This window comes from Myiozetetes cayanensis, unplaced genomic scaffold (assembly GCF_022539395.1).
Source record: "Myiozetetes cayanensis isolate MyiCay16 unplaced genomic scaffold, myiCay2020 scf16, whole genome shotgun sequence".
Classification (NCBI taxonomy): domain Eukaryota; kingdom Metazoa; phylum Chordata; class Aves; order Passeriformes; family Tyrannidae; genus Myiozetetes; species Myiozetetes cayanensis.
Genome location: NW_026087270.1, coordinates 5,201,365 through 5,331,748, shown reverse-complemented (window position 1 = coordinate 5,331,748; position 130,384 = coordinate 5,201,365). Strand labels below are relative to the sequence as shown.

The 130,384-nt window shown below is 40.1% G+C and overlaps 3 protein-coding genes across 3 annotated transcripts; all 3 read left to right on the top strand.

Annotated features, from left to right (window-relative positions):
* The first annotated feature begins 20,878 nt into the window (after positions 1 to 20,878).
* LPCAT2 (lysophosphatidylcholine acyltransferase 2) lies at positions 20,879 to 49,912 on the top strand. The gene is made up of 14 exons (XM_050311352.1): positions 20,879 to 21,038; positions 26,160 to 26,299; positions 27,263 to 27,480; positions 28,746 to 28,858; positions 31,578 to 31,638; positions 32,595 to 32,653; positions 33,834 to 33,868; positions 34,140 to 34,194; positions 37,451 to 37,533; positions 38,044 to 38,169; positions 39,117 to 39,270; positions 46,030 to 46,128; positions 47,882 to 48,023; positions 48,288 to 49,912. The coding sequence occupies exons 1-14, from the start codon at positions 20,919 to 20,921 to the stop codon at positions 48,530 to 48,532; spliced, it is 1,650 nt and encodes a 549-aa protein (XP_050167309.1). The 5' UTR covers positions 20,879 to 20,918; the 3' UTR covers positions 48,533 to 49,912.
* On the top strand, positions 40,491 to 44,085 carry CAPNS2 (calpain small subunit 2). Its single transcript, XM_050311359.1, has one exon. The coding sequence runs from the start codon at positions 40,842 to 40,844 to the stop codon at positions 41,589 to 41,591; it is 750 nt and encodes a 249-aa protein (XP_050167316.1). The 5' UTR covers positions 40,491 to 40,841; the 3' UTR covers positions 41,592 to 44,085.
* Positions 49,913 to 72,174: 22,262 nt separating the features above from the next.
* SLC6A2 (solute carrier family 6 member 2) lies at positions 72,175 to 128,980 on the top strand. The gene is made up of 14 exons (XM_050311348.1): positions 72,175 to 72,613; positions 93,337 to 93,468; positions 97,228 to 97,465; positions 106,391 to 106,529; positions 107,325 to 107,459; positions 111,071 to 111,174; positions 111,905 to 112,029; positions 112,668 to 112,780; positions 115,805 to 115,933; positions 118,295 to 118,394; positions 122,724 to 122,824; positions 124,624 to 124,791; positions 126,019 to 126,090; positions 127,604 to 128,980. The coding sequence occupies exons 1-14, from the start codon at positions 72,175 to 72,177 to the stop codon at positions 127,625 to 127,627; spliced, it is 2,019 nt and encodes a 672-aa protein (XP_050167305.1). The 3' UTR covers positions 127,628 to 128,980.
* Positions 128,981 to 130,384: the final 1,404 nt, after the last annotated feature.

The following is a 130,384-nucleotide window of genomic DNA, read 5'->3' as shown; positions in this document are numbered from 1 at the left end:
TGTTAATACAACATATTTGGAAAAAAACTTCCTGGCCTGGACCAAGTAGGGAATGGATTAAGTGGACCAATGGTCTCTTCTAGTCTTGGCCTGCATTCAGCTATGAAATTAGTTTATATCATTTTAAGTACACATAATAGCTTTTTTAAATTAGGTATTAAACCTGTACCTGCAAGTGTACATGCAAATATGCACACAAAGAAATAGCTCATGGCTATATTACAATATCTTCTCTTATATTAAGAATTTAATAAAGACATTACAATAGAATATTTGGGTTTGAAGGGACCTACAACAATCATGTAGTTCAGCTGTCTGAATGCTAATCGACCTCAACACATCACAACAGTTTTTCCCCTTCTCCATAAAATAGGTCACAGTCTGAGCAAAGGACAACACAGTGAGATAAAAGTACAAGTATTCAACCTGCAAGGGTGTTCTTCCTTTGCAGCACTACTGGAGATAACAATCAGGAATTTCAAAATAATCACTAGTTAATTTGGTTTATTGCTTAAACAATCTCTCCAGAGCTGCAATAGCTGAATAAGAGGCCATTCAACAGGTCACAGCAGCTGCTGCCACCACTACCACGTTGTCAGGTCAGCCTAACCAAGGCTGGGAGAGCTGTATCCACACTGCCTGCCTCTACCATCACTGGATCATTCTTTCACCTCGTTTTGCTAACCCCCAAACTCCTGGTACACCTCTAAAGTTCAGCTTCAGCCCAATTCACCATGCAGATGTTCAGACTCTACCAGACAACCAACAAGCTGGTCTGAAAAAGGGACACAAGAATAAAAGGTCTCATGTCACTACAGGTCTGCATTCCCCTTGCTAACCCTGATGCAGATGCTCCATGCAATGAGCCAGAGGGTGACAAAACAGAATCTGCGGAGCTTTCAGCTGTCTGTTACTGCCCAGTCCTTTCCTCTGGGGCTTCTTAGAATAACTTGCTTTGCTGTTAAGAATTTGCTAGCATTGCCAAAATAAACTAAAATTGTAAGAGGATAATTGTTTTAATTTAGATTACCCTGGAGCTTGGCAGTATGTCCCTGGAATTATTTTGAGGTGGTCTCCCCTTTCTAAAAGACAGGAATTCACAATATTAAGTTATAAGCCTTCCAAGTGGGCCCTTACCACTGAATCAACCTTGGGATGTTTCATAGCTTTACTCTGCCTTCTCTATGCCTATAACAGCATAATACATCTGCCAAAAGGGCTCAAACTAGAAAGCAGCTTCACACTCTGCAGTTGGGTGCCAGGCAATGACGCAGACCCAGCAACTCCACTGCACAAAGTTACTAATCACCACAACCCCAGGAATTAGGAAATCCAACCATAGGTCTTCCCATCCAGTGCAACATCATTCAGCTAATTAAGCCCTTGAGACATTATTTCTTCTCTGCTTGCACTTATAACAGGCAATTCTGGCCACGGCCTCTCCCCCATTGCTCTCCCTTTCAGCTCCCTTGCTCTGGCTCAGGGGATCCCCACGGCAGCAGAGTTCACTGCCCCAGGGCAGCAGCAATCTGGTGAATAAGGCAAACCAAGTCAAAGCAATTTACCAAGAGGCAAGTCTTGCCTGCAAAAGGAAGAACAAGTGCTCTGCTTTCTCTCTGGTCAATGTATTAACTGTTGAACCCAGCCCTCTAAGGAGGGGGAGTGATTTCTCACTAGTTGAAGACTTGGCAAGGCTCATTAAATTCCTGCATTTTCATGGTTTTCCATTAAGAAAAAGTACTTTTCAAAGCCACTGAAAATTCTGTCATTCAACAGCTCAAAAGTATGAAGTAGGAGGGCCTACAATGGAAATCCTTTTTCTGTTCTCTCTGATCTTGTCAAAGGGGCTTCAAAAACCCTCATCTGTAGGACTTGGTGAATAATGCCTTTCATCCATTCTCACATTTAGATGCCTTCCTATGTAGCATTGCACAGCACTGTCTCAGTCCTCAATTTCTTGTCTTTTATGACTGGCTATGTGCACAATCACAGCTTGATTTTACGCTCAAATAGGTACATTCCAGTTCCTCTCACTTTCCAGCAGTAATTTTGAATCTATGAACATCCTGAAGCTAAAAGGGAGTAAGTATCCAACCCAAAAGGTAGGGCACCTGCCTAACAGATCTTCAGTTTTCAGATTTTGCTTTGGCTTTTTCTTCAGGCAAGTGGCCTGAGGGAATGCAGAACTTATCAAAGCACTGGTAGACTTTACAGATTTTTGTCTTGGTTTCACTCCACTTTTATTACCTCTTTACTCTCATTCTTTCAGCTTTGTTTCTTATATAAAGAACTAGTCACTTCGACCACAACAAAAGAAATCAGCAGAGAGGAGTTAGTCATCCCGTAAAGGATCAGATCAAAACTACTCCAGGGTACAAGAACATTTCAAGTATTTTTGCAATATACACTCATCATTTTTGGATGCAAATTCTGTACTATGGACAGAGCTACAGCGCTGAGAGGGAACCACACAATGGGCAACCCAAAGGGAAAAAAAAAAAGTGTAATCAATTCTGTGCTTGATTAACGTCAAGAAAGCACCTGAAACACCAAGTGAGACCACTGACTGATACTGCCCAATCATCTTTCCCAATAAAGAGCTTTTCTCCTGTGATCTTCTTGGAAAGCTTAAAAATACAAGTGTTCCCAACACACTTTACCCAGGTGTGACAAAATACACTGGAGATACAATGCTACAGACAGTACACAATAAAATTGTTTGCACCCACTGAGTTCAGAGAACTTATTTACACTAATGGACAGAACACATGACTCCAAAACTTGAGCCTGGATTCAATCAGGGGAAAATCCCATAACTTGATTCACAAATGTGAAAAGTACCTGAAAACACAGGAAAGAGTACTACTAAAATTGAAAGCTGTGTGGATTCTTCAGGGCTTCTGGGTGCAAACACTGAAAATTTTTTTTAAATAATTCTAGTCTTCAAGAAGTCCTGCTCCAGAAATTCTGGCTGTGCAAAACTGAATGTGTTCTCTAAAAATAAAACTAACATCATAATACATATTGCTAACATACATTCTGCTTCTGTAGCACACTGGCAGCTTTAAGTATTCATGAGAAAATTGTCTATTCAGAGGTTATTGTACACAGATAGTTCTGAATTTATGGGTAATTTTTCTTTAATGAAGTTGAAGTAGCCTAGAGTCAAGGGAACACATCCTTTCTCACATTTTTAAACTTTATAGGTAAACATACAAGCCTAATTCACCTTCCACATCTCTCTTCAGAATATTTCATTCCTCCTCATTAGTATTTTAATCACTGCTGGCAAAGGCTCTGCTCTATGGAACCTGAAGAGCTTAAAGACATGCGTTACAGTATCCATTTAGTTGCTCATTTTTGCAATTAACTTCAGCCTTTTTTCATATGTTGAACTGGCCCTGGTTTCTCTATTTAAAAAAAATTAAAGATAGTGACTTTGTCTGCAAGTCTACCATGAACCCTAACTATATTTTACTATGTAAGTGCAAAGATCTCTCAAAACCATGAAAGAATCCAGACTCACAGCTCCATATGCCTTCACTGGCATAATACAGCCCCATAGGAGAACCCACCTTCCCACATTTCCTAATGAAAATTTTATGAAAAAATAGGCTCTCTTGGATTTCACACTCTTTGTGGAAATTCATTCAAGTTTTCAAAAGTGAAAAATCACCCAAAATGGACCAAGGGGAAACGTACTGTTGTTTTCAGGTGTATCTGGAATGTCATGATTAGCAAACTATTCAGAATTTCTATTCCATTTCCTTGTTGAGGAGACACACGAGTAAAATTAAGTGCTGCATAGAAAGCTCCTAGAAACTGTATTATTTTAATACCTCTATCTCCATATAAGATGTGGTTCCTTGCTTGACAATGCTAAAATTCTTAAGAATTATACTTAAATAATGGAGTGTGACCTGAATAACTATGTCATGAACTGAGCACACTGTGAACAGGCCAAGGGAGTCTCTGCAAAAATTATGGTGGAAATAATATGACTGAAATTCAGCCTTACAGAGTCTTACTTTCTCCTCGAGTTTGGAACTAGGCTGCATCCTCCCTGGACCCCTATATAAAACCCCAAGGTAGGCAGCTTATTCAGAAGGGCATTTATGAGGTGTGGGTGTAAACTAGAAGTGTTCCTGAGGTTCAAGGAGAGAAAAGCCTCTGCAGAGCCAAGCGGCCTTACAATAATTGATGGGGCTTAAAGCAAACCGAGGGAGAGTTATTGCAGTTGACACAGCATTGCCTGCAGTTTGATTTCAGCTCCAGAGGCAGCAGACAGGCTGTCACAGGCAAACATCTGAGGAGTTTTTTTGGAGTGCCTCCCCTCGCTGCGCTTCCCCCGGAGCGGAGCCGTGCCCGGGCCGGCAGCGCCCCCTGCGGGCGGTGAGGACTCACTGCTCGGAGCTCCGCACCGACCCCGCTGCCCAAACCAGCGGGTTCTCTCAGTGCCGGGTATTTTGGGGTAATACCAAGCTATTCAAGAAGATAAAGGGTGTTTAAATATCAGAGGTAAAGCATGTTTTGTTGGCAGTGTGAAAATTCACTTGCAAAAGCATTTCTTTAAGGAGAGGGAGGACTATTGTACCATGTTCCACAACTCTCGTATGAACTGTGCTATATATACACACTTGGTACTCATTTAGGAAAAGATTTTCCCTGAGTTTGTCTGTCCCTCCCTCCTCTCCATGTCCCTCAGACTCTGCATTTTAGTGACCATCCCCTCAAGCCAAAGGAGGAAAGTCATCCAAAGCCGCACAGCCTCCAGCCAGGACAGGGCGGGAGGGATTGAGCAGAGCTCAAGGCATTTCCTCATTGTAGGAGGTAAGTCCCCCACAGCAATTCCTGCCAGCCTGAAGAGCAAATACCATCTTTATAGCAGCACAATGTGCTGCCAGTAAGTCTCTGCTCTGGCCAAGTCCCAGCACTATCTCAGCCACGCACTGTGGATATTTCAACCCATTATCTATGGGGTTTTTCAGACATTTTTAAAGCCTTTTCCTTTAAACTGATACCACCTGAATGTAATTTGAACAGGTCACCTCACTGCAATTCTCTGGTAAAATTACACACATGAAACTGTTTATTTAATTCTAAAATTCCATTTGCAAAGTAATTTTTTTTAGAGGTTTTGGTATGTCAGCTTTTCAGCCCAGAAAAGGGAAATTAGGCAGGCCTTGACTCTATAAATTAAAGGTATGGCACAACACCAGCATCACAGTGGAAATACAGCCTGGAATATCTTTATGTGCTTGAGAACACAGAAGATACAGTGAGAACTCTTGCTAATTGGGAGTGATGATGGTGCACACTCACACCCCTAATGCACAACTTTGGAGAGCAACCGAAGAGGAAGGGCAATCCAGTCTCACATAAACAGTGAAACTACAGAGCTACCAGCCAGTAACTTCACGGGATAAACCAGAACACAAGTGAGAATAGCCATAGAAAAAGAACAAGGGAAGTGGTAGAGTAAATGGATATCTGAGATAAGTAGCCATGTGCTTCATCCTCAGAGACCATGGCTCTGTTTCACCCTTGGGAAGCCAGCCCTGGCCCTGTGTCCCCCTGCCATCCCATCGGATCATCACTCACCACTCACCGTCAAAACCTGAGGGGCAGCAACACAAAGTTACACTCTGAGTCCAACAATTATTATTCTTCTTGACCAAACAGCAGTTACAGCTGCTACTGTAGTTAGGTAGATATAAAAACTTCAGGCATCACAGAAACATTAACAAAGTATTGACAGTATAAAATAAACACTCAGCAGCTCAAGACTCTGCAATGAACTACCTTATCATTAGAGGGGCAGAGCATAGGTCTTCCTTTTGCTATTATTTTCAAAGGGGAAGGGAAGGAATCACCAGAAAAAGAATAATCAGAAGCAAGGTAACAGATAAATTATTACTAGAGACAGAACTACCGAATTCCATTCCAGCACTTGGGCATGTTTCACACAACTGTGAAGAGTTACCAGGATATAAAATCAATTCAAAACATAGACCATGCTCCTGGCAGGCTCTTTACTGCAGCCAATGTCTGTCAATAGACAGAAATCTAACTGTGCTTCAATGGCATTTCATTATCTGGAGCTGAAGAATACTACTAAATACTTCACATTTATATAGATTAATCTATTCTCACCTACTGTCTAATATCCATCACAATCTAATCTATATTGGCAAGACCCACCTGACAGGATGGGTGCATACTATTAACATGAACAGGTTTTGTCTGTATCACAGTCCTGGTGGCTATTCATAAACACACTTTCAGTTTATCAAAATGCAAGATTTTATTACTATTATTATTGGTTAAAAAACATTGACCTGGAAATAAACACAACATTGCATTACGGATAAAGGAAGAATGTTCTTTTCTTCCTTCCTATTTGCATGGCACTTAAAAATAACTCAGTAATCATGCTGAGTTTGGGGAAGGGAGGGTTAAAGTGAAAGCCTCCTGCTCCCCCCTGCCCCCAGTGCTTTAGACCTGTAGATACTCATTTCAACAGAAATGTGGTGCAAGAAATTCTGATTGTGCATATGCTCAGTTTTGCTTTTGCAGCTTTTACTCTTGAAGGAACATTGTGATAATTTAGCCTGATCTCCTTAAATGTCCCCTCAAATTTCAACCACTGATTGCCACACTGATCACAGTCACTTTTAGATAGGCAACAACCCTCGATTTAACAACAGAAAATTTACCACATCCAATGACTGTCTTTTTAAGTAGTTCAGCTTCCACAATGCCATGAATGACAGCTTATTTTTTATCCAACATGAAGGATATGAGGAAACCACAGGACATGACTGGGTTCCAAATCACGCTCTTTACAAACTATGCGCAAACATACAAACCCTGGTAGCTGAGTGTCTGTCCAAAGCCCCGTATCAGACCTCCAGAGCCCAGGAATTATGCTGTTTATACAAACACACATGAATCTCATCTCCAATATAGAACATGCTTTCAACAAATTTGTCCATAACACTCTTTACTCGTCAAGATTGTTGACTGCAGATGTGTTTCTTAAAACATGCTTCACGTTAATTCGTTGATGGCAACTTTGGTTTATAATATTTGCTAACTCAGGCTAACCCTGGTGCCCTAAGCAGAAGCTAGAACTACTTGGTCTTCCTAGAACCAAACCATTTGAGAAGGTTAAATTCACATTTTCAGAAGTTAAATTAGACAAATTAAATAACACAACTATTAATATTTAATTTTGTGTTTAAAAAATGTTTCTACAACATTACTGTGTCCCATCCTTCCATGCAAAGACACGTGTGTGGTCTGGACTCATCAAGCTCAGTGAGACTCAGAGCTAAGGAAATGGCTGCTCATTAGAGGAAGAAGGAAAAAGAAGCTCCTATTTTCATCAACTTACAGCATTGCATGTGATCGGCAGACAGGGGGAAGCATAACTTTCAGCCAGACAGACTATCAATCACTCCATAGCAACCCATGTTCACTTTATCAGTTACATCATTTGCCCATAGCAAAACCTACTTCTAACCAATCCAAGGCTTCTGACACAAAGCAACACAATGAATGAGAAATAATACACTTTACATACAAATTGATTTCCACTTTCTTTTTCTTATGATTATTTGTGAAGTCAGCACCATTTTCTTTCCAGATTTACTCTAAAAAGCCAACGAAAAGCTGTTTTCATTAAATGCGTTATAGCCAAGCAGAGACAGACAAGGAATTTCCTGAAGAGCTGAGCACAAATACAAATACAGCCTACTGGCATGGGTTTCCTCAGTCTAAATATTTTCAATCAAAGCAGCACTGTAAGCAATTAAAAATAAAATCAGAATAAATCTGAATATTTTAATGTCAGGCAACTTCCATTCTAAATTTCTTAAGAGTATTTAAAAATCCTATGTTCTTAAAAGTCAACTGGATGGCAACAGGAAACCACAAAGAAAAAGTCACTGAAACTCAGACAATGGGAATGTTATTCTCATGAAACAGACTTTTTGTAATTAAAACCTATTAGTCCCATATCTCTATACCAAGAGGTAGTTCAAGATCTTTAAGCAATAACAACAACACTTTCTCTAGATCAAGGCACATTATAAACATGAACTACTTAACTCATAGGGCACTTGTGGAAGCTGGGGTGTTTGTTGTGGAGCTGAGGAGTCAGAACTGGCATGGGAAGAAGCACCAGATCCAGAATGTCACCTTCTCTGAAGGATGGCAGAGCAACCACAGGCATCTGCTAATCCTCCCCTCTTGGAAGGGAAGCAACAGGCAGGGCAGAGTAGAAGAAAGCATGACTGTACTCCTCATAATTATGGAGTTTCTTAATTTTGGTGCAATTATGGACAGCTAGTGGTAGATCAGTAGTGATAGCCCAAAATACAGCAGCTCTAAAGAATCTAAACGGGATCATGGCTGCCTTTGCAGAATCTGTAGGAACAACAGAATACAACCTCCCTTTCAGAAAGACCAGGTCAGAGTACCCAGGATTCACCATTATTGATAGAAATTACACAATTATTTACTGCACTTCTCTCCAGAAAACACGACAGAAACTTCTGCACATGTAGCAGTATGTTTTCAATGTTACAATAAGAATCCCAAATACGTAAGTCAATCAATCCAGCATGCAACAGTGTGGCCCACAACAGTAATTAGCTTTTTATTTAGTTCAGTAAGACTTCAGCCCATGCTGGACCAAGGACCTGCTCAGTGGCATTTGATCAGACCACTGGGTCACAGGACACTGGTAATTCTGAACATTGCTTTTTTTCTGTAATGAACCACAAGCTGCAACACTGTTACACAACTGTGCATGCTAAAATCCCTGGCCTTTTATCTCAAAGTTCCTTAAACATGTTTATTCTCCCTCAGAAGCTTTTAAATTCAGCCACAAACTTTGTGCTCGACCACACTATGACATAGCCTGTTGGTTCTAAGCTGTCCAAGCATATTCAGAGGTCTTGACATCCAGTTCAGCTTACTCATGCAAAGAGAGATGTTTACCTTTGAGACAGAGAACAGGAAGACAAAACTTGAAAAGAAACCCCAAAGAATTCTCCACTGTTTCCATTCTTCCTTTATGAAACTACTTTCTTCTGTGACATTAACTCCAAGGGAAATGTTCTTAGATCTGTTCAAGCAGCTTTGTTTCCATGGATAAGCACTGCAATTGGCAGCTTTAACTACAGAGAAACAGATCCCCTAAAACAGCTTGAGACCCAATTCAACCTCACCAAATAAGCCATGAGTAGATTCAAGAACACTGCAAATCCACCCTTTTTCTAGTCCATGTAAAGCTAAGCAATCACCACATCACTCAATGTAATATAGGCAGCACTACTGTTATTGTAGAACTCCCCTACAATGTTCCTCTTTGGAAAGAAGGAGGAAAGTGAAAGCTCTGCGTGACATAACAGTTGTCTTGCCTAAAAAACTACACAAAAGCTCTCAGATGACATGTGGAAGAAAGCAGTACAAAAGCATAAGCAGAACACAAAACTGAAGTGGAGGCTCTGTCTTTTCATTCTGAAAATATTATTCAAGAGATTTTTGCAAAGGATGGAGTCACAAACGGGGCCTGTACAATCTACCCTTTTTATTTGCTTCCCACTTGGTTCTAAGTTGGCCCTCAAGAAATGCAAAGGAGACACTGAAATAACCACCAAGGAAAATCAGTTAGATTCACAAACATTTACAAAAACAATTACAGTTACATCTTCAAACTTTCAAGGCTCTAAGCCTGATTTTTTGGGAAACCAGAAGTGTTGACTAGGAGAGTCAGTAGAGTTACTGAGGAATATTTCAGACAAGGACAGCACTGGTCCTGCACTTAGGAAAGGAAGTTTTTTGACACGAGAGGCAGCAGCTCTGAAACACAAGTGCCAGCAAAGCATTCACACCTCCAGCAGCCAACTTCAGTGCATTAATGGTTACACTAACCCTTGCCAACCTCTGAGCACTGCTCTAAGTGGTGCCTCAGAGTAAAGTAAGTGGATAAAAATGCTGTCGAGGAAGATGTGAATAGAAAGCATTCTTATGGAAAAACATAAATGCTTTCTACTAAGGAGCCATAAGCACTCAGAAATAAATCCTGTGCCATACCATCTCTGTTAAAAGTGAAGCTACAAAATCTGGGGCAAGACATAAAACAAGGAAGAGGAAAAATGAACTTATTAGCACCCTTTCGTGGGTTTTGGCTACCTCCCTTCTCTCTTATTTTTGAAACTTGAGCATATGGAAAAACATTGTGAAAAGTGGTTCTCGAAGGCATTCTTGCTCTAAGACCATAACTGGCAATCCAACAAGCACAGAGAGAGCTTTCAGGGATTTTATCCCATATCTCATGGCCTAAGCTGTGTTTTAGCTTGCTTGTAGGATTTACCACTGAGGTGGAATATAGTTTTTAAAGAAAAGGCAAACACTGCTATTTACACAGAAAACACATCTCCCTGCCTACTGAAACACAAGCTCTTAAGAAAAGTGTTTATTGAAAATTAAGTAGAATAAAACAGTGGTTCAGTAGATTTCAGATATTCATGGCAGCACATTTTCCTTCAGAGATTCTTTGTTTTGCTTTATCATTCCTGACATTTCATATAGTACATTATAAGCTTTTGCAGGGAAACTGCACTTTTCCCAGAGTGGTAAATTGCACAGGTGGGAGAGGTTGAGGCTAAACATTATTAAAAGATCTTCCTTTCCAAAATAAGAAATGAATGTAAAGGCAAAAAATCATCTGGAAGCACAAATTCTTTAGAAAAACAACAGAAATAAATGAGGGAGAGTCTGGTTTTTTAATAAGAGAGTCACCTGTGCACATGTCCGTTAGCTCTGCTTACTGTACAGGTCTTCAATGGTGAGGTGAAACACTGCACTGTGATTTAACAATACAGTACATGTAGTTTAGAAAATTTTCCAGATTTTTATCATTTATATGTCAAGAGACTCCAGCTAACATGGCTACAGCAGAGTTTTCCAAGACTTAGAGTTCTAAGCCCCCATACCAAAATCAAAATCACATTTTATTAAAAATATAATATTAATATTTGCTTTTGTAGTAACACTGAGATTAACATTACTTTTAAATTCTGATAATGGCAGTTTCTGGAAATGATTTGTTGCTTTGCCTCTCCAGCCCATTTAGTGACTGCTTTGATATATAAATTGTTAGCAGATCTATACATTCTGAAGTTCTTCAGAGCAAAAGCCATGCTTCTTGTTCATAACTGTCAGAGGTATCTCCCAAATATCAATACATTCTCAAGTAGATTTATGTTGAGATAAACCTCCACAAGGTCTTTTATTGTTTGTTTTGTGGAGTTTTTCTATTTCTCTCTTTTCTGTTGGTTTCTCCCCACCTATTGTCACTTTTCAGTTTACATAAGAGGGGTGCTCTGTATTTATTTGTAAGTTTGCTCATGGATTAAGTGATCCATTTTAATGGCACAAATCCTTTTGAATTACTGTCCTCTGTTCAATTAACATATTTTATCTTACATTCACTTTCTGCTAAAATGCCTAGGGTATTCAGACATTCTTTACTCTGCGTGTTTTGTTTGCAGACAGCAATGAATATAGCCGTTTCCTTAAAATTTCAAGTTAACAATTCCTTGAGTAATTAGTTGACATAAATTTTCTATACTATATAATTGGACTATCAGGGTGAGGACTGGCATGGCATAATTTAGCCTTCCAAAAATCACAGGTCCTTAGTCTCGGAAACTCTTGTGTTTACCTAATGGTAGCCTGATCTTCTTCCTGCTGAAATCAGTATGGGAATTGCCACTGGCCTCCATAAGAACAAGGTTCCAACACCACTAACCCAAGGCTTTATCGTTTCAGTACACATCACAGGCATTAAGAAATGTGTCTCCACCTCAAAAGTAAATCCTTTGGGTGTGCAGCAGGAGATAAAACCACTTTGCACTGAGATAGCACTTTCTGTTTCAATACATTTTACATGTGATTATGCCTTCCAATCCCTCCAGTAAGATAACCACTTCATACCACAGACTGGAAAACCAGCACAGAGTTGCTGTCATTTGCCCAGGGGAACATGAGTGACATCCCAACACTCGGCCCCTGTGGGTCCATGCCCCTCTGCTGCTGGGAAGTAAGCTCACAACTGTGCAACAGCTCTGTAACTAATCACCATCTCTCTTCATGAGAGCTGAGCTACAGCTCCGTAATCCTTTGTTAACATCCACATCTGTGATCTGATTCCAGAAAAGAAAAAGAGGCTATTTTACTGTTCAAGGCCCAATCCCAGCCTGTTGAACCTGCCTCACGTATCAGTTTCCAAACCTTCTCCAAGCCAGCTGAGTAGAGCTTAAGCAGCATTCCTGATCCTACAGCACATTTCTAGACTCAAACCTTCCTTGAAATAAGGAGTGAAACACTTGGACAAAGCACCTGTCATGAGCATCCCTGTTACACACACACACTTCCTCAGAGCTTCCCCTGCCTTTTGGCTGGCCAAAAATTTTGGCTGCAGTCAGCAGAAAAAGCAGAATGTTTATTCTTCATGCACAGCTAGCAGCACATCCCTGAAAACTGCCAAGTTTTATCAAGCCTGTTTCCTAGCACCCACTCCTTTTCTGCAAGACTGTCATTGTTTCCACCCTTCCTGCCCTTTTCCTCCAGAAAAACATTTCTTTTAACCTGTACTCCCATGCTCACAATAGATCTCTGCTATGTACTCCATAGCAATATTCTAGGCTGGTCCCTATATCATATCAACCTTACCTGTGAGTATCTGTGCAGAAGAGACACTGCCATGACCTTCATGGGTCCTGAATGCCAGACAGTACAAACACTTGATCTCCATGTCCGCACTATCGGCAACAAACCTGTAGCATTTGAAAAGGCTGAGTGGCTCAGGGCAGATTATATCAGCTACAACTGAATTCACACACCTGAATGTTGTTGCTCTCCTTATAGTCTTACAAGCCACACCTGTTGCATTAACGGCATTAGGATCTTAGCAATGGAAAAGGCATCCAGAAACTGATTTGAGCAAATCAGACAGCTGTTAACACTACAGAATGGACAGTCTCTGATTGTGTCCAGACTTACATCACTGCATAGGCTAAAATGGACTTCATGGTTTGGTGCAACACACGCTGTGTCCTGGGCTTCCCACTGGTTTTGTTCAGTCAGTGATACCAGTGAATCTTCACCTTTCTACTGCTAAAGCAAGTTCTTGATCGTTTTCTTTCCTACCCATTGCAAGAAGCCCATAAACTTAAAAAAAAAATTATCTGAAGTTGGAGAACATCTTCCTACAGTTGCTAGATAAAAAAGTCTTATTGCATGCCTTCCACTCTGAAGTGAGTCACAGTTACTGAGTCGGTTGGAAATGTTTCACTTGCTCTTGCTTGTTCATTCTCAACTCCTCTTTATTTCTTGAAAATATATAAAAAGAATTGGCCCATCTGCATACTTACTCTCCCTTTTAAGTGGTGTACTTAAAACTTAAAATAATATGACAAAAATATGACTCACGTATCTTTCTGACATGTGGATGGAGTTCCACATAGTTGTGGTAAGAGGAGTTTGTTTTCCTTAGCTGGAAACACATGAGTTATGCATTACTGAGAAGCATATCATATTTACAATTGAATGTGCCCTGCTAAGACTTTCATACCCTCAGATGCACAGCAGAGCTGGGGTTGCATCTGCCAAGTCAGTTAGGAGACATTAATGAAGCGCACAGAACTCTGCTGCTGTCCGGGGGAAAGCTGATAGGAAACCAACAGACACAGTCCCACGGCTTAGTTATATAATTTTGGTCTTTACTAAAACAGCCAAAATGACTGACTGCACTGAGAGAACCTCTGTGAAGGAGCCTGTGTTTAAAGTTAGCTCCCAGCTTGGGAAATAATGACTGTGGCAAGACACCCATTAAAACACTGGCTTTGGAGTTGAGAAAAAACAGTGACGAGGCCATTTACCTCGCCTGGTGATTAGGAAAAGAATTGGGCAGACTCTTAATTTCATTTAAACAAAATAAAGTGGTTTTTTCCCAAAACTCCAATCTGCATCTCTTCCAAGCTCCGCCTGTTGCCCAGTGACGCTCCTGTTTGCATTACAGCTGCCAGCAGCACAGAGGGACTGGTGCTACCCACGGTCAAGGACAATGCTGCCCTCGCACCGGTGCAGCCCCTGCAGACACCAGCGGTGAGGAGGAGGTGGAGGTGAATTGTGAAGGCTGTTGCAGGCAAGATAATATCAAAATAAATAAGCTATTGGTAGCCCTGCTTTCCAACAGCTCCCCCGTGCCGCAGGCTTGAGGTAATCAGTGACTGGGCAAAGGGCCAGGCAAGACTGAGTCGCTGCAACCAAAGACAGCTGAAGCTGCTGAAAGACAATATAAAGGTGTTTTTGTCTCAGCTAGCTGAGACAGCCCCAGAACTCCACTCAGATTGCAGAAGGAACCTCAAGAGTCATGGACTTGTCTTATTATTTAAAGGATATGTTGAAAGTTACATCATTTGAGGCTCTCAAACTCAGCTGGACACTGTATTACACCTCGACCAAATGCCTTAGTGCGTTGCTAGACGTTTTCAGCTTTTATTTATTTTTCATATTACAACACAGAGTGAAAACATTCTTCAGAGCTCACACTATACTGTAAATTATTAAGAATTTGTTCTAATACTGACAGCTTAAAAATTGCATGGGCTGGGTCATGGAACTTTAGAGCTGGAAGAACTCCAGCTCCTTCAAACACAGGAGCTGGAATTAATTCAGATAACATCAACAGAGACAAAAATAATTTAGTACAGTGAACCAGTTTTTTTAATTTTTCCCCCTTATTTCTTATTCCATGCAAAACTCTAGAGACTATTCTCATACACAATGTAAAACAGAAACTATTTAAGTGAGACAATGGATGTGAAAGTGAATAAATCTAAATATTGAAAATATAATAGCATACTAATAAACTACAAAATTGTCTACACGTATAGAGAAATTACAGTGCTAGTGGCAGCTTTCCATATTGATATTATCACCATAAAAGGCTTGTACTGAGGTGAAATAACATTGTACTTCAAGGGGAGGTTCAAGAGAAAAGAGACTTTAATTCAAGCAAAGGATTAAAGTTAAGAAATAGAAGATTCTGATTTTCAAAGAAAGTTTCACTATGAGGAAGAAATGAACATACTCAACAACCTTTAGGCTATGGAAAATTCTCCTGAATGGTATGTTGAAAATCATTTTTTTTTCAATTCACTTGACATTCATCTGAATTTAATAACTGTTTGTGTCCCATGAAAAAAACACTTGCACTTTTAGTGTGTGTGTGGGAGAGGTGGATATTACAAATAACTTTTCCATAAGTAGTTTCTACTGACAGGAGGATTTACAGTGGGATGAAATGAACAGAGCATAGCCTAAACTTCCCATAAACCAAAACAAAAGGTATCACGATATTCTCTCTAATAAGAGATCAGTATACACATATATACACATCAGTTTTCTGACAGAGAGCTGCTCTTTATGACATTTTGCAGTGAGGTACTGATCACTTAATAGAAGCTGGATAAAGAATGACTGGGGATTTATCGCCCTCTTGTGAATAGAGAAAAAGTTGCAACCTTTACAAAAATTAAAGTGGCAATTGTTGCTGCTACTAAGGAATCCCGTAGTAAAATCACATCTGTACAATTAATAAACAGAAATTCAGACAACAAAAGGTAAGACCACTGATTACTGCAACAATCTATAATAATTTAATCAGAAATGGATAAATTGCAAAACAAAAAATAATTCAAATTAAAATCAGACTAAGCAAGATATTTTTGCCATTTAAGCAGGAAAATAGCAATCGAAATTCCACAAAACAACTGCCTAAAGCACTGATGTCAGACGGCACAGATTAGCTCAAAAGTCTGCTAACCCTCCCTGAGTGCAACCCCAAAATATCCTTCAATTTCAAAGTGAGCAGGAGGATGAAAACATCTTCTTTTGCCATGTAGAATGTACAGCCTTTCAGCTGCAATAAATAATTGTGAGTCTTGTCCAAATTTTTTGGTGAAGGTCGCAATCAGGAGCAGGTGTGTCTTGGTCCAGCAGCTCCAGAAGAAAACAGGCTAACTTTTCACTGGGAAGCCATTAGACCTCTACTGAGATATTTTTAAGATCTTCCTCTTTGTGGCACTTCTTTCTTCCCTTCTGCTCTGCACCCACTCAGGGTGTTGTTGCTCCTTCCCTTCTCCTTCTCTGTCTACTGTTTCCTTTTCCAAGAGACCACTGAAATCATGGCAAAAGCCATAAAATGCTCAGACAAAGCCCTGCCCCTCCTGCCATCTGACAAAACTCCAAAGTTGAGGGAAAGCGAGGGTAAGTACCAGCTGCTGGAAAACAGGGTTTCCATTTCACACCTTGCCCTAAGTCTGGGCAGCTACATCATCCTTTCCCTCTGCTTTGCCCTTCTTCATGCACCCTTTAACCAACTAAATGATCTAAAGGGAACCAACCCTTCCAACCTCAATAACTCAACTATTGGACACTCCCACACACTTCTCTATGTTCCCTCATCAGACAGAGTGCCCGGAATCCCCCACCAGCTTCCTCTCAGGCTCAGCCTGTGACAGAACCATAGGCTTTCCCAGGCAGGCACAGGTCCTTCCTGGGTGCATCCACAGAATATTCACTGTGTTAACACAAATTCATTCTGTTCTTCTGTCACCACATCTAATAAAAAGGTGGCTCTCTCCTGTACATCCACAACACAGAAACCTTACCAAAACTCTCTCCTGAGACTGTTATCAAGACATAGTATCAAGAAGCCAAGTGCCATTTAATCATGAGTAACAGAGGACTCCCACACTGAGAAGCAAGAATAGCACTCTTGGAGGAATCCAAGAGCTTCTGTCTTGGATGTGCTGCCTTCCCTAATTTATAATGAATAAAGCATAAATCCTGCCCAAATGAAGGCATCACTGAGTCCTTCTAGCACAACATAATAACCATTTCCCTGAAAAGCTATGTATTAATACCACTTAGCATAATAAATATTTAAAATTATACTGCAGTAAAGAACACAAATTTACCTATGTCTTTCCTGTTCTTAGTAGTGACTCTTAATAAACACAGCTTTATAGCTTCTATATTTAAATGCAATTAGTTCCATACATTTCCAGCTTAACAAGAAATAATACATATTCATTTCTGCTCATTAACAGTCAGTATATAACTCTTAGCTAATGAACATTCAGTTATGTTCTCTGAATACATTGTGGGATAAATTCTCTTTTTGTTGCTCATATCAGTTCAATTCAGTTGCTGCTAATTAAAATCCTTTTGCCTCATGTAGACAAACCTGGATTTTTTTGAGTCCCTGGAGACTTTTTTAAGAGTTCTGTTTTATCTTTATGTACAGTCAGCTCCCTAATTAATGCTTTAAATAGGGTAAACTTTACTGAGGCTCCTGGGTTCAGTTCAAAGGAAAAAAGAAAACAACGGTTAATTTTATATCTCATTCTCACACAAATCACTGGAGTCCCTCTTTTTCTTGTAAATCTACTTTTTTCTTTTGTTTTCAAGTGAATTCAATAATCAGGGAAAGTGCCAGTTTGAGAGCACTGGGAGTTGGAGATCCCCCATCATCAGTCAGGAGCTTTCAGAGGAGCAGAAGAGAAATTCTTGTCAAGTCGTCTAGTTCTGCAGCCAGCTCAGGTGAGGAAGGAGGATTCTCCAAGGGGACATACCCAGCGGACTCCCTGAGATAATCTACCTTTATTTTCACTCAGCATCAGCAAGAGCCAATGCTATTTTTTCAAGAGTTGTTAACAGAGCTGGCTCAGCAATCTATCTGCCTGTCTAGGACCAAAAATTTAACCAAGTCCCACTTACTCCACTGAGACAAACAAACACCATGCAAGCCAAGCACTTACTGAAGTGCCTCCCTTTGCAGAGGTCATTATCAGGTATGATTTGCTAAATGAAGTGATTAGGATCTTGCCTCTGATTTTACTTGCCTTATGTCCATTAAGCAGTGCCCAGGGAAATGAATAAAGCAGAAGAAGCTTCGGGGAACTCTCAGCATGAGGTTTCCTTCTTTGGTGCAGCATTCTAGGACTACTTGACATGCACCTATGGGCTGGGATGCTTAACAGCCTGGGGACAGCAACTTCTCTCTGTTAAAACCAGCTAGAAACAACTCTCAAATTGAAAACTTACCAGGCAAATAATGTGAACCTTATGTGTAACAACATAAGGGACATAACACTAACACAGGAAGTCTAATATTTAGGGAACAAGGGAAAGAGACAGAGAAAGGAATGCCTGTAAGAGAAAACATTTAGGAATACCCAAGAGAAATGTCAGATTTAGAGGTGTTTCAGTTCTATTCAACATTAAATGAAAACTCCAAGTTACACGTATCTCTGCAGCTGCCTCAGTAGAAAAGCAGCGCTGCCCTACCTGCTGCGTGCAGCAGCACTACACGGCTGTGCCAGGAGATGGCGGATTTTTGTCAGACGCCAGCAGGGAGCAAGTCAAACACAAGCAGGTTTGCAATTTCTGCATCAAAAATGCCTTTGTGTGCATGTTTTATAAAGGTAAAAAAAAAAAACCACAAAAAAAACCCAGCCCTAATCAGAAAAAACTAAAGAGGTAAGTGTTAAAACGGGCAACTTCTTTTAGCTTCTCATTCAGATGCAGAATTACTGATGGAAGAGTTAAAAAAAGTTTGCAAAGATTTCGTATTCTGCAGTATATGATTTTGCCTACCCAGCATTTTACAGAATTGATATCTACTGGAATTACTTGGAAATTACTGTAAACATTAAAATCATTATGATAAGAAGATAATTTAGAGTATATTTTTACAAAACACAGGAAGACAGTAAAGTGTCCCAAAGGCAGTTATGATGAGGCAAAGGTCTTAGTCTGTTTTAAATTGTATACATATCATTTATGTTAAAAACTATAAGGCTGTGCCTGTCTGTAAGAGAGAATAATCCCTGTCTTATACCATGGAAATGTGTACTGGATTTTCATGTATTACTAATATGATTCACTTGGACTGGATGCAGAAGCTACACCTCCTCCAGGGCCACTTTTCTACAGTTTCTAGGCAGAATCAAGGGTAGAGGGTAAGCTTTTCAAGGAAAGCATACATTGTCCCTGTGACCTGCAGAAGTAAATCTGTAGCTTCAAGCTAGAAAAATGATGAGTAGCAAGCTAATGCTACTATTCCCTCAATGCCCATCCTTAGCACCACATGCACCTTCTTGTGAAAAAAAGATTACAGATATCAGCTTTGCAAAAGCTTGATGGTGTTTTGTGTTAGTGGTTCATTGATCAAGGTTCATTTTACCATAGATTCACAGACTGAAAAGGAATTACTATTCAAAAGAGGTGCTGACATCAATTTAGCCAAAGCATCCTATACAATCGCACCTTGTCACCTCTTCTGAGCATTAAAGCTTAATTTTTGCACTGTGCTTGTATTTTGGCAGCTGTGATGTTAAGCCTTTTTAATGGTGCTGTGGCTAATCAGCCTTAGAAGAGTAAAAAGTTTATAATCAATATTATTGTTTTTACAAATGTACAAGTCACCAGAAGCATAAATCTGCCTAGGAAAAGCATCATGTCTGCAAAGCCAGTTCTAGAGCTCAGATTACTATTGCTGTTCAGTGAGGACAAGTGCAGTGGTTTTTAGAACTCTGCATTGTAAATGACAAGTAATTGTTCAGTGTTATCATGTATCACAGTGTGAGTCAGAGGATCAGGCTAGTGACCAAAAAGCAGACACTATTATATAGTGATATAAAACCATAATTTGTTAGAAAGAAATTAATCCTTCCTGCCCACTCAGTTGCATTGGTCAGCCCTCCTAGCAGTAGTATTTCCAGTTTGGGTACTTCAAGAAAGATGTGGACTCATTGGAAAAAAAAAAGCCAGAGGAAAGCTTTGAGAATGCTCAGATATCTAGAAACTGGGAGAGAAAACGTGAAAACATTAGTCTACTGAAAGCTTAAGAGAATCAAAACACTACACAAGTGAGCAAAAACTAGAATCAAAGAGGAAAGGGAACAGATCTCGTGTCCATTGAGGATAGGTATCATCTGCGATGAGATTCTCAGACACAAAGTCATTTCAAGGCACTGCCAGTGAAGTGCTGGAATGGATCAGCTAAGGAAGTCACGGGGTTTTAAAAAGAGCTTGTACAACCATCCATCAAGAGTGATGGAAGTAGAATTGATCTTTCTCCTTTGGAGCTCCCCCTAGCCTTACTCCCTGTGACGATTGTGCTGATCTGGTTCGCACACAGCTCTCGGGTTTTAGAGAGGACAGCGCTGGTTGGAAGGACAGGGAAGCCAGCCAAGGGAAATCCTACACTCACCAAGCTTCCATTACAGGCGAGGCTTCAGTTACCCCAAATACACCATCACATACAACCCGCAGTCGCAAAAACACAAACAACAATTTTATCGCGATTAAGTTTTATTAACGCGCTGACGACGCGCCTCGGCGGGAGCAGGCGCGTCAAGGCGGGACACCGAACCGCGGGGCGTTTACGATTATTTTTTTTTTCCTACAGCGGTATGAGTAGTCCGAGCCTGTTCCGTAAACATAGCCAGGCTGGGAAATGACTTTTGGGTGTTTACGAACATCCCCCGGGGGATATCGCACCACACACCGGGCTCGGCCGGGGCAGCGGGGCAGGCGGGCAGAGACGACCGGGCAGCCCCGCCCGGCTCCGCGGGTGTCCCGCAGCCCCGCGGAGCGGTCGGGCCCGGCCGCTCCGCGGGGCTGCGGGACACCCGCGGGGCCGGGCGGGGCTGCTGTCCCTTCCCCTCCGCCCTCCCTCACCTGCCCGAGGCGGAGCCCTCACGGCCGGTGGGCAGGGCCGGCCCCCGGGGCGCCGCCGCTGCCGGCGGCTCCTGCGCAGCCGCCCGGGGATGGCGGCGGAGATGGCGCCGCGGGTGCTGCCGCTGCCCAGGCAGCAGAGCTTCGGCCCGCCCACCGTCCCCAACCCTTTCGTGCACCCGGGGCGCCTCGGCGCCGGAGACAAGCTGCGGGTAAGGAAGGCTGGCAGCGCGGGTGGGCAGGAAGGGATGCCCGGGGGCGGGTGGGATGCGCATCCGAGCGAACGGAGCGGGCACGGTACCCTGGCCGTGCTGTCACCCCTTGGCAGTGCTGTCACCCCCGGCAGTGCTGTCCGGGCGCGGCTCTAAAACCAGCGGTTCCGACCCAACGCGGGGCTGTCCCCGGTGCAGGGTGGAGGTCGCGACCCCCGATCCCGGAGGGGAGGGCGGTGATCCCGGCGCTGTTGCACATCCCCAGCTCCTGGCTTGGCCGCGGGCAGGCGTCGGCTTCAAGAATGCTTCCTTCTCCCCTGTCGTTTGCTTCCTGGTCTAGCCTAGAGAGCACACACGCACGGCGGAGTTTTGTAAGCGGTCAAAGATGCGAAAGGCGATCGGTGTTAAAAAAAAAAAAAAAAAAATCACTGTTTTTTTGAAATTAAGTCCTTCAAGCCGTCGCTCTCCAGAGTCCGCAAACTGCATGCTTGCTTGACACACACACACACACGCACACAGAGGCTAGTTGACTTAAAACTTTTGACGCAAGATTTACGACAGTCATTGCCAATAAGACATAATTCCTAGAGAAAACAGGAGTCCTCTTTCAGGAACGAAATACTATCAGTCCATCATATCAGGTGCTTCAGCTCTAGAATGAAGATGGTAACTTGTCTCTGATATGAGAAGCTAAAATAGGAAGTCACTTTTTCCACCCGTTCTGTTTCAGATGCTTAACTTGCTGATTTGAGGTTGGGAAGGTTGGTTCCATGTAGCAAGGTGTACAACGAAAAAAGGTCTCCAAATTCCACTGGGTTACTGACTGGCGTCAGTGGGTGAATTGAATTAGGCTTCTGAGCTGAGTGCTGTCCCAGTATGGCTTGTGTACAAGCACACACAAGACTTATAGGGTACTTGTACGATTAAGAAAGCATAAAGTATTTCTGGGCTTTAATTTTTAAAAACGGCTTCTAAAAATTAGCTGATGAACCAAACATGAACTGACATATCAGTGAGGACAATGAGGACATCACTGTGTAAGTGAAATTACAGCATTTTCTGCTGATGCTTATAAATATCTGAGGCTGATGTACAACTAAATATTTTATGTTTCATATAGCTCTTCAAGTTATAAACAATGTTTGCCCTGAAGGTAACTGGGTGGAGGAAATGTGAGAAACCTGGAAAGCAATTTCAAGTCCTTTTATCCCCTATGTTTTACTAGCAGCCTGGAACACACTTCAAGTGCATCTGAATCAGTAGCTTTAGGCATGAACCCTGAGGTAAGGAAACCAGTTTCTTAATGAGGTTCCAGACATGGACAGCTTTCCATGCTGCCTGTTCTTTCTAGAGGATGCACAGACTACTTTCAAAAGCTTGCATTTTTAAGCTACAGTTACCGTTTTAGCTATAATAAGTATATTCTACTTTTCTCCTTCAGGAGGTAGGGTTGAAAAATTTGATTATGTCTTAAAGCAAGATACATTCCATATGGAACTCTATAAGGAAGAGCACCCAGCTGGGTCAGGGCCTGGTGCTCGTGAGCTTCGGAGCAAAACTGTAGTAGTCACAGAATTGCAAAGCAGAAAATCACAAGACAAAGAACCTTCTCGTGTTGTGGGTCCCTCCCTTCTCTTCTTTCCCCCCTTGTAGTCATAAAGATTGGGATGCTTCCTACTGGCTGCTTTGTCCTGTCTGCTGCTCTCTTGCCCAGCAGTGTCAGTGGGACCAGCTGGGAATCAGGGCATCAGAGTATTACTGTAAACTCCAAAAAAGGGAAGTGTCCCTTCTCTTTCCATTTATGTCAAGTGTACTGTTTCTCCATTCTTGCATGTTAAAGGATAGTTTTGTTATATCCTCCCTATTCTATTCCTTTAACATATACCGATGAAAATAAACCATTTCAAAACCTTCTATGGGAGCCCAAAACAGGATTTCCCTATGTTGGTGAACTCCTTCAGTGTAAAGGGTGTTGTGTGGCTGAGGAACAGTGCTTGAAAGTGAGACAGGCCTGCTGTTTGCCTTTCATTCAGCTTCAAATACAAGAACAGACTGTAGCCAGACTGAAAAGTGGAGTGAGAAGATTTTACAATTTCTTGCCAGTCCTTGTATTGCTGATAGTTTACCAACCAATGAGACTTCTGTCATTCTTTAGAATGTGCAAAGCAAGGATCAGTTTTGCTGTGCTAAACATCTACATGTGCCAAACAAGGTCTTAAAACAGTTGTTCGAAGGCTTCTGGTTTCCATCCTCTGACTGAAGTTGGCTGCAATTCATCATTGAGATTTTTTACCGGTTTTTAATTTTAGTTCTGTTCCTCCTGATTGTTCACATGCTGTCCTGACTTCTGAACTGCAACTGCAAAGCCCAGATTCTAGTTTAGTCATTACTGGACTCTGCTTTATTCTGAAGAGATGCTCAGTGGATTTCTGCAACTATGTAATGTCACAGCCAGCATGCTAAAAGCAGTATTTTTAACCCCATGCTTGGAAGCAAGCAGCTGGACTGCCTGAGAGCTGTGACATCCTCTGGGCACTCATAGAAGACCCTGTCTAGCTCTCCATGTGCTGCTGTGGGGGACTGTCCATATGACCACAGATGTCAGAGGAGTTCAGTTGGAGCTGGGCTTTGTTCTGGTCCCCAGCCTGCTCTGCTGCTGCTTCCTAGACACTTGACAGCAGCTGAATTTCAAACTGAATTCCGTGGCTTTCTGGTAGACCTGCTTTTCCCCTTCCCGGCTTCCTGCCATCAGTATAATCCCGTGTATTGATCAAGGGTCAGTCAGCTGTGGGACTGGGACCTGGACTGCCAGGACTGTCTGCAAGAATTGCAGTGACAGGATAGGCAGTTACTGCAGACACAGTAAGCAGAAAGTACACAGGTGATTCAATATGCAGGAAAAGGTTCTTTGAATGACTCAGAATTATTCTGTCTTTGTGATTACTGTACACAGAAACTGGGGTGGCTCTGATCCTACTTAGTAGTTAATAAACTTTGTATTTTCTTTTGTATATTTTTCTCCTATACTTTCTCTTTTCTAGTTTACCTTGACCTTTCTCTTTTCTATCCTTTTCTTACCCTAGTCTGTAGCTGATGAAGCAGAAACCAACTCTGCCTCATTACACAGTGACCTAGAAAGCCAATAGCTTGCATCAGCAAATCAGTACCACCTGTGCATCTGCCTAAAATAGATTAATGAATTTATCAAAGTTTTGAGGAAGCAATTGTTTTCCTTTTGCTATTGCATGCTTTATTTTTCACTGTAGTTCAATGCATATATATTCTTTTTACCCTAAAGAAAAAAATTACTTTAATTCAAAACACACAGAATTATGCTTATGCTGCCCATTTTGATAACTGAATGCAGCTGAAATGTATGAACTGGGATATATCACAGTACGGGAAGATGCATATAGAGAAAAAAAGACACATCTAATTTTGGGAGGCAAGCAAGAAGTCTTGGTTGGTTTAACTCCCTACCTGACTTTTTTAGATTCACCACAACTGGCACCAGAGCAAGTGGGAGCAATAGATCTCCAGGGCCAATCTGTTATGCCCAGCTGTCAAATGCATTTTGTGATCCAGAGCAATCCTTTTGCTGTTGTCCATGAAGTTATGGTTAAAATTTCATAGCTAGTTATATACAACTGTTATAGATAAGAAAGAAATAATCGTACCTGAGTGTTCAGATTTCTCTTGGAAACAAGAGGCTTATTTTCCAAATATACTACAAACACTTGTTCCTTTTTAAAGAAAAGATGTAAATTAAAACCCAGTGTGCTGCTTATTAATCACAGCTCTAGGAAGTGGCAAACTATTTTGTAAAACCGACTTGTTAAAAGCCTTGCTTTTTCTCTATAGTGAGAGGCCATTGTTGAAGAGCTGATTAGAAAGTCTGATTTTGAGAAAGGAACGCTGTTGTTCAGTTGTAGATTTTCTTAAAAAAATAGTAAAGCATAAAAAATAGTAAGCTCACAAGCAGAAGTTAAACTCTCATAATAACTCTCCTTCAGTAACTTCTCCCATACATCTGAACTGTCAGAGCTGTCAGTCTGTGACCAACAATGCACTCTCATGCAAGCTTTGAGGGGCTTTTAGAAGCATAGCCCAAATAAATTTAAAAAAACCCCATCACTATTACAGTTCTGCTTGGGTGTATTGTTTTGTGCATATGTTTGCACACGAGCTGGTCCTCGTCAGAGAGTGGGAGCTGAGCTGGATTAGGTGCCAAAGGGAGCTGAACCCTCTAGTAGTTTACCAGGAGTGCTCAGCTATGACTTGCATCCGATAACGCAGCTCTCCTGCCTCCCAGAGACCTGGGCTTGCTCAATCTGCACAGTGGTGTGTTGCACCATAAAGGCCAACCTTCGGGGTATAGTTTCTAACCTAATGTGCTGGGGTAAAACAATTGAGAATTTCTTCCTGCCCTGCCCTGTACCACAGCTGCCTGTGGTACTGCATGGTGCCAATACCCCTGTTTCCTGGAGCTGTGCACGAAAAAATGCAAGCTGAAAATTCCTCGGGGGTGGGGGGTGAGGATGATATTTGAGGATTATTTGCAACCAGGGCAGCTGAAAACTCCATTTTGCTTAAATGGAAATGATGTTGTGTTGTGTGTGCACAGCTCCCAGAAGCAGTAATGAGGATCACTTTTAGCAATACTGTGACTCAACACAAGATTTGTCATTTGAAAGGGCAAGAGTACAATTTAGTCATCTTAACAATCCCACTTGGCTTCTAGACAGGCAGCTAGTGACAGAAGGCTGTGGAGTGGAGATATGTGTCAGCTGGGCAGGCTCGTCTGAGCTGGTTGCATGCTGCAGACTGAGACCAAATATAAACCAGAGCCAGCAAACTTTGTTTACCCTTTGTGTCTAACAACATCCGAGCCAAAAACCTAAATATTCAGATATTCTAGTTCTACCTGAAATGGGAGCTCAAAAGTGAAAATGAAATACCAAGAATAACGTCCCATAAGAACCTTTAATCTTTAATACTTTCCTTACTAAATGACATAGCAATAATGTTAGTATTTTAAAATCCTTATAAAGTAACTACCCAGATAATAGTGTCATTGCTGTTGATACCATTTCTTAAGACTTTTCCCCTCTGTTTTTCCAGAGTGTTCTGCAGGGGATTATTTTGCTACCCCTCCGTGCCACATGCCTCACATTAATTTTACTGCTAGCCTGGCTGTTTGCATCAATTGCAACTTTCTGTCAGCATGGAAGAGGATCTGTGCCACTGAAAGGATGGAGAAGGTAAAAAGTCTAAAGCATTCTTCCCTCTTACTCCTTCTTTTGATTAAAGAGGATTCCTCAATGACATCTCAGTTTTACCCATTTAGATGAAGCAGCTTTTTAATGAGTTTATTTTACATCAGTGGAGCTTTTTAAATAGGTAGATTTTCAGTTGTCTTGAGGCTAAAAAGAAATTTGTATACAAGTCTTTATAGACTGTAAGCCAGAACTTATTTTACTAATAATACTAATAGAAACATTTGAGAAAAGAAACTTATTAGGAAAAGTATTTGGTAACATTATTTAGGCTGAGTTTCTGTGTGGACTTTGTAATTTCTGCTATGCAATGATTCTATGACAAAATTAGCTTTGACAGTTCCTCTGCTAGCTGCATTGCCCTTGAAGTGGTGCTTTACAGCTGCTTCTGTGGGTTCTGGGTTTCAGTCACTCAGTTTATGACCTCAGAGTAATGAAGTTCTCTTTTAGCTGCAGTGCATTGTGGCTGCAGGAGGAGGAGGAGACACAGGAAATTAATTCTTACAAGTCCAAGAGATTACAGAGAGTCCCGTGAAAGGAGCATGTCCCTTATGGTGGGAACATGTTCCAGTAAGGGAACACTGTCATTTAATCTTACGTGTTTAAAATGACTGGTAAAAGAACAGTATCAGTTACCTAAGTTCTTACAAAAAACCCCACTGAATCTGCTAATTACTCCCCTCACAGTAGTCTTATGCTGCAATGATATAAAGTATGGCAGGAGAAACAGTGTCCCTGGGAGGAGGGTTTCACAAGGGGCTGCCCATTGCCTTACGTTTCATCAGGAAAAGGTGATGTTCCCCTCCCTACTTCCCCTTCAGCCCTGCTGCCCTGTGACAGGCCCCAGTGCTGGTTAGAACTAGGAAATCTGTTATGGGCTTTTCTTTTCAAGCACAAAAAAAATACTGACTGTAAGATGGATGATATTTCTGTGTTTCTGTTTCCAAGGAGGATGATCCGGACAACCCTCTCAGGCCTAACTCGAACTGCGTTCTTCGTAATGGGTTTCCAGGTTAAAGTAAAAGGGAAAGTAGCGAGCCTCTCAGAAGCCCCAATCATTGTTGCAGCTCCTCATTCAAGCTTTTTTGATGCCATTGTTTGTGCCCTAACTGGAATGCCATCCATAGTGTCTAGAGCAGAGAACCTCTCCACTCCAATATTTGGCAGTAAGTATTTATGAGAGAACAAAACAAAAAGGTTACGAGTCAGCAACTTGACACCAGGCCAAAAATTCTATCTCTGAAAGTGATTTAGGGGCAGACTTGAAAGTCCTTAGGTTCCAAAGATACTGACAAATTATTTCCCGTGAAATTCCTGTGACGTTATCTTTCTGAATTGGTAAATATGTCTAAAAGTATGCTCTTTCTTTTCAGATGTGAAATATAATATCTCTTGAAACTTTGCTTTATACTGAAAGCATGTTTTGCAACTCCTCAAGCTAGAAGCTGTCTCTTTAGTTCTCCCAGTAGGTAGCTCAAGAAATGTTTGACTGCTGTCTTTTAACAGTGTGGCCCATAAATGTAGAACACAGATTGGTGAAGGTTATTTCAAAATAGACCCAAACGGCAGCAGTCTGGAAAATACCATATTTATAAGTTTAAACTTGCAGGCACTGTTATGGATTTTTTTAATGGGAGCAAGACCAGGAAGGAATAAAAGAGGACTTACTCAAAAAGGAAATGCAGAGAATGGAAAAGATCAGATGACTCATGCTTCTACTATTTTCTCCTCCTTTTGGCACAAAAAGAATCCCTGTTTGCATTATTACTGGAATCAGCTGTAGACTTCCTGCTGGCTATACAGTAACCCAGAACTAAACTCAGCAGGCAACATAGCAAAGTGTCTTAGTAAAAAATAAACTAACAGATAAAATATGAATTTTAGCTTAAAAGCACAGGACTGGGACATAGAAAATAATTCTTTACCAGGTCTCATCACATTTTAGTAGGTCCACACATTATGATGCAGACTTCTGATTAAATGAGGGGGTTTTTTTTCTGTAATTAACATAGAATTTTTGCATGCTATGTAACTGAAAAGGAAAGGCTCAAACTACTTGTTGGGTGCAGTCTGCATGAGTTAGGCCTGAGTGAGGCCCATGAGTAGAGTCCAGTTGGGTCCCTCTCTTAGAGTTGTGGGGACATGCTCAGTGAAAAATAACAGCAATATTATTAGAATGTGTTTGGGTGAATTTCACATGTTTATAATTACTGTAAAGCTCCTCCTCTGGCAGTGTAGCTATGTCTTTTGTGTCTTACTTCCTATTTTGCAGAATAAGGAGAATAATAATACTCTTATCAATTTAGTCTAGAAGTTGTTTATGTGGAGTCTGTCTCCTAGTGTAAGAGAAGGTTTTTGCTGCAAGGAAGCCTTGAACCCATGTTTTTTCTCAGCACTAGTATAAGACAAATATTTTTTATCTCTTTCACAGCAATTTTGAGTTCCCTTCAGCCTGTAGCAGTCTATCGTCAGGACCCTGATTCCCGGAAGAACACGGTCGCTGAGATAACTAAACGGGCATTATCCAGGGGCCAGTGGCCACAGGTAATAAATACACAGCAGGTGATTTGCCTTGGTGTAGGTGAGTCAGTATTCTGAAGGTAGCTCATGGGTGAGAAGCTAGGTTGGAAAGCTGTGCTCACAGCAGTCAGGGTTGGTGAGATGGGTAACCCAGACTGTCCAGCACAGACAGCTCAAAACAGCAATTTCTCACATAAAAAATAGCTGAGGTGGAGCTCAGTTTGCTCTTTAGGTTAATAATGCTCTAAACCCAAGATTTTTAGACTGGTCAGAATTGTGGAAAGCTTGTAACATGGAAGTAAAAGGTACTGCTTCTGCACAGTGATCATTCCTCAACAGCAAGGAATGATGTTGCATTTCCAGGTCTTGGATGGCTTTCCATCCTGAAGAGCTAATGGGTAAGAGGCTGCTCAGGAGGGACAAAAGTGTTCATGAAGCAACTCTGCTGCTTTTACAACAGGCAGAGGGCTGGGATGGAAATCCACACCTTTGCAAGAAGAAAGACTGGGAGCACTTGTGAACCTCCTGATATCTCATTTGGCAGTGCCTTTCTGCTTTCTTCTACTATTTTTACTCTGGTCTCTTATTACCTTCAGATACTACAAATACACTGTCATGCCAAGCTACTGAACAAATACAGTCATTGATACAAGACCTTTCTCCAAAAATATCCTCTGCATATTTGTGTATGAAGTCATGCTCTGTGTTTTGAATTAGTTCTTGATTTCTTGAGGGTTAATTTCCGTAAAATAAAAACTGAAAGTGACTGGTTTAGTAGCTAAAGTCACAAGGTGCCTTTAGTCATAGCTGGATACCTCCTAAATGACTAAGCAAGAAATGTTAACTTCCCCTTCACTGTTGTTCCAATGAATGGCTTTTGAAGAAAAGTAAAAGATGCAAGTGAAAATAATAGACTTCAGTAGCAGGTATCTCTGTGAACGCTAGACTGCTGTCTACTGCTCTAATTTCTGAACAGTCTCCAGAAACAGAGAGCATTCAAGTAGGGAAGACCAACACTTGCCAGTTTTTTTTTTTGTAATGGCATTATTTAGACATTTCATAAACACCTTACAAAAAGCTTTTCAGCATTTAGGCTACTTTAATTTGACTCATAAATGCATTTTTCTAAGCTGCTGTGAATACTGTTAGAGCCTCCATTACCTTTTTCAATTTGTCAGTTATACAGCAGATTTTAAATATTCACATGTCAAACCTAGGAAGACTTTTTTTTTTAAATATTGTGCTTACAAACTACACTGAGGCTTAGGATTTGCTAAACTGTTATGGATGAATACCCTGGTAGACCTAATCTCTGCTGAAAGCAGCATGGGGAGGAAAGGGAAATGGACTCTACACCAGTGCTGCACTTGGGATAAAACCTATGTATATATTATGGCATAAATAGTCCATGAGTCAGGTAATCTGGAAATCTCCAAAACAGTCAGCAGTAGATTTGAGGGTGTCACTGGGTGATTCCTAGTCCTGTGCCCTGGCCACACCTTCCTCCTATTCTTTTCTTTTTCTTGAGAAACTTGACCACAAGATGATGTCTGTCATCATCTTCAGAGTGCCTGGGCTGCATTCTCTCAGCATGACAGAAAAGAGCAGCTGGATTCCCTCTTCCCTCCTCTTAAAACCCAAACACAGAAAGCTAGGCAGCCCTATGAAGAGCATGAGGTTCTGATTAGTGCTTCTCCAACCCTGTACCAAAACAAAGAGGAAGGAGGTAACAATTACTTACTCTTTTGTCAGTAACTAACCTGTTTTCTGGGGATTAGGACATAGGCTAAGCAGAATCATACCCATGTTTGTGCCCATAGCCCCAGTGAACAATTTCTGATTACAGAATGTGTAGAGGACTAACTGAAAATTGGTGTGTGCAGCTGCCTCTGTCACACCTTAGAACAGTCTGTGTCTCTTGGGTGTGACCTACTGAGGCCCTTTCACATCTAGCCTCGACCTGTTCGTTTGGACTGAAGTGGTAGCACGCCTTGAACACTCTCAATCCAGACCAGTTTTTGTGCTGAGGTGTTTTTGCAGTGCTGCTCATGATCCTGTAGTGATATGAGAAATACAAAGCTTTCTCGTATTCCACGGGGGACAGGGTTCAGTGTGGCACACTGCAGCTCACAGTGCACCTAGTGTAGTATCTCAGACACTAATTCAGAAACCATCTGGGTATTGGGGTGTGTGAGTCATTCAGGTTCTGAGGCTGCTGTGGTGTGCAGTGCCTCCAGAGCTCTGCCTCACAGACACGCATGCTCTCTGTGCCTTTTGCTGCTGCTACTCAAGCTGACATCTCATCTCAGCTGGAATCTCACTCACGTTGATGGCATCTGTGCCCGTAAATGCTCAAGTACCTCGTGCACTTCCTGTCAGCCCCGTTCTTTATGGAGCTGCTGGCAGAGGAACAATTCTCCTGTAATTACCAACACTAAAACTTCAAGTGAAACACTTAAAGTCTATTGTGCCATATTTCTGAACTGACAAAGGCCATTCCCCAGAACTCCTCTCTTATAAAGCATTTGCTTTCAAATTAAGATGGGCCAGGTTAATAATGTTGTGAGGATCCTTCACTTACTTGTTCATTTCCTTTTGAAACAGTGATGATATTCTTGTGATACAGTACAACAGGCCACAGAGCTTGCATAAAGTCAGCCTGTGCATAACAGAGGCTAAAGTGTAATCTTTTTATGAAATATGTGGATGTGTATATGTATATTTCTCTCTCTTTAAATCCAAGATACTGATTTTCCCAGAAGGCACCTGCACAAACCGATCTTGCCTGATCACATTTAAACAAGGTGAGATATTTTGTCACACTGGTGTTGGAAAATAATCTGTGAATATTAATTTGTAGTTGTAGTAAGGACTTTTCTTCTGCAGGTACATCATCCACTACAGCACTACAGTAATCCCTTACGTTATTAAATTTTCAGTAGCACTAAACCCCCTCTTTTATACTAGACAGCTTATTTTTCTGATGTATGCTATCGTATAGGATGCAAAATATCTATGATGTATATAATTAGTTAGTTGGGTTTTCTTCTGGGTACAGTTTTCATCTAATTTATTTACCCATAAAGGTAACTGTGATTATTATGAGATGAACATATGAACTCAGCTTACAGTTGTGCAATCTTAGATTCCTGTGAACTTTGCCACACAACCAAGTTATGAAATCTCTTTGCCTAGTGCTTAGCAAGCCAGGACAATAGATTTCTAACACAGAAAGGTGTTAAAAATGGCATGAGTGATCATGAGATTGTTGTGCTGCACAGTTAGAGCCGTGTTGTTCTCCTTTCTTAACTGTTTGAGTAGCAAAGTTACAAAACCACTGCTGTGTGCTCAGATCCCTATCACTTACAAAGATAACAGAACAGAGAAGGATTCAGGAAATACTCAAAAGCCTTGTGAGCATCTAATCCTTTGAAATGAATGCCAATCAATGGGGAGGTAATACACGGAGAAAATGACTTCAAACAATCCAAGAGTCTTAGACAGCTTTCTCCTTGAAATGGAGCCTAACCTCTTCTGTTGTGACATCTTGCTAGTTGTGCTGCTGCTCTAAAAACAAATAAACAAACAAAAAACCAAACCAAACCACAACCAGAAAAAATCCTAAACGACAAGAACACGTCTTATTCTCCTTGCCTTTTTAAAAATATCTACTTCTAGATGTCTGAAATGAACCACTTAAAGACTCCCAATTGCTGTATTAAGCTTAATCATAACAATCAGCTGTAATTTGTGTCTGCAGGTGCCTTTGTTTCACGAGTGCCTGTACAACCCGTGTTACTCCGGTACCCCAACAGGCTGGTAAGCAGAGTGTTCTTCTGTCACTAACCAGTAATGCAGGAGTCAAAATCCTGACTTACACGGTACCTACGATAAACATTTTGCATTGTCACTGAAGAATATATTGTCCTGAGCTCCTGAAAGCAGCCAGGCTTCCCAGGTGTCACCACGGTGTTCTGACTGTGAAAAACTTAATGCTGGGCTTCTCAGCTGAAGTGAGAGGGAAGGCAGGGGAGTCTTGCAGCGGAAGTTAGAAACTTCCTGCGGTACCACAGAGTCTGTACTTCACAGTCTAAAATGGACACAACTTCCCTACTAGTTGTCATTTTTTGTTTAAGCTCGAGGCAGTCTTACTGCAAAGAGACTTTCAGAGTTTCTGAACAAGAGCAAAGCTGAGCCATGAACATCCCACAGCCCTCCTTCAGGCTCATCAGGAGGGCAGCTTTGCAGATGTTCTTTTCATGCAGCACTCCTTGTGTGGCTCTACTTCACTGACATGTGTAAGTCTGGGACCTTTTTAACTTTTTTTTAATTGTTTGGTCATCCAACCAATCCAGAAAAGACCAAACTTTTAATTCCTAGTGCTTTCTATTATTAAAAACATAATTGCTCTTGTTATTTACAAAGATTCCTTTGTATAATCCTTTTACAAATGAATTTCAAAAGTGAACCACTTGAGGGGATTGTTGTCACATTTCACTGATAGGATATAAGGTTCTGCCAATACATATGGTAAAAATATTGTATAAGAAGTAATAGAGTGAGCAAAAAAAAGGAAAGCAAAAAAAAACCAAAGAAAAAGCATGCTAGATTATGCAGAAATGTCCTTAAAAACTAAATCAGACATATTGATGAGGGTGCCTTTCTAAAGGGACTGGTGAAGTTCACTGAAAAAATCTTACTAGTGTTTTAGTTTCCCTCTGTAATTTATGGTATCTGTGATATCTCTGAATAATTTACGGTATCTAAGTAGCTACATAAATGTTATTCCCAATTGTTGCTAAAAGTCTGCCATGATTATTTCCAAATTTTTAAAGCAAAGAATCCTATTTGCCATAACACCTTTTGTTATTTTCACTACAGGACTATGAAACCATCATCTGCTTTTCCTAAACTTGTGCCTGTTTTAAATTGTAACTTATCTGCTCTCTAACTTGCATCTGGTTCTGTCATAGATTTCTGTGTTTTATTTTTTCCTTAGGATACTGTGACCTGGACATGGCAGGGCTATTCATTGTAAGTTTCTTAATCCTACTGAAAATTGTATACAGAATTTTTGCTCCCGTTGCTAAACAGTCTGCCAAACAGATTCCCCTAAGCCAAGACACATGTTCTTCTAGATCTCTTTTTATGAGGGGGAAATACTTGGGGATAATGCTGTCATGCAGTAGATTTCATATCTAAATGGCTAGGGAAAGGGTTTGCAAAGGAAAGCATTATTTCCTGCTCTGCCACCCCTTTTATTTTTAAATAAGTAAAATGTGTTTTTCTTCCTCTTTTCCTGCAGTAAAGTACTGTGCTTACTGACAATGTGTCAGCTCTTCACAAGAGTAGAAGTTGAGGTAAGACTTGGAAATATTTTTGTACTCAGATGCAGCAAGCAGGGAATTTCTGCTTTAATATAAGTGCATGATCCACATTATTAGTCACTGTTAATGAACAATAAACAAATGTTTTAGAAACAAGAGCAAGAATTACAGAGGGTAATAAATTTAATTGGTTGTCCATGTGTATGTTGGAAACTCTGTTGAGTTAGAAACTCTTTTCTGCTAAAAACTCTGATGAGTTTCTAAAAGAAAATTGTCAGAAATGTCTTTATTTTTAAAGCATTGTAAAATCATTGTTAATTATCACCACATGCATTTTACAGATGTTAAAACTAAGAATTAGAACATGTTCTGTTAAAGGTAACACCTTCTTTTTCCCATCTTCCTATTTCTCTGATCCTTGAAAAGTATCCTTATCTTCCTCACCATTTCCCAGACTGAACTCTTACAGTTTTCTATAACTCAGAGCTTACTTAAGGACTCAAGTACTTGTACTGAGCCTTGTATAATGAACCAGTTGACAACTGAATGACAACTGAAACAATATACACACTTCAGAAGATGAGCACACACACTCAATCTGCTCCCTGTCAGACAACATTCAAAACACAGTAGTGAGGAGCCAGGTAAATTGTTCAAACCTCAGTTAAGTGTTGTATTTCACATTCCTTACCAGACCACAAAGGATTGTCAGTGTGGACTAAGCTGCTTTGGGGACCTGAGGAAGGGGAGAAATTGATGGGGTTTGCTGTTTATTTGCAAAGCAGAGAATTTATCAAAGTTGTCCAAAGCCCTATGAATACAAGCAGTGTTGTTACTACTAACAATTAGCCATATAGTCTGTGCTGTGAAACAATGAAATTCATTTTAAGGGAGCATCTTGTTACTATATAATACATGCAATAGACATATATTTATAGAAGTTGTAGTCAAGAGATCATTTTCCTAATAATTTTGTACAGAAGAACATAACTTATATACATGGGAGCAAGAAATAGTTAATGTAACCCTTCCAGTAGAAGGAAGGCCTACATTTTCTCCTGCTTCAGAACTCAAACTTGTCTGTTAGAAAATAAATTTCGTGTTCCAAAAAAATGAAAGTGAAACATTTAAAGAATTGCAGCTTTCACAGAAGCATGTGTCCCCAAGGTGAAATTAATTTCTTGGCATCAGTGCAAAAGTCTTTCCATTTCTAAAAGGGGCAGATTTTCCTGGGGAAGGAGGGAATCCAACTACTCTTATTAGGAGTGAACATTTTTGTTGCTGTCCCATGCTGTGAGGAAGTAGCTTCTCCACTCCCAGCAGTCTTGCACTGCCTCTACCTGCTGTGCTTGAGCAGTGATGGACTCCTGCAGTCCAAGGGTGTATGTGTTTGCATGTTTAGTCAAATTAACAAACTGTAGATACTGAAAATTAAGCAGTGAACCTGGCAGTGAGTTTTAGGTCTGCAGAAGGTACAGCATTTAGCAAATTTTGTAACAGGAGAGACTAGTTCAAAAGCAGATCAGAGAAGTATTTGTGCTCCTGAAAGAGCTGTAAGAATTTTTCTTACAGGACTTCAATTTGACAGGGAAGGTTTACTTACTACTCCTCAACAGATAAGCAGCTGGGTGTGTGTGTGTGAGATCATTCCACCACAGGATGTCAAGAAACCAGATTCTTCCTCCCCAGCTGTGGTTTCTGGCAAACAGGTTTTATGAATAATTGTAGGTGGGTTTTTGGAAGGAGATGGAGGTGGTGTTTAACCTGCCAGGAAGCTACATTGCTCTCTGAGCAAGACCTCAGCCTCAAGTGATGTAGTGACCTTTTTCAAGACCATGACCCTCTGTTGCATAAACTTCTTAGAGCTGTGACTTCATCTCACCGAGTGATGACAGAGTTTTTTGTGTCTGAGCACTGTGCCTGTGCCTTCTCAATTTAAGAGTTATGTAACTTCTGAAGGGGAATAACGATAAGCAGGAACCTGTGTCATACCTTGAACAGAGCTGGCAACTACTTGCAAAGGGAATGAAATCTCAAGCATTCGTGTGAACAGCTGGAGCCCTGCTTTCCTTACAGGGAGACAACTTTCAAGTATAAACAGAAAATTGTTATGGCTGTTTGACAGATAACCAATTCCATAAACTTACTGGCTTTAATCAGGTAGAGGAAGCATTCCTTAAAAACAAACATTGAAAGGCTATTCAGGATGGCCTGCGTTTATGTGGGACAGTTACCACTATATTAGTGCATCACCAGCAGCTGAATATGGCTGAAGAAACATATTGACACATAATTGGCAATTGTGTCTTCCAGTGAATCATGAACAACACCTTATTTTGGAATTGATGTATTCTAAGAATTCAGGGCAAGACTGTAGGGTGGGGAGCAGCAGAACTCAGATAAATGATAACCGTAGCTGAGAAGAGGCACAGTAAACAGACCTATGAGCACTTTAGACTGAAGTAGATAGAGCAAAATACTCCTACACACACACTGCTTTGCAAACAGATGCTGGTTCACACTGCAATAGATAGTAATTCCTCTACAGGATATTTTAGTGAAAAGGTACTTGAACTTCTTCTATATTAATATCGACTAAATCCTCAACAGTGAATGTGTTGCCATTTAGATATCTGAGATGTTTGCTAGGTGTAGGAGGAGAGAAGGTGGTTGGGGTTTTTTACTCTCTGCTTGGAGCTCCAAAATTTTACAGTATTGTGTCCATTTAATCTGTTCCTTACAACTCAGAACTATGATTCCTTAACGTTTTTATCATGGAGGAAAAATGTACAGGAAACCTTTCAGTCACATGCTGACAGATACAATTAACAGGTACAAGGTGGGACTGCAGTATGTATTTAAAAACATTAAAACTCTTACATACACTATTGCAATGTATATATAACATCAACACTGCAATGTAACATCACTTATAAAGGATCTTTGAAAAGGAGTGGTAGTATTTCAAACTCACGTTCTTACCAGTGCATCATTTAATTTTCTAACAAAGTATGCATTTATTATACTTTACTTCCTTGGGGGAGTTGATTTTCCATATTAAAGAAGCTCCTACCAATCCTTAAGAGGTAGTTTTGGACTAAATCTCATTTGTGTGGTGAGGGCGGAAGAGCCAGAGCTGTTTCTTAGGCGGCTGAGACCTCTAGTGCCCAGTTCCTTCATTGCATGGCTAATTTTTTCTCTCCTATTTTTCCTCCATCAAACAATAATAACAAATTATTATTGATATAGTGGGGACTGTTGAATTGATTGGATAACTCATCCCTTTCAGTTTCTGCCTGTTCACGTTCCTACTGAGGAAGAAAAGAACGATCCCATTCTTTTTGCCTACAGAGTCCGACAAACCATGGCAACGTAAGCACTCATCAGTTAAATCTTTGAGAATTGTTCTTTTAACCAGAAATTCCATATATATCCTAGCCATAAAGTGCAATTTATTCAATTCCCAGGTACTATATGTAGGAATTGCTCTAGAGTTTTCCTAAGAGGTGTCAAATTCCTATACTAGAACAACCTGATTGTTTTTACATGGAGCATAAGGGAGGTTGTCTTACATTAAAACATTATGTTCAATTCATAGAAAACTGGAATAAATTTCTCTGTTTTTGCTTGGCAAGAATGAGTGGGTGGTTTGTTCTCCAAGGTTCCTGGGCTGCATTTACAAGGTTGTAAATCATAAAACATCATGACGCTGCCATAACGTAGTTTCACAGTTACACAAGATGGGATGTATTGCTTTGTCCTACTTGCAGCAGTGCAAGGATGAATTATCATTTGTTTTGCATGTTAGAGAAGGGAAACAGTCAACAAGAAGTAATTTTCATTTAAGAAACTGATTTTTCTTTTTCCTTAATTTTGTTTCAGTGCTTTGAATGTGCCAGTCACTGATCACACTTTTGAAGATTGCAGACTGATGATTTCAGCAGGACAGCTGACTTTACCCATGGAAGCTGGGCTGGTGGAGTTCACCAAAATTAGCAAGAAGCTCAAGTAAGGGACGTTTAGCTGTTGGTAGCTTAATTACTGCAGTGCTGCAGGTGTCAATGGCCATCTATAAAAGGATAAATTACCTGACAACTGACTTGGCCTTGTGTAATATAGTGTATAATATATTTGTATATATATAATTTGTATAATACATTTATGCATACAGCTTAAATTACTGGCAGCATGTGGCAGGAAGTGAAAAAACCTCTCCAGCCTGAGGTTTCAGCCAGTGGTTTACTGTTCTTAGTTGTATTGTGCAGCCACGTGTCCCTTGTGATGTCAGTTTTTTCTGACTGGATACAGTGGGATTTGAGGGCTGAACCAGGTAACCATACAGTAACTCCATCAAACAACCTGGCATGGTGGAGGGCAAATCTGAATTATGTGTGCAGTGAATCTTGACTTATTATTTATGTGCTAAATCATAAATAATGTCAAACTGTTTGGAACAGTTACTTGGTAATACTAATCATCCTTAATGAGGTGCAGTGGTGTATTTTTGCAGAGATCAGATACTTCTGAGGCTGTAGTGATGTTGCTGTTAGGGTAGAGAGTCTGCTAACTGAGGTGAGATCTCCCTCTTAAGGAAATTCTCTAGAGCATGATGCAGCAAAGTAATGCTTCACCTGAGTTTATGATAATGAAAAGCTCTCTGCTAGAGTAGCCCAGTAACTGAACGGATGATTCGAGGTTTGGGAAGTTACTCTAAGGAAGCCTGACATAACCAAGCATAGCACTGCCTGCTTTTAACATTAATAACAGGGGGGATCAGTCCTTAATTGCTGATTTAATATAAAATATCCAGTCTGAAGTACAGCATTGGAAATGCTGTGCACACATGCTCTGTCTGGCAGTTTTTTGTCTTTGAACACTGTAATCAGTCCTACTGAAATTCCTTCTGTCCAAGAACTGCTGTATAGAAATATCTCCTCTCCCTCATGTTTACATAGCCTAAAATGGAATCATGTCAGAGAGCAGCTGGATACTTTTGCTGCTATTGCAAGTGCTTCCAAAGGGGGAAGAATTGGAATTGAGGATTTTGCAGACTACTTGAAGCTGCCTATTTCAGATGTCCTCAAAGAGCTGTTTCTACTCTTTGACAGGGTGAGTAGCTGGTTAACTGACTTTTTGACAATATTTTGTTAGAAATCACATCCCAAAAGGATATTTAATTAATTATGTCCAACTTAGTAAATGCTTCTTGGTTAGCAGTTCCTGTAGGCAGGATAGGTGACTCTTAAAGTTTCCTTCATAAGTTCTGATGGAGAAACAGTGATCAGTTTGTATCTTGGGAGATGGCAGCCATCTCTTGGACCAAGTTGCTGCACAGGTATCAGACAACAATCTCCATGCTGGTAATGGCTGAATATTTCTTTGTGCCTAGCCCAGATTTTGAGCTTATGTACTCATGTATGTAGTTATGTACTTATGACAGCTTAATTAACTGATGTACTTTTAAGTAGATAATTTAAGGCAGAGTGAACCTCACTAGAGTGTTAATTAAAATACCAGTGTTCCTGCTGTGAAGGGTGCTGTTAGAGTTTACAGGGACCCCTCTTGCCTAGGGAGTCTGACTCCTGTGGCCTCCTCCAGCCATAACAGGGGCTGTGCATTGATGTGATCATTTAGGCTTTCCCCCATGGTCAGTGCTAATCTCTTCCATTTTCTCCTTCCCTCTGAGGATGGAAAATACTGCTCTGTGGAAGCCCTTCTGACCATACCAGATGCATCAGTGACTAGAGCAGAGCATAGAATTCATCTCCTAGGCACCCAGCATGTGCTGCAGTGCAAGCAGCATCTTGTCCTGCAAGTGCTTATGAACTGGGGGTTTTCTCTTACCGTAGGAGCTTTCCCAACTCAGCCTCACTCTTGCTGATCGAGTTAACTTTAGCAGTACACCCATCCTTGGCAGGTCATTGTGTTGTAAATGCCCATTAAAACAGTTTCAGGATTTTTCAAGATAAAAAGTTTTTACAAGCTCTAAAATAAGGAAGAACTGAATGTATTTCCTGAATTGCTGAGTGCATTAAAGCTCCAGCAGAGCTGGGTCCTCATCCTTTCACCATTCTTGCCTCCTTGTCTTACACCATTGGCGCCTTTGAGCCTGTAGTCGGAGTCCTGAAGCACAGTACATACATCAGAAATGTGGTGTGGCAACCAGAATAAGGGCAAAGAAGCCTCCCTTCATTTTTCTTATCTGGCACAACAGCACCAGTAACTAGAACTAGCAAAGTAATGCTCAATTCACTGAAATGTTGAAGGGATGAGAGACTGCTAGAACAGACAGGTGCAAGGCTGTGTTCATCTTTAAGGAGATCAGCATACCTGAGGATCAGTCACTCAGGTAGCAGGGCTTTTTTTGAATTGCTTCAGGTATGAGCACAGGCATCTTGAGACTTCTGCTCTGTGGATTTCAACCTCATGATTTTTTTCTCTGAAGTGATTCTTCAAATCACATAAAGCTAACCATGCAAAGCAGAAAAGAAGAAATACGGGCGTATCATCACCTGACAGAAACCCGTGAGACCTCACTGGCAGCCAGAGACATGCACAGACCTGGTGAAGTCTGAGCATGCAGATAGGCTGTGCTTTGCCCACGCCCAAGTCAGACGCTGTTTAGCTTCAGAGAGTTACAGAAGCCCTGGATCTCTGACTCCCTTCAGTAAATCTTGACGATGTTCCTTGCTAAAGCTTTGCTGAGCGGAGGAAGTGGCAGTGGTCGTGGAGGGAGCCTTGCACGTGGCCTTGGAGGCCTCCTAACAGGAGGTGGTGGACATGGAGGGAATATTGGAGGACTCGTCGGAGGTCTTGTCAATCTTATAAGTGAAGCAGCAGCTCAGTATAATCCGGAGCCGCCTCCGCCTCCTCGCAATCATTTTACAAATGTGGAAGCTTATGAGAGCGAGGAGATCAGACGGTTTCGTCGCCTTTTTGCCCAGCTGGCTGGAGATGATATGGAAGTGTGTGCCACAGAGCTGAGGGACATCCTGAACAAAGTTGTTTCCAGACATCAAGACTTGAAGACGGATGGCTTCAGCTTGGACACGTGCCGTAGCATGGTAGCCGTCATGGACTGTGACACAAACGGCAAACTGGGCTTTGAAGAGTTTAAGTACCTGTGGAACAACATCAAGAAATGGCAGTGTGTGTACAAGCACTATGACACTGATCAGTCAGGCACTCTTGGGAGAGCTCAGCTGCCAAACGCCTTGAAGGCTGCAGGGTTCCACCTGAAGGCAGAACTCCTCCAGGTCATCGTGCGCAGATACGCCGACGAGGACGGCAGCATGGATTTCAACAACTTCATCAGCTGCTTGGTGCGGCTGGACAGCATGTTCCGCACCTTCAAGTCCCTGGACCAAGATGGAAGTGGGCAGATCAAGGTGACCCTTGAAGACTGGCTGCAGCTGACCATGTATTCCTGAAGGCATAGCGGAGAAGAGCAAGCTTCGTCTGGAAGATACACAGGGAAGGCTGCAATCCTGTGCTGTGGAACTGTAGTCTTTTCCTTGTTCTAAGGCAGTTGGAGCCAGGGGTAGATGGCTCAGCTTCAAGTGTTGTGATTCCTCTTGTGCATGCATTAGTCTGCTTTTCTGAAGGGTTTGTGTAAGTTGTCGACTGGACATAAGTCTGTCTCAGAAAACTAACTCTAGACTCTTAAAGTGGGGAAATATATTGAAAGAATCAAAACTTCGCTCTTTCTTTACGTAAAGTGGCTTGTTTATGAGTGTAACTGTTATATAAAAAGCTCCTACATTTAGTGTTGGTGTTGCTTTTCTGGTTTGTCAGCAGTCACTAAGCTTGAATAAAAGTCTGTTTGCCTGAAGGCAATCACTGGTAGAGTCATGCAGTTATTTCTAGCAGGGGGAAGAACTTTGGAGTTGCAATAACTATAATGACCAGAGAATTTACATAACCATTTAATTTCCTTCCTACTTATGCTTTTCATGCTTGGCTGCTGAAGCAAAACCTAAGTTGTACTGTCAGTTCTACCTGCTGGTCAGGGCAAAATTGAAAACTTTTATGAGGCTACTTTTACAATTTTCTCCTTCCTACAATTCTATGAACTACTCTTTTCTCTCTTTCCTTCAAGCTTTAGTATAGTTATAATGAAATCAACATAAAAAACTGCATTTATATTTAGAGAAATTTGCTGTAATGATGCAGTGACATAGCAGACAGCTAGCCCAAATCAACCTCTGGCTATCCAAGTTAAATTTCATCAGGGTGCAGCATCCCACTCTGGCTTGCTATGTATTTCTGGCTAAGATGTCAACTTTTGAGAAAAAAAAATTGGAAAACATGAACTGTTAAAGGTACATTTCTTTGAATTAAGGATTACACAGTTGATCAAAACAGCTCTTGCACAAAGCAAATTTCTCAGCAGGCGCTGCCGCTTTAAATAAAAATTGTCTGGGGTGACTCACTGAGAAACACCACACAATACCTGCAGGGCATCTGCATGTTAATGGAGTATGTGGTTTGGTTTTGTTTGGAAACTTCCTTAGCTTTGATTTCTAAATCTTGCAGTTACACTTAGCAAGCAGTATTTTCCAGATTGCTGATAAGTCCTCCCTGGTCTGCTTAGGGAAGCCTTTTACTCGAAACTTAGGAGAAAATAACTTACAATTTTTGCCCAGACTTTTTTTCCTCCTGCACTTTGTTTAATAGCAAGCTGGGTAACAGAAAAAGCCCAAGCTGTGATGAAAGAGGTCAATTCCTTCCTGGTGGCATTCACTCCCCTCCCAGTTATCCTGTGGAAAAGCACATACTGCCATTTGGGCTCTGAGTAATAGAATAGTGAGCACAAGGTAAAGAGTGATACCTCCAGGTGAGCACCACCCTACCAGGTTGGTTTCAGAAATTTCCCTTTCTGACTAGTTAGAACTTGCAAGTGGCAACAGGTGATGGAAATTTGGGAGTTACAGCAATAGCCTCGTACATGATGAGCCTGGGTATGAACATGAGAGGTGCATCTGCAGTTCCTCCACAAATGGTCCAGTTAGTTGTAGCTTCTCTGTGGTAACCCTGTAAGTGACTCAGGGTTTATTTACCTAATAATTTATTTACCTGCCATGAATGGCATGCACACACACAATACACACTTGATTTTTCCTGTTGCCTTACATAGTGAGAAAAATGTATTGATGCAGTAGTACTTTATACTGCATCTGTCCTGCAGTCCTTGTGCAGATCTAAGTGGGGAATGCTTATGACAATGCAACTTCCTTGTTTTTTCTAAGATTTACTGTATTATATAAAAACACAACCACAAAATCCCAGTTACCATAGCATGCTATAGTGAAAAGAGTAGCAGGAAACTAGTTTGTTTAAGGAAAACAAGAGTTGTTAAGGTTGCTCTATGTTTTGGTTATTTTATGTAACATAAATACAAATACCTAAATACTGATGTTCCCCTTTACCATTTAGAGAATTGGAGCTCAGCTCACATGTTGCTTCCTTATTCTTGGGTACAAAGGCTGCAAACACAGCTAGATATGTTAGGAAAGACAATTGCAAGTGCTTTTCTACTGTGGTGTTAAACAAGCACTGAAGGTTTTCCTGTGTTTTCAGTTTAACTCCCATCCCTTTTTCCAAGTGACAACCCCATTGTTTCTCCTTAACCAAAATGCCAGAGCGTTTGGGAGTTAGCCAGCATCCTAGGGTTTAGTAAAGCTAGTCACAACATGACCTTGCAAACGTAGTAACTGTATTTCCTACTGAAACAGCTGAAGATCTGTGTATCAGACTGTACTCAGTTTTGATTATTGGGTTTTAGCACTTTAATGAAAGTAATATGACCCTTATTTTGTAATTTTTCTTGCCATTTTTCCATGTGCAGCCACAGCTGTTCTAACTTCTTTCAGAAGTTGTTTTTAATTAGATTATTTTAGTTAAAGTTTACTTCCCAATTCTTTTCCTGTGATACATATTCTTAACTTTAAAAATAAATGTAAAAAAAATATTCTAATCACATCAAACAATACTTTGCTAAGAATGCAGTCTACAAAACTGTCCAAAAATAATATTCTATGGAACTTTGAACAATTATTATTTATACTCTTTCTTGTTTTAAAAGTTTGTGTTTGTAACGTTACGCTTTAAAGTTAGATCTGTTATCTCTGAGAACTACAATGTAGCCAAAATACTTAAAGTCAAGCTCTGCACCACAATGACAGCGGATTTGTAAATAAAACCTCATTATGAGAGAACATTGTCCTTTTCTAATGATTAAAAACTGTCAAAAGTTATATCCCCTTAGACACACGTGCAAGTAACTTAAAAGTTCATATTTATTCATATCTTTGCTAAAAATTTTCCTTGAAATTCAGAGGTTTTTAAAGTACAAGTTGTTCAAAGGTTGCCTGTCTTCAAACAAAGATTGGTTAGACCATCAGTATAAAGAAAATAACAGTTATCTGTGCAAAAGAGTCCTGCATTGGTTTTGAAGGCTAAATTAAATTGTATCTTAGCAGTTTTAAATCCTGTTAAATTTACAACTTGATGATGAAAAGTTAGTATTGAACGCATTATTACACGTATTTGGTTGATCAAGAACTATCTTAAAACCTAAATTCAATTACTGAAATCCCTGTTTCGTAGCACTCAGGATTTTCAAAGCACTCTACAGAGCAGCCTTAGTATTCTCCCCTGGCACATTGCACTGCCAGCAGCAGAAAACCAAGAACAGAAAGGTTAAGGTTGGTATGCTCGAGTGGGCATTAGAAGTTGGTAGGAGAGCCAGAAATAGAATTCAGATCTGGCTCTTTGCTACAGATTTACCCAGGAGACCAGTCCTCCCTCACTTGGCTGAAAAAGTTCTGTGCTGTTCTCAGACGTAGGGATTCCACTTTTTGAAAATATATTTTCCCCCTTGAAATGTACAGCACATTATCCACAAAGGGAACTCTGCTTTACACTTCAGTTTGCCTTCAAAACGTTTTTGATGAATGCCCTTATTGTGAAGGTCCCAAATGATGACCTACAAGTCATTTCTGCTATACTGTGTATCCCACCATTGTAGATGGCTTTTTCCCAGACAGATGTTTTCCAAAACACTCAAGAAACTTTCAGTGTGGTGACAGGAACACTACTGACATGTGCATAGATTTCAACAGCCATCTGCCATTTTCCCTATTTGCAAATATAATGCAACTTACATAGAATTATTCACAAATCCCATCAAAGCAAACTTCAAATGCTCTGTTGATGTAGCTTTGTAGTTATCACATTGAAATGTTCATTCACATCAAAACTGGAATTATCAGAGAGGCTGTTCCAATGAATTCTTGCCTTTCTGGTTTAAAAGGTAGGACAGTTTATCGGCTTCAAAATAGCATGAAGGGCAGTGTGTTTGCTTCAGAGAAAAGTTTCAGACAGACCAAGTAGATTCAGTTGTCCTTTCTCTGGCATATATTTTATTGCTGAAGGTTCAAACTCAAAGCAACAGCCTCACTGGTGGCCGGTTTATTCTGAGATGTTGCACTGGTCTCTGAACTTCAGCAAGTGCCAGTGCTACGTGCACTCTTAAACACTTGAAACACATTTATTCCAGTTCCTCTTAGATCCTTCCTGAAGGTCATATAGCAAAGAAAAATTTTTGAGTTGATTTCATTTTTTTTGTTTGTATGTTTATAAGATAGAACTGGGTACCCCATTTCTAGCTATTGCAAATACACGTATTGCCTCTCCAGCCTTAGTATTACGTATTCAGTGAGTTGTTAGTATTTTTTTCCAGGAAGAGCAAATACCTCTGGTGTTGTAAACTGTGTTAGTCCATGTTGTGTATTTGATTTAGACAACAGCTTTTGAAGGGATTTGCAATATTAACTATAACTACTGCCATGCATGTTTTGGTTACAGAACGGAGATGGCACCATCGACTTCAGAGAATATGTAATTGGTTTGTCTATTCTTTGTAACCCAGCCAACACAGAAGAGACTATTCAGATGGCATTTAAGGTAAGTTCAATTTAGTGTAAATCTGCAAACCTGACAAATCAAGACTGACTGTAAGTCTGTTACCTTTCAAATCATAAGCTTCAATCTGTTATGCAAATGTGAGTAATACTCTTAAACCAATTGACATTTAGAGTGTAAAGGAGAGGGGAAGAATTGCAGGCATCATGGAAAACGGTTTCAAAAGCCATGTGAAGGCACTAATGAATATGTAACTTGACAGGCTAACTCCAAAAATGATTCAGCAGCACTTGTAGTTTTTTTGCCTGAGGTTTTTTCTGCTATGATTCTTCAATGTCACAATAGATGGAGTAACATCCTCTTGTGGGTCAAGCCTCACTAGAGTTATTGTTCTTAACAAAGGGGAGGGGAAAAAAATCAAGGAAAAAAAAACATTCAGGACTGGCACATCTGAAACTGAGCTGCATCTAAGAACTGGTGGCTTGTACTATGGTGTCCTGACAGCAGTCTTGGAGCAGTGATAAAGCAATAGCTCCTTTCACATCTCAGGTACAGGGAGGCAATACATGATCAGGGATGCCCACGCTGTGCATCCTTGACTTTTTTTTTTTTTTTACTAGCTCTTTGACACAGGTTTAATTATTTTACCCATTAACCTGATCTTATGAACTATATTGAGCAACATATTGAGATATCAGTCATGCTCATCTTAAACTGGGTACTTTTTAGCATTGATGTGTAGTTGGGAAGTACTAAAATTTTTATGGCAATCCATTATATCCACTGGCTTCTTTTTAGATAAACACTACAACTGTTAAAAGTGATTCGTGCTTTTTTGGGGATGTTTTATCAGTACAGATTCCTATGAAGAAGCAAGCCTAGCAGCTATTATTGCTGTTTCATTGTTTTGTTTTCCAGACTATACTCTCCAGTATCTTAACAGGCGCGCTGATTATAAAATTAGTAATTTGTTTTAATATCCAGTTTCAGCAGGAAACAACTGGTTCAGCTGGTAAAAGCCTGTTTTAGTCTGAAATGGAACTGTGGGTTTCCTTTTGCTACTTTTTTTTTTCTCTGCCATTAAATGTTCTTTCCTTCGCAATGGGGAAGTTTGCCTGTAGCAAGGACTTGAGAATTACAGCCATCCATCCCTTGTATTTCTCGAGGATAGATTCATAGCAGATGCTTACTGCCACTGTGCTGGGAAGGATGGCAGGATCAGTGTGCATCCACTGCCTGCATTCCAGGAACCAAAATTCTTTGTTAGTTACAATAATTCCTTAGTGGGTGACCACTCACATACACTAAAATTTAGGTATTTCATGTCAGAGCATAAACTATGGCAAGTTTAATCTGATAAGGGATGTCCCATAACCTAATGAAAATGACGACTAAAACCCAAGATATTCCAGTATAGAAAGGCTGAATCCAGTGGAGCCTTAGCATAGCTCATGATGACCATAAACATAAATCTTTGCTTATTTTTTATTAATTTTGTATTAGTTTTATCACTGAACTAATGCTGTGAGGTTTGTTTGTTTTTGTAGAATGTTTGAATCCCAGCTATAGCATGTATATTGCTCTGCTGAGTGTCTGCTTAATCTTGTTCCAGAAAAAATACATAAAGTCTTTTGGAAGAGAAAGTAGCTGAGATGCAGCAGGTCTCCTCAAATCCCAATAACTGTTTACAGATAACCTCTTGAATGCTAGAAAGCCAGTGTGGGAGGCTAATGTGCACAGAGGGTCCACAGGCAAACTGATGCTAAAGTATTTGTACACATCGTGTCTTTTGCAGCTCTTTGACATGGATGAAGATGGCACTATAACAGAAATGGAGTTTGCATCTATCATTCAGTCAGCACTGGGAGTGCCTGAGCTTGATGTTTCTATGCTCTTTAAAGAAATAGATGCAGATGAAACCGGGAAGTTGTCCTATGGTAAGTTAAGCCCTTTTACAACATAGAATACTTTGACAGTCATATTGACAGTGAGTTTGCTTTTCTTCTTCCCTGAAATTCTCTGATGGTTCTCGTACTTTGTTCCTGGGGAGAACTGCTGAAGCACAGACCTAGATACTTTGTGTGATACTCATGAGATTCTTCAGAGGAAACTGACTGGAGATCAGCTTCAGTAAAACAAGCAGGCACCGAAATTTTCTCTGATTCTGCACTGTAAGATCTGTGTTTTTCAATATTTTTCAGATGAGTTCAAGAACTTTGCATTCAAGCATCCCGAATATGCCTCGTTGTTTACTACATACCTAGATCTACAGAGACACCAGGTAGATCTGTCGGATGAACAGGACACTGAGTCACTCAAAGGCAAACACAGCCCAGTCAAGAGCACAACCCTGGTCTCAGAAATAACACCAATTGCAAGAAATAAAGTCTGTCCTGAAGGCAGTGAAGAGGATAGCTCAAGTACCTCTGACAAAAAGGAGGACTGAGAAGCACTTAAGAATTCAGCTTCTGAATTCTACAGGATTTTTTCCCTAGCTGTTCATAAGCACAATTGATGTAAAATAGAGATGGAAGTTACAACTTAAAAAAAAAGGTTTCTATTTTTTACTTTCATAGCAGGAGGAGTTATTCCTGTTTGCGTGTAGGGGAAAAACCACTGTTCTGTCCTTAATGTCAGTATCACAACACTGGCAATGTTGTTCGGTGTCTTCCAAGTTCATGCTTCCACAAAAGTAACAGGTGTGCTAAGGGTGTGAGAAGCTCCAGCACTGCAGTGGCCTCTCATAATGGAGACTGAGGAGTCCACTTGTCTAAAAACAAGTGGAATTTTTGGTGCTGCTCAAGTCCTCTACATCCCCAATATGACTTAAGAGAAAAAAATTATGCCAGAGTGTTTTAATTTGCAATATCCATTAGCCTTTCTCAAGTTTCTGAGACACACAGATGAGTTACAGGAAGCTGAGAGCTGAAGCTGGTGGGGTTTGGCTGACCTTAGATTTCCCTTAACTACTTGTGAACCAGCAAACCTAAACCTCTGAACAATACATACTGATTCACTGATGATAACAGAAGCAACTTTAGGTTTAAAGGCTAGGTAAAAGTGGAAATGGCTGCACTTCTAACAACAGAAAACTAGTTGGAATTCCAAGATAGCAGCTTGCAGTCTACAGGAAAATGCAGACAGTAAGATCCAAGAATGAATGGACTATTTCAAAATAAATAGAATGTTGTTTACAGTAACAACTGTTCAGGATCACAGTAGGAGGAACATTTCAAACTCCGGCATATTTTTTATTCTAGCAATTATCAAGAGAGGAATGTGACCTTGCTCTGCGAATGTAAAAGGCAAATATGCTGTCAAGCCATAGTTCTAGTACTTAGTATCTACTGTAAAGTTGTCTCCTAGAAACCATGTTTGCATTACTGTGCCATTACTCAGTGTGTTATTAGGGTTTGGTTCAAAACCAATCTCTTTCTAGTCCATTATCTGGGTATGTTTTGCCTCAGTCCTCTGTAGTGCACTGGAAATTGGGCCTTTACCTTTTTCCATCCTTCATCTGAATGCACTTTATACAGTATTTAAAATATATAAGTACTTATGCAAATACTTCTAAATAAAAATTTGCAAGATATGAAATGACAAGATATTTTCGAATTAAAACAGATGAGCAAAGCCTAGAGTGTCTAGTACCAACAATAACCAGCTTTGAGCAGGTTTTCATATGTGAACTGATAACCTCTGCCTCTAAGTATTGCTTTCATTGTCTGGCCATAAGCTCGTTGCCATGTTTAATCTTTCTCTGTTTATAATTGTGCCTATCCTGATGTTTCATGTGCTTAAAATAAATCTATATTTTTTAAAAGACTTCACTTGAACAGCTGAGTCTTTTTGGTACGGTGGGAAAGGTACTTTGTCTACCATGAGGGGCTGGGGGGATTTCCAGGAAATCGTGTTTGTGATGTCTCACCTTGATAAACACAATGCAACCTGAAAGTTGGCATTTTGAGTTCTGCCTGTGGTGGCAGGTGCTTTGTGGTAAGGCTGGAGGAGTAGGATAGGACTAATGCTCTTCCAAAGAGTTACTTCTTTGGTGACTGCCTCAGCAAAAGGGGATCTGATACAAAGATCTGCAGATATGTGGAGAGAGACCTCCATTTTCTGATGGAAAATAGGGCACCACCATTTACAGGTAAAATGAGTGACCTCAACCACAGTTTAGAAGTAACAATCAGGGCTTTGTGTAGTGTAAACATTAGGAGAGTATTTTCTCTCACTTAGAGGAGAAACAGGAGTTATCCTAACCTGGCTGTGGAGTTAGCTGGAATACATGTTAGTTCCTTGGCAAGGATGCTTCACCGAAGTCCTCAGCTTTTCAACCAGCAATAATCTTTTCAAAGATGAGTTCTGTGCCAACCAGTGAGAAAAAGATGGGGCAAAGATAACAGAGAAAACCTGTTCAGGGTCTCGGAGTGCAAAGGCTGCCTTGTGCACACTCCAGTTGAATCCAGCCCCATTCAGCACCTCGAGCACTGCTGCCCGGAACTGTAGCATATTTAGGGCCAGTGACTTTATCAAAATCTGCAAGTCACACAAGTGCTTTTAGCAGTTTAAGCTAAAAATATTGTGTGCATAAATCTACCTAGCCCAATAGTTTGAGGAAAGGCCAGAAATGGGTTTGGTATGTAGCAGTGATTCAACTATGCTCTGAAAAGAAATTAGCTAAACACTAGAGACACTAACTCAATATACACACATCTGCTTGATGTGCGGGAAGGGAATACATTAATTTCTAGGCATCATCGTGCCTCAGGGAGCTTTTAAAAGGACCAAACTAAAAGCAGTCTGCAATAAACAGGCATTACATTAAGTGGCAGAGCAGGAACTAAACAGAAGGAGAAGGTTAAAAATACGAAACAGAAAATGGATCTCAGTCAGGCATTGAGGGATGACACCTTTCTGCCTGAGAGCCTGAGGTGTGAGTTCATAAGTCTACAGGCTGCTTAAGGATCATTTTGAGTTCTGCACAGTAGAAGGGTATATTTGGTGCCATGTCACCACAGGAAACATTTATTTAATCAGCCCTTCTTTGTCAAAGCCCTTCACACTTTGACATGGATTTGATGATAAATCCTTCAGGGATACCAAAATAAGACACTTTAAAGTATATAGAAACTCCACCAGTCTCAACAGGAGTGAAAATCAGATGAGGAAAAGTCTATCACAAGAGGAAAACACAACTAATTCACAGGAACACAGCACCATGGGCTGCTGTTATTCGTGGAGTTTGATAACTATGGACATACACTATGAATAAATCTCATTTATATTTTTTTATATCTAGGCTCCTCTTTCTACCAGAAGTTGATTTCTGAGACAAAGATCTTTGAATCCAAGAAAATTAAAAATGTATTTGTACTTTTGCTGCATTAGTGTCACTGCCTAAGTGCATAGATATAGCACATCCAGGTTTCACATCAGATCATACTGCTATAAGATCTGGTGCTAAACTGCCAAAATCACAAAACTCCTGTCCGGTTGCTGTCCATCAGTAGAACTATGAGAAATAGTAACTCTTCTCTGGAAAACACCTGAAAACGGATCCATAGCTGTGTAGCACCAGTCAGAGATACCAAGTCATGCAGTGGCTGCTGCTTCTGAGCTTTTGTACTTGTTCACATCAGAACAAGATAGGTGCCAAATCATATTCCCCGTGATTGTTATATCCTCTTCCTCACCAACTTGTTCCACAGCATGGGGATGGGGAGGGGAGGCAGGTTCAGTGATTCCTAAATGGTTTGCAAGGGAAATTTTGCAAGACAGTTGTGTGCTCCACCTGTTCCACCCCACTGCAGATCCCAGCAGGACTAGGAGCCCTGGGAGTCCAATGAAGGGTCTTGAGTGAGAGGTCTAATGACCATTCATAGGACTGCTGCACAGGGTGAGGGCTGCTTGGCCACATCTGTCATCTCCCCAGCAATTCCCATCCAAAAGTATTCCCTGGGCATCAGAAGTCTGAGAAATATTTATGAGGAAAAAGTTCCTAGGATGGTCAGCACACCAGGGCCCTATTCTTGGGTAGTTCCTCAGGCACTATGCCAGTGCAAATAAATACACCATTCTGCCTGAGCACACTTTTGGTGGAGTTTGCATAGGTGCCAAGAGCTACTCAGAAGCCATGGATGTGGAAAATCAGGGCCTGAAGCTTAGAAACTAAATGTAAGAAGTGTCCCTACACACACAAAGACACCAACGCTCTGGACAGTCTGCTGTGAACTGTTTGACAACAACCTTCAACAAGGAATGCAGCCTGAGATTCCATGGTGGGAATTACACAGCTCTCACTTTGAGAATGCCATAGGAGAAATTTTAAAATTCATTTTAAAGAAAGGCTTGGGAGGTTTTTAGCTACACTCCATGCTTTGCCAGGAGGGTTGGACTCTGGCGTGTGCCTTTTGTCTTACCTCTTCCCTATAGGTTTTGCATCACTTGATACAGCCTACCTTTCTCTCTACTTTCTCCTTCCACATTTCCACCTAAAACATAGCTACTGCCATTAGAAATTGTGTTCCACAATGACAAAAGTTAAATTGGAAGATTAAAATATAAAAATTACTGATTTGGGTGGGTTTTGGGGGCACATGCTTATTCAGGTAACTACTTGTACTGGCCTGTGGTAAGAGCAAACTTGTCAAAGGTTGCAAGGGATTTTAATGACACTGAATTAATTAATTTTAAATCTTTGCTCAATGAAATAACATTTATTAGACTGAGAAGCAGTAGGGAGACGTTTGTCAGCAGTGCTTAAGTTGGCAGACTCTCTGTTACTATACATAGCCAGAGAGGCAGAAAGTAAACATCTTATAGGATTAGCAGCTATGTTCATAGCTGAGATGAAATTTGAACATTTCATTAGTATAAGATTGATTCTGACATTTCATAAAGCCAAAATGCAAACAATAAAATGTGTCTGATATAAATACAGTATGCAGCACTTACTCAGATAAAGTTCAAGAAGCACAGCAGGTTTAGTGCCATGACAAAGGAAATGCAGAAGGGTCATTTAAGGACCCAACTTCTGCTAAGCACCTAGGTGTGTGCTTAATCCTCTAGGTATCAAGCAGATACTTTGTAATTATTAAAAGTAGACAAAAATACTAATAATTAGAAAATAGGAAAAATTTCCATGGCTGGTTATTGTAAGGGTAGTAAGAATTGTATCACACTCACCAAGGAACAAAATATCACAACTAAATTAATTTTATTTATTGTGCCATCTTAGTTTAAGATATTTTGTAACAACCATAGGTTGACTGGTAAGACTTTAGAGACGCATGACAATGTTAGAATAGAAAATACTTCATTACCTTAGATAGGCACTACTTTTTAAGCCCCTTTCTGCTGCAACAGGTCAAAGGTAAATATATCCCACCCTCCTCTATTCCTCACATCATGATTATTCTAGGTTTTCATGCATGTTTTACTGTGCTTATAGTAAAGCAATATTAAGTTTTTTCATCAATTAACTTTTATTAGAAGTTTTATTCCAGAAAACAGTCTATTTAAAGTCCTCTTTCGTGTGTTAAAATGAGGTTCTGGAGAGGCTCATCTCTAAAGCTACACCTGTACATGCATTGCTTTGTTCCAAACTGGGCATAGGTAAGAAGAGCATTCGTTTGCAGAAATAAGAATTCACTAGATTAAACCTGCCATTAAAGGCCTCTGCAGAGAGAGACTGCACAGCCTTGCCAGACAATCAGACCACTGCTTAACAATTTCTACTGTTAGAAAAGCTTTTCTTCTGGTCTAGCCTGAATACTTCTGCAGCTGAAGTCTCGTGATCACCTTGCTCAAGGAGAACTGATTTGTTTCTATTTCTCAGCAGAGTAACTATTTATATCTCCACATACCTCTATCCAGAGTTTATCATCACACCTGTCTCGCCCTTGCATCTCCCAGCCTGCCTTTCTTAAGTCAAAACCCAAAACCTGTTGTTTTTTTTTTTCCTCATAGGCTGCACTTTCTAGACTACTGGTTGTTTTCACTTAGGTTCTCTGGAGAGAGACCTTCAGCTCCAGATCTCAGCAGACTTTTTTTGCAGTCAATATTCCTGCTCATACACACCCAGCATTGCCCACTATAGAGCCATGTCCAGTCTAAAGAACTGCTCTGTGACCAGCTTCCTCCTTCTCTCTTCCTACAGCTGCTCATTCCTGCCTGCTGCAGTATCTTAGCTTTATCCTTACTGAATTTAAAAGATCAATTTATCACAAACATTTGGATCAGCTTAACTTATTGTTAAAAAGAGCTTTCTTATTTAAAAAAAAGGCCTTTATATCCCTTTTGTTAATGATATTATCTCCCTAAAACTTCACTAAGCATCAGACAGTGCACTAGAAGCAAAGCACTACAGATTAGAGAGACATGATGAAAGCTTAGAGGCTATAACTGTTCACAAAGAATAATTTCCTTTTCAAATGTAAACATCAGCCTTGCAGACAAAGATAAGGCCAAGTGCACAATTAGATACACAAGTCTGTGTTTCTGCTCATATCTCCTGATATCAAAGATTGCAGGAAAATTCAAAGGGTTTTCTTTAAACGTAAAAAAGAAATGAACAGGAAAAAGTGTAGGAGACTAGAAGGAGTCATACCAGAACTGTCAGCATCTTTCAGAAAAGCTGTTTTCCTCAATGCCGGAAGTCTTTGAAACAGGAGATAACCAGCCATGAACTGCAGCAGCCATTCAAGGCAGAAATCATTTAAAATGTTTACATTTTGTACACTGGCCTTTCAAATGAAAGCATGCCAACCTCCATAATGTTATTTAATGTCTTTGACAGCCTGTCTCTTGTAAGCAGAAAATTTTACTGTCAATATACACAGAGGAGAGAGAAACAGTGGCATTTTCACCTTTGCAATTTGGGTGCAGGTTTAACTCAAAGCTGCCCCAAACCTAAAACAACCTTCAAAATAAATACTAGCAGGAGCCATACTTTCTATCTTTGCTATTGCCAGTTCTGAAGGGAAAAGTCTATGCTTCATATAGTGGAAACTTCTCTTTTAGTAGAAATATACTTTGTGGACCAAAGAGAACCAGACCCTTAGGCAATAAGTACTAGGAGACACCTTTGACAAAACTCTCCAGTATTATTCATTTTATTACAGTGGACTTTGTGGCTCTAGGAGAAGAAACAACATTGAACTAAGTATTTTATAAAGTGCATAATAAGCATTTCTACCATTCCTGGATATTTAATAGTTTACAAATAGAAAGGCAAAAGGAAAGCACCTACCATGCCAAAAATTACCCAGGAGGGTGCCAGCATAGCACACATAGAAATACAAGCGTTCTGTCTCCTGATTAAATGAATTACCCATGGGTGCTCGTGGTGTCCCCAATCCCATAGTCACATTTGACATTCTTTGCTTTAACACTCCCATTAATTATTTTTTTTTCAGATGCAAGAAGGTGAACTCAGCATCATGAAAAGCACAGATTGAACAGATTTGGTAATTTACAGCAAGATGGTGCATTCTGACTCCTTTAACATCTTTCTCCCCTATCAAAATACTTGTACCTCTTACCTGCAGCTATCTCTGTCTTGCTTGCTGTCACTAGGCATTTTCATGATACCAAGTCTGGTTCTTTCCACCATGACTCAGTGCATGCCAAGGTGCAAGGCAAAGAGATCTCAGGTCTCTGTACAGTTACACAGGGGTACAGCAGCAAGCTCTGCCCTAGCAGACACCAGCCTGCCAGCACTGGGCAGTGTCTGACCTTCTGCTGGAGTCAGTCAGTCTCAATTTACTCTTCTTCCAGCCTAATGTGAACAATTTCACAGTAGACAAAAAACCCCTCCCCACCACCTAATCTCTAATTATTTTCCCCAAGTGGAGTCCATCTAGCTTACATCAAAGAACTGGTCTCGTTATGCCATTGTTTTATTAGTCTGCTAATATTCTTCCTATCCATAATACAGAAGACACTGTTGATAGAAATATGTCAACAGGAAAACAAACAGGCAGCATTTGACATGTTATTAGTCTAAGGCTGGGTGGATAAATAAATCATAGGTCAAATATTCATAGGGGGGAAAACACTGTTTATTTCCACTGGATTAATTACGCACACACCTCCCATACAGCACAGTGACAAAACAAATCCCACAAAAAGGATGTCACAATGTACCCAAGAAGGGACTGTTGATGCAACCAGGACAATGTATTCCCTCCTTAGAAAGTACTTCAGTCTCTTGGGAATATATCACACTGGTCATAAAGAACAAAGCCAGCTGGAAGTGTCCTTTAGCTATATCACTTCATATGGCAGGGTAATTCATCAAGACTGAATCATTCCTAAACACTGGATGTTTCTCTGAAAGTAATTTGTTCTGTAAGTGCAATAAATATTAAGTATTTCACCCCTTTATTTAAAATATTGAAAACTATCACACTATTCTTAGATGAAAAATATATGCTAATCCTCGTCTGATCCTACATCAGGCCTACCCACCATCTTGCAGTTGAGAAAACATAAAGCAACCTTAATGACATTTTTAGTCATCTATAAATATTTCAGCTCACCATGCTCTCTGTAACAAATTATACTGATACAGCAAAACTTAACCCAATTTATTTTGATGCTTCCTAATTAAAAACAACAGTAAAGAAATTACCTTGACCATTGTTTCAGATGCAGCCTTAACTATAATAAAGCCAGGATGATAAGGTTAGCATCCATTCTCTCCTAAAATGGGTGCTTTGCAATCATGTCACCCAGACTCTGAGGGATGAAACACCTACAGTCTTGGAGTATTCAGTCACTAGAACTCCATAGCTCAGGTTCTTAGTGGTGAAATGAACCACCAGAAGGGAACACTCACTTTGGGTTAGAAGTTTGCCACTACCCAGATGCCTGTAACCCACTAGTGTCACCCACTTTCAGACAGTGGGGAATGATTAAAAAAACTCAAGAGCTCTTTTTTTATTTTTTTTCAGAAGCAGTTACTTCAGAGGAAGCATCTCAGATAGGTGAAAGTTTACCTTGATCTCTAGACAAATGCTGTGTGGAAATATCCAGAGAGAGAAGGTCGTATTTTTTAAAGGTCAAAGGTGCCTCTGTGCCTAAGATAACATGTTCCAAAAGCTAGAGGACCAAGTATCATTAGCATACATATTCAGTCTCTTTCTTCAGAAAACACAGCCCAGCTAAGCACAAAGATGATGTGGATAGAAGAGAAGAAATTCCATGTTAACTCCATTTCAATTGTGAAAATAAGCTCTCTGGAGGACCTAAGCACAGGACTGGTAAAAAAGCACAAACCACTCTTCCTCCATTGCTTTCTAAGAGCAAACAAAGACTGATGAGAAGCCAGGGCAGCACTCACAGTACTGGTGGAAGAACAACTCTCATCCTGGTAATTAGGCAACTGAAACCAGGGGCACATCAGCAGCACGACCCAGGCTTCTTGGCTTACAGTAATTGCCAGTCAGCACTGCTATGGAGATAATGGAAGGTGTCTGGCACCCAGTGCAACACACCCACTGTATTTTCTTTGCTGAAAGCCTCATTCACACATGAGGAAGCTCATCTGGTTCCTATGGCACAGCAGCACACTGAGTTAGTTATTGCTACCGAAAGCCTGTGTGGGCTCACGAGGCAGGTCTGTGTGTGTTGGCTTTGCTCCAACAATGGCAACTTCTCTTCAATTCTTTCACTGTTCAAGGCTGGGTGAGGGAACAGTGCCACGGTGCCATATTTTGCTCTGACCTCTTCTTGCTTACAGGCTTCTGCAACTAGTCCATGTTCATCACCGTACTCCTTACAACAAATTCTCATTAACCGATGAATGGTTTAAAAGCCAGTGCTGCTGATCTCTGAATCCACTCATCACGAGAGAACATCTGATGAATAGCTTTAATTGAACACATTCAGCCCCGGGTTACACCACAGACAGTCTTCCCCAGCTTGAGCCTTACTTACCAACCTCTCTGCATAGTTGCAATCACATGTTGTTTCCCCTACTCCTTGATTGGATAAAAATACTTTAAAAGATCCCACATCATTCCCTCTCAAAAAAAAGAGGAACTACAAACCATTAATCCAAACCACAACCTTCCAGGAAATATTAATGCTCTTCTGGCAATATTAATGCTAAAATCAAGGCAACCTGAGTTGCATAACTATTTCATTCAATGTCTGGCAAGTAGTAATCTGAATTTCATTTGTCCCTATCAAATAAATTAAATTGAACTTACTTCTTTTAATGCCTGAAACACTTCCCAAAGGGGTCTTATTCCTCCCAGATATAATCAGCACTCAGTCTTAAGCCACAGAATATCTTAGATCATATCACTTTCACTCTCTTCTTTTCTGTGTCTTCTGTACAGAACATTAAATACTGGAAGTAACACAGATACATTTGCATTTCAAATAAGTACACTTACAAAACAGAGGCAAACAGACTCCGTAGTCTCAACAAAATCTCTGTATACAAATAACACCTGTACATCACAGTAGTGTGTGAAAAACAAACACTGAACAAATAAATAAGTGCAGCACTAACAAATAAATAAGTGCCTAACACTAAATACGTGAGAGTGCCCTATTACCCCTTCCTTGGACCTTACTAAATAAGTTTCTGGGAGAAGCAGAACAGCTGAGGCTTTCTCAGAGACAGTTGGAACAAGATCTCCTCGCTCCAGGGACAGGTATCCCTCATTTGTTTGTTTTAGATATCATTAGGCAAACCTGAAACTCAAGAGAATTCCTCTAAGGAAAAGTTAAGGATGATTTTTTTTTTTTCCCCTTACATACAACAGGCAAATGCTCACTGTGTGAGATGTGTGGGCTTCTCCCTAAGAAACTTCAAATAAAGTCATACAAAAAGTATGTTATCAAGATCATTGCCTCACTGCTATTCAGTAAAGGCCGGATTCCCAACACGAGATAACACAGCAGATTTTAACAAATTCCACAAACTTCAAGGGAGATTCAAGGAACAGCTGCTTCATTCCTACAAAAGGAACCAATTAAAGACCCAGCACTAAAAGGAATTTTGAATGTATTGCTCTTGAATGAAACAATGTTTGAAGAAGGAAATGAATTTGTTTATGAGACACATTGTTGGCTTTGCTGAGTTTTACTACCACAGTCTTCCTCCAAGAGGAAATATATTATTAAACAAGAAAGAAGAAAGCGTCAATCCCAGTAAGGCAGCCCAGCATTAATGCCAGCAGTGACATGGTAAGATTTCTACCAGAGTTTTATTTGGCATTATTAGTTATAAATCCTCCAGAGCTTCCAAGGTCCAATTTACATCCAAACTCCTAAAAACTTGGGATTTTGAAGTGAGCTTATTACATATTCTTATCTGATTTATTTTTTAACTTGAACTCTTTAGGGTTTGGACTGGCCCTTATGTTAGGCTTTTTACTGAACCTATAACATTAAGGCCCCAAATGCCACAAAAATACAAATAATAATTTATTCAGCACAGAAATCTGACCTTTTCATGTATATTTTTGAAAACTGCATTATCAGGTAGATCTGCCAAGAAACAGAACCCAGAAAATAGGTCCTACAAACTGTATATACCAGAATCAGATAATTACATTGTATGATAATGAACCAGCACAGTTAAGGAAGCATCAGTACAGCCTTAGTGGTTCCTGAAAGTAAAAAAACTGAATTAGTTTGCCATCAGAGCTGTGTTATTATACCACAGAAACACAGCACGAAGCTTCCAGCACTTCTCTGTCCCTGGCCTCAGACTCGTTCCAGTAAAAAGACTGCCCTGCTGCTGCCTCTGTAGCTCTGACCCATTTTCTCCTTCTCCCTGTAGGGTCTGGAACAAAGTTTTACTGAGATCAACTCAGGAGAGGGGGAAAAAAAGAATGAGAGTAAGAGAAAATAGGGAAAAGTATAAATTACATAATATGGGAGTCATCAGTGGTCAGTGTTAATTATTAATTGATTGAGAAAGAGAATAATGAAATGCTGTTGCTGCATTAAACCCTGCTTATGCCTCCTTATAGACACATAGATCAAGAATTTCAGGGGCTGAAGCCCATGGGAAAGGGAGATGTTGGAGACAACTGCAGCAATTTTGTATCAAAAAAAGAAGCAGAGAAACCAGTAACTGACCTAGATGTAGTAAAATATGGGTAGTTTTGGCTTCAGTACTCCTGTCCTTGATGAAATTATTGACTATGCCCACTTCATTTGGTTCTATCTTTTTCTTTTTCTCTTCCAGTCTTGCTAAGTCAGCATATACTGGCATAACTGCATACACAATATTCCTTCCATGTAGACTTTGCCTTTAAATTTGACCTAGGGTCTTCTAGGACACAGCACTGATGAAACAAAAAAGATGTAGAAAGAAGCCTCCCACTCTCAAAAAAATCATCCTCCCATCCTAAAACTCCCCTAGAATTTCCTCCCTACTTGTTAATTTATTGAAAGGGCTCCTGTGGTAACCAGAGATCAGAGCCCAGCAAACACACTGGCTTATTCCTCCTCGCAGCCTAAATAAACAAGCTAGCCCTTAGCTGCCAGCACATACAAGTCCTACACCAAGCAGTACCTACCCCTATCTTATTTTTTTCTTTTTTTTCTCTCACAATGGAAAAAAAAAAAGGAAAAAAAAAAAAAGGAGAAGCCACATTTCTCAACTCCCTCTGAGAGTTTTGAGTCCATCTCAAACCATCTGCATCAGGTTGCTTTAGCTCAGAGCCCTTGCTGGAAGGACTCTGAACTCCTGGTTGGAACTGAACTCAAGGCAAACCACTCAGCTGTGTGGCCCAGCAGGAGTCTGAGCCTCTCATAAAGGGGTACTTGAATACAACACTCCCTTGCCCAGAAAATCCACAAACTAATGAGATGCAGAAGCTGGGAATGAGACAGGCCCTTTGACTTCCTTCTGCAGTACGTATGGAAGCTCAGGCTGATCCTTGCCCAAACTAATATTTAACAGCAGCCTGCCATTAACCTAAAAGCTTCTCTGAAGAGTTAGGAGTGATGGTATATAATTCATTGTTTTATTCTGCTCAGTAGCTCATACCATTTATTCTAGAGTATCTGTAATTTCTGTCTGCTTTTGGTTTGACACCCTTTCACACGTGTTCAGCTCACACTTTCCCCTCCCTTTTTAAAATTTTTATTTTTAAAATTTCTTTGTGCTCCTTTGTGCAGAGTTTCAGCACTACACATGTGCAGGACAGCACAACTGAGTGGAGCATTATGTACTTAGGGCCTGATCCCACTTGTTTTCCCATCTCTACCTCCCTACCATGATAGACCTGAAGAACGTGAAGTATCTTAGAAAGGTTCTGAGGTGTCTCCCTGAATGCACAGAAAGAGGCTCAAGTGGTTTCCCTCTGGTAAGAGCCATTAAAAATCACTGTAAAAAACCCTCAAAAAACAATCTTTGGGTTTTTTTCAACAAAAAAAGTGAGGCATTTAATTTTATTATCCTTTCACTTTTGAGCCCTTATGGTTCACATTTGAAAATATGAGTTAGAAATATAACTTTTGCATCCTCAAATGGTAGCTAGATAGAATCAAATGAAAACAAAAGATGGGACTTTATGAAAATACCCTAAATATTGTAAGGTTTGGGCAACTTGTCAGCCCTGGGGTCACCCACAAAGACAGGAGATCCCTTGGGAGCTGTGGTATAGCTGTCCACCTGCACCAGGCCACACCATCCACCAGCCCTCCCCAGCTCTGTTCCAACTCAGTCTCACTGCCAGGCACTCCCTGGGGCTGGCACTCTCTCAGATTCTCTTTTAAAAGAGATTTCCTGATTTCCTCCTGCTGTAGATCCTTTCAGAGCTGCTGTTCCACCCTGTGCTCATTTTTCTGTGGTCGGAAATGCGACTGTCTTTGTATCATCCAGTTTCTCCCCTTGCACAGTGAAGGCAGGCCCAGGTCCCATCCCCGTCCTGCTGCACTGCCCTTAGTGTAAGAATGGTGTCACTTAAAACAGGAGTAAAATGGTGCTATTTGGGTTCCCATTCTGTTCTAAAAGAACAGTGGCCACAGTTCACCAGAGACAGAAGCACAGATGAAGGGTACATGGCAAAATGTTCTGCCACGCTTGGAGAGAAGCTGTGTTTGCCTTCCCAGCACACAGACACATTCTCTATGCCTAAATTTGAAAAATCCAAATTGCAGACACAGGGAAGGTAGGAAGAATACTCTTCTGTTGATACCAAGGGACTAATCATCTAATCACCATGACCTGTGAAGGGATAAAAGAGACCACCAGTGAGACAGAGAAAAAGGAGCCTGCAAATGCAGGTGTTCACTAAGAAAGCAAAGAAGCATGACTGTCAGCTATTTTTATCAGGGTAAGTTCTCATGAAGTGCAATGGCACTCCACTGACCCATGTGGAATCCCACTGTTACCATACTTACATCATGATCCCTCCTGGAAATGCTAAAAACTCTGTATTCTAATCAGTATCAGAAGAGCAGTTATCCCAATATTAAGCTACCCAGGAGGTGCATTTCAGGCAGAACAGCTGTATAGAGACTGTATAGCCTGCAGACAAACCTTCAGTCTATAGAAAAGATAAGAATTCACAGTAAGAGGATCTGATTCTGTCCATGGAATGTCAGATGGTCTTTTCCATAGCACAGTCTGAGGCACTGTATATATGTATCTATCTCTTCTCCTGTCCCTGTAATCTGTTGCCACCATAGTTTTCTATCCCTAACAGGCCATGAGCACTGGGTAAAGTCCATTCTAGATTTGCTATTACAACAGGGTTCTAGACTCTGTTCTCTCAGAAATGGCATAAAACTTGTTAATGACAGTATAGAGCTGAGTATATTCAACCCCTCAGTCATACTTTCCCAGTGAATGATAATTTTTGACCTTGACCACAAGGAATTATACACTCTCTCTTCATAACTTGGACACCAAGGTACACAAGAGATTGCATACTGGACACCAAGAGATTGCAATATGCAAATCTTCAGAAAGCAAAGAGATATTGTTCAATATTGAGGGTACACCTGAGTGTTCCTTCAGAGTATAATGTCTCACCAAAAATCTCTCATCCTGATTAATCCTCTAGTATCACTACACTTCAGTACATAAACAAAAACTGAAGCTTTAGCTTGGCAAAGTACCATCATATTTCTTAATTACATAATTTTATGTTTAGCCATTTCTCTGCTTATGTTTTGCTGAAATGCAAGAAAAATACTTTGATTAAGAGCATTTTGAAAACTAAATAATCACAGCAAGGAGGGGTGAGTGCATGTTTACCTGCTGGTTACATCTCAGCTTGTTTATTTGAAATGAAGTAAGAAACAACTGATTCTTCAAATCTATGTCTAACTTCAAAATCAGAATTTTCACTCCCCTTGCTTTTACATCAAGGACTCTTGCCTGCTGAGGACAAGGCACAATCACGTAAAATTTGGTATTAGCTTCAGCAGACATAGAGGGAATTAGAATTTCATAAAAGTTTCCATTCCTGAAAATGGCAGAGGATGTTTGGCATGTGAGAAGGGTGGTCAGAGGAACATCAAAGGCACAGCCATGCTCTAATATCGGCTCTTCTTTTTGTTTGTGTCGCAGCAAAATCTTAACTAAAACACTATCCTAAAAACATTTCTTAAATTTTGATTGCTTGACTTTGCATCCAGGACTGGCCTTTAACACTGTCATTCAGGGGTCTCAAATATGTGCTTTAAATCAGCATATTTGCTGCATCATTAAGGAAGTTTGGACCTTCCTTATTTTCAAAGCAGGTGTTTTTAATTTCTGTAGAAAACTAATGAGCTCTAGTCTGTTCAGAGGGCTACAGTATTTGATAGGAATAAGACAACAGGACCATAAGCCAAGACCCAGCGTCCCTTAAAGGACTTCTTGGCAGTCCCACGTTCAGCAGCAGCACAAATCCCAGCTGCTGCGCACGCTGTTGCCCGCAGGCCGGAGCGCTCCCGTTCATTCCCGAGGCTGGAGGGAAGGATAACCAGCAGGTGGTGCTTTAGGGTTATCCAAAAAGACACTCTCTGCCTCTCCTTCCACAGCATTTACTGGAAAAAGTTGCTCTTCACCGCATCCCCGCAGCCGGCCACGCCGGAGGAGCGGAGCCGCTCAGAACCAAAGCACGGGCACTGTTACCCCTCTGGACAGCTCACCAGCCCCGGCCTGGACAAACACAACCCCAGCCGGGCACCTGCTGCATCTCATCTGCGGGACACACGGAACACAGGCGGCCTCAGCAGCTCAGCGTGCCCGCCGCGCTCCCTGCAACACAGGCGCGCCCGGAGCTGCGGCAGACACGCAGGTTCCAGCTCACTAGGGGCACACTCAGAGCAATAACGCAAATATTTTTTTTTTCTTTTTATGTATCATTTCATTCTTTGCAAAACAAGGTTCATCCCTATGACACCGTCCGTGCTTTATCTGGAAATGCAGAGAAGGAATTAGAAGTGAGTAACAACAGGGAAATCCTGTCTTCTACTACAATGCAGTATTTCCAGCTACGTTAAATACATACACAAGTTTATTTGAAGTTGCTCTCGCCCTGTAAAGTTTGTCCCTGACTTTTCAAGGAACGCATATAAATAGAAAAGTATTTTTTTTCTTCATTTTATAGCCTCCCCTTCCAGTACTTCTCCATTTGCTAGTGTTCAGGCACTGGGTATCTCCAGAAGGAATTTACTCTCTCCTACATTACTGGCCAACATTTTGGGCTTACCTGCTTCTTTTAACACACACACACATGCACACTGCACTCCACATCAGCTGCCCTGTGTAATGTGGCTGTTACAGTGCAGCCTTCCCTTGGAATCCCTAAAGTGAAAAGCAGTGATAGGTACAGGCACACGAGGGTAAGAGAGTGAGTGCTCTGGGTCACCTACGGCCTTCAGTGATGAATGGCTGTAGGTGCACAAATTAATACAGAGGTGGTTAATTATAATTATCTCTTTCTCACGTAGAAAATGTATCCCTTCCTTCCCTCTCCCCCAACACTCCTCAGGGTTTTGCTGATTTGGAAACTCGTAGCCACTGTACTGAGAGAAATCAAAAGTCCATAGTCCCTACCATATTTAGGACCTAAAAGTTAACTTGTTTTACCTAGAGTTGCTTTTTTTTTCCCAGGTCCACCTTTCTTCAATTCAGCCTCTTGCTTCTAACCTTTCAGCTTATCAGCATCGATTTATTTAATATAAAGTAGTGAGGTTACCTTAGATCAATTATACCTTTTTTTCTGTGCAATTTCCAATGCTTAATACATCTGTTAGTGCTCAGCCGCAGGGACAACTTGTCCAGCTGGATCCTAAATTATTTCAATCCTTAATTCAATTGTATTTTTGCCACAGCCCAGCCAATGAGCATAATTCTTTTATGGCTAAGAAGCCTCTTTAGAAATAATCCAATAGCCCATATTAAAATATAGGTCATTGTGAAAACTGCCAACTGCCTGACTTGTCATAACTTCGAAGACAGGCTCTGATTCTCCTTTGGCATGGCTGATTCTTTTGGTGCTTGGAGGCTTAATTTTAAAACAATCAGCTCAACAAAAACAATTTACTTAGAACTGTCCAAACTACTCAATGTTAGCTGGGAAGCTAATTTGCTACTTGGTGCTGCACTTGGATAAATGCTACAACTGAGGGCAAGTGGAGGTTTCCAAGTACTAAATCAGTGCACAGCTTGATGTGCCTGTTGCTGTAGAACTGCAAAGGCTTTGGACAGTAAAACCACATAAAACTCATTCAAACCTACACGAGGTGACCACATGAATACACCTGTGAGATGGAAATGTGAACATTAATAAGGCAAAAGATACAAAAATGTTCTTAAACTTTAAATAGAAATTATTTTTAGCTCTTTGATTAATATCCATTATGAGACTTGGAGCCTTTGGAATGTTTGTATTTTTAAAGATTCACTTTATCTTTAAAAGAAATAAAGAACTGGTCTTGTTCAGTGTTTTGGAGAAGACTATTGTCAATTAGCTATTTTTTTTCTCCTTCTGTCTCAAAGAGGTGGAATCACAGTCTCAAAAGCTTAAGGACAGGAGTTGCCTTGAGATGGAAAGAGCAATGGAAAGTTCAGGCTAGAGCAATGGAAAGTTCAGGCTAGAGCAATGGAAAGCATGCCTTCCCTTATTGAAAAGGCAAGTTTATTTAGCATAATTCAATTGTTTCTGAGTACTCTTAGAAAAGTAAAAAATGAGAAACAGAATTTAGATAATGAGGTTTTCATTTCCGCATCTCCACTCCAGATCTGTGCATACTGTTCTTACTGGTCACAAAGAGAGTTCTGTTTCTGTACCACAGGAAGTAATTCGGTCCCAAATATTAACATCAGACCTAGTAGAAAGCACCAACCATGAATAATTTACATGTTTTCACTGTTTGGACTTTAGTGTGATCAGTGAAATCAGCCACTTTGCATTTGGCAAAAGAATCAGCCCTATTGTGTCATCAGGTGTATGTGCATGATGCCTCTTAATCTGAATGAAGCTACACAAAGATTGGCCTTGAATGTTCAACAGTAAGTACAGTAAATTATAAATTTAAGATTAGAAGCCTTCATTAAGGTACCTATTTCAAAATAAGCAGGATATCAGGCTCATCCTCAGTAATTTTTTGTAGCCTGCACAATTGGACATATTTTACTCGCTGTACAAGCAGATATATCAGCAAGAGACTGGCACCAAGAGAAAGGACAGGTCCTCTCAGCAAGCAAGGACAGATTGCTTCTGGGTTTTTGTTTAGTCTTTTCAACAGGAGGAAAATAATCCCCAGCACCTTGCCATCAGTGCTGCAGTAAAAAAATCTAATCTTAGGATCTTATGAATTCAAGGAATTTTCATATCATGAGATATTTTGGGTCCTCTCTCAGTCTAGCTTTGGTCACGGAGCAAGCTGTCTTGTTCTGGGTCTGCAGATGACAGAAATCACAAAGTGTCTTGCAAAAACCTTGATTTGGGGAGATGCAAACAGTCCCATGACCACACAGAGTTCCCAAGTTAAAACACTTCTCACAAATTCTATCCATAGGTGCATAAGCACAGAAAACTCCTACATGTAAAAGAGCTTCCCAAAGGAAGACATATTCATCTGGCACCTTGTTCTGATAACTGCCTTTTATAAAAGCAAGGAAAACGTGGCAGAGATTAATCTATCACGACTTTACAAAAGTAGCTGCTACGATGACACTTGTAATTGTTAGTCTGAGCAGAAGACGTGGAGATAAATAGAATTGTTAAGACAGGAAAAGAACTGACTAAAGAGGATATAATACTATGTTGTGCTATAAGGATAATTACAGGCTTGGAGTGAGGTTATCCATCCTGAAAGATCTGTTAACGGGAAGGATCTTATTAAATATTTGCACTAATAATATGCACCCAAAAATTTGTGTTTGATAATGAAATTTGGAGATGATGAAGTTGGCAGACAATATTGAATTAGTGAAGAATGGGACTCACACAGGTGAAAAAAAAAAAGGAAACATAGCATACTGGAAATAGATTGAAGGAGATAGAATAAAATGTTAAACCTGGCCTTTAAGAATTAAAGAAGTGATGGAGCAGAATGACTTGGGTGTTTATAACTTGTCTGGGGACAAACGTTCGATAGAGGTTTGTAAAAGGCAAGTGATATCCCCTTCTCATTAAAGTCTTGCCTGATAGTCCTGGGAATCATTACTATTTCACTGAAGGTTGGTAAGACTTCATCTGAAATCTAGGCAATGTTTGCTCAGGAAAGGTTTATTTCAGCCAGAAAAAAAAGAAAGATTACACAGACATGAAATGGTGAACTCGGAGGAAGCACTACAGAGAACCCAAGTGTTCTCTTACTGTTCAAAGCAGAGACTAGGTCAGTGTGCACCCTGGCTCCCTTTTGGACCCTGCACAAGCCAAGAGGAAGGGAGGAGGATGGAGTTCATCTCATGCACAGTCAGACTGAAACTGGGAGAGCTCCCAGTTTCCCCCCACTTCTATGCAGCTTTGCAACTTGCCTTCATACAACTATCCCTGAGAATAGCTTGATGCTAAAGCAGCAGCAAGAGCTAGACAATCAAAACAGGTAGCAAGAAAGGATATTGCTGAAGCTGAAACTTAGCTCCTGTGTGAAATGTTCCAAAGGAGATTTACCATCTTGAAAAGCTTGTGAGTGCTGGTAAGCTAGAGGCCAAGGGGAGGTTGAGAGGGTGTGCCTATACAGAGGGGGCAGTGGTGAAACTGTGAGGGATAAAACTCCTTGAGTTCAGCATCATCCTCTCCACACACATATTCTATACGTTATAAAATTATAAAGATGTCATGGGATAACTTTCTGGGATGACACTGATGGCCCTCACGAAGAAAGTCATCTGATGCCAGAGGTAGCAGGTAAAATTAGCTTTGGAGGTGTGTATTTGTGACAGTCTCAAGCAACTTGATAAGGAAGACACAAATGTTACTATCACAAGAAACAGGGAGAGGCCCTGTCTTCCCCTACAACTTGGCATGTTTTCATAAACAGAATACCAAAACACTGTGGATTGATTTCGTAATATTTATTTTCAGTCTGAAGACAGTTTGTAGCCTGACAGATACTGTCAAAATACGGGGTTGGACCAACCCAAACAGGCCATTCTCAGTGAAAGAAACGCCTTTCTTTAGCTCTAAGGCAGAGATACTATGACAACAGCCTGCGAACAATACAACACAGAGCTTTTAAATACTAAGTAAACACTAGATTTGGAATGGCATTATGATTTTAGAGACACTATGAGGTAAACCTGCCCAACCCACTTGTAAAATTCTGAGTAGCTGGAGCTGATATATTTACTGTCATCAGAAGATGTCCAATATGGTCTACAGCATGGTATCCTTTACCTGCTAACCTAGAAAGATGGGCACCCCTGCCAATGCCATGTTCCTATCACTGTGAAATTGTTTTAACATTGATTTAGTCAGAAGGCTTTGTTCCCAGTTCCCACAGCAACTGGCTATTCCCCAAGTTTCTTCTATCACAGAATGACCAAACTTAACTTTATTCAACTTATGCACTTCGTTTGAAAAATGTTTAGTCTTTTAGTGCTGGTGAGCCCCAAGGCCAGAATGAGCTCAGAGTTTCTGTGGATGCACCAGGATGTGAAATTAAACACTTGGTGTGTATAACCATTGCCCCTTTTCCTCTTTTCCTTATATCCCAGATTAGAATAAGAAACTGATGTCCTGAGTCTGGAAGTCCAAGTTGCAGTCTTCACAAGCAACTTTGTCATACAAACCTGCTCGTAAAACAACATCCTAAACTCCAGGTCTCTAGTTCTCACTGCATTCACTGCTTTGGCAGTCAAAATTCTACTCACTTTCCAACTAAATTTATCGTGATTCCATTGTCTTTTGGTTTAAATGGTGGTGGTGTATTTTTTTCTCAGTGACATTTACCTCAATTTATTTATAATGGAATCATATCCCCGCTCAGTCACTGTTTTGTTTGGCTCAGCTGCCAAGCTCTTGCACCAAGTGTATCAGACATCACATGAAGCAAGACTCTTTCAGATTCACCAACTGTAAAGTGCAAGTTCCAGCATATTTAAACACTCTTTGATACTGCCCTTCTCAAAAGATAGTTCACAGGAAGGACAATAGCCAGCCTCTGGAGTTCTGTAGTATCAGTGGCAGAGGGCTGTGCTGCCAAGCTGGAGAATTCAAACCCTGCTGCCAACAAGCACAGTAAGCCTTCACACCACCAGCAAATGGAGATCTGGAAGCACAAACTAAATTGTTGTTCATTGGGTTTTTTTTTTCTTCATAGATACTAATGTGTGAGAGTGACAACCTCAGCTTACTATTAGAGCATACAGTATATTCTCCAATACATTGAGAGAATGATAGACAAGAATTTGAATAATTAATGACTATTTTCTGAAGTAAATTACAGCCTTTTTCCCAGCTGACAGTGGAATATCACTAACACCCTGCCATCTTGCCTGGCTACACTGAGGTTTCTAAATACAATATTCCCTTCCCTGACTTCAACTTCACCCACTGTCAGCCTCCATTAGGCATAACAAGATCCAGACAGATTCAAGATTAACCAACTTTTCTATAAAATCCAATTGAGGACTTTCTTACCTTGAGGGTGTAGCAGATATTGCATTAACCAGATTGTGCACACTTTCCATGCAAGATCTAAAGGCGCATATATATATATATATACACACACATGTATGTAGAGTGTCTTAATTCTCTTAGGAAATAAGTGGGGGCTTTCTAGATTCCTCCCACCACAGACATCATGGTCAGGCTCAGCTAACTGAGACCTTGTGGGGAAAAGGGTCTTATTTTCCCAGAAGCCATACAGGAGTGCTGTTGTCTAGCGTAGGAAGTCTGTGCAGATCATTAAAGCAGTAATAGTCACGTGAAGAGAGGGGAACCAGGTTTAAAAAGCTCCTTACTGGCTAGGCTACAGCTTCAGCTCCCAGAGAGACTGCAGTCCCTGAGTGGTGGAACCAAGAAGAAATCCCCCTTCAGCCATCTCCCCCCTCCCCATAGGTACCAGGGAATGGGACAGAGACCTCCTCAGTGCTACCTGGTGAGTGTCATCAAGATGGTTTCAGGGTTCTGCAGAGCTGGGGCTCCCTTTTTGTCCAAAACAGAATGTGTCTTTTATTTGCTGTGGGAGAATGGGTGGGCAGGGTCACTTAAATGCAGGGGACCAGGGGCACATTTGGGGGCACTGCATCTAACACGAATATGTATCGGATGGATGTGGTGGAAGGAGTGAGGGATGGTGTGAGTGAGTCCATGAGCACGGTCCCGTGGGTTGGCCAGGCAAACAGCAAGTGTTCATAGGGATTATGGACAGGGGAAGGACTTGCAGCACATATGGCACAAAGTATGAAAAAGAATAGAGAGAAAGGTCTGATGTGGTGTATTTGGAGAAGATGAGCACAGGAAATCACAGAGCAACCAAAGGAGACCACAGGAGCTACATGTTCTAAGCACCCAGTTGCTCTGAAGCAGCATAACCACTGCTCAAATAGTTCACTGAGGTGAGGGCTTTAGGATCCAAGTCATAGCTTAGATCGTGGAGGTTGAACCAAGTTTTTTTTGTGAAGGCAGAAAACCCCCAGATTTTCAACAGCTGTCTTACTAGCATCCTTGTAGTCTGCGGCCTAAAGAGAGGAGGGGAGAATGCCAATAAGTGAATTTTAATTCTGAGATGGGATTCTTTTTAACATTACAAGTTTGCAGAGAAGTCTCGTATTCCTTGTGAACTCTGACTAGTGCCTCTTCATATATTACAACACTGCATTATCAGTCCCAGCAGAGTGAATAAGAATGATAGGCTGTAACACCTCTGAGAATACTCTGCAGTTTGACCTGTTCTCACTGATGCCAGACAGAAGGGAAGTTGGTTAGTGTAGGGAAGAAGAAGCCAGTTTCTGCCTTTTGTGTTCAAATTTTATTCCCTTAACTGACACTGAATGTAGAATTCACAGCTGTAACAAGAAGAGTTCCTTTCTGTAGCTGTATTTTGCCAACTTTTGGCACCAATCACTGCTCTGCCAGATAATTGTTTACATGTCAGAGGCTCACATTCCATTTGGAATAGTGGCAAATAGTTAATGCCCTACAAATACCTCAACCTGACAACTGAATTCTACCAGCCTTACGCTTGCCATGACAGAAAAAGCTGAGCATCCATCAGTCCTGGCGTAGGAGCATTAGCAGTGCCCAGCTCTGCCAGTCAGCCTGCACCCTACCGCATTCTGATACCAAAAGCCCAATTCTACTGTTTAACTAAAGCCCCGCTAGCGGACAGGGGAGAGCCGCTGTACCGCAGCGCAGCCGGGAAAGGAGGGAAGCGGGCGATCCAAACAGGGATCTGTACCTGTTGCCTGCTAGCGGCACTTCCAGCTCGCCTGCCCGGGGATGCGTGTTTTGGCCGGCGGGCAGGAGCCGCTCCGCAGTCCGCGGCAGGACGAACCCGAACCGTCCATCCCGGCGGGCACCGGCGGGCGGTGCGGGGCAGGAGCTGCGGGTGCCGCCCCAGGTGCGGACGCGGCTCCGCCGCTCCCCGGCGGAGGAAGGGCGCGGGCAGCCCCGCTCCCCGGGGGCGCCCCGGTCCCCCCTCTCCCGCCTCATTTGCATGGCTCTTATTACGGCCGTGCCTCGCTCCCGCCGCGCTGACACCGCCGGGCTGAGCGCGGAGTCGCCTCCAGCGGGAAGCGCGCTTCCGTTATCTGCGCCCCCTCCTCAGCCCCGCTCTCTCCCTCCCTGGATGTTTAAGGCGAGGATGAACAAACAGGTCCAGCCCGAGCGCAAAGTGTCGGTGGTGGCCCCCTTGCCGGACCGCGCGGGGCCGCCGCCCCCGAAGAAGGACGTGGAGCTGATCCTGGTGAAGGAGCACAACGGGGTGCAGTACACCAGCAGCAGCCTCCTGCCCGCCGCCCCCGCGCCGCGCTACGGCGCCCAGGACAGGGAGACCTGGGGCAAGAAGATCGACTTCCTCCTCTCCGTCATCGGCTTCGCCGTGGACCTGGCCAACGTCTGGCGATTTCCATACCTCTGCTACAAAAATGGAGGGGGTAAGAGCACCGCTTGCGAGGTCTTTTTTTTTTTTTTTTTTTGTTGCCCCCGGCCCCCACACCCCGGCGCGCCGCACCGCCCGCAAGGGCAGCATCCGCCTCTCTCTTCTCCCCGGAGTTTCTGGGAGAAAGCCGAGGCTGAACCCCGCGGTGCCCGGGCGCGGTGCCGGAGGGCGAAGGGAGGAGCGGCGGCGCTGCCCCGGCGATCCCCGCTCCTCCCTTCGCCTCCCGGCCGGCCGGGACCCGGCCCCGGCAGCGCTCGGGGTGCCGCTCAACCCTCCCCCCCACTCGCGGGAAGGATTGCTCGCACACCCCTCGAAGTTTAACTTAAGTTTCGAGCACGGGCGTATTTCCCTTCTGTTGCCTCTTTAGTCTAACATTTTTTTTTCGTTCGCAAAAAAATAGCACCAAAAGGGAAAAAAAACCCCAACCAACTAAAAAAAAAATCCCAAAACAAAAACACTCAGGCAGAAAAACAGCATCTAGAAGAGCTAGCGCCGGACCACTGAAAGGTTTCGTGGGGGTAGTTTTAATGGGGAATCGGGATTTCTGCCCTCCGTTCTGCAGTGTGGGTGTTCTGCCCCCCACCAAAGTAGGTAGGAGACTTGATACAAACAAAACCTCACCTCCTGCACAGTTTGGCAATGACAACAACAAAAAAAATTACACACAACAGCTACTGTTGGCTCAGATTGTCTTCAGTGAGACCTTAACTCCATCACCCCCTTTCATCTCCCTGAAATACGCTGTGTTGTCAGTGATGACTCCAGGCTGTGATGGAGTAACACCATCTGCAAGCCGGGCAGGTGCCTGGGGTGCTTTCAAATCACACATAGGAAGAACAGACCCTGCCTAGCAGATGGAGGACTGTTTGTGTGAACGGTGAACGATGCAGACAGAAGCACTGATAGATAGAAAGCACGTTCTGTGAGATAGTTATGTATGTATATAGTGATAATGTGGTTGCCTGGTGATAAAGGCTAATGGGTCACTTGTGGCATAAAATACTTGCTTCCTGTGAAAAGAGGAACGCAGGATGGACGGGAAAAACCCTATGAAATAACATGGAATTATACTTGTCCTTATCAGGATTCTACTGCTACTGAAACACTCAGTCAAGTTTGGTACCTCCAAAACTTCTGAGAGGAGTCAGAAAATCTCTCTGCTCGCTACCCAGACAGGCTGAAGAAAGTAGTTAGTGGTGAAAAATAACCTCCATCCTTATTTCGTTATGTCCAAAAATAGTTCTAGCCACTCACACAGTAGCAGCACAATGCATCATGAACCCAGCAGGCTTCCACAGTGTCAGATGCAGGTGTGGCAGCAGCATCATTCATACCACTCAGTACATATGCACCGTTTCCACATCTCCAGGTCATCTGGCAATTTTTAGGAAAACAGATATATTCCCCTATCTCACATTGCACAAGGTGACACACAGAGTGCCTGAACTCTTTTCTGTTGTCTCTTGGGTCACTAAGTTTCCTAACCTACTTCCTTTATAATTTATTGCCAGCTCAGGCACAGGAGGTAACAGTCTGCAAGTCTCTTGCATTTTGTTTAATTACCACGAATTATTCCATGACAGTTCAGCTGCAGAAACCTGAGTCTTCCTTAGCATCTTCTGATTCAAACACTTCCAAATGGCAGTGGAGAGAAAGCTGACACAGCTACAAGAGGCACCTTTCAATGAAAACTTTGCACCAATTCTTCAATATCATCAAAGTAAAATCAGACCCTTGCAAGCAAAGGTAGAGAGGCCCTGTCCTGTCATAGTCTACAGAATGACTGAGAACTGTTTACTGATACAGAGATTAAACACTATGGTGTCTTAAAAATTTTCCATCTATTGCCTCTCACACTGGACGTACATGTCAGTTTTGGTTAACAGAAACTCTTGTAAGAGATTCAGGCTCTAAAAGTACTTTACTGAATTTCAAGCTAGCTCAGTCCCCTTCTTTCTTTCAAACTGGGTTTAGGAGCTTGTTTGCTTTATGGGTAAATTTTCCAAGAAGACCATAGAACATCAGGCAATGGGCAGAGCTATGGGATATCACTGGATTATTTTGATATCTTTTCAGTCATACACCACAAATATTCTTAAATATATAAAAATAAAAATATATAAATATATACAAACACACGATTATTTATTTATTTATTTTCCTCCACACTGCTATTGCAGGAGGGAACTTTGTAGCACTAGCTCAACTTTTGCTGCCTCAAAAGGATAACAGAGTGGGTTCCATGTTATTGCTATGTATCCCCATACAGAAGATATAAAGGTACATGGATATAGACATGCAAAAGATTTAATTTCATTATCTTTTCTGGACTGTTGAGCAAACTAAAGGGATAAATTCAGAAGGTGTTTCTGTGCTTGTATAGCATGTTCCAGACTTATCCTTTAAAAAAGAATATACAAGATGCTCATAATAAGATTACGGTTTACCTTTTGATATTTGTAAGGCACTACTAGATACAGGAAAAACCAACACAACAGATTAAACTTGAATTGGGTGGTATGTATAAAGTAAATCAGTGGACAGTAAAGGGTTTTCCTCTCCTCTTGCTCCCTCAGTTTCTTTTTATTCTGAAAGCCTCAGCAATTACTCAGCCTCAGGGATGATTTAACTAGAGCTGACTTTAAGCAGTCAATTGCGGGTTATGAACTTGTATATCTTCAACAGATTGATACAAAATACACAGTGAAATGGAAGCATGGGGCAGTGCCCTAAATCCCAGGTCAGCATAGCTTGTGCCATCTAACAAAAAGAAATTCTGTAACCCTACTAAAAGCTACACTCGCAGGGGTTCTGCAGATGTTCTGAGAAGTCAAAAACCGTCAAACACATGGAAGTGGTGGAAAATGGCATCTCCCTTTTCATATGAAAAAAGCGAGGTGGGTGACATATGGACTGCTGTGTTCCTAAGGTTGGCTATGATTAATTTAAGATGTCTGCTGACACATTAAGGGCCTTTCCATGCTTGTAAAAATAGGTGGCTCTCAATAAAGCATGAGAACTTACAAGAACTCAGAAGGAAAGTATAAATACGCACTCTATTCCCTCATTCAAAGTTGAATTTTACAAGGACATGGGTACATATACACCCCTCTTTTTTACTGGGCAAGTCCTTGAGTTTCTTTCTTTAGCAAACTCTAGGGAATGTTCCTAGAAAAAAGAAACAGACGTAAAGGTTTTTGGGTTAGATCTGGAAGTTCCCTCCTCCAAGAAACTTTACTTCAGTGAGTTTCGCTTACTCAAGGCATACACCCCCCAGTGGCTGCTATCAGACCTTTTATGTTAGATAACTTTGGAGACAGCACTATCAACAAAAAGAAACATTTATATTTTAAAAAGGCTCCAGTAACAAAAAGCTTGAGAGTAAGAAGCATCCAGCAGAATTAAAACACTGAATGAACAGCCAGAAACATCTGTGTTTTGGGAGTAGCCTGCAGAGAGACCCCAATGGGACTTCTGCACATAGATGGTAGAATGTAACCCTTCTGTGAAAAACTGTAATTTTTGGAATAAGTCTTCTGTTATTAAAAAAAAAAAAAAAAAAAATCCCCAATCTCTAGTAAGATCTAAAAAGCCTTTATTTTTTTTATCTCTGTTACCTACTTTCATAGGACTTGTCTGCCTTACAAGGGCAGAGACAGATCCAGTGGCTGTATTGTAATATGAAAAAGGCGCAGAAACCTTACAGGCCAGTTTAACATGAACAGACTGGATGAGATCTCGCACTCAGCGACTTCTTGGAAGCAGGATGTGTCCACTATGTGCTCTAAACTATTTATCAGGTGACAGGCAGGCTCTGTAGAGATGGGAAAAGTCTGCAAGCTCCCATTTGGCAGATCAGACAACACTCCAAAAGGGGGAATTCTCAAGCAGCACCTTGTCAGTCTGGTTGATCAACAAACACCACGACTTACATGTATTTGACTGCTTCTTATACCACCAAGGAAAAGCACTGTTGGCAGCAAATCGAATACTTCTTGGGCAGTGCATTTGTGAGAGTTTCAAGGAGCAGGGCATGTCACTGAAGAAATCATCAACTATGGTCATTTCTACTGGCTCTGCTCACAGCTGCTATACCCTCATTATAACTCATTTTTGGTAAAAACACTTTTTTTTTTTCCCTAAAAAAAAGAGACTCCTTAGCTGTATAACTCTCTCTGTAAGTGGTTGACATCAATATATTAAAAAGAATTCTTTGTAACACTTCCAACCTTTTAATTTCTTCCCAGCTATGTAAGAGGCTATGGTGAATTAAAGAATAAGACTACTATGAAAGTTATACTCTCATCAATTTAGGGAAAGATTTACCCTGATATTTGGATTACATCTAAAATTTTACTGATGCCAAATGAAGTTGAGTAATGCCTACTATTATTAACTGATGTGCTCACAGTGGGGGAGGATGATGCTCAGTCTTAGTTAACAAAGCTATTGTAGTTTTTGTACAAGATACTTTAAGTATTAATGTTCATTTTTGTTTCCTTTTCCTGCATAGTCATAGGCAAAATTGATATTTCCCACTGAAATTTGAGGAAAAAGAATTTACCAATATAAAGTAGGTTTTTATGAGCCAAAGAATTTGCAAGGTCAGTGATGTTCAGACTACTCATTAGGAAGCATGTAATTGTTGGATTAGTCACTGGAGACTTACTGTATCATAAGAATCAGATTAAGTTTTTAATGAATTTAAGAATAGCTGCAGATAAATATTTTAACAGTATTCTAGCTATCATGATACACACTTCTAATCTCCTCTGCAGCATTATTTTTAAGTATTTTAGGCAATGGTATTTCCAGAAGAAGTTGTTTGCTATTGTTTGCCAGCAATCAATACACTTTAGAAGTATCTTAAAATTTATTCTAATGCTCCCTTTCCTATTCACACTTTCAGAAACTGTAATGCAGGACTGAGCAATCCACAGCACAGGTACCAAAGGCAGCATACAACCAAATCTGAATATTTCCAAACAGTTCCAGCACAAATTCAGGAGCCAAGAGCTGTTATGCACTGAGAATGATGTCAGTGAAGCCGTCACCTCCCACAAGGATGGGACCCTGGTTACTGCACTGCTTCACCAAAAGCTGTGGTGCTGACCACCTTGTCTTTCAACTGTGCTCTGCCTCCTCAGTTTTACCAAGTGTCTACCACCAATTTTAATCATTATTTTAGGAAAGAAAATAACCTGACACTTTACAGTTTGAAGGTGGATGACCTTTTCGTTGCAATATCAGAGTTTATATTCCAAAATAGCATTGATGATGATAATCATAATAAATCAACTTTGAAGTAATCTCACTGCAAAGCCTACGCCAAGAGTTTGACTCATCAGTCAATCAAAGCTTAGATGCAAATCTAGAGATCTTCATTTCCTAATAAGGGGGTTTCAATTCCCATTAGCCCATCAAACCATTGACCTTGGATGGGTTAAACTGTTATGCTGATCTCCTCAGGGTGGCCATGAGCTCCGGGTTCCCAGTGTTCTGTGACATTATGGACAGTGCTCAGTTGCGTGGTGTGGCAGTTCCTCCTTCCCCAGGGCTGGATTCAGTGCCCAGCTCACACTTGTTCTCTTCCCTTTCCCACTTGATCTCTTCTCTTTCCTTTCCTTCATCAGCCACTAATCACCTGGTGCATACAAAGCTAGGTTCACCAAGGCTCATCAGCACTCTAGTTCACAGTTGCTCCTCTGAAATTCCCTGTTCTGCTCTACATGTCTTATTGGCTCCCCTAAATACATCTTCAGAACAGTAATGTCTGCAGGTTTATAAGCTACTCTGTCACACACCTACTACATATGAAACATAAAGGATAGCTGAGAGGGAAGAACTGAATCCTTCTCATCCAAATCTTTCATCAATTCTGAAATTCTTCTTTCTGACTCTGAGGTACAATACCATGAAATAGTGGATAAGTGCCACGCTGTAGAGACTATCAGCTAAATACCTGGTTGAGCAGAGAAGTTATGTGTCCCTGAACAAATCTAGCAGCCTTAGATTGACAATTTACAAAGGTTCTAGAGATACACCAGCATAGAAAAGTTCTAGACAAGACCATAGTATTTGGATTGATGTTACACCTTAAGAGGAGCATCCTGTGATTGTGGCAGGGCAAGTATTCAGAACTGATCTAAGGGGTGCTCCAATCAGTCACCAAAACTTGTTTTCCAGCTTTCCTGTCAATAAAAGAGCTGATGTGAACCAAATGAGCTGTTCTAACAAAAGCAAAGAGACCTCTAAGTACAGCAGATGCACATTTTGATTACCACTTTATGCACTTTATACTAAACTAAAAGGTAGAAAAGGCATCAAGCAGTAAACCTAAGTCTGTTGTTTGGAAATTTAAAATCTCTGCTAACAGTCTTTCCATCCCCCTCCTCCCTCCCTAACCCCTCTTCATTCCTGTACGCCCTTCTCAATTCTGCCAAGGAGCTGAAGTACTAAAATAGCCCTAGAAAGCCATTCCTTCACAAGTAAATTCTGCAAGTCCCATTAGGAAGCCTTCAATGCTCATATTAACTCCTATTAAAACAAACACAGGAATTTCTTACAGTTTGGCTAGGGATCCTGGTTTTGGATACTCATTCAAGCTGAAATAGCAGGCACTTAAGTTTCCTGTGTTTCTAGTCTGCTTTCTCACTCACATCTTCTTAAGCTCTTTTTTAAATTTGCTGGGAGCATAGAAAATAGAAAGGCTGCATTAGGAGTGTAACAGCCAACAGCTCCTCTTTACTAAAGAAACCAAAATATCTCTAAAGAGACTGAGACATGGTCTGTAGGGTTTTGGGGCAGAAGTTCCCTTTCATCTTTTGGCAAAATACCACAAATCTATCTGCCAGTTTACTGAATATGTGAATACAGCTCCAGCAGTCTAAAGATGTTATTTCAGGGCAGATACTTCCTCCCCATACTTAGAACAGAAATATGAAATATGAAACAGAATGTTAATACAACTACTTACACGTAAGATCAGAGGGAACATACAGCTTTAGTGAGTGTTTAGATATGCTGTGAGGGAAATGATGATTAAAACTGGTCCATAAATTACTGAACTTCCTGCTGTGATTTAAAATGGAAACGAATGGTTTAAAGAATTTTGAGCAATTCCGAGGAGCAACATCAAGTAGCTCATGCCGTCATTTTTGCTGTGTCTAATGGTAAGCAAATCAGCAACTCCCATTGTAAAGCCTTTGTCCCAGGTTAACCAATTGATTAAATAGTTAAGAACTGTATGGCTGTCTTTTGTCAGTTTGCCCTGTAAACTCCATAGCATTTACATACATTGGCATTATTAAATGTAATTATTAGATGAAGTTGTACCTAACTGCTCTCAGCAGTGCTACAAAATACTAAACCATAACGAAAGAAATTCTGTGCTTGGAGACATATTAAAATATTGTAATTCAGAAGGTGGGAGACAAACCTGAATGGTGTGTCTTTGTAAAACATTTCTAGGTTTTTCACTACTACCTCACTCCTAGTACTTTCCATTCTCTCTGTACATGTAGAATCATAGAATGATTTGGGTTGGGAGGGACCTTAAAGATTACCTAGGTCCAAGCATCTAGGTCCCTGAAATCTCACAACTGAATCTCAACTTCTTGACTTGAAATACGACAACAAGAAAAAAATATTATTGTTGTTGTCGTTATTATTATCATCATCATCACTACTATTAAAGTTGTATAAGAAATGAGTTGTATTCAGGACAAGTCCACTGTCCCAGTCCGGTTTCAGTGGAGAGTATGTAAAGGATCCAGGAACATCACACTGATTATGAACCTTCAGTTTTCCTTCCTCAGGGCATTTGAAGACAAAGGATTCGTGTTAGTAGGCTATTACCCATGTCTTGATAACCTGTAATTCCTTTCTCCAACTACAATGCCTTAATCTTCCCCTTTCCTTCTCTCTGTCTTTAAGTTAAGTCTTGAACCTTTGATGGCAAGATTTCGTCCTGATTGTGCAGATCTTATATACTGGTGCCAAGTCAGAATAGTTTCAAACAAAGGCTTTATTGACATTCAAAACTTGACTTGCTAAAGATGGGTATCTGAGTCCTTCAGGAAATCAGCACCAAAAGTGCCTAGATCCTCAGTACTGCTGAATAATCCCTGTTCTCCTGGGAATGCTGGAGAGATAACTGTAGCATAATTCAGCATCTTAACTTCTGTATAGATTCAACATACCTAATTGTAAAGGTTTTGAAACCTTTAATTGATAAAGAAGGGGAAAGGAGATGGGAAGAATGGAAGAGAAACAGTTAAATTCCTTGCCTTGCAACATATTCTTCAAGAAAACCATAGGAAAGAGCCTCTTAACTACTTATCAAAGCTATCCTTTGTCTTATTCTTTCTCCTTTCCCCTATTCTATATCTGAACAAGTTTTGCAATCTCTCCTGAAGCATGACAAAGGTGACAGCCACAGTACAGCACTTTGGGAACCAGGGTCTTCCATTCAGAAGCAAGAACTGTCAGCAGGGAGGTCTGGTTGTGTAAGCCACATACTTCTTCACACTCACATTCATCCAAAGCACACTACCAACTTCCCAGTGCATGAAATTCCATGATAACATATTACTAAACAAAACTTAGCCAGGATTGGGTGGTCAGTTGTCTGTTGCCAGTCCATAAATGTTTTTTTCATGACGAGCGTTCTGATTGCTGGTATGTAGTAAGACAAGCTGCCCTTATTATACAATAAGTCTTTTTATAGAAGAAGGTAATTTTTCTAGTGCTCCTACTCCTTAAGGCTTTATGAACACAACCACTCACTTCCAAAAGCACAAGTGATTGCAGAAGCCGTGCTCTTAATGTAGGTATTAACTGGTTTCTATTGTTTGGCTATTATAGTTGTCTAAGAATATATGCTAACTTAAGTGTCCAAAATAGGATCCATCACTCCCAGAGCAGTGGTGTTAGACTACACAAGCATAAAGCCTTTCTTGGAATGCTTTGTTATAAGTTGCTTCCCTAGAACAAACCCAGCATTTGAAGAGCAGTACTGGTTTGACCTCACCCCACTGAAGGACACAGGAGTTGTGATTTCAACAGCAGAGGAGCATTACTGTTTTACAGCCTTTATTTCAGAGCTGGAGAAAACTATTGCATGATTTCCAAGCACTGGGTGCCGTGTCTTGCTAGTTTGACAAACAGCATTTGTGTCACTGATGTAGAGGAGGGATTGTGGCTGGGCAATTGCACAGCATTCATCTTTACTCAAGATGGCAGAACTGTGGGAAGGAGCTGATTTTCTGGCCCACAGGCAGCATGGAAGAATGCACCCTCTCTGCCTGCCTCCCTGACCACTCAAACAAGCTGTTTCCTTGGGCCCAGTGCACATACTGAAAAAAGCAGCTGAGAATTGCATGTCTTATTTTTTGGTTAATTTCTTCTGCACCTCCTGAACTATGTGAGTGTGCAGAGCACTCTTCAGTGATTTAACTTCTGTTTCCCTTTCTCCTTTTCTCTTCTGTAATGAAAGACCTCTTGAAATGCCTATCCTGAAGCATGCCAAAGGTGACAGCTAGTTACTTGCCCTTTAGATTCATATCTCAGGGAAAAGGGGGAGATTCTAGTCAAATTCCAGTTAAATATAAAAAAGGGGAAGAGGCTGGACTTTTTCTGGCACACCACTCTACAGAGTAGAATAACAGAAACCGTTTGTGAGACCACAAGGTGGAGCAGTGGATCCTTATAGATCTTGGGAGATCCTAACCTGATAATTAATGTCACAGCAACCTACTGCATTTATAGAAAAAAAGAATTTCTGGAGGACCTGACAGGGTGGCTCATGACTTTTAAATACAGAGCTGCCCTGTAAAAGCAATGATAATTCCCAAAGAGACCCTTCTGGCATTTCCTGATCCATTTCATCTATTAGGATATTACAGGAGTGGCAACTTTTAGTGTTGCCTGATTCCCATGAAGGACCTCACTTGTCAGCATGGCCACAATGACAGCAAGGAGACAATCCATCGATAACAAGATTTTACCCATCTTTTTTTAAATGAGTGCAACATTAAAATGGCAATACATTCTCTTCCCCCCAAGGAATGATACAGGTGGTATCATTTCCAGCTGGCCTCAGCACCTTTTCTTCTTGGCAGAGGCATAATTTCAGAACACAATAATTTCACAATTAAGTATGTTTGGTTTACTATGATATTAGAAAGTTCAATGCCAAATGTTACCAAAGCATCAAGTTCACAGCTTAGAAGCTACTCAAAAGTATCTTTGCTCTGTGACTCTTCATCAACATGAAGGACTGTGTCTGTCTACAGGTGGTCAGTAAGACTGATGCTAGAAAAAAACTCAAGAGCTCATGCTCTCAGCTGAGGGGTGCTTACAGCTGTACACAGACATCTTCCTTCTACAGTTTATCACAAAACTAAGGAATAGCTTGTGCTGTGCTTTGTCTCCTTTCTAAAGAGAAATGCACATGTGTCAGTGAGATTATGAGGAAGGTGTTGGTGAGATCAAAGACAGTCCAGGACTTTATTTTGGGGAAGAGTTTGATCATTTGCTCCTCGTATGCTGTTTGTTTCTCATTTATGTATGGCTCTACAGCCTTAGTTAAAATCAATAGATTTGTAAACCACATGGGAGAAATCCTGACCCAGCTGAAGTCAATGGGTGATTTTTTTCCATTGACGTCACCAGGGCCAGGATTTAAACCCAAATAACAGACGTCTCTCTCTTAAGGACTCCTAAGTAGACAGAATTTCCAGACTAAGAATTATGTGAGAAGAAAAACAGAGTAAAGTAATAAAAAACTGTACAGACTAAACTGATATAGAAGACTTCCACTGAGGAATAACTGATCTTCACTCAGTACAATAGCTCAGTACTTTCCCTAATAAGCAAACTGTCAGGATTACATGGATGATGGTCATTATTACACAAAATGGATTTACTCTGTGAGAGTTAGACTGTGACCTCAGCATTCTCCTATGTCGGGCTCAAGCAATAAAAGAAAGTACTATTTTAAGAAGTGCCTTTTACTCTCACAGTTTCATAGGGACAAATTATTAGGCAAGACTTTCTAGCTTTCTAGGCTAAAGAGAAAACCTGGGAAAATACAAAGTAAATTCCAGACTAAAAGCCAGCAGGCAAATAAAAGGATTGGACTAGAAGATCATATATTTTAAAGTATTCTGGGGCCTACTCCACCATTTTTCAGCTTTTGAAACTGGTGGTTGTAGGAGTACAGCTGGCACCAGTTACTCTTTCCTGACTCTTCCTTAAAAGAAAGAGACAGAAAACAGTTAACAGGCCATTCCTAAACAGCCAGTTAATCCTTCATGGTCTCATATGGAGGCTGATGACAAAGTCACTGTCTCTAACCTTAAAGTAAGAGATTTGGAGATCTTCAAGATCACCTACATTTTTCTTTCTAAATACCGTTTTACAGACATGATATATTATGTGTTCAAAGCTGTTTAGAAATACCACAAAAAAAATATTGCTGTGTGACAAGTTGCAAACACCAAGCCCAGCCACACTGATTTATCATAAGGTCTGAATAATCAGTGAACAAAGTTGCCCAGCAATCTGCCCTAGCAAAAGCTTGCACTGTGATGAAACAAGAAGGATTTTGCTTCAAACTGTTAATAGCTCTGCTTCATCTTGGCAGTGAGCTATGATGGGCCCTGAGGTCTTTTTCACATTCTTCCCTGGCATTTCAAGCTAGGAGGCCCTGTGCAGAATGGCAGTGATAAAGCATGTACTGGACAGCTTGGACTGAGGGGAAAATTTACTTCATTGCTTGAAGCCTATTAGGAAAACAGTTCCCTAAGAGCAAACATAGAGCTTAAGTTTCAGACTTAAATAAAAACTCCTGTCTAATTAATTCCCACAGAAGAGGGAGAGTAGTTGGAGGACAGAAAATGAAGGAAGGGTGTTGTTAGCCAGTACAGGTAGGCTGATGCAGTACTGTTATGGTTTCATACTGGTCCAGAAGAGACTCTGTTTACCCTTTCTAGCAAAACAATATCAAGGTAAGTAGTTCCTAGAATCCTCCTGCTGCAGGAAGGCTACTGAGAAGTTTTACTTTGTGCTCACAGTGCCCAAATTCCCAGAGACCCCACCTGGTGGCTCTGCAGTGCACACAGAGTGTTATCAGCACTACCCTATGCCAAATACAGACTTTTTCCAAATGGAAAGGTTTTCTATGAAGAATCCTGTGACGGTTTTTGTGAAATTCATGTGTTCAGTGCTAATAGAAAGGTACAAAGTAAAGAAGTCACAGCCATTTGGAAACTACCCTTGCCCAGCCCTTCCAAAATACTAGCACAATTCAACAGCAGCTATAATCTTTGATAAGAATACAGGATTTTGCCTTTTTATGATAGTACATAAAGTATTACACCATTACAAATAAATCTCTAATAAAGCCTGGAAGGAAAAGGAATGTTTTGCTTTAGTCATTGAGTCCAAAAATTGAAGTTACAATTTACGAGTGGATTAATCACTAAATGGTAAGGCAAGTTTTAAGTGTACCACAGATTGTTATACTTGATTCTTCTCTAGCAGAATTTCAAGGCATTTACCTCCTATTGGTTTGCACATTAATCCTCTTGAAAGCTGCTTGGCACTTGTCTAGAGCTGATTTAAGATGTCTTGGGCACTTTGTTTTACCCTGGCACAGTTATGAATCTCATACTGCCTAAAATGGGTACTGTATCCTCCCCAGAGGGTGCTTGACTTGGGGGCTGTTTTTTTCTGTGACAACCTGCAAATTAAAAGCAGTGTTTAAGAGAAACACCCTCCATCTGAGGTCGTGTTGCAAACCAGAAATTGGCCTGTTACGTGTACAGAGCAAAGCACGTGTCACGTCCCTTGCCTTGCTGTGCCCATGAGCTACTCCTGTGGCTCTGATTAGCTCTGCCAGGGCAGTCACATCCCCTCGGATTAGGCACCAAACACAAGGGGCATAACTGGGAGGGGAATGCCCCCCCTGTACAACCTGTGCAACGCACACAGGACACAGAGCAGCAACCACAAGGGCAGTCCTGAGAATGGTAGAGTAGAAAGACCAGAGCAAGGACTAATACTGGCCTAAATGAGGAGCTGAAATCCAGAGGATTCATCCCAGGCTCTTTTCTAGTAAAGTGGAGAAACATCTCAGGGATATAAACTTAGCATTCCTAAAGCATTGAGTGGACAGTTCAGAAAGGGGGTACACCCATAACAATGTAAGTACCAAAAGTGCCTACATAGCTCCTCAACCTGCCAATATATGAATATGCTATACCAAGAACTGCCTGCAAGGTGGCAACTTAAAACAGAAAAGCAGGTATCACTATTACACTGTAATTAATTAGGTTTTTTCACTCTGTTTCTGCAGATTATAAAAAGAAGGTTGAAACACTTGATTACAGCACATAAACATCTTCTCAGGAAGGAAATAGAAAGTTTTTCAGGGTGTTCTAATTCATCAGGGAAATCACTGCCACAAATCAAATGTCATATACCTTCAAATTAGAAACAATGAATTGTTAAAATTATGTTTTATAGCAGCAAAGTTGTTAGTCTATGAAACAAAGTTAAAAAAAAAAAGGCAAAGGGTTTGTCTGGTATCTTCAAGTCAGGTTTGTATATTTTTCTGTCTGAAACCATGGTGTATATGAGAAAATTAGATCAAAGTATCTAACAAGCCATTCTGGCATCAAATTGATCCATGAATTTTGAAAGCATTCATTTTAGTTTACAGCTGACTGAGGAAAAAAAAAAAAAAACACCAAAAAAACCCCAAACCCACAAACGAACATACAAGTTCTCTAAGAGAGAGAAAACTATGACTAACAGTCTGTATCTGAACCAAAGTAAAACTGTAGTTGCCAAAATCTCCCTGGCACCAGGCAAGGACTTCCCTACATTTAAGAGGCAGCTAAGCAGATGAAGCAATATTTCCTTTCATGTACATGACTATATTCTGTATATCACAGAAAACTATCTTTTCAGGACATACAGTTTAAGGAAAACTTATCACATGAGGTTATGTTATTATGGATCCGGTGCTGGAATGCAGAAAAAACTTCCTATCTTGATCCACAGGCTCACACAAAATACCTTCTGATGTCTTCGTTGAAAAATATTTTTAGCCAGGGATCTTCTGCCACCAATAAATCAGGGTACATTTTGACAGACACTTGCTTTTTGCACATTTGAAGTACAGCCTACACCTTACAGGGGTGGTTTTGTTGATGTGCAATTGCAGATGAACATATCCTTGTGTCACCCCTAAAAATTGCAAGACTTGGGGGGGGGGAAGCCACCAATAGAACACTCCTATTAATAAAATGATAGAATAGTATTTTTCCCTCTTAATTTAACATCTCTTAAGCTTCCAGCCATGTGTATTGTGAAGCAACAACATTCTCCAGCAAGGCACCTGCATGCTCACCCAGCAGTCCAGTGCTACTCACCTTCTCTGACTGGGACCTTCTGAAGAGCTTGTGGACTAAAAAGTCTGCTGTTTTGTTCCCAATAGTGTTTTCTGTTCCAGGAAAGAATACTACCACTCCTACAACCCCTGTCCTGATGTGGGCAGAAATGTCAGTAGCTAGGCTTTCACATCGTTACAAACTCCAAGTTATTTACTTACCAAACTACAGGTAAAGCTCATTTATTTACAAACAAAGGGGCCAGCTCTGATAGTACCTCTGCTATAGAGGCAGGATGTTAAAACAAAAGCTGTCACTGCAACCTGGAGAAAAAATTTTTGGACTTCCTATGGTCATACTCATGGTAGATGATGGGAATTGTTCTTTTCCTAAGCTAGCTGCAGCAAGAATGTTGTTGTGAAGGTCAGCAGCAGGAACTCCCTGCAAAGCTCCAGGGCTCCCACTGCCACACTTGGCCACCTTGGATCAACCCAATTTATATTCTCTCAAACCTATCATGTCTCTTTATTTATTCTTTAATTTCCTATCAAACAACACAGGCCAGGGTTCTATTCTCGTAGGTGCCTGCAATTATCTTTAAACTACACACTGTTGTAAATGTGATCATTTCATTAATTTATGTAAATAGGACCTTGGCCAATGACTTGGGTGTTATTTATGAATGAATCATGCTGCTCTGAGTGGCTGGGTATATTTAACTCTCATTAATTTGTTCAGAATAGCTACTAATGGGTTTCTTTAGCTCATGACTCTTGTAACAAAAGCCAAAGAGATGACTGGGTTTCCATGGGGAGGGCTTGGGTAACCCTTTCTGCTACTACCCAGTGACCAGCTTATAAATACACTGAGCTTAAAGTCACTTCAAGTGATTTTAAGGCAGTAGCAGGTTAACAGCTCAAGACAAAAAATGCAGGCTTCAGTTGGCCTCAGCCAACAGCACTGAACCATTTCTGGAAACTATTTGTTTTCACTTTCTTTTGAGTGAAAGGAACGCTGTTAAAATTGCAATTCTGAAAAAAACTGAAGGCTCTGAGCCCAAGTTGAGAGAAGCAATATAAATAGGTTCAAATCTAGCAGCAATTTGTTGGAGGGAGTAGCTAAATATAAAGGCTTCAAAAGAAACATGCCACTCACCATGGTATAGCTCCACTGGTTTTATGATTCAGAAATACTTTCCATGAAAAAAGGTTGCATACTTGGAAGACTTTATTGTATACTTGGAGAATTTTATATGTGTAAAGTGCTGCTGAAGTTTTTATAGTATGTCATGCAATCTGTTTTGCAGAAAAATGTTATTTTTGACAACTATAATCTATTGCTGGCTGGGCTCAACAACATCATTGAGCTGCTGTTAACATCAACATCATCATCTTGTCTTTGACCTGGGGTTACATCATGCTCCTTTGTATCTCAGTCTTCCCTTTGCTGTGCCACACAAACTCTTACTGTTTTTAACCTCAGGTCAGTAAGGTCTTAAAACATTCCACCCCTTCTTCCCAGGCGTCAGCAGCAGGCTCAGAGGTGCCCTTGGGGGCTGTGCAGGCCTGGTGGCCTGTCTGCTGAAGAGCCACAATAACATTCATATGCTAAGGAATACCTATCTTTCTAATTACCCAGTTTTCTACCCATGAGGGTCTTGCACAATCTCGATTTCAAGATCTTTGCTTCAGGGACTTCGTTTTTCATTCACAGGACTCGCACAGATTAGAGTTTCCACTCATTTTCCTTCTTGTCCAAGCAAACAAACTGCTATCAACATACTGCTACCTATTCTATCAACTCTTTATTGTAATTGTTTGAAGCACTATTTATTCTGCAGGAAAAAAAAAACAAACCCACAAGCAGTGTTGATCAGACAGAGATACTAGCTTGTATTTCAACTCACCAATTGGGAGATCTCTGTTTTTAGACTTTTCCTGCGCAAATACTGGAAACTCTCCTATCGGAAAATATACTGCAATATTTGCTCAAAGTTTGTTGTTTTAGCAGACATCCCTGCCAGTATAACATTTTGACCAGAAATAACCATGGTAACAAATGCAGAAGGCTAATGAGCACAAAGAGTTCAAAGTTGTTTCAACTACCCCATGTCCTGGCCTACTTCTTGTCTGTGCATCAAAAGTCCTTTCAGGATAACCACAGCTGTTTAAATTATCTCTTTTTTTCAACCATTAGTAAATTAATGTTTTTTTCTGTTTTGTATTTAAAAGTGAGATGAGACCTCCTAGTAGGATTGAGAGGAGTATTTTGAGCTTTCTTTCCCACCCCTTAGAATGCTGGGAATGCTGAGGTACAAAGAGAGGAAACGCTCCGTGTGGATTCTGGTACACCAAAATTAAGAAGTTGTTTTGGCACTAAACACAGGAATGCAAAAGCCTGTCTTGTATTCCGTCCTTCATTAATTAAATGTAATAGTTTTTAAAAAAAAATTCTGCGTAAGTTTCCACTTGAAGTTTCACACAGATGGTTCTTGTAGAAGCTGAGGACTTGACCTAATCTAGTTTTGCATAAGACACAAGGCTGTCTTAGCTCCATGTTTACACTGGTACTTTAAAGGGACATATATGGATCTTGTGAAATCTGTTAGGAGAGAAAAATAGCAGCTCACAACAGTCTAAGGCCCTTTTGAGGTGCTCGTGACTCAGTAGCAAGTCAAGTATGGCTCTTGTGCCAGGGCTGCATTACAGATGTTAATTACTTCAGATTTTTATCCTGTAAAGGGATATTAGGAACCATTAGGGATTGCTGAAGCTAGTATTGCCTTGTGGGATGCAGCTGTGTGCTCAGCCCCAACCCATCACACCGTGGGGGAGTGGAATCCCCTTGAGTGCTATCAGCGTGTTATTGCCAGAGCAGCGATCCCACAGATTGCATTCCCTCAGCTCTCTGAGGTAGGTAGATCTTGGCAAGCTAGTCTGAAGTGTTAGCCAAACTGTGCTTCCCAAGAGTTCAGCTGTCTGGCCTATACGAATCTGCCTTTGGATTCATGCAGTAAAGCACAGCACTTTCTGTGGCTGGTGGCACAGCTGACATCACTTCTCCCTTCCTAATATTTTGCCTTCATAGACAGGGTAGGCATTAACAGCAAGGTTACTCCTGCAGAGAAGTCTGGTATGATGCTCAAATTCACACCAGTGGACCTAAAGCAAGAGGACCCCCAGGATGCTGGTTTGGCTCCCCCCTGGCCCACAGGCTGTTCATGCCTGCAGGACAGAAAGAAGTCTCCTTCCAAACAACACCTTTTGTTCACCAAAGCAGCCCTAGGATGGAGCCCCTGTGCAGTCACAGAGTGACAGCTCTCACACAGATGCTGTTTACAAGCGTTTGCAGACCATTCTATTTTGTGGAAATTTGAATGATACTTTGACCATCATTTATTTTTCTTTGTAGGGGTCATAATCTCAGAAAGGGTTGAGTGAACACTGTGAAATCGGATTCTGGATATTGGCAAAGAAGATAAGAGCAAATATAAAGATGCTGTCAAAAATTCCTGATTTTTTCCTATTTTTTTCCTAATCAGAAGCTGCTAAACAAGAAGTTTCCAGAAGACTTCCAAAACATTAAGTCAAACTAATGTGACTAAGCACCCTTACTTTGGTATTTATCTCAATTTCAAAATACTTCAATCATTTAGTACCTGAAAAGTAACCCAGCTATGAAACCCTGCCATACTGTGTAAGTGCTCTTTGATGAAAATTACACCACACCTTATTAATCCCTTGCGGGGGCAGGGCGGGGGAAGGAAAAAAAAAAGAAAAAAAGAAAGAAACCTCCTTTAACTAAAGCCTGGAATGACTCGCAGCCACATAGATGACGCTTTAGCAAGTATGCCTAAGTACAGTACACTTCACAGTTCATCTTGCTATTAGTCATACTTAAAAACCACGTATTTTAAACTAGCATTTAATAGCTGTGTCCACTACGCATCTCCTGGATTAATCTTCTCAGATACAAGTGCCCCTGAACAGGCATGGTGTTTGCCACAGTCCCATGACATCAATCAAACAGCACTCCGGGCAAACTCTGTGCCTCCCAAATAAAAGCTGAGTTTGTGAGTCAGCTCCACACACTGTGACACTGTTGCAGGAAGACAAGGATGGCACTTCAAAGGCTCACTTACAGGAAATCTGACAGTAAAAGCACCTAAAATAATTCTTCCAGGTACTAGATATAGTGAGAGCAATATGTAGTATCCCAGACTGATTTTGCTGAGCGTGTTTCACCACTGAGACATACAGAGCTCAGAACTGCAGGGTATCAGGTGTCTACTGAATGCAAATATTTTTGCTGTACGATATTCAAACATACAACAGTTCAATGTGACAATCACTGAAAACAGCTTACAAACAACACTAACATATTATTAAAACATTTATCACTGATACTGTAGTAACTTATGCAAATGCAAGTTGCATTTATATTGCACTCCGTATAAACATCATGAATAGGAAGATTCTTGCCCCCTAAGTGGTACAACCAATATATTACAATTTTTAGTACACATTCTCAGAGCTTTAAGCTATTCTTTCTTTCTGTTGATATACCTTGTCTCTTCTCCATTGCGAGATTTCAACTTTCAAATGACTAAACTTATGACTGAATGCTGAATACATTGTCCTTACCATTATGTTACAGCACGTTACTTTTAGATGAAGATTGGTGGTATGACTAAGAGAGCAGTTTGTTTTTCCATTCTTATTCTCCAGTATATACTCAAAATTCCCTTTCTGAACAGTTAGGCAGCTTACACCGGTAATATTTGTGAAAAGTAAACACGAAAGGTAAAGGAACAACTATTCAGACTTTTAAAAGCACAACAATAGTTTCAGAAATACTTTTTAAATATGCAATTAATTCTGCTTACTCACGTGTTTCAGAAAGCTACAGTCATGCTTTCAGCTTTTTACCTTCTCTACGTTTATAAATTTAGGGGCAATGCAAACTTACTTCCTTTTGCAAAGGAAGTTTTCAATTACTAGACCAGCACAACAGATTTTAAAGGTTTGCAAAAGTTTCTACCACTCTCTGTTGGGAAAAACAGACAAGCTGCTGGGTTTCTTTTTTCTTTTGCTGAAAAACTGAACCATGATTTTCACTATCTGGTTTCCTTCTCATACGCAACTCCTAAGGACAGCAGTCAGTTAGTCAGGATAAGTAATTAGTCAGTCAGCAAATAATGGGGGTTTTATGGTTTTTAATGTTTTTAATGGAGGAAAATTTTGCATTAATTAAACTCTTCTTGACCAAGTAAGCTCTGCAATAAAATAAAAGCTACACTTTGCAGGCACCACAAAACAGAGAACTGACAGAGCACCTAGTTATTAAACATGACACCAGCTATAATTGTTTTATAATATCACATATAGCCATGCACTGGGAAAATCTCTCTGTGACCTGGATCCTATAAAATAGCCAAGAAGTTTGCAGATAGTTTCTACATTAGGTGATGCTTTTGTATTTCAGTTGGCAATATGCTCTATGCTACAGTAGCATTGATTTTTCCAGAGGTGACAGTTTTTTGGTGACAGTCCAAACTCACAGGAGAATCCTCAGCCCAGTGAAGTGATGTGTTCCAGGAAGGTGCAAGCAGCCCTGGCACTGTCCTGCTGCAATATAAAGATGCTGTGCTTGGACCTAGCAGTGGAACCTGGTACATCCTGCATGTTAGTGGCCATGAGCCATTGGAAAGGGGGGGGGGGTCTAACCCATTTCACAAGAATAAGGGAATTTATTACAGCAAAAACCACCATATACCATAGAAGACCACATTCCATATAATTGGCTCGCAGTGATTAATTTTAAAGCCAGAGATTCCTGCAGACACCTCACACAGTATGATTTAAGCTGCACTTACAGGAACGCACATTTGTCTCCTCTGTTGCTGGCTCCATACCCCTTTCTGAACCTTTTTTACTATACTAAAAACAAACAAACAAACAAACAAAACCAAAAAAATTTCATAGTCCCTTTCCCTTTCAGCTGTGCAAGTGTGTTCAGCATCATTTTTTCTTCAGTTAGGGACTAGTTTTCAGAGACACCTTTTTTCCCTTTTAAAGACAAAAAAACAGAGGGGAAACATTAGGGAGAAAGAGGAGCTTTGGCAGCTTTTTTTTAAGGGTTCTGTCTCCAAGACCTTAGAAAAAATACAGGAAAGGGACAAGAAAATATGGATTCTTCCTTCCTGATATTTCCTTTCTGCTTCCCAAAGGCAATGATTTTGTCTTCAACCAGTGAATGTAAGCAGCAGAGAAAGCAAAATGTAAACAAGACTACAGTGTCTACTTTAATGTCGTTCCAGGTGCTTTTCTTATTCCCTATATCCTGTTCTTGATCATTGCGGGAATGCCCCTGTTCTATATGGAATTAGCACTGGGACAATATAACAGAGAAGGGGCTGCCACTGTGTGGAAAATCTGTCCAGTTTTCAAAGGTAAGTGTCCCTCAGCACTGTGAGGGTGCCACACACCTGTGATCACAAACCAAGTAAAGGTCTCTCAGCTTTCACAGACAACGTGGTATTTGGTGACCCTTCCCCAGTCCGTGAATTTAGACATCTTTTTGTTATCACAGATGAAGCACAAAGTAGGAAAAGCCTCAGAAATCATCTTCAGGGTGGTAGCTGGCTGAGTGCAACAGAGAGCCATGAGCAGGATCAATTCAGCCCTGTCCTCCCTTTCCCCTCCATACAGGGGAGTGGGAGGAACTGGATACCTCTAGGTGGAGGGAAGGGTTTGGCAATGCAAACATTGGAAATACCAAATCCCATCCGGTTCAGTTCGGCCCTGTCTTCCCCATTGACTAAGAAAACCACTACTTCATTCAGAGATCATGGAGAATTCTCTGCAGAAGTCAGCACACCACAGAGGCTACAACACTAAAACATGAAGACTGTAGCTCAGTCACTAGATTTGTACCACAAGAGTTATCTGTGGTATCTCTGTGCCTCAGTTTTCCTGCCTATGAAATGGGAGCAATGATTCTGACAGACTTTGTTAAGTGGTTTTCAAATCTAGCAGTGAAAAGCACTTAGTAAAATCTGAACATTATTATTACTATTGAGTGTTTTCCACTAGGATTAACTCTCCAGCACCGCTGAATAAAAGGCTGTGGAGTGTTGTTTGTGCACTGACTTAAAATCATTCTGCAAGGGAAAAATAGCCAAGTTAGGTGTTTGGATGCTGATCAGGGTGTTTGGTATTGATCAGGGATAAAGGGATCTCCCTGTGTGAGAGAAGCCATAGGTGTTCTGTGCATGAAACAAGTGTTTGTTAAGGAGCCTCAAGAATTTTCTTAACCATTGCTTACCAGCAAAGAAATAAAAGTTTCCTTGTATCTATACCAGATTGTATCTGAATTTTACACAAAAGCCTTTTCAACACAGAGCTATCTGAAATGAAACCAGTCAAGCTCAGCTGATCTTAGAACCTTAAAATTCTGATCATGTTCATCCTGTGACTGACAAAAGCTGAGGAGCTTAACAGTAGCAATGCAAACTTGTTGGATCTGCTGCTTGGATATAGGTTACACTGAGTAAATGTTAGTCTTCTTTCTCAAAATACAGCTTTCCCCTTCAAGCAATCTAGTGTCACAGAATAAGAAAAGTGAAGGTTTTCTTTCTTACCAGTCAAACTCAAAACACATAGCAAAATCAGAGATATAACAAAAAATAAATTAGCAAGCTAATAAAATAGGTACCCCAAAAATTTAAAATATAGATTTTCCTTGCCCTTTTAAAATCCCATCATGGGAGAAAAAATTCATCCCAGCAGCCAGTAACCTGAAGACCCTTGAACAATCAAAATTCCTATCGGTATCAGTTAATACCTTTGTATGACAATGAGGATTTTGAAAACCTAACTGCAAAAATTAGACCTTCAGGATCTCAAAGTGTTTGAGCCAAATACCACTGTGCTCAGAGGTACTCTATGTGTTGACCTCAGGATTGAAAAGATTATGAGAAAAGAAAATAGAACTTATTTCATGTATGGTCTTGTTGACATTCCAGCTGTGTTTTTAAGCTGACATTTTCAAGGTGGACTAAACATACATTGCTGTTGATTTTTAAGGGTTATTATTACAAGGATATAGAATAGCATGAGTTATTTGATTCTCAAAAACAATAAGCATTGAGTTGTATCTGCACTTCAGTATAAACTCAGAACTTTTAAAGTTTTAACTAAAACTTCTGATAGCATGCAAACACATTTTACTGCTCATGTTTTGGAGTTGTTTCTGGGATAATTCAAATCTCTCACTCAAAGGAAAAGTACACAGTCTACACAAATTTATAACAGCTTCTCTAAATGAACAGCACTATAGTACTAATTTTAGCTATGAATATTACTGCTGTGAACTCTAAGGACTTCTAATGGGATGCTATCATAACACTCCAATTAAAAATATACCCTGTAACCTTTGTAACACAGTCTGTTTTCATCTCTGCATTTTTCCAGGGTCTATTTTAGACTGTGGGTGGAGCAGCATTACTTTTAAGAAAGCCTAGAAACAGGACAGCAAATTCATTCCTGAACATTCTTGAGATTTCAGAGAAGTCCTGTTTAAGAGACATTTGATCCATTAATTTTTAATCTTGATATTAAACACCTCTCATTGTCCTCCTGAGCTGTAGGAATTTCAGGAACACTTTTTTTAAATAGCAATCCTCCAATTTCAGCTCAACATACATTATTTGTAGTATTCATACTTTTTGTATTATTTGTATTTTAACATTCACCTTAATACTTAAGAATTATCCCCTTGGGTGATTCCCCCCCCTCCTCTCCATTCTATTGATCCTATTGTATCACTGGAGTGTGCATGTACTAGATTCATTTAAGCATCAAGGATTTGAAAATACAATTTCATCTTTACTTTCACAATTTTTCCCTTGTTAGGGAAGAGCAAACTGGTCTACAGATTAAAAGCCTCCCGAAGAGCAAAGAGTAACTTTCGTACATGCAGCAGTCTTTGAACTGCCAACTCCTTCAGGGTCAGCATCTGTTCCTTATGCAAATTTGAAACCAAGGATTAATACTCACAGTGTGTGCTACTTCCTTGCTTTATACAGAAATATGAAAGCCTAATAATCTCCAACTGCTAGGCCTCCTATGCAGTATTTCCAAAAATCAAAACTGAAGAAAATGAGAAGTAAAGGTTTACACTTGAGTGCTGTGACAATACAGAGATGTATAAAATAGTTGTAGTCTCTATCTGTTATATGCAATACACACAACTTAGGGGGAGGATTCAGGGAACAATGCTGCACACCTACTAAAGGAAGGATGACTGAAGATAAGGTAAAGCAAGCTTCCTGAACAATTCTGGCAATCAACTTCTGTTCTGCTCCAACATTAGTACCAAAGCCTCCTCCCAAACCACTGGAAAATGACCATTTCCATGAGGAGAACGGGCACACTCTGGGCCTTTTCTGCTAAAGGGTTCCTCCAAACACACTTCACAATATGCAAAAATACAAAGCAAATGTTCAAAATCAAAAGAGGATGTTTACAATGGGAATTCTGTAATCCTGGGGAGATAATAATAAGGTTTGAATCTCCATATGCGGTTTAACCCCAACTCGATATTCACCAAGATTATTGGCATGCCCAAAAACCACCTGGAGACCCACAGTGGAATAGGACAGACTGTTTCATGCATGTTTTGGACCAGTTACATGCTGATGGAAGCCAAACTGGAGAGTAATGATGGGAAAGAAACAAGAGAGGGATTGGTGTCTGTTCCAAACTAGTTCAGGGTGGGAACATGAGGCATAGGGAAACTTCATTTAAGTGTCAAGCTTTACTTTTCCAAGAGAAGTTGCCAAGGTCTCTGACATCATGAAGATGAAGTGAGTTTCGCTCCTAACATGGGCTTGCAATCTTCTGCATTGGAAGCAAATCAGCAATGGAGTTGTACAAGGGCAAATTTTGACATTGCTTAATTTCTTTTTCTGGCAAACAAGTGGATTTGATAAAAGCCAGTCATTTTCCAAAATCATTGCTGTAATTTTTTGTTTTAAGGTCAGGGACATTGTGTCTGCATCTGTGTATGTAAATGGCAAAAATTCCTTTTACTGTTGTGAAGATCTAAAACGAATGTGCAATCATGTATGGCTGAGTTGAACTACAGTGTTTGCATATACTGTTGCATGTCAAACACAATGTATAATCTAGTTTTCCTTTGTCTTTAGGTGTAGGCTATGCAGTGATACTCATAGCTCTTTACGTGGGTTTCTACTACAACGTTATCATAGCTTGGTCTCTGTATTATCTGTTTTCGTCATTCACATTTGAACTCCCCTGGACAAACTGTGACAACAGTTGGAACAGTCCAAACTGTACAGATCCCAAACTCTTCAATGCATCAGTGCTTGGCAATGGTACTAAATACTCGAAGTACAAGCTCACTCCTGCAGCTGAATTTTATGAGTAAGTGTTGACTTGACTTTGTTTTTTATTCAAAATTCTATGTCCTAGAGTGTTCCCTCTTGCAGGTTAGTCAGCACCTAGCCTCTAGAGTGAGCATCAGAAGAGCAAGGTTAAAATGGAGTTGTAATGTTGATCTGTATTCCTGGGTGACTCTCTTGCCTCTGTGAGCTTTGGTTTCTCCTATACTAGTGGGTTCTCCTATATTACTGGGCAAAATGGAACTGGACAAGACACAAACCTTCTCTGTGTACCACTTTTACTTGCACTAACTTTGCCAGGGCAAAGAAACACAAAGACTGTTTCTCTCCTTGCAAGATATTTCAGAACAGACAGCAGACCTCTGTTTGCTCAACTGCTTCAATAGTTCAATGAAGTGAGATGGAGCACTGAGCAGGAGGAGAGAGCCAGGTTATAAGAAGGCAGGCTTTTACTGATTCCTAAACAGGATAGTGTTATGCAACATGAGTCAAGACAGACTGGCACACTCACATCAAACATTTGAAATCAACCCCAGAAAGGTAACAACTGAACTAGAAAATAAAAATGTCAATCTGTGTATAAATATTTGCATTATGGCCCTCTAGGGGAAAATGGGATTTGATTAGTAGAAAGAAAGGGGGATGAGCATCAGACTAATTGAATCAGCTGTTGAATTAATCTTAATAATCAGTTAATATTTCTGTGTTGGGAGTAGAAGGATATCAGGGCACGCACCTGCTGAGCAGTGAGTCCAATCCTGTAGAAACAAAGGGACATCACTGTTACCATAAATAACCTAGTGTGTGTCACACCAAGTCTGGCTACAGTAAGGATCTGGAGGTCTCTGTTTATAGCTCTGAAACATTTGTGGCTGCTGTTTCTTCTCTGAAGACAGCACAGCAAAAGATCAGTGGTGATACACAAGGTGTTGGCAGGGGGTTGGGTAAACTAAACTCAGTGCTCTGAAAACAATATGGGTTCAAAGGAACTCACTGCAACAGCAGATAATGACAGCTATGAAATCTGCTGCCCTTATAATATGTGATATGTTCACAAATCCAATGAAAAGATAGATCATTTATAGCAATAGGCTGTGTATGCATGTAGTCAAAGAACCTGACTTCAAAGTGAACTAAAAGAAATTATTAACTCTGCATCTTAAAAGAACTGCATTATTACAGAACTTTCATTTAAACAACATTTTAAAAAAGGGTTTCTTTAATTTTCTTGGGTTTAAGCCTTTGTAAAGCAAAATGTAATCCCTATATTCTTGCTTTGCCTTTTTATGATTTAAAGTGGTTCTGTGCATCTTCTGTTATCACATTGTGTTTGGGGGATGATTTTGATTTTGTAGTGGGTGAGCTTGGGGTAGAGTGGATCCATGATGTTTTGATTTAGTTCCACTGATCTGGGGAACAGATCTATTTGTGATTGTCTGTACACTGAAACTTGAAATATTTTGGTTTTTTCCTCACTGTGAAATAAATTTGAGGTGCAGTTTTCAGAAGGTAAGAATAAAAAGCGAATTTGACATTTCATTATGCTTTGATTCCTGAATTTTGGGGCTGTAATGAAGTCCCTAGGCCCTGTACTTATTAGCAGCTAGATTATATTGCAAAAAATGAGAGGAATAATCACTTAAGTAAAACAATCTATAGCATCTGTTTCCCCAGCTGTAAAAACAGGGAATCACAAGGGGCATTATATTCACTTATCCAGTATTTGGATTAGCTCATCAAGTCCAGCTGTACAGCTCAGGTGTGGACCCAAACTTGTGCAAAGTCTTAGTGTATTCAGATCCAATCTAATAGACCAAATCAGAAAGCAGTGCTTCTTCTCTTAGGCCAAATAACCCAAGTCATGCCCATGGCCTTCTTAAAACAGGGAGAGCTGAATCTTCTGACTGTAAAGTTTATTTTGTGCCACAGGGTCAGGAAATGGGAAGTGGTACAGCTTAAACGTGGCTCTCTAGGTTGTGTACTTAGGTCAGAACACACACAGAGAGTTTTACCCTCTGGTGGACTGGCTGAATGGGGAGCAGGGAGATCAGAAACACCAAACATTGTGCAGATGGAGTGATTGAGAAGAGGTACTTCCAAAGCAGGTTGCAAGCAGAGGGCTGGTGTGATTACCCTTAAAAGAAACAGGCACATCTTCTCTTTGGGACATGATTCCTCCACACAAATCTGGCCTGACCATGAATTGAGAGTCGATTAATTCCTAAAACCCTGTAGCTGCCAGAGCTGACTGCCTCTATCTCCATCAGCACAGGAATAAACTATAGGAAGAGGTGGGAGTACTGTGATGTGACAGTTCATCAACTACTTCAAGAAAGGTACCTCAAATTCAATAGAAATATGCTGGTTGTCAACACTTACATGAAGTGAGAGAAGGCAAAACTTGCAATCCAAATCTATCAGCTGTCCAGTATTTGACAGGGAGGAAAATCAGGGAGAAACCTCTAAGCCTCAGACTTGGAAGAAATCACTTAAAGTTGCAAATTCCATGCCAAGGCAGTGACAGGAGAACTTCCAAAAACTTATTTGGCTTTTGTTTTCAAACCTCAAGAGCTGCACAGTAATTGAGGTTGAAGTGGTTCTACACTGAGACCCTCTAAAGAGTTTTATTTTACTTAATCTGGTTTCATTTGTTCAGGCTTAATTGAGGCCAAGGTGCCGTTAATGTCACAGGGACAGTTTCCTACAACAGGAAAGAACGGGACCTCTACAATACTTCATCAGAGATGGGTAAAATCAGTTATAAAGTATTTGTACACTGCAAACTTAGCAAAGCAAGCCAAACCTAATAACAACTGGTGCCTTTCTGCTAGTAATAGCCAGACATAAAAGAAATCCAGTTAGAAATAAAATGTCAGTTCCACATTTCTTTGGAGGCACACGTCACTTTAATTACTTACTTCCATCTTCAGTGGTTTGGAATTAAACACAAAATGCAAAGAACCTTTTAGCCTTTCCACATATGTTAAAATAATTCATTATAAACTTTTTTTTTGGAAAAGCAGAAGTAGATGACTGGAAAAAAAGTTCCCCTATCTACACCACGTCACTTCTATTCAAATACTTTGCCTGAACACAGGCATATTTTATATTTGTTCTCTCCAGCCTTGTATCCAGGAAAAGTTTGTTACCATCTTTCTTTGATTTATGCTGACAATTAAAAAATACCAGTTTGGAGGAACAAAACCACTATTCTTTTAATGAGGTACCGTGCCTGTAAAAAATCATGATCTGTTGTAGGAACAAATCTTGGCAATTTTTAAGAAAAAACAGTGAAATTGTCAACAAATAGAATAAGCTACAGCTACTTCTCATAGTACTTTTTCTCAGGGCTGTAATATATTCTTTTTGCATGAAAAATAAAAAACACTTTTACAGGGAAATTTTCATGCCTGATTCAGTAAAGGAAATTCACAGAATTCACAAGTCTGCCCAGCTATGAGTAATTGCAAAAACCTACCTAAGAACAAGGAATAAAGACAAGATTCAGTAACAGCAGTATACATCTATCCTATTTTTGGGGGGTATATGAACCAGGAATGTCCTGAGAAAAACCTCACCATATACAGTAAAGGGTACTTTTATAGACAAATAAGTTTTTGCTTTTGGGTGCAATTCTTCACCAGAAATGCCACCCCAGGCAAAGGGTCCACAAACTTTGATATCACATCAAATGGAGTGATCACCACTGTGTGCTCCAAAGGAAGATGCAGGAACGTGTCCCCTTAAAACAACTGTGGAGCAACCTTTCCCAAAAGAGATAACATCACTTCAAAAGTCAGCATAAGCAATTCTGCCTACAAATGCTTCTAAAAACTGAATCAGAGTGGATAGCTCTATATTGTGCCAGTCACACCTGGGAAGAAAGGACTCTAAGTTCATGCTAAACATGATCAGCAGTTCCCAGTGTCCGCTTTTCTGGACAACAAAGCTCCTCTGAAGACATCTGAAGCTTAAGGGTTTTCTTTATGCAACATTCATACTATATAAACTAATTAGAGAGTTTGTAAGCAATGAGAAATTAAGAACCTCTCCAGACCTCTAAGGCTTACTCATGTATTGCATCTTAATTGAAAGGCAATTTGTCAGATGTTTCTGAGAGGTTTGAAGTTGGGTAGCAGTCAGCTGTTTACCTTCATAGAGATCACACAGTCCAAGACTAAGAATTCTAGACAAGTTTTGTACCTTCACCCCTAGAAAATACCCTGAATTTAACAGAAAAAAAAATCCTCTGATTTCAGTGGGTTTAGAATCTTATACATTATTAAATACCTTGTGTGAGAGATTCATGGGCACATTGGTAAAACAGCAATAAGGCAGCTGTTTTAGATACAATTCGATATTAACTGCACAGGCATACTTAAGAAGTGTTTGGCTGCATTGTTTACACAGCCATTGTGTATTTCATTTTGACCATGCTGACTTTTTTGGACTCATCGAAGTAACTCAATCACACAGAAACTTCTGCTACAAGCATTTATGTTCATAAAATAAAAACAGCTATGCCACAAATATTTACAAGCATAGCTTTGAAATGTATTTTTCAAGTTTGTTCACATCTTCACATTTGTTGATCATTTACTTATATAAAGAGAAAAGAAATTAAATGTGAGTACAGTGGAAGTCAATCCTTGTAAGAGTATACACACATTCTTAGGCTTTGGGCAGCTCTATGGAAATGATTCCTGAACCACAACATGCCCCTGTGTAGCAAGTCCAGAAGACTTGATGAACCACTTTGACAACTTAAATTTGCAGAGAATCTTTATGAGATATTGCAAATGTCAGGAGCTGCACGTTGTGCAATTGGCTTGCTTTGTGCTAACTTGCAGGAGGAATTCTAAATGCTTAACTTACACACAGAATCCCGTGTAGTTTGGCAGTGGTACCAATATTTACAGTCACTACAGTAGCTGAGGTCAGTGCTGCAGCACCTCCCCTATATTATCTTGCATTTGAAATCCAGGCAAGCAGAAAGCAGAGCCTTTCTCTGTGGAGCATCTCCACCTGCACATATCCCCCCAGGCAAAGCCAATAAAATTGTCACACACAACTAAACATCCATTTATTTGTATTCACCTGTTTCTCATCAAATCTTCTCTACCAGACAGTAGTGACATAATATCACCACTAGTGTTTTATGTGTTGCTCCATATAGGGAAAGTGCTTGTCCATAACTACCAAACCTAAGCATTAACTCTGTGAAAAGATAACAAACTAAGCTCACTGGGTAAAGGAGCAAGCATTACAACAAATGGCATACCATAAAGTGAGCATTCATTTGTTTAAATGTGTCAGCAGTCCTCAGGTTGTGGTGCATGGGCCTGTTCCTGGGACTGACCTTCTGGCAATTTTATGTCTTTCCATGCAGCTCTTCTGAGATCAGTAAACTTTGGAGAGCCCTGAGTGTGTGCAAGTGGGGCACCACAGCAGGGGAGGTCAGAATTGCTAAGTTAATGGGAGAACCAACAAGGCTAAAGATTTCAGTGAGCTGGGAAGTATCATTTCACTCAATACAAATAATAATTTATTACATGCCATCCAGGGTGCCGCTGACAAATTATGATTCCCAAAATCTCGTTTGCAGTCCATTACACACCTCTGTTCTCCAACACAAGAGGGAGCTGAAATATCTTGAGAAACAGAAAACCCAGACAATGAAGCATTTCTAGCTGGTATCCAGAGCTGGAGAGAGCGTGTCTAGCTGGTGTCTAGAGCTGGGGAGAGCACAGGGCACATGCACTGCACGACAAATGGCTCAGCCCACCCTCCTGTGCTGTGTGTAGGAGAGCACTCTCCCAGAGCCAGGCCATCCTTTGGCATTGCAGCCATGCCTTACTCAGAGCTCTTTGCAGAGCACCCAGAGGCACCCAAACAGCTTCAATCTGAGACCCCTCCACATTCCTGCTCCTCTTGCAGACAGGTGGAAAGACTCTTGGTACCCACATGTGTGGTCTCAAAGTCATTGCAAAGGTAATTTACACTCCGTGAAGTGGAATGCAGTGTTAGCATAAATCAAGCTCCTTTACACAAATCCCTGCTCTCTAGTGCATGTTGTTTCATTCTTTGTGCAGCAGTAAATAAATATTTCTGGAGCTCTGACTAGAATATCAGAAAGCTTAAACCATTTATTAGCTTCTCTTGTATTTTGCTCAGCACAAAATAATAGATCCCTGTTCTACTTTCCATCAGCTCCATCTGTTAATGTTTATTCTCAGTTTCTTCCCCCATAATATTCTCTTCTCATTTTTGCATGTATTTCTCATCTACTTTCATTCTTTTCTCAACCATAACAAAATACTAATTCTAGTTGTCATACTACCCATGATTTTTCCATTCTCTTTGACTCAGAGGTCTGAATGATGAGAGTGTATTTTGTTAGCAGAATTGGACAAACATCTCTCTACTTATGAAGTAAGGATTGCTTTCAGAAACTTTTATTTAAGACATTCCCAGTAGCTCTAGACATAATTTGAAGAAGCTGACAGAGAACAGAAGCTGACACTGGTGCTGTACCTCCTCTGGTTCCCTGGCTTGGGGATTTAAGGGAACACTTTATGCCATTTTGTCTATGACTTGTACATATCTTCATGGCACTGGGAAATGGGACAATCCTGCAGCTAGTGTAGACAATCTGGATTCAGGAATGGATGTTGACCACCTTACATTATTCTGCTATAATAGCAAAAGACTGCAAATTCAGGTGGTTTGACCTCACAGTTTCCTAAATGGGGAATCTTGCAACATGTCTTACTTCATATTTTCCTCACTGTAGCCAGTATAAGGGAAGTGACTGAGTATAATCTAAAAGACCCAGTTAGGGATTTATCACTCAACTTGCCTTAACATAGACAGGCTTAAAACAGCCTCAGCTGTTCCTGAAATAAGCACTCCTTGATGTGAAATAACTGTGGCATGATTGAGCTAACTGGATTTTCTGTAGCATTATTGATGTGTGCTAACTTGAATAAAGAATGCAAAATTCCTTTCAAATTTGCCCTCCTCAAAAAAAAAAAAAAAAAAAAAAAGACTGTTTTTCAAAGAGCGTTACAGAGCTTTATTCTTTAAATCAAACAATCTTAGTCCATCTAAACTTTGGCCACTGCTTCTTTCCTTCAGATGTCAGCACGTCTTAACCTAAATCACTAGGTCTGTTATACTTTATGGTGCCAGGGGAACAGAAAGGTAGGTTCTAGTAATTAAACACTGATTACCTGCTTACCAACATTCCTCAAAAAGGGCATCTTTTGGAAAGCTTTTATGACTTATCTTCAGAGGTCACAAAGAAAAAGAAAATTTAAAAAACAAACAAGCAAACAAAAAACCCCACCCCAGAATAAAAGGAAAAGGAAGCAAGACCTGCCAGAATTAGGTCTCAGAAACAGCAGCTGTCTCTAAAGATTTCCTTGCTTAGTTGCCCAGTTACACAGCTGTTCTGAGTGGTTACAATAGTATTTTTCTCTTCCTATTTTATGATCTCTTTCCCTGATTAAGGGAGAACTCTTGGAACAGAGATTCTCCTGAAAATCCCGGGAATCCCACATTTGAAATGGCAGTTCTGGCAAGTGCTCCAAGCAGTAGGACACATTGCTAGGTGTTTCTTGGAAAGCAAGCACACAGGGGAGCAGAAAAAAAATACTTGGGCATAAGTTAAATGGGCACAAAGAATGCAAGTTCAGAATCAGTCCTTATGTGTCTGCAGTTTCTCTAAAATGCACTTATTTTCATAAAACATATCAAGATCCTCCAGTGAAAAGGACTTCTTTAATTTGATTTGTTTGTACTATTATGGACCTAAGAGAAGCCAACAGAGATCAACTTCCTCTTTTACCCAAGCAGTGCACAGCAAACAACGGGTGACAGAGAAAGGGAGGAGACATGGAAGGTCATGGCCATTTTATCTGGATGGGCAATGAAGCACTAACAAATTGAATCCCTGAGACAGCATCCTGTAGGTCCATATCAGAACCAGGAGTTTGCTCTGCAGTTCACCTCTGGAACAGGGCTCCAGCCACGCTGCCATTCCTCCTGGCAAACACAGCTTTCAGTAAAGCAAAATATTACTGCGTTTCTTAGATCTGTAAAAGCAGCAAGAGACACTTAATAGCATAGAGCTGAGTTAAAGGGAGAGAGATCCACTGTAACATCTCTTCCATATCCCTGTGCTTGCTGCATGCAATGGGTTTTGACAACTTAACTAGATAATCACCATTCTGCAGGACAAAGGCTCTTTTCCACACTCCATTTCTCTTTGTATGTCTCAAAAGATTTAGCCTGCCCTGGTAAGGAACAGAATTCCCTCTGCTATCACTCCACTGTCTCAGTGAATAACACAGAGCACTGTATCCAATTTAAATTTACCAACTGTTGCTTCTCCTATCCAACCACTTTTTTTGCACCCTCAAAATAACCTCTTCAAAGAGAAATTGAAAATAAGGTTGGAACTGCTCAAGTTGCAGGAAGCCAGCTGTTTGCTTATCTAGAATCACAAAACAATTTTGGTTGAAAGACATCTCTGAATGTCATCTAATATAACTTCCTACCCAAAACCAAGGCTAGCTTAAAAAGCAAATCAGTCTGCTGAAAGCCTTTACTGGCCAAGTTTTAAAATCTCAAGGACAGAGGTTCTGCACCCTCTCTGGACATTGTTCAGTGTTCAAGTAAGAATAAACCAATGATACTTCCAGTGAAGGAGAGCATGGTATCATCATGGCACTGTGGTGATAAACAGTGATGGGACTATGAGACCATAAAGGCACTGTGGGGAAAAGCCAAACATGGCTTCACAACACAGCTTTCACTGCTAGTGATGCCAGCAGGGCAAGTCCTGCTGCAGTGCAGCATCCATTCCTGCTGCCCACAGCATGAGATATGTCAAATCCTTTTTCCTGCAGTGACTTGGCTTTGTTTCTGTGTATCTGGTGTGTAGGCGAGGAGTTCTGCACCTGCACGAAAGCCGTGGGATCCATGACCTTGGCTTGCCTCGCTGGCAACTTTCCCTCTGCCTCTTGGTGGTGGTAATCATTCTTTTCTTTAGTCTATGGAAAGGCGTGAAGACTTCAGGAAAGGTAGAGCTGATATTATCCTTCTATCTCAACTACATTCTTTGTCTCCTTTAAGAAGTCTCCTAATTTTAGAAAGCAAGAAAATAAATCACTTCTGCTTCTGAGAGATCCTCAGGGACCAAACCATGTGAAAGACCTTCACATATCTACAAGGAAAACACATGATCCCAATTCAGCCTTTATTTTATTTGCAAGTTTTGCTTGCATGATGTTATAACTGGAAATTTTGCTAGCATTTTATTTTCAATTCAACAAAAATCTCTGAATTGTGAAAATTAGTCATATCCAGAAAATATTTTTAAATAATCAAAATTGTCTTAAACGTGCATCCTATTCTTGGCCAAATGTACTAATGCTTCAATGGCATTGAATGCTTTGGTTTTATTATATAAAATGCTGTCAAGAGAAAGACCTGATCAAGTCATTTGGAGTTACTCTTTGACATCCCTCGAGAGAAATTCTAGGGTTGGATACATCTGAGAGCTTTTTGTACATTTTCAGGAGAGTATCACCTAATATGATGACTGCACTTCTTTAATAAATGATACAGAGCTGAGCAGCTCATCAGCAGTCTAACACATATTGATAATGTCTTCTGTTTGTCAAAATACTGGTATGTGTCAACTTATCTATGAAAAGACTCATGATACATAACAGCATTTTCCCCCAAGATGTCCTGTGAAGAACTTCTCCATCAAACTGCATGGACAAAACCAAGCAAATGCCAGCTGTACTTATCACATATTCTTAAATCTTCTCTGTGAGCTCATAAATCTTTGGGATTTCTGTTGTCTGCAGGTTGTTTGGATAACAGCCACTTTGCCTTATGTTGTATTGTTTGTCTTACTAATACACGGAATAACCCTCCCTGGTGCATACAATGGAATAAATGCATACCTGCACATAGATTTCAGAAGATTAAAAGAAGCCACAGTAAGTGTATTTTTCTGCTCTCATTCCCTTATTATTAAACCTATTACCTTGTTATTAAGGCTGAAAATATTACAGCTAACTTCTGTGATTATATAGCCACACTTCTGCTTCTGCATAAGCACTAGTCCACTGTCTGTGATAGTCTAACTTTCCCACTCTCTCCATAACAGGACTATTTCACACTGAACCCAAACAATTCAGGTCACAAAACACTTGTATGAAGGCAGTTACATGTGTGGCAGACCCTTAAAAAGTCCATGTTTTGACCGTGCACCCAGTAAATCACAGTATTCTTTATACAAGAAAATTGAGTCATGCAAAAATTTAGTTCTCAAAAGGCTAAGAATTCCCTCAAGAAGCAAATCTTGCTTTTTTAATTACTAGTTTAATATTAATCTGTTAAAAATCCTGGCCTATGCAAACCTTGTTAAATATACAAGGTAAGGACTAACCTATTCAAACCATGGTCCTTTGTACAAATGAGATTTTCAATAGTATGGTGTTCTAATCTTGCTATTCGAAGTAAATTACATTTCATTGTATCATTTAAAAACATTAACAACATTAAATACATCCAAACCAATTTACTTTGTGGAGCAACTTGGAACTAAGACTTATTTCATACATTGTAAAGCAGGATCTACAAGTATAGTCACTAACTCATGATTTTACTGGCATTTCAGACCTACAAAAAACAAAGATCTGATGATTACAGAGAGACTTTACCTGTACTATTCTAAAACGATCCTAAATCATTTATAAGACAGTGATATCTCTATGGATGGGTCACAAGGCCATTCAAGTGGTTATGAAACTGAAAAGCAATGACATCATTCTCCTAGAAGTAAATGCATCATCATGAAAATTTGCAGCTTTCAGAAGGGTCTGCAGTCTGTCCATAGTTGCATTGCACCTTTCCTGTGAATCCTACCTTGATTTTTCCAGAATAATTAAAAAAGACCTTGAGTATTAGAATACAGACCTATTTTATATACTCTTAGCAGAACAACACTTCCCTGGCTTTTTAATACTAAGTTTGAAAACTGGCTTTTCTTCCATAACAGAAGTTATCACCAGAACCCAGACCCCACCTGACAATTTTGGAATAGTAAAAACAAACTTCAAATATGGGACTTTCATCACAAGGCAGTAGCCACCCCAGTAGTTCATACACATAAATACAAAGATGCAAGGATGAACAAAGGAGGTGATTAAATTTTCTTATGTATTTTAAGTGCTGTTTGGAGAAAAGCATCCCAAGTTCAACTAGATATCTATGGGGCTGTGTCACCTTGCACCAGCTCAGGATCTAGGCCCCCATAATCATAGCTGCCTTCTGCTTCTGGAAGGATATTCTGTGCACTGTTCTTTCATGGCTTATTATTTCTGCAGCTGCTGTTTAAGTGACCGTAAAGTTACTTGTTGCTACGACTAAATTTTTCAGACAACAACAACAAAAAGTTGATCAATAATAATGAAAGACTAAAGAACAGTTATGCAGAGAAGTTTCACCAACTGCTTTGCCATGTCAACCTTTCCCCTCTTGGAGACTGGGATACCTGCTGCTGCAATAAGTCTTGTTAGTTCTCAGGCTCCAAAGAAGAGAATCCCACTTCAGTTCTATGTCAGTGCATCCCTGGGTCTGATTTATGATTCTTTTTTTACTTCCAAATGAAAAATCTAACAAAGAAACATCATAAGTCACAAAGAGTAATGACCTACAGAGGGTTCTGCCAATGCTCTTCTAGAAGACCTTAGAGCACCCAGATCCATGTCAAGGTGTGCCTCATTTTACGGAGCCACATCCTGGACAGCTCTGAACAAGCCCCAGGACACCTCAGTGTTCAGGGATATTGAGTCCACAATCGTGTCTCTATAAAAAGAAGAAAAAGATATTCACCTGAGGGCCTTTTAACTAGACCAATGACTGGGTATGTTCCTTGCTGAAAGCCCAAGAGCCACAAAGTCACAATGCTCATTTCCACTGCTCAAATGGATACGTTAAACATCTGTGTGAAACAGAACCTGTGTTCTGCTAAAGGAATTAGTGTTAATTAGGGAGTTAAATCAAACATAGAGGCAACACTCACTCTTTCATACACCTTAGCGAATATCCTGAAGATTATATAACACCTGGTGGAGCACACACTCCTCTGTTTCCTCTCCTCACAGTGCAGTAACTTTTTAAATCCACATACACAAGAAAGAATATGCGCAAAAGTTAAAATGACAAACACTGAAGAACACTGGAAAGATTGATGGCTGCCTCCTGTAAATGCTTTTTTTTTCTTTCATTTTTCACGCATATAAAAACAATAACCTATCATAAAATATATTGACTATGCATCAATCAGATTGAGCTGAAGTGAACAGAAAACATGAGCATCAGCAGCAGAACCAGCCCCACTGTCTGCTTCACATCCTGCTTTGGTAGAACAAAGGGAACCTTTTGCATTTAATTTCAATTGTAAAGGAATTTCTGGTTTCTGCTCTTTTTAACGTTCACCTTGATCTTCTTAGTTTGTTTCCTAATCAGCTACTAAGAGCCAAGACTCTTACTCAACAGACACTTGAGCATGTGCGTAAGTCCTTCGGGAGGCAGCAGGTGCTAAGGTCTTCCTTGAATCAATAAGACTTAAGCACATGCTTAATGGTGCTTGAATAATGAGAAAGGGGAAGCACAACGAATGCAATTGCACTGTCGAGACACAGAAGAGCTAGAGAACCACAAAAAACAAGTGCTTTATGGTGGCCCCATGCAGACCTAGTTGTGGTTAAAACAAAATTGATGTTACAAATGTTCAGGAATTTTGTTAACAAGGGTCATCTGAAGTTAAAAAAAAAAAAAAAAAAGGAAAGAAAGAAAAAATATAAAAGGCTTTGCATCCCTCCTTCTGCATTTTTATCCATATAAAGGCATTTAAGAGACTACAACCCTATTAGATATCAACCTTTGTGTGAAAACAGGATATTAAGATGTAACTGGTATGTAAAAAGAATAAGACGTTAGTATTACAGGATTGTCTTGCTATTTAGTGAAAGAAATCCATGCTACCAAAGAGTCCTGTATGAACTGCAATTTCTTCTGCAACTCCTGCAGCTGAGTGAAAAAGCTGACAGATAACCTACCTGATTCTGTTCACAGCACATTAACTGTGCTTCAGCTTCTGAATCAAGAAAGCATCATATGAAGTGCACTAGCAGTCACACAAAGAAAGCTCTAATATGGGAACTCTTGATCCATTAACTGTTTTTAGTTTTCTGATTGTACATTCCAAACTAACTTGGAACAAGTGTTATTAGAAATGTATTTCTACCACCCAGGAGAAAAACCATGGAATCATTTCAGTACTGGATAAAATTTCAGAGGTACAATTGTCCACCCCAAAGGTAGCAGGGTGCACACAGCAAAAACTTGTCACAGGTTAAGGCATTAGAACCCATGCCCATGCTCCCTGTGACACCTCACTGGGACTGGAGGCACTTTCACTGCCACAGGCATCAATGCCAATTGTTTTCCAAAAGCCAGTTGCTTTGTACTCATCTTGCTCTTGTCCTGATGTATCCCTGTGGACTGAACTGACACTGACCATGTTGGTGTCATTATGCAGGTGTGGATTGATGCAGCTACCCAGATATTTTACTCCTTAGGAGCTGGGTTTGGTGTTTTAATTGCATTTGCCAGTTACAATAAGTTTGACAACAACTGTTACAGGTAAGAGCCTATTCTTTCATTACTACTGCAAAATTATCCTGCTTTACTCTAACTGCAGCTGGAGTCAGTACTGAGCTATCTTTATCTTCTGTCATTTGTTAATGACGGTGAGTTCTGCATAGACATAGCAACCAACCCAAATTTTGTAACACTGTCTTCCTTACTGATATTTTAGTAACGGGAACCTGCCAGGATGTCTCCTGCACTGCAAAAACAGAATGGGATTAGATCTGGACTTTAGACAGCTGTGTAAACTGTGCTGGTGTTTGCCTTTCAAAAGTACCATTAAGCGCAACAGTGAACACAGGGTGAAATCTTATTGGTCCAGGAACTAAGAGCAGAAAGATTCCAGTTTCCAGACATGTTTCTGTGCTTTGGGATTATGTTTCTGATATTTTATGTTGAGTTCCAATTTAGGAATGCACTTTAAATCAAGACAGTCGGTAAGTGCTTTGCTGAATCACCGCCATGGAAATTCAAACAGAACTGCTCTGCACCTTCTGAGAAATTCCAACATTTAGACATTTCACTAACATTCCATTTTGGAATGAAAACAAGGATCACTTTAAATTTTCCCATGAAATATAAATTCAGGAAGTACATGTACAATAAATACATAGTGAACTGAAGGATGGAAAGGAAAAAACAAAGTTAAAGACAATGCCTATCTAGTTCTTAAAGTGGTTTTGGTTTTTTCCCCTCACTGGGCTGTTCCTCTTTCCACAATTAGGGATGCTTTGCTGACAAGTACCATTAACTGTGTCACAAGCTTCATCTCAGGATTCGCCATTTTCTCCATATTGGGCTACATGGCTCACGAGCACAAAGTTAAAATTGAAGATGTAGCTACCGAAGGTAGGAAGTTAATTTTATACTCATTTTACCCCTTTTTGTTCACCATTTTTTTGCAAATGTGTTTATATTAATATTAGTTCGTATTAACTTGCTTGGAACTAGAATCTATGTTTAAATGCCTTGTTGAAATGTGAACTCTAAGTGGTATTGATCCATCTCACGTCTACTGGACTGAGCTTCCCCAACATCTTGCCCCCCACAAGTGTTGTCTGTGCAACAAACAGGCCTTTGACTGCTTTTGATGGTTCTGGTAAGCTCAGCTCAGTTGTCCTTTCACTGGTAACTCTCATCATACCCAAAAGTTTTCCTGCCAAACATTGGAGTCCACACCACGTGGTTCCTTCTCCCCCACATTGCTGAGAAACAGCCAGTAAGGTTGTGAATGCCATACAAGGTTATTTGAAGTGGAAAGAATGGCATAGATTTTTTTTTAATACTAAACTGTCATGAGTAAATAATTAAAGTATTTTGGATATATTTTTGGTATAATCCATATTTTAACAGCTACTCAGAGTGTAGTGGGAAGTGAAGTAAAAGTCAACTTACTCATAATTTATCTTACTAAAATGAGCACTTTTGTGATGATAGGAAACATCATTTAGTAATACTTTTTTTTTTTGGTCTGTTTTCTATTCCAGGAGCTGGTTTAGTTTTCATCCTGTACCCAGAGGCAATTTCAACTCTTTCAGGATCTACATTTTGGGCAGTGGTGTTCTTCATCATGCTCCTCACTCTTGGCATCGACAGTTCTGTGAGTAATTTTTCCACCTAGCCTCAACATTTTTCTTTTACTGTTATATTCTATAAGTGGAGAGGTATCAGCCTTAAACAGGGGGCTACATTTCAAATAAACATTCTGTACATTCCCTAAATATGTTTTCACAGTCACAGGTAACATAGTAACAGTATAACTCCTAGTATTGTATTTAAAGACTCACAATCATTAAGAGGTTTAGGAAAAGATCAAATCTTTTACAAGCTAGAAAGCATTTACTCACTACTACTTTTTTATGATCGTCATAAATTGTTCATCAGCAATTATTACTGTCTAAAGGTGTAACTCAACAACACCACTATGAACTGTTACTACTATGAACCTGCAATAAGGTTTTGGAACCCTGCTTGCAAAACACAGTAAGACATTGAGTAAAGTGGTTTCTAGAAGGGGGTTTTATATGTGCTGAAATCCATCCATCTGCTCTAGACACACAATTTAGAAATCACACCAGAATACTTAATTTAAAAATCACACCAGAATATTTCATAGTGGTTTCAGTTTACTACAATCTTTCTGTAAAATGTCCAGTCAAACAAGTTGTATTTGCTCTTTCCATAATGTGATGAGTTTTACTACACTATGATATTCAGGATCACAGAGACTTCATCCCACAAATTATATCCTGTTATATTTAGCTTAAAGATTGATTAGTTTCTGGGAAAACCAAATAGGGTCTTTAAGAAATAGTGAACCATGAACAGACGTTCATCCTCTTTAGGAGGGTAGGGGTTTCTTACTGTTTCAAAGCATAGAAGTCTCTTTTGTAGTTCTGAATGTACAGAGTTTATCTAGGAATTTCTTTCTGGAAATGGCAAAATAGAGCGTTTCCACTGCTTACAACCTCAGGAAAATTCATTCATTTTCAAGGACAAGAAAGGGAAAGAATGAATCAACGTGGAGAAGAGCAAAACGAAGAAAAATGAGGTTGGAGCAGGAAGCTTTGATATTCATTGGCAAATAGCTGAATGAGATCTTGTGGAGTGAGGGCTGAGCTGTAAAGGTCAGATTCAAGTCTAAATGTTTCTGAAATGTTTGGATTCTTGGATTCCAGCTCAGGTTCAATGAAGTTTGTCTTTACAGACTAAGATCTGAATCCTTCCACAGAAGTTGGAGGGAAGATTATATCTGGGTTTGTAACTTGGCCATTTTTCCACTGTAAGCAAACACAGAGGATGGAAATGAAGAGTTTAGCACAATGAAAGAGCAAGAATGACCAGTAGGAAAAGGACAGAATTAGGGAGAAAATAAATGCTCAGAAGTGTTGAGATCCAAAACTTGAACTTTGCAAGAGCAGTAAATTTAAGACAATGTAAAGAAACATTTGAGTGGCAAAGACGCAGCTTTAAATTGCAGAACACACTTTTCCTACAAGTGGAGAAAGGTCTTTATTGTGGAGCTAATTAAATACTGTGAACTAATGAACTGTGGCCAAGTTTAGCTCTTTCTTTCTAGAAGAGGAGGGATTTGTCATCATTTCCCAAGGAAAACTCAGGTCATGCAGTACTATTTATGGTGATCTTCTCAACTCTCCCCCCACATCTGACTGATCAAGTCCCTGAAGGGAAAATTAAAATTTTTAAAGCTAAAAATCAAATAACCCCAAGGCTAGAGAGGAATAATTATAATGACTAATTTTATTCATGCACATAAACCTCCACTGGCACAGAAATACAAAAAAAAATGGAATGGTCTGGACAAAAATGGAACTGTCACAATGTTAAAGAAAGAGAAATCTGACCATGCAAGTTTAAGCAGGTAACAGTGAAAAGGACATAAAGCAGAACAAATGTTTACAGATACTTTTTGGGGTAGATATCTAGCTTGGTATAGGGAATTAACAAGAGGAATAAATAATGATATATTTAGAGGTCCTTTACCAAAACAGTCCAAGCTGTCTCTTTCCATTTTCAACTTCTCCAAGACCAATTAAGTGCCAACAGAGTAATAACCTGAAAAGATCAAATATTAACCCATCTTAACTACAGGACATCCACTGATGCCCCCTGAGACACTGGGAAATGCAAACCTACACTATGTTTTGGGGCATTTTACATGGAAACATTAGTTACCTTGAAAGAAAAATTGGGTCCACTGCCCTCAGCTCTTTGGCTCTAGACAGGAATCATTCAAATCCTAAACAGACAGTTCTCTGCTGCTGATTTCAACCAGAGCTGCTGGTTTCATCAATTTCTTACAGCACTTACTAACCTGCTATTGTTTTACACCAAGCACTCCATATCTTGCCAGAGTATCCTAGCATCACGAAAATCATGGAATCCAACCTCTCCAAAATATTAAATGAATTTATTTATTATGATAAAAGGCTGAAATTAATTTTCATAGCTTCTTGGTGAGTGGGGGCAGAATGTTTTCATTAATGGAAAGAAATTAAAATTCATAACCACCTACCTAAGCCAGGAATTTCAATGAAAATTTGGAAAGTACCTTTCTTGTATTGCGAAACAAGGGCATTAATTTCTAGAAAACAAAGTAAAATTCTTTCGTATTGTCAACAAAAAGAAATTACATCCAGCTTCCTATGTAGTAACTCTTCCAGGTCTGTAAAGATTTTTGTCAAACTGGAATTCGTTAAACAGCTAAAGTGAATCCCTGTTCAGCACATTTCCTCTAGGTGCTTCTTGTGCCTGTCTTTATATAAGAAATATCTTAAGGAGTTTATTTACTTAATCTACCAGCTTTTTCTCCAAAGTATATTGAAATGTATTTTTTTTTTGCCCAAAGTATTTATTGTCCTGAGTCAGCAAAGAGTCCACACAGGATATGGCTGTGGAGGCAACAACCATCACATTTGAGTTCCCTGACACTCTCCTGTGTTCTTTACCACAAGAATATTAAGCCTCATAACACCAGTGATTTACAGCTGAAATGTCAGAAATCTTAGAGGGGTTTGGTGTTTAGGATACCAGCTGCTTTACATTCTTTGTCTGTACCTACAGCAGTAGGGTTTAACCAGAGCTCTTGCCTTCCCTCCCTCAGATGGGTGGAATGGAGGCTGTCATCACTGGCTTGGCAGATGATTTCCACATTCTGAAGCAGCACAGGAAGCTCTTCACCTTTGGGGTTTCTTTTGGCACTTTCCTACTTGCCCTTTTTTGCATCACCAATGTAAGTACAACAAAAGTTTCCATCAGCATCCTATCTTAAATTGCAATTAACCTTACCAGATAGAAGTATGAGTAGGTTCATTTTTGTTATAAATGTTAGTTCTTTAACTTATGGTCAGAAGAGCACTTTTAATCTTATAATCTTACATATGAAACTTCTCTGGTTTTTGGCACAAGATCACTAGCTATCAACCAAACCAAGTCTTTGTTCCAAAGACCTGACTATGCTACTAATGGTTTTGTTTGGTTCTGTGTGTTTTGTTTTGTGTTTGTTTGGGGCTTTTTTGTTTTATTTGGTATTGCTTTGAACTAAGAATTTCAACTGACTAGACCCTTCATCATCTGGCTGCTGTCTTCTTGAAGCAAGTAAGAAGCACTCACTTCTTGTTAAAGGAGTTTAGAATAATTATCTCCTCTCACCCACGTTTTCTTAAGTTCCTCCATGTACCTAGATCTCATTCCTTACTCTTAACACCATAAAAAAGCACATAGATAATTTTTCCTGAACATCTAGTAACTCTGTTTATCACTGCCATCACCCTGAATGATTTGCCTCATCTGGCTATTGACAACTAATTAAGGAATGAGAATCACAGTGTTCTAGGTTGGAGAGAACCTTTCCTTTATTTGAGGAAAAAAAAAAAAAAAAAAAAAACAAAAAAGACCTGTAAGCAAAAATGCCAAAAGTGTTAGAAAACAACTAAAACTTGAGGTAGCCACTGTGAAAGCAGATGTGCTGAACCTCTCTGCATCCCTAGAAATGGTTTCCTAATCTATTATTGAGATTACTGAAATGGCATAAGTTCATAAATAACAATAAAGAATACCCCAATATTTTTACTCTAGTTTCCTCAAAATGGAAAACATTTGAGACACTAAAAGTAGATATATCATGTAAAATACCTATCCTTTTTGATACCATGCTATCTCTATTGATACCTAAAAACTGAACATACTTCTTCTTTATTCTAAGTTTCAACCAGAATAAAATTTCCTGAAGTACAAGATCAGCAGAAGTTCAGTGTTAAGAGCCTGACCAGGTGCCAGTGGGTGCAATTCCTCTGCTTCAAGTGAACTGAAGTTCAAGATAACAACCTAGCTCCAGCTTTTAAGACCGAATGTATTAGTATACATAACTGAAGAAAAACATTTCTAATATGTACAAAATAAAAAGAACAACCCATATGAGACCATCACATGAAATTCACGTTTGATTTTGCCCTCCGAAATGTTAAGGCTGTATTTTCAAAAGCAGCTGTTTCTGAAACAAATATGCTTCTTACAAAATCGTATTTGTCATTCACTTTACCAAGTTTGATAGCAAAGACATTCGTTTGGAGCAGGTGTAGAGCAAAAACAAGAGGTCAAACTCAAATGTCATTCAATAAGCAACATTTTCTTTCTAACACAACAACCAAAGTTCATTCAGTTTCCGGACAAGTCCCCACAGAATTAAAAACCTAGACCAGGCCTAAGTACTTGTCTCTCTATTTTTGTAAATATGCACAGCTGTTTCAGAAAAACATCTTTTTACAAGAAAAAAAAAATAAAATGAAACTGATTACAGAGATTAAAATCACCTACAGATCTAAATAGTACAAGTGTTATTTATACCATTAGGGTAAAAACACGTCAAATGATTCCTTTGTTCCTCCCTTTCCGAACAGACATAGTCAGATTAAGTTTGGTCATAAAAGAAGATTTTAACAAAAATTTACTGCAACTACAAACTGTTCAGTTGTTTCCAAGTGACAAAGAATGTCCTGAAACACTTTATCCAGGTTCATTTCGAAACAAGTAAACATAGCATGATCTTCCACTCCTTGTTAGCCCAAACTCGGTAAAATGAGCAAAATACACCAAATGGCACAAATACACAGCACATTGTAAAACCAGGCAAAAAGGGGTCCAAGACTGCAGATTCACTGGACTATAGAACAAATGGTCAGGAACAAACTGGCTGATAATGGCTTGTGGAAACCTGTAGAGGTCCATTCCTGCCATTAATCTCATTAACTGCTCTAGACAAGCTGCTGAATATTTCCCAAAACAGCCAGTACCTTCAGCTCCTACTGAACAGTAGTACCAAGAGAACTCATTAATCAGGCTAAGCTGAGGCTTCTGTTTCCCAGTTAAGTGAGGACAGGGATGAAAAGAAGCCTCTTTAGGAGAGCTGCAAATCTGACTCCACTATTTTACATGCAAATATGAACTCATGTTTGCAGCAACAGATCCATATTAAAATACTTGGGTTAAGATAATGTTTCAAGTAAAGCAGATTTCTGTTTAGAAGCTACTAAACTACCAAGATTATTTTATCTGTAACTCTGTTTTGTTGCATCTCTTGACTCCCCAATGCCAGGGTGGAATTTATGTGCTCACACTTCTGGACACATTTGCAGCTGGGACCTCAATATTGTTCGCCGTTCTAATGGAGGCAATCGGAGTCTCCTGGTTTTATGGTAAGCACTTCCCCTTCCATGTGCAAAACCTTTTCTAAAATTCCAAATGCTCATGATAGACTTATACATTGTTTTAAGGGAAGACAGCATAGCCTTGTACACTTGAAACCAAGACAAGTCAGGTTTCGTGGAGTGATTTTCACCCGATTCATGAACAGTGACAGGAATGCAGACATTGAGTGGGCCAAGCTTTGAAACCCTGCACAGAGCCAAAGAAAACTGTCTTGTGAAACAGATTGTGATGGGATGGAGAAGTTACTAGTTTGGCCAGTATTTAATAACTCCTTAATATTGCTGATGACTTGCAGTAGCAGGTTTATTTGTGGTACTTTCAAAGCAAGTAGATTAACCTAAAGACAGAATCACCTGTTCCCCCTTTTGTTCTTCCCTTGAAGTCTGTATGGAACTAGCTGCCCTGATTCCCAGTAAGATTGTTCTTCCCCTGGAAGTCATATTCCTTCTATTCAGACATAGTGTTTACAATTAATGTATGATTCAAAAGGTTCTTAGACATTATTATTCTCACTGCTCTTTGCCTCCCTCAGTCACTTATTTATCCATCCATTTTGCCTCACCATGTTCTTCTAATCAAACAAGCTTTATCTTGCAGCTAAAAATTGTTGAAGGGTGAATGAGGTGAAAGAATGGCAGTCATGCATAAAGCTGTTCTGTCTACTAAAGAAATAGTTTCTAGCTTTAATGTACTAATTGTGTCATCCAACATCAGCATGTAGTTAGCAGCACATATGCTGTTGTCTCTCAAAATAGTAGAGGCACTGTATTTCACAGACAACTGTCTTTAATCCACATGAAAGAGCTGAATGCAGAAGTGTTCATAGCTTTGCTTGGAAGCAGAGGCTTCTTCAGTTCGTAAGGACAAGCTATTTTCTGCTACTATTAAAACAGGATTTACTGCACTTTACAATGGCTAAGCCTTGTGTGTGGTTCACAAACTAAGCCAAGGTTAGTCAAATTTTGTTTTACACCCTCTGTCCTTTTATCATTCTTTCCTTTCTCCCTCTTGCCTCCCTGTGATGAGGAAAATATCTCTTCATTTTTCTTAGGCACTGACAGATGTTTTCACTGACACAGCATGACCTGTTGCTTTATAAAGAACTTATTACAACCCCAAGTGCTATTTAAACTGATTAAATCTGGCATGATCTTGTCTACCTCTTTTTTCTGATAGACCCCAGTTGCCTTAATGACCCAGCTGAATATTAAGCCAGCCTGAAGGCAAGCATTGACATTTTGGCACAGACTAAAACCATGGAAATTTAGTTCAAATTTTACCTATGACCACTTACTATGAAGTTTCTTCTTGCAAAGGCCAACTGTGGATGTAAGAGAAGGGAGAGCTAGTTTGTTCTACTATGCAGATGATCTTAAGGTGTGTCTGTGAGCTTGTTTCCAGTTTTCCTCATGTGCAACTCTGATGCCATTTTTCTGATGAATATTCTAAATAAAAACCAAAAAGCCAGACACCTCTTCCATTGGCACAAAAGTGCCCTTTGGTTTCAGTTGCAGGAAAATCTCTACTCAATCAGACTTTACTGTGAACACCCACACCGGGAACAAGCTCAGTACGAGCTCTCAATGCTCGTACTTGTGCTCATCCTTACCTAAAAAAAAAAAAAAAATCTCAGGCTGAAATTTCAGACCAAAAGCTGAATTTATTCAGAAAAAAACCCTGAAACATCAAAACCCAGAAAAAAACCCAACCAACAAACAAACCAACCACCCCAACCAAAGGTCATCTGTTCGATTTTGCAGAAGGGAAAGAACTTAACCAAGCACTGACTGCTGGTACTCACCTTTGCTCACAGATGGTTTTGTGTGGTTGTGTGGCTGGCATGAGAGAGTATGAACATGCACATTTCCACAGAGTGAAAATACAAATGGGGTAAACCAACTCAGAAAGTTTACTGCACTGCCATGGGGGGAGATGTTTGCTGCAGTTCTGCTTGCTTTTGCACTAGCACATTCTTTGGGAATGGCACTGGCATGGCTCACTTTCTTCCTGCTGCCCGGTAAATCATATGAATATCATTAAAGGCAGTATTACTAATTTTTAAGTTCCAAATTTAAAAAAAAAATAATAATAATTCCAAAATTATAAAAGAATACTATATGTGACACAGCTAAAAAAGACAGGAGGGGAAAACAACCCATACAAAGATTGCTTGCAGAGATCCAAAGGGTTGTTGGAGCTATGCCCTAATTCTTGGAAACATGCCCACAAATATTTTCAGCTGCAGCCACTAAGCAGATTCACCTCAGGGCCAGGACCTGCTCAAGGGCTTCTGTGCACACGAGTGGTTCTGAAGCCTCTGGCTGAGCCTGTAAAGCAGAATAACTTACCAAGTTCTAGCTGGCAGCAGGTGCAGGACTTACTGGTAACATGTGGGCTTTTATTCTATCTCAACTCCCATCTCTGCATCAGGTAAAAGATGATTGTCCCAATGTGAGGAGGGTAACTTACTTTTATAGCTATAAAAATCTACTTTTCATTCTCTTCCTAATCTATTTGTTTTCTGTATGTTGATTTAATTCCCTTGACAACACAATATTATGTACGAACTTTCTGTGCCATTTAATGCCCTATGACATAACATAATGGTGACAGTCTCAGGCAGCTGCAATGTTTATTAGTTCAGAAATTACACTGGAAGTCTCTTTGGGTTCAGTGTATTTATCGAGGACCTCACAATAAATTTTAAATATCTTTTACTTCATTTTCCCTGGAAAAGCAAGGAGATTATTTCCATATTCCCTGCCAGGTCTCCAGCAAGTAATCTGGAGTTTTGTTTCTGGTCACATCAGTTTCTTCCTGTAATTAAACATGTCATCCACAGTTTTGGTTTATCGTACAGAATCACAAAAAACCCTGAGTAAATGCTTTCAAGAAGTGTAAAAAACCAAACCCGACAAGTACCATCATCTGTACCTGTAACTATGCTCTACCTTTCTGATTCTTAGAACAGTTATTTGAAGACCTGTAGCACTGAAAAACCCTGGTATTGGACAGAGCAGACTGAGAGCATGGCCTGCTTGTCCCCCACTTTCAGCAGAAACCAAACACCAAGCACTGTTTGAGCTCTCTCTGCCTGCATCTGTCTGGAAACACATGAGTAAAGTTTTCTGAGATATCTAGTCCTTGTCTTTGACCTTCTGCATAATGATAAATTGCAGTCAGTATTCATAGCAGTGGAAATTCAGTCCCTTTAAAGTTCACAAAAGGCACTGCAAATAGAATCAGATTAAATTTAAAGAGCATTTGCAGATCTTCTTGGATACTTCTCTTCACCTGTACATAATATTGGGGAGTGGAAAATCAGAGACATTTACACTCAAATGTCCAGACCCTGTAAATATTTTGCATCCTTGTTGCATGTAAAGGATTGACTCAAGCTGTTCCAATTATTTACATTAAGTAAATTGTTCTAAACTAATCCACATGAAGAGAAACAATCATTATGGAGAACTATACATCCTCTCTAATGAAGAAATACAGCAAAAAGCTGCATTTCTACAGTTTACCTAATGGGGTTCAGGATTGAAAGTAAACTTCCTGAACACATAAAGTATAATAAATTATAAACAAGTAGTCTGACATAACTGAATGCACTAGAGAGATCTCTATGAGCCATTGTCTCTAGGGTGTAGAGCCAGAGACTGTTTTGTTCTTAAAGAAAACAGAGAAGGATACTTTTTGCCCCATTTTATGTCAGTGATAATGATTCCATTCTAAAATGATGCAGTTTTGTACATATTTACACTGAACAGAAGAAGCATCGCCCTAGTTCCTTGGAAAAGTGATAAAATATGAAACTCTGTTTTTAATAAGTATAATGAAAATTCTGTGATATTCAGTGAAGCACTAAAAGGTTAGTATGCCATCAAGTGGAACATCTTTGATAAATTAAGAATCATATGAATCTACCTCATTATCATTAAGCAGTTTGTGTCAGTGAGGGTCTAGATTTTCCTTCAGTGTACTCATAGTAGCGTGGAGTAATTAGGTTACAATAGTCCACAACTATTAAAAACGTTGTGTTCCATTTACAACTTGAATTCTAGATATTTGTCAAATGCCTGTTTTCAATGGTAATGCTGTCTGCAACAGGCCTGAAGTGCCTTTAAAGGCATTTAAGTCTTGGACACAGTGATGTCAAAGACGCATCCAGTCACTGAAAGGACATTGTTATTTCATATGTCTTCTAATTTGGAAGTCATTCATGTCTGCTTTCTGAAAAACAATGTGTTTTGTGTGTGCCAGCATCTCATCAACTTAGATTTACTTCATTCCCATGTTCACATCCATTCTAGGTGTGGACAGATTCAGTGAAGATATTCAACAAATGATGGGCTTCAAACCAGGCCTCTACTGGAGATTGTGCTGGAAATTTGTTAGCCCTGCTTTTTTATTGGTAAGTGTTGAGAATTATTTCATCATGGAAAGAATACCAGTGTTTTACTTCCCAGAATATACAATAGATAGCAAGAGCAGGATACCCATTGCTGTGCCAGATATTGTTGGGATGAACAGAAGGCACTCCAATTTAATCCCTTTTTCTCCTCAGTTGCATTGGTTATGTTTTGTATAATACATTTCAGTTATGAAAGAGAAGCTAGTTGTGGCTAATTCTGCTCCTTCATCTTAACATGATTTAAAGAAAGTAGCTTTTCTTAGGGAACATGGAGCGCTTACACAGAGTCCTCCCTGTCCCACCCAGTACCTATGGATATTAAACACAAACCATTCTACTGGGACAATAAACTTCTTAATTTCATTTGGGAAAAAAAAAATCCTCAAGTGTGAATTTGATTGCTTTGTGTAAAGGTTAGATTCGGCACTAGACTACAGTTTCATATTGGAATTTTTTCCTATGTATATTTTTAAATAAAAGGTCAGGATAATAAAATGGAAATTTCACCTTAATATGATTTTGGGAAGCTATTAATTGCATTAAAGCTGTGCATTCTTAAAGCAGTACTGGTACTGAAAACATGACTGGGTAGGCTTTTATGACTGGTCCTTCTTTTTTTTTAATATTAAAGCTTATGACCCCAATTCATCCCTATTAATTATCCTTTTAAATGCAATTCTACAAAGAAACTTGTATGGAACTATTCCTGCTGCACTTCAAGAAGGCCGACTCAAGTAGAAAGGAAAAATGCTGCAGCAAGCATCCTTATTATTTGCACACAAGGAGACACTCAAAAATTTGAATTTTATAAAGGGAGAGTTGTAGCAATTTATCTAGAGAATGTTGGAATGTCTGTCAGTCGAACCTTTAAGTAGCTTAAGACTTCTTGGTGAAATGGCCTGAATACCTTCCTAGCAAAGCCTACAAAGGTACTGCACTATCTGCAGTAGGTAATGCATCTTTCAGCCATCACAAGGTACTCTTGTTTTTTTCCACCTGGAAGTGCTCAGAGCTCTTTCCCCATACTGTCTGCATCTATGAACGTAAACCCAAGCAAAATCTCTAAATGGAATTAATATTTTTCTAATGAGATTTCACGCTACCATCTTCCTCTAACCCACACCATTGGTCTTCTTGTGCAGTCTTTGAAGCCCCAGGCTCGAAGTACTCTAATTTGAAATTGCATATATGGAGCAGAATGTATTGGCCCAGAGAACCAAAGCAAGGTACTCTGCGTGTTACATATGGATTTAACAGGAGGGAAGTAGGGTGGTACCCCACTCTTTCCTTCTTGCACCTAGCACTGGACAGGGTAGTACAGGAATTAAAAACAACTTTGTTTTCCAGGCCTTGAGGCTGCTTGGCCTTTCCTCAGTAATTGTATCACCCTGGAATTTGCGTTATGCCTCTCATTGAAAATTAGGTACAAAGCTTCTAAACAGGCCTAATGTCCCTGGAAAACAAAGGAGAAAACAGTAGATCCTGCAGAGATTTTTCTTGACCACAGAATCCCTTTTTTATGTCTATAACAGTAGTTTAAATGAGGCAGTAGCAGACAATCACCTGATCTTCCCATCAAAACTTCAAATAATCTGTGTTCAGAGTAGCTGAAATGAGGTGTTAATACTTGTAAATGCATCAAGAACTTAAGCAGTAAGAGGCACAAAGTAAATAGGCTGAATAGTAAAGCTAGTTCAAAATATACCTTAGTGTGACTGCCTAACAGAACACATGGAATCAGTCTGCCAGTAAGTTTCTTCATCTTAAAACTATGGTCTATTTGATTGTTTCTCCTCCAGTTTGTGGTGATAGTCAGCATAATAAATTTCAAACCTCTGACCTACGACGACTACACCTTCCCTCTCTGGGCAAACCGCATCGGCTGGGGAATAGCATTATCTTCCATGATACTTGTGCCTGCCTATATCATCTATAAATTTATGAATGTGCGTGGGACCTTTAAAGAAGTGAGTGGAACACTAGTCAAATGTCATGAAATGTTGCTGTGAAATGAAATGGCTGGATCTAAGTTGGCAGTTTGTTTCTCCTGCTCCCGAAACTTATTACTTATGAGTGACCTTTTGAATCCGTCCATCAGACGGATCAGGGTTTTGGGGTAGGATTACTGCGTGCTGCCTGAGTTTCTAGATAGAAATTGGCTTTCCAGACAGCACCATTATTAAGTTTGAAAAATTATTTTTGATGCCTGTGATTAATCCAATTGATGAGATTAAATTTTGCTCATTAGCAAAAAATGTACAAATTATGGTATCTTCATGAACAGTGCTGAGGTATGGTCTTCACAGTTTTACCTGAACAGAGTTCAGTCCAAGGTATGCTTTATCACTGTGTACTGGAATTTAAACTGTCATATGTACAAAGTTAATTCAGACTTCTCCTATTTTAGCATTCTAAGAATATCTAATCATATATCCACAGGCTGGGAGGGTGGGATATGCCACTGAGGTTGCTCTGATTGCTCAAGTTTACTGGTGCGGGGATGCAGAAGTCTTTGGCCAAAAGACTTTGGTCATTCATTTTGTATTGTTAGCAAGCTCAGGTTTGTCTATTACTGCTCCTGTAAAAGCAGTCTCCAGCTTTCCCATGAGAATTGTAGCAAAAGGCTAATATGTCACAGCCAAGTAACTATCAAAAGATATGATGCCCTGAATTGTGGCTCTTAAAAGCATGGGGAAAGGTATGCTCTTAGTCTAGTGGGAACTCCTTGGTTGAAAGTTGCTGATAAACCAAATACTGCACGTGATCTCAAAGGGCACAGCATGGGGTAGACAAGGGAATGAGCTGGGAGAAAGCCAGCACCTCTTCCTCTCCTGCTCTGGGACTGGTCAATCCTATTACAGCACTAAGAGAAAAGCAAGAATTTAGAGGAAATAAGGCCTGTGATATGAACTTGTCCCTGATGTTCTTTTCCATATGCACTTGCTAAATATTTGGACTTAGTATTTGCATAAACTTTCTACTGTTGTTTCTTATATTAAAGGCTAACACCCAAGGGCTTACAATAAGCTTGTTCTCTCCGTGACTAAGGTAAAGGCACAGGATGCAGTGATATTAAAGATTTAAGTTACCACTTTAAATAAAGTTCATGCTACTTCCCCACTATAGATTGGGGATTACATACATAATCCCACTTCATATGGCTGACTTTTTCCTCTTCTTCCTATCTGGTTTAGAGACTAGCTTACTGCATCACACCTGAAAACGAGCACCAACTCGTGGCCCAAGGAAATGTCAGGCAGTTTAAGGTTTGTACTCCTTTCACGTTCCTCCTCTCCCCATACCAACCCTCTCCTGTCTTTTGAAACAACTGCAGGTTTGCACCAATGTTCTCGTAATGACTTCACAGGTCTGTAGTTCTCACAGTCTACTAATCTGAGGCTCAGTGCCACACACATCAACTCTGTTGGAAGGCTTTTGGCACCTTCCTCCTTTGACTACGGGTATTTTGAGTTGTATTTGAATACAGTTAAATCTCACAAAGAGACAAATGTATTTCCAGACTATCACTTCAACAGGTCATGGCCTCTCCCTCAGTCACTGCAGGGCAATCTGAAGTCATGTTTCCAAAACTACAATTTATGTCCCACAACACATGGGAAGCAGCAAAACAAATATCCAATGTCAGAGCTTACACATAATGGCCATGATGAAATAATGTGCTAGGTTATGTGGAACAGGCTTTCCCCACAGGGTGATTGAAAACACTGCTGGGGACTTCTTAAACTGTGAAAAAGACACTGTAGGTTTCCAAATACTGCTTTCCTTTTTAGCAAATAAAATGAGCTTATTGAAATAAACTCTTTTTTGTAGAAGATAAAAAGGATGCAAATATGAAGCTTGTTACACTTATCAGTATTCATGCTGGACCACTTTCTGTCTTCAAAGTTGAAAGCAACTAGAATTATACACACCTCCATAAAACGTGACCCAGATTTTATAGTGGTGGTTTGTATGCTGATATTGAAAAAATAAATCTGCCTTTTGCTTATTCCGAAAAATACTGTTTGAAGTATAATTTTAAAGGAAATAATCCAAGTGTAGATTTATGGGATGCAGAATGAAAGCAGGAAGAAAAGGCTTCCTGTTGCATGACCACAATTTATTTGATGTGGCCAAGAATATGTAATAGCACAGCACCTCTTCCTGCCTTCTCCTTCTCCTGCCAGATGATTTACAGTTCCAGCTGTACGTAACTCGTTTTTTCCAGAGGCAGATGTTCCTGTGTGAAAGGGCTATAAACAGCCATTCCAACACAGCACTGGTCGTCTGAACCCAAATCCATAACGGCGAAGAGGAAACAAATTATTTTCACATAAATTTAAAAAAGGTTGCCCTCAGAAGTAAACTCCTAATGATACCTCAAACCATGCCAAACACGAGGGCATTTTAATTTGTTGCCATCTTCGGTGAGCAGCTAAGAATGGGTTTGCTAGTGCTAAAGCATAGTTAATGTTTTGTTAATAATGTTTAAGTTTGTAAACAAACATTGCCTACCATAACCGAACAAATATATTTTATTCCCATCTTTGTCCAACAGTTCCAAATTCTAAAACTGAGCTGAGAGCTGACTGAGCAGCTTTTATATTCAGCATACTCTTCACTGTAAAGTGGAATGCACAGAAATTTAGTTACATAATGGATACCCCATGCCTTATTTTGAAACCCCTTTGTAGCTCTAGATTTGTCAACCAATGCATCTCTCACTATTATCACCTGAGTCAAGAAAGTTATTTAACCACTATTTCTGTTTCCTTACAGCTCCAACACTGGCTAACAATATGACAACCAGGTCAAGGAGAAAGCCCACATGTTAAGCTAAACTGAAAATACAGAAAAGTCAAGTTCAAAGCTCCCTCAATTATGCTTGGCCCAGGCTGGCTCAGAGCTTATCTACTGACTCTTTGAGGGAAGACATCTGCTCTCTGTTGTCAATGCCTCCCTTCTATTACTTGGCTTCAAATGATCTTTAAAGACTCCGTTTAATTTTTCTTGCATCCTTTGGTGCCATGAAATCCCTACATGACCAAAACTTGTGAGTTTTGCTATTGGCAGAAGTGGAGGAGGGGGGAGCAGAGAAAAGAAAAAAGCAATCAGCATAAGTTAAATGCTTTTTTTTTATTGTGAAGAAGTGAATTCAACTTTTCTGACAGTAATAATTACTTTAGATACTCATGCCACAACCTGTTGTAAACAAACACCACCTGAACATTCTTAGACCTAAGGAAAGAGTACATCTCAATTATGAGGAAAGAGCAACTTTGTGTACTCATGTCGTTAGCTTTCTTGCCATATTGTCCTTTGGGATATGAGTTTGCATCCTACTGAAGTGAAGACAGTGCTTCATTTTCAGTGGTTTGTTATTTAGTTTCTACTCTCGGTGAAAAACATTGTCCTTGCTGTGTAAGTCCATGGTATTTTCTGCCCAGTTTAATTACACAAGCTGAAGAGTAGAAGGAACAGAATTCCTGTTACAGCTACTAGTACAGAACACAGCTTAATACCACACTGTACTTCATGAAAAATATATTCCCTTATGTCACATGAAGTGGCTTTATCATATGATCCATACTCCGCAGACTTCCAGCTAAGTGTGAAAGTTACATCCAAATAGACAGACTTTCATCTTTTTTTAATATTTTGTTCCAAATAAAGAATGTAAAATACATAGAGATAATAATTTTTAGAACTATATAATTACCCAGTGGCACAAAAATACCAGACTCTGGCTTTATTCTCCTGCTGTGAACATGCTATTATTATAATTTAACCTGGATTCACCTACCAAATCACAATAAGATTGTGTTGAATAATTTAAAAGGATATTTTTAGGCACACTCAGCTTTCTAATCCTATTCCAATTCTTCTTTCTAGTAGTATTATGCAAAGTAGAAGATACAGAACAAACTCTGCATTTGGGTGCTGTTCTTATTCTGTGGTCACTTGTCACTGTTGTACCTTCCCAGTGATCACTACATTTGGTAGCTCTGAGTTATTTCTTGTAATTATTTATCACTAGATCTACAGTAATTTTCAGAGGCCGTAGCTTCTCAGCTGGATCCAACCCAGCGTTTACCTCTGGACATCACCTCTGAATTTTTTGTCTCTATACATTCAATTCAGCTTGTCTTTTAAATGTATGTAGTGCTTCCTCTTTTTAAAGAGACCTTTTAAAGGATGGGCCTTTTTTATTTATATAACATTTTTATTGAGTTTTTTCTTTTTTTTTCTTTAATAGACCAGTTTAAAAGTCCCAAGTGATTTTGGCTTTTTCTGTCTAATATTGATTTCTGTTCAAATAATGAAAGGGAAATTTCTCTCCTTATTTATCATTTTCCTCCAACATATTCAATACTCAGAATGAATCAAGTATTGTCCTTTTCTCAAAGAGTCTCCATGATAAATAGTAGTTTTATTTAAACAGGATTTTAAACTCAGAGGATATTTCTTCTAATTATAAAGAAAGTCATATTTTATTAAACCCTGTTATTAAATATATTTAAATAATTAAGGAATTCCAAATGTTGCAGTTCTAGGGTGGCAAGTACACAAGAGGCTAAACAGTGAAAACATGTTGAGGGCTTCAAAAAAGTCATCCCACCAGTTTCACAGTTAATCCCATTTTTATTGTTTGCTGAACTACATGAGAATCTTTTCATTGTTATAAAGTTTACTTTTCAACAATACAGCTGCTTCAGTCACTGGCTTGGCATGGCTCAAAAGCTTCTTAGCATAGATGTGATTACTAAGTTTTGAAACTCTTGAGGGCTTCTTAACCTGGAGCTTTAATAATCTGTCATATCACACATTGCTTGGTTCATTCATGATTGGAAATGCTAAAAACCTGCATTAATGTTCACTTGTGACACACCCTATCACCCCCACCCATGCAGGAAAAGGTGCATTTCACCTCCACTCTGCTCTGAAACAGGAGCAAAGCTCTCAGCATGGGAGGGAACTCAGCCTTACCCAGCAAGTTCGGGTTTGATTGTATTTTGAATCCCAAGTCCCAAGGCTATTAGCTACTACATTATTTTTGTATCTGTTGCTGTTTAACTTCTTAGGTTTAGTGTAGTATTTATAGCTCAGGACTCCATTGCACTACTGCCACCTTGTTCTGAGGTTTTGTTGGTAAAGAACTTGCAACTGTACAGAATACAAAAGTCATTTCAGACAAAGCAGGAATCTTACTGCCACAATTAGCCTGAATGAAAAAGACAATACACAGGGCACGGCTGCATAGCTAGGCTTTAGGTTCAAGATGATGCCCAAGGGAAGTCTCCCCCAAAATAGTACAACTTCTACCCTAGAGGCAAAAGAACAATGTCTTCAGTTCTCCACAGAATAAGATGATGAACTACCTCATGCCTGTTGGATGATAAATGATGCCAATAGACACAGACTATCATCCATTCAAATAACAAATACTTTTGTGAAGTATTTCCTTTACTCCACTAAATTATATGGTACAGACAGTCCAAAACAAAGCCATAGCACTAGCACCCACCTCCTCTTAGGCACCTGCTGTGAGCTCCTAAATAC

Bases quoted from the DNA above. Each gene is read 5' to 3' on its own strand.
- SLC6A2 (XM_050311348.1), top strand. From the start codon at position 72,175: ATGGCTCTTATTACGGCCGTGCCTCGCTCCCGCCGCGCTGACACCGCC. The intron at 107,460-111,070 runs GTAAGTGTATTT...GTCATTATGCAG, and splicing joins GAAGATTAAAAGAAGCCACA to GTGTGGATTGATGCAGCTAC. The intron at 112,781-115,804 runs GTGAGTAATTTT...TCCCTCCCTCAG, and splicing joins CTCTTGGCATCGACAGTTCT to ATGGGTGGAATGGAGGCTGT.
- LPCAT2 (XM_050311352.1), top strand. From the start codon at position 20,919: ATGGCGGCGGAGATGGCGCCGCGGGTGCTGCCGCTGCCCAGGCAGCAG. The intron at 28,859-31,577 runs GTAATAAATACA...TTTAAATCCAAG, and splicing joins CCAGGGGCCAGTGGCCACAG to ATACTGATTTTCCCAGAAGG. The intron at 33,869-34,139 runs GTAAGTTTCTTA...CTTTTCCTGCAG, and splicing joins ACATGGCAGGGCTATTCATT to TAAAGTACTGTGCTTACTGA.
- CAPNS2 (XM_050311359.1), top strand. From the start codon at position 40,842: ATGTTCCTTGCTAAAGCTTTGCTGAGCGGAGGAAGTGGCAGTGGTCGT.